Below are 142510 nucleotides of genomic sequence, written 5' to 3' on the forward strand. Positions count from 1 at the left end.
TGTTACCTGTACACTTGTTCTATTAGCAACTGAGAGGGTAATTTTGAACAATCTCATACAATCTCGGGTTTATTATTAGGTGTATAAACTTTTAGGATGACTGTTGGTACGACTCCCAGACAAACTAAGTACCTTGTTTTTTTATGAAATATTCTATTATCTCCATAACATATCTTGGTGTGAAATCTAATTTCTTGGATATTAATACTCATGTCCTTTTATTTTCTGTTTAATGATATATACCGTGTGTATGCATTTTATTTCTCTGTAGCTTAAACAGATGTAATTCAACACTTTATATAAATAAGGTGTGCAACTTAGTGGTTTTTAAAATAATATGTAAAATAATATGAAGGCTCATCCAGATTGTAGCATGTTCTTCACTCCATTTATTGATGGAAAGTAAAAATGGGAATAATAGGTCAGACAGTACATTTTTAACTTTTGATAATTTTGTGTGAAAGGCAACCTGAGAATGAATATGAGAAAGATAGTGAGCAAGAGAAAGAGAGAGACAGAGAGAGACAGAGAGACTCTCTGTCTGCTGATTCACTCCCCGAACTAACACAACAGCCGGTGTAGGGCCAGGCTGAAGGCAAGTACCTGACTCCATGAAGGTCTCCCAAAATGAGGGCCAGGAACCCAAGTATCTGGGCCTTGTGCTGCTGCTGCTGCTGTCCTAGATTTCTTACTTGGGACACATATGCAAAATGGGGCAGTGAGTACTCCAACTGGCACTCCAGTAGGGACTTCCAGTGTTGCAAGTAGCAGTTTAGCCTGCGGCATCATGATTCATGCCCCAGGATGCACGTTTTTAAAATTATTTGTGTACTTTTGTTTTAAAAATTAACTTTTCTTACTTACTCTTCCCATATGTTTAACACTCCTTTAAGTATCAATGTCAAAAATGGCAAGCAGAATGTAACAGCCAAGAACAGAAAAATAATCAGAAAACAAAGAATCCAAGAACCTATAGTTCCTCATTGGCAGCTACTCCAGTTTTCACGTAGCTCTCTATTGATGTGCGTGGGAAAGCAGGGAAAGATGGCTTAAATTATTGGGTCCCTACACCCCTGTGGAATACCAGGATGCAGTTCTAGGCCCTTGGTTGTGGCCTGGTCCAAACTCAGGCATTGTAGTCATTTGGGGAGTGAACCAGCATATGAAAAACCTCTGTGTTTGTTCCTTTATTTTCTCTGTAAATATATATGTTTTTAAAATTATTTTGATGCAAAAATTAAAACGCATGAATAATTTTTAAATGACATACATTTTACACAATGCTTTTTGATGATCTCTCATATTATTGCCTTTATTTCATGTTGATGGCTGTTTTTTCTTTTCTTCTAAATCACAGGAGTTTAGAACAAATACATTCTTCCTCTACTTCACCTATCAAAAGCTTGCTTAACATTCTGTGTTCTAACTATGTAGAAGTATTACTTTTAACCTGAAACCACTTATCACATTCTTTCCATTTCTGTTGTTTCTTATAAACACAGAGGCTTGCTTCAGTCCAGTTTTCATCATTTTGTAAAGATCACTGCATTGGTCATATTGTGCACTTCATTGTTGAAATATCAATTGGCATCTGTTATTATTATTAATGCCCAGGTCTTTAGTACTGTTAGTATTATTATTATTGCTGCTTAGTTCTTGACGCTTGGTGTGATCATTGTTTCAGCTGATTTCTTCATTAATCCATGATGAAGAAGTGTTATTTACTTTGAGCAGATCATCTCACTTTAGTGATTTGCTCTGAGTTGACCTTGTGCTTCAATGACCTCTATTGCTGATCCTTTCCCGAATTCATTACTAAGTTGGGCAGAGTGTGCAACAGTGGTTTTCTAATCTTGCAACTCCTTCCATATAATAACTGTTAATATTCTGTCAAAAATTAAAGCTGGAGTAGCATTGAATAGTGCAAAAAGCTACACCTGCGAAGTCAGCAGCCCATATACGCATGTGTCCGTGTCCTGGCTGTTCCGTATCCCATCCAGCTCCCTGTAATGACCTGAGCAGAAGATGCTACGAGATTCAGGGCCCCTACTACCCACATGAGAGACCAGATTGAACTTCCGGCTCCTGGTGTTGGTCTGGCCCACTCTGTTGCAGCCTACTGTGGAGTGACTCATTAGATGAAATAATAGTTCATAGGCCCTCCTCTCTCTCTCTCTCTCTAATTTTAAATAACAAATCTATTTTAAAAATTAAAACTAAATCAATTTTTTCACACAAAAAAATAAAAAACCCACCACCAAACCATATATATATATATATATATATATATATATATATATATATATATATATATATATATTCCGTTTTACATTTTCTCTTGAATTTGGGTAATACTATAGACTATGGATGTATGTTTTTCCAATCACTCACAAACAAGGCACTCTTTTTTGTTTCTAAAATTACATTAAACTTTATTAAAAGCTGTTAAGACTACCTCTGTGGCCTTTTACATGATTCCGTTCCTGGTAGAGTATTTCATTGATTTCTGGCATGATTATTTTTTTTTTGTATTGCTTACATAGTTGAGAAGGGCATATGCTCATGTAGACCACTAATTAGGATGGGGAAAGTTGAGTCATGGGGGAAAGTGGGTGGAGGGCTCCTAAAATACTTGCGAGAGTCAGCCCTGGGTCTCCGTCTGGGTCTCTACATGAAAGGCATAGAACAAATTGTTCAAGTCAACACCTGCTACCTCTTCAGGGTGTGTATTAAGAAAACGCTGGAATTGGGAGAAAACCCAGGTTCCAATTCTATCTACTTCCAGGCACTCTGTTATGACATGAAGACATACCAAGTGGTGTCTTAAACATTGGGACAAGCATCTGACCCCTAAACATTTTCTTTTCAAACATCTGACCCCTAAACATTTTCTTGAGTCATTCCCTTATATGTGTGATACATTGTTAGTTTAGTGTACTGTGAGTTTATTTGGGCTGTGTTAGGATATGGTTCCTTTCTCATTTAATCATACAGTTCAAATATATAAAGCATTCTCATTGGTATAGAATAATTCTTGCTTTAAAAGTTATTCTCGTTAATGTAAAGAAGAGCCACAATGAAAAGCCGGAAGAGAAGAAGGACCCGATTTTTGGGAGATTGGCGTTAGGAAAACTTCAGTAAAGAACTATTGGGAGGGCCCAATGTGGTGAGCTAGTGGCTAAAGTCCTTGCCTTCAACGGACTGGGATCCCATATGGGTGCCGCTTCTGATCCTGGTGGCCCTGCTTCCCATCCAGCTCCCTACTTATGGCCTGGGATAGCAGTCGAGGATGGCCCAATGCCTTGGGACCCTGCAGCTGCGTGGGGGATCCAGAGGAAGTTCCTGGCTCCTGGCGCCGGATCGGCTCAGCTCCGACCGTTATGGTCACCTGGAGAGTGAATCATCAGACGGAAGATCTTGCTCTCTGTCTCTACCCGCCCCCCCCCCCCCCCGTATATCTGGCTTTGCAATACAAATAAAAATAAATCTTTAAAAAAAGAATTATTGGTAACTCTAACATGGAACCTCTAAAAGACGGCAAAGAGGGAGGGAGGGAAAAAGTACACCACAGATCTTATCCTGGCTCTCATGTTGCTGGGAAACATTAAGGAGACAGTCCAGGAACCCATGATCTTTGAATACTGACAATCTTAAGCACAGACAATTTTTATAGTACTCACTGGTTTTAAATCCAGAATGGAATGGTTACCAGGATCTGAGTGACTACTTTGAAAAAACAACCCACATTGCCCTCCTGCACCACCAAAGTCCCAGAGCTGATGTGGTAACCTGCTGCTAACACAATTGTGTCTTGGGGGATATCAAGCAGCCTTATCAGTGCCAGACGTCCTTAGCGTCTGAGCCACCGCACTTCACAGGGTAAAGAGAAAAACCCCCTCCATCCTCCTGAGAGCACGGAAGAATCCCTTGTTAGTCTCTCAGGGCACAGTGCTAGTGGCAAGCAACAAAGAGAACCATACCAATGGAATCACTAATTCTTAGCGAAGTTCTGGGTGACCATGGAGTACGATCTTCTCAGTCTCAGCACACTCGTTTACCTGCTAGAACAGTGACGATGTCCATGGAGGTCCCTCGGAAGTCATTCCTCACCTGATCATGAACCCTCAAGTACCTACATGCCCCAACCTGTGCTATCCACCAGACCCCTTATAAGCTCACACTGCTAAGTCCCCAGAGCCCAACCCAAGATCTTGCCAGTAGTCTCCAGGCAGCTAGTGGGGTGGGAATTCCGGATCACAAGGCCAGGCTGCCCTCCATCCCTTCAGCCACAACTATGTGAAGCCAGTAGGGTGGAAATGCCGGTTTGCATGATTATCAATGGCCAAGATCCTGCCAGTAGCCTCTAGGCAGCTGGTGTGGTGGAAATCCTGGGTTGTGAGCCTAGGCTGCCCTCTATCCCACCAGCCACAATTATGTGCAGCTGTCAGGGTGCAAATCCTGGTTTGTATGCCGAAAGTTATTATTTTCTTTAAACAGTTCTTAAACTATATTTCTAAAATATATTCCCTTTTAAAAATAAATATTAAGCAAAACAAAAAATGAAAATAAAGAATGCGATTAAATAATTTGAGTTCAAAATATTTTACAGGGGTCAGTGCAATAGACTAGTAGCTAAATACTCACATTGCATTTGGCAGGATACCATATGGGCATGGGTTTGTGTCCCAGCTGCTCCATTCCCATCTAGCTTTTTCTTGTGGCCTGAGAAAGTAGTAGAGGATGCCCCAAAATATAGGAACCCTGGAACCATGTGAGAGACCCAGAAGACGCTCCTGGAACTTGGTTTCAGTAAGGCTCAGCTCCGGCCATTTTGGCCACTTGGGGAGTCAACCAGTGCAAAAAAGATTTTTCTCTGTGTGTCTCTCCCTCTTTCTGTAAGTCTGCCTTTCCAATAAAAATAAATAAATCTCTTTTTTGCAGTTTTGTAAAATGGTATTTTTCATGATGTTTACATAGTTGGTTAGGGTGTGAAGAGTCAAGGATTAGGTGAAAGTGGGTGAGACCCTTGTTTTCAAATTTTCTTTTTCTTTCTCTTGTGTCTGAGGGAAGGGGGAGATATGGGTAGAAGCCACACTCAACTTCCCAACTGCCTCAATACCCAGGAATGGGGAATAGTCATCTGATACCATCCCAGGGTCCCCGATGTGAAGCATGTTCCGAGGGTTCTGCTCAAGTGATTTTGATAGTTCTGAAATGCTGTCAACTCATCAATCCAAGGATGAGGAAGTCATTCCAAGGTCCATTGGCCAACATAGTCCACCTTAGAGTCTCCATTCACCCAGAATATTGCTATCAAGCTTGGCTGGGGTAGCTGATCAATTTGTCCTGCCCTTCTCCCTCTGCTACGGTACCAAATGTCCTCTGTAGGCTCCAACGGACTGCAAAATCCTCAATGTGCATCTGGGTATGCCGTCCATTGCTCCATCTAAGCCACTGAGGAGGTCCAGTTCTGACACAGGCACTCCACGGTCTGACCGCAGTTCCTACGATTCTTTCCATGCTTGGAGTACTGAGTCCAGTGGTTCAGTTGGGGGAATCCCTCCACGAAACCTTATCTGAAGATATTCCAGACCTGACTTTCGTATGTGCTTGCAAGTACTGGGTCTGGCTCTAATAGTCATATCAGCCTATGTGCACACTGGTAGTTGTAATTACTGGGGCAATTCTGTCTCCAGTTCTCTTATATAAACCAATGATTGCTGTGGCCCAGTCCAACCCTGCCCATCACAAACTTGGCTCTTACGTGCACCAGTGGGAGCTACAAGCTAGTTGAATAACTCCCATTAGGCCAGCCCCCAGCCCTGGTTCCTGTAATTGCCAGTATCTGCAGCAGACTGATCCACTCTGTCCCACATTCCATTCAGCTCTTGTACACATTCATGGGCATTGAAGACTAGCTCAACTGAGCCAACCCCACTATCCAGCCCACACGCATACCAGCAGGCATCACTGGCTGTCTAGCCAGGCCTGCCTCCAGACCTGGTTTTCATGCTCACAATGGGAGTGCAGCCCATCAAAGAGGTGCCCAGAATTTCCCCATTGTGCCTACTCCCAGTGCCGGATCTTGTACTTTCCAGGTGGTCCTGCAGTCTAGTTAGACAGGATTTGCCCCCAATCCTAGCACTCGACACGATGTTGCCACAAAACCCAACCAGCCTGCACTAACTCCGGCTTATGCATGCATCAGTGGGTAAGGTCAGTTAGCCCAGCCTGGCTCTCTCTTTGACCCAGTTCACATGCAGACCAACAGGTGTTGAAGCTCTGCCCAGCCCGGTCTGCCCCAGGTCCTAGTTCTCATGCTCATAAGTGGGAGCAGGAGGCCATCAGGGAAGCCTGTTCTGTCCCCGTACCTGGTTAGCACCTCCTGCTCTGGGTCTCACATGTTCTGCTGTGTTCTGAGGCCCAGTCTGGTATGACCTGCCCTACCTCGGCATTTTTGCGGTATGTGCTGTAGCTTGGCCCCATGCTATCCCCATTCCAGCATAGCCCAGTCTAGCCAACTCCCAATTCTGGCCTTAATGTCAGCTACCTGGTGTTGCTGCCCGATCTGTCCTGCACTGCACCCATCTAGGTTCTCATTTCTGCCAGTGGGTTGTATGAACTGGCCCAGCGTTGCCTGGCCAGAGAACAGACCCACGTGTGTGCTGATGGATACTGTAACCTGGCCTGATTTGGGCTGCTCCCAGAGCCTTGGTTCTTGCAATCACCTGCAGGGACTGCTTCCTAATAGAGGAGTTTCTCAAGTTCCTTTATCAGGTCTCCTCCCAGTGGCAGATCTCATGCACACTGGTGGGTCCTTGGCACAGACTGACCTAGTCTATTTCCTGTCCTGGTAGAAACAGTGGCATTGCCCAAATGTCCCATACCCATCCAGACTCTTACTGTTGGGTGCTACAGCCCAGTCAAACCTGGTCCATGCCCATACACAGCTCTTGTGTATTTTAGCAGCTACTGAGACCTAGTCAGCCCATCTTATACCCACCCTGGCTCTCAAAAGCACCAGCAAGCACTGGGGTCTAGCCCATTTTGGTACATCCCAGCTCCAGTCCACACACTGCCAAGGGACACTGTAGCCATGTCCAGCCCATACCACCACCCACATTCTGGCTCTTGTACTCACCAGTGGGAACCACAACCCAGCCAGAGTGTCCCCTTAGGTCCCCAACCAAGTCTGTTCTCAGCCACAGCTCTTGGCACGTGCCAGTGGTTGCTCTGACTCAGCTTGGCATAGCCCATTCCTGTCTTGGCCTTTGCAATCAGATGCTACGGCCTGACATGTCCCGGCCTGCCTCTTGTCCCAAATTTTAGCAGCCCAATTTTATTCACCTATCCCACAAATAAATATATGACAGTCCCAGCACTGCAAGTTCTGCAGAGCTGAGAAAGTAGACATTATTGGTTATTTTTAGTAGATTCAACTTCCCAAGGAGGGTTCCTGCCCATCTTTTCTGAACCCTGACCACCAACATTAGAGGAAAGGTCCTAAGGAGATTTATTTCCATTAGGGCAAGTAGTCTTTGCCAAGGTGCTAAGGACATGCACTGGAAAAGGCATAACTTCTTAAATGAATCGCATACACATTCAGAAACTTGAGAACAGCTTGCTACAGGTCAACATTCACAAAATTCAACAAAAAACCGAGAACACACCCTTGAAAATTATTGGAAGAAAACTAAGGGGACAATCAGGACTTCAGAATGGGCAAGGATTTTCTAGATCAGCTACCAAAACCACAGGAAACAAAAACAAAAGCAGAAAAATAGAATGTAATCAAACATAAGAGTTTCTGCATTTGAAAGGAAATAATCAACACAATAGAGACAGTCTACAAAATGGAAGAAAATATTTGTATTCTATATTTAACAAAGAGCTGTTACTTGAAAGAGCTCAAACAATTTTTAAGACAGGCAATGCTCTGAAGAGACATTTCTAAATAAGCATAGTACAAATAATCAACATGAAAAAATACTCAACATCAACAATAATCTGCAAAATGCAAATCAAAAACACTGTGAAATACCACCTCAGTTTTGTAAAACTGACTTTTATGAAAAAGAGAAATGATAAGTGTTTATGAGGATGTGTGTTGTCATTAGGTAAATTAGTAGAGCTATGGTGGAAAAAAACATGAAGCCACTCAAAATGCTTAAAACAGAACTGCAAGGTAATCCAGCAATTCCACTCTTTTACATACACTCAAGGGAAAAAAATTCATTTGTCAAATAGATGTTTTCATTACCATGTTTACTGAAGCATTCTTCACATTAGTCACAAAATTTAAAAAAAAAGTGTTCAGCCAGGAATGAATGGATAAAGAAAATGTGGTGTATAAATGCAATGGAGCATTACTCTGCTGTGAAAAGAATGAATTTTTTGTCATCAACAGCATGAATGGAAAGTACAGAAAGACACTTATTGCCTCTAAACAATATCAGGTGTTTTAGCCTTCCCAGGGCATTCCTACTGCTTCCTTTTCAAAGATGAGGGTGGGAGAAGTTTCTTATAAAGTGACCCAGGATGGCAGGGTAGCCAAATTTCTGCCTGTGAAATTCTCCAGGGCCTGGCATGGTAGCCTGGTGGCTAAAGTCCTCGTCTTGCACCTGCTGGGAACCCATATGGGCATCAGTTCTAATCCCGGTCACTTCCCATCCAGCTTCCTGCTTGTGGCCTGAGAAAGCAATTGAGTACAGCCCAAAGCCTTGGAACCCTGCACATGCATGGGAGACCTGGAATAAGAAGCTCCAAGAAGAAGCTCCTTGTTCCTGGCTTCGGATCAGCTCAGCTTCCGCCATTGTGGTTACCTGGGGAGTGAACCAGTGGACAGATCTTCCTCTCTCTCTCTCCTCCTCTCTGTATATCTGAATTTCCAACATAAAAATAAATAAACCATAAAAAAATTCCCCAGCACAGAAAACATAGATTCAGAAAATTTTTAAATAATTTAAAAACTTTTATTACTATAAATAGATTTTATACATTCCATAAATACAGGTCAAGATTACAATAACACCTTACTCCCCATATTTCTACATATAACATGTCAACAATGGGGAAGCACAACAAATAATTCTTTGTGTCTGTTGGGAGTTTTTGCTCTCTGGCACAAGTGAACAACTCTGCTAAAATTTTAAGTTCTAGGATACTTGGGGCAACATATTTTTACTAGACACTTGTCCATTTTGCCTTCTCCACATGAGGGGAGGGATAGGAAACCTATTAGTGCCTACCTTTCCATTTTGTTGAAATTATTACTCTAAGCCCTTCTGCAATCTTTAATTCCCTGACAATTTCAAAGGTCATAAGTCTTTAACTTGGTAAAATACTTCTAAAAGGTATTTGTCTAGTGCCTTCTTACCATTAGATTCAAGTGATGGTATTTTTTTGGAAAAAACACAACAGTACTAATACATTCTTCTCAGTATATGTAAAGAAGATATGTGATATTAATTTATGCTATTATTAATCTAAATTGTGATAATTTTGTCAAAACTTTGCCTACTATATGTCTCCACTTTAAAAGAATCACTCTTTTGTAAATGATAAATCATATGTAAGAAAATATTTTGAGTCTAAAGTAAAGCTGCTTCTCAAACAGCTTCAATTGTTTTAGCATCCATGACTCAATGTACACACACACACACACACACACACACACACCCCTATATTCACCTACGTGTGTGAAATTAGGGAAGTATTCATTCTGCCATCATATTTCAATCTTTCAACTATCTATCCATTTATCTCCTAATACTTCTTTTCTTAATTTAAATTATAAATAATTGTAGGCTACTTTACTTTAGTATTACAATTGCTTCAATTTTCCATTTTTAAATTTTGCCTTTTGAGATTTTTACATATCATCCTTATTTTGTTTGCATTTCCTAAGTTTAGGAATAATATCTATTCTAAGCTTATGAATTTTTTACTCAACCCTGAAGCCAGTTTTTTCCTCAAAGAAACTTCAGTTTCTTTTATTGTAAAATGGTATTTTAAAGTAAAAATCTGGGTGTTATGTTTCATCATTTTGACTGGGCTCTCTGACAGGTCAAAATACCTTTACATTTTTTTCTCTAACATTAGGAGGTTTTCTTTTTGTAACAGTATTACTTCAATTATCACCCCCAACTTCTAATTAGTCACACTAATTTGTGGCACAATCAGTGTGTAGTGTTGTACTTTGCCTTATCACTTTACTTCTTCTAACTGAAGTTCCTTTATACCATGATCGTCCTGGAAAGCATGATTGTCACAGTTTAAGCACTAATCTACTCTAACAAGTATCTTAACATCTCTCAAAACAATAAGTCTTCCCTCCTCTGATCTCCTTCCTGTATACAAAATAGATATCATTACAGCATATAAGAAACTATACTGCATTTGTCTATTTACAATTCTGCACTCTCCAGTGAAGTAAAGACAGGAATCAAATAGTCACATTTTAGTTAGGACCATAATTAGTGCAGAAAATAAAAATTCAAAAGTATAACTGGAAACTGTGGATGAATTCCCCACTTGCTTTTTATCTACAGCCTGCTAGAATGTAATTTCACACAAGCGCACATACACACAACTTGTTTTTAAGGAATGTCCTTCTAAAACTTTCCAGGGCAGACCCACCCCCCAAAACATTTCTCAAAGTACTGGGCCACAGCCAGGGTCAAGTGATCATTAAATGGTCCGGCTACAATCTGGATGCCTAGAGGAAGGCCTTTGGCATTCAGACCCAATGGGCACTGAGTCACAGGCAAGCCCAAGGCGTTGAAGACACCTGAAACAGAAAAACAAGAAATGTCAGAAATCAAAGTCTAAGATTAGAACTTATCTCCTCCTTTCACTCCACCAATAATGTGGATAACAGCTATGAATATATGATTACAGTTTACTATTTGACAGAAGACTCATCTGGGATTCTATGTGTATTCAATGGTTAAATTTTAGGAATAAATTTATAATAGGAGTTATGAATCATCCATATTTTAAATAAAAAATAACTGAAGAGCATAACTGAAGTAAAAAAAAAACTGGTTAAATAATATTGCCAAAGTTGCTTGGAGATTAAAAGCTAGAATCAGGATCTTAACACGAAATATAAATTGAGAACCTGAGTGCATTCTCAATACTTTGTTTCTAGCTTGTCTTTTTTTTTAAAGATTTATTCAGTTTATTACAAAGTCAGATATACAGAGAGGAGGAGAGACAGAGAGGAAGATCTTCCATCCGATGATTCACTCCCCAAGTGAGTCGCAACGGGCCGGTGCTACGCCGATCCGAAGCCGGGAACCAGGAACCTCTTCCGGGTCTCCCACGCGGATGCAGGGTCCCAATGCATTGGGCCGTCCTCAACTACTTTCCCAGGCCATAAGCAGGGAGCTGGATGGGAAGTGGAGCTGCCGGGATTAGAACCAGTGCCCATATGGGTTCCCGGCGCGTTCAAGGCGAGGACTTTAGCTACTAGGCCATGCCGCTGGGCCCTAGCTTGTCTTTAGTTGCATTTTCAGTCATGTATTCTCAAAGTTATAGGTCTTTTATTCAGTTACAAACATTGTATAACATCAATTTTGGCTAGTCCATAGCTGTAAATTGTAATTATCTGCTTCATTTGGGGTATTATAAAGCTTTGTTATAGCACAATTTACACAAAATAAATATTTCTCTTTCTAATGTTCAATCTGTCATTGGTAATAAGGTGACAGGTGTGTCCAACCATAGCTGCAATTAAGGTGTAAAATTTATATAATCCTCAAAATGAACAGTTATTTGTGATAGCAATCAGTTGGTTCCAGCAATCTAAGCAGTGAAAAAGGAATCCCATCAAGTCCTGGTACACTTTTTCTACCATATCCATGCCAGAAGGCAAGTAGAAATTCCAGAAATTATCTGTGGATGGAAGCACCTAGCCACATCCAAAGCCTATGGCCAAGTGGTAATCCTACTAAATTCCAGTTCCTTCATTCAGCCCAAGTGTGGGAGGCAAATACCAGTCCTAAGCACATCTTGTCTGCCTAACACTTGTGGTGAAGTGTTGACTCTACTAGCACCAGTGCTGTCTTTAAAGCCTTCCCTGGTTAACAGGCAAATGAATGTCAGTGGTAATCGAGAGAGGAGCATCTGGACCTTATAGAGTGGCTAAGTGGTGACCTCCTTGCCATTCATGGAGGAAATCATGCCCTAGAATATGTGAATAAGACAACATCTGTACCCACCTAATCTCGACATCTAAGAAGTGAACCAACTCAGCCCCAGAATTCTTATGTACCCCAAGTCTAAAAGGAAATAGTAGGTCAACAATTCATGTGAAGGTCAGTATCTAGGCCTTTACAACCTCACCAAGCCTCAGTGCTCTTCTTAAGCCCTTACCAGATCTGGAGGTGATATCAATCAGCATATGTGTCACATTTCAGAATACTACATGATGCTGTACTGCTGCACTTACATGTCAATGTAAGTCAGTGTTGACATACTTCATGTAGGCAATAGCCTTAGACATATCATCAGGAGAAAGTCTTTTACTTCAAAAGCCACCCTTAAGAGTCACTATCATGATGCAATGGTTTAAGCCATTGCCTAGTTATACTAACATTCCATGTAAATTCCTGTTTGAGTCATGGCTTCTCCACCTCCAATCCAGTTCCTTGAAAATGTACCTAGGAAAGCATAAGATGACCCAAGTACGGGGTCTGTACCCTTAACAGGAGACCTGGTTCAGACCCTTGGCTTCAGCCTGGCCCAGCATCCACTGTTGCAACCATTCTGGAAGTTCATCAGTGCATGGAAATTTTCTCTTCTCTTCTCCTCTCCCCAACTCTTCTCTTCTCTTTTCTCCTCTCCCTCCTCTTCCCTTTCCTTCTCTCCTCTTCCATTTCCTTCCCTTCCTCTTCTCTCCTCTTCTTTTCTTTCTCTTCTCTCTTCTTTTCCTCTCCTCTCTTTTTCTTTCTGCCCTCCACCCCATGTGTATGTGACCTTCACTCTTTCTACTTCTGCCTGTAAAATCCAGATATAACAAACCACCTTTGAAAGTCATCAGAGGAAACATACATCTGATATAGACAATGTAATCAATATTCTCATTATAACATAACACACATTTATATTTAAAGTGACATATGCCTCCAAAACACAAGCCAGTAGCAACAGACCCTAAAGATACTGAATAACACACACACACACACACACACACACAAAATGCATAGTGAGTGAAATGTGTTCATTATTTATGGTCTTTGGTTTTACTCCTGTGGAACAGTGATCTATTTCTTTCTCATTTTAATATGTTAAATTATTGTATTTGTATGAGATGAAAAAATTATATATATGTCACAGTACAGACCTAGGAGCATGGTGACACTTCCTACTCTACACTCCCTCCTGCCCACAGTCCACACCAACCCTGATTGAATTCATTATTTAGGGGGGAATCAAGTCTGTGGTTATAAACTGAAAGTGTGTTAGTGCAGAAAAAAAAGTTTTGAAGAAAGGAAGATGGGGGAGAGAAGGAAGGGTGTGAAGTATCATTATGTTTATAACCGTATAAAGGAAATATATGAAATCTATAGTATATACAAGTAGATTTTGAAACTGAAAGATGAACATAAATGAACCTCAGATAAATATTTTAAACAACCTCAAATAAATAAAAAATAACTCAATTGCATCAGAAAAAATATTTGAGAAATTCAGTTTGTAGACATTATAAAACTAAACAAAATCTTGAAACTGAAGATCAATTAAATGTAGAATAAAGCACTCATAATTGGTTTCAACAACAGACCGATTAAGGGGAACAAAGAATTTCTGGACTTGTAAAGAGGTCTTTTGAAAAAGATCTTTTAAAGTGTAGACAAAAAGATTTGAAAAGGAAGAAAGCCTTTGACATGTCTGTGTCATGATTACATGTACAAGTTTTTGTATTCCGAATGTTCCAAAAGAAAAATAGAAAGTAAAGCTCACAGAGGAACCATTTAACAAAATAATAACATAACATGTTATACATAACATCATATCATCTTAAATTAAGGCAAACATGTGGTATTTAACATTTTGGGATTGGCTCATTTCCCTTAGCATTATGGTTTCCAGTTTGGCCCATTTATGTATGTTATATGTTGTGTATAAACTAAAATTGAAATGTCGATGAGGTGGTCACAGAAGGTAGTTAAGAACTCGCATTTACTTTTAACATATTGGTTACTCATTACTATGTCAATTAATTCCATAATGATGTAAATTTTTGCTGATAGTATGTTGGAGCTTTTAATTGATCGGGATGATACTCTGCTGGCTCTGTCTTCAGACCAGAGAGGGTATACCTAAGAAGCCGTTGAACTTGACTGGACAATAAGATGCTGGACTCTATGTTTGGTATATGCTTGCAACAGGGGAATCTCAACTGAACTTGAACTGTGGTTATGCAACAAGGTGGAGGAATCCACCATGGTGGGAGGGTTTGGGAAGGGGTGGGGAGAATCCCAGTACCTATGAAACTGCGTCACATAATACAATGTAATTAATGAATTAAAAATAATAAATAAATAAATAAATAAAACAAAATAATAGCTAACATGTCTCCAAATCTTAAGAACATCATAAATATCTGTACCTAGAAAGGGGAAAGTGTGACTCAATTCCAACCATTGCAGACAACTGGAAAGTCAACAAGTGAATAGAAACTCTCTCTTCTTCCGTCTTTGCATCTCTGACTTTCAAATATATACGCATTTTTTCTTTCTAAATCCTTTTTGTTCTTCCTTTATTTTTACTTTTAAAAATTATTATTATCAATTTATGATACAATTCCATAGGCCCTGGGATCCCTTACCCCCTCCCAAAGTTCCCTTACCCCCACCTCCAGAGTTTCCCCATATTACTACTATAGTGTAGTTCTTCATAAACAATCATATGTCCATCATTGCAGGCATGGACAATGGCAGAGAGTCCAGTATTCTATTGTCAAATTATAGTTAACGGTTTCATTGGGAGTCCATCCTCGATCCAGAAGTAGAGATGCATTGCACCCTCACATCTTGATATGACAGTCTCCATTACACAGTTACTATACATCCTCTTAAATGAAGAGCCACAATACAAAATCAACAATAAGAAGAAATTAAAAATGCCATGAAGTTAAACATGTTACTGAATGACTAATGTGTCACTGAAGAAATGAAAATTAAGAACCTTCCTCAAGAAAATGATGCTCCTGTATGATCTATGAGTCAGTGAAGATTTTGAGGAAGTGTTTTGAATAGATGAAGCTAAATTTAAAAAAAATCCATGAGATACAGTTTCTGCTTATCTTTATTGGTGAGATATGTCTTCTGTAGGTAACAAACAGATGGGTTTTGCATTTTTAATGCAGTCTACTAATCTATGATATTTGATTGATGAGTTTAAGCCATTTACATTCAGGGTTAATATGAATGGGTTGTAATTTTGTCCTGTCATTTTATCAACGGGTTGTTCACTGATTTAGTCTTCTGTTGTTATTTTACTTGCATGCTCTTCACATTCGCCTTTGGTTTTGGTGGGTGCTATTCCTCTTCTCTGCCAAGAGAACATCTTTAAGTATCATTTGTAGGTCAGGTTTGGAAGAGGCATTTTTTTTTAACTTTACTGTGGAAGAATTTTAGATCATTTTCAAACACAAAGGAAAGCTTTGCTGGGTACATTATCCTGGGCAGACAATTTTTTGCTTTTAGAATCTGGAATATGTTGCTCCTATCTCTTCTTCCCTGTGGAGTTTCCTGTGAGAGGTCTCATGTGAGTTGAATTGGCATTCCTTTATATGCCAATCAATTTTTTTTTCATGTGCACATTTAAGGATCTTTTCTTTTGTTCAACCGAAGAGAGCTTGATTATCACGTGTCATGGTGAAGATTGCTTTTGGTCAGCCCTGTTGGGAGTTCTGTGCCCCTCCTGAATGTTGTTTCCCTAATTCTTTCTCTAGATTAGGGAACTTTTCCCTTATTATTTCATTGAGTAATCCTTTAATCCCAGCTTCTCTTTCTGCACCTTCTGGGACTCCCATCACTCTTATGTTGTGCCCTTTAATTGTATCTTTCAATTCTTGGATCCTTTTTTTAGCTTGATCCAGTTCTGCTTCCAGCTTTTTGTTTGTTTCCCCCTGGTGACAGGAAATATCTTCTAATTCTGAGATTCTTTCTTCTGCCTCCTTCATTCTATTTTGGAGACTCTCCACTGTACTTTAATTTGCTCCACTATATCTTCATTTCTAATATATCAGCTTTCATTTGATTCAGTTTCTGTGTGGCATATTCCTTAAATTCCTTGAACTCCTGCGTTATGTGCTTCTTGTTGTCGATAAGAAGCTTTATAACAAGTGTTTTGAATTCTGTATCCCCCATTTTTTCGACGTATTCCTCAGCTGACTCTGAGGCTAGTAAAGGGTTTTGCTCCTTTGCAGGGGGAGTCTTCAGTAATATTCCGTGTGAATTTGTCTCCTCTTTTGCTCTTGGTCATTGCTTCTCCCTGGGGCAGGTTTCTAAGCTGTGTCACCCACAGGTCTACAATTTGATTTTAATTAATTGATTTAATTAATTGGCTCTTTGTTTGCAGTCACTTGTGCCACTCCCTCCAGTGAGTTTCAAGTCATTTTTCAAAAGACAGGCACAAGCATCAGCCTTCATGGTTCACAATATAGCGAAATGTAATGTAGAATCTGTGCTTAGACCACATGAAAGTTTCAGGTGCCTAGCTATTCAACTGATGTTAACAGCTCATTATATTAAAACATCATAAAGGCAAATTTTTCTTAAAAGGAAATAATGTATTGTTCAATTATTACTGTGTGCTATAGGTGTAATTGACATAACTGAGGTATGATATTATTTTGCCACAGTTAATAAATGAAAATTTGATATTTACTCTAAAGCTGGAAACTATTTAAGTGACAGGACATCTGAGAAATGCTTCTGATACCAAGATCAATGGATTTCTTATACGAATTCTTTAAAAGGCTAGCTGGCCAACGTTGATTCTCTTGATAAAAACTGCCCAAGAGATTGTTGAGTACACACAACTGAATTTATTTTGTGGTTATCATGGAAAACCAGTGGGAGAATATGTTTGCAAGCTATTTCTTTTCATTCCTGGTAATCACCTTCACCACTTATTATGGCATAAGTAAGCTAAGGCAAATAGAAGAAAACCAGAAATTACTCCTAAAGACACAGAAATAAAAGAGGATATAGACAAGGTTCCAAAAATGGCAGTATGATATACGTACGTTGCTGATTTTAATTAAGCTTCTCCATGATCTTTCCACAGCACTAAACTCATGGCTCTTTTCCCAATTCTGCATTAGCAATTCAGGCTATCCGAGTAGTAGTGCACACTCTACCTACAATGTTCTCTATATACCATTTATGTCATGTAGCTCATAGAATTCCCAGAAACTGGATCATGCTTCCCTCTCCCTTACCACTTAATTTGTGTAATTCTTGCTCCTCCTTTAGGACCCAAGTTAGGCATTATTTTCTTCAGCCTTTTGCCATTGTATTTATTTCCTTGTATTGAAGCTCCTGGATTACAATTTTTTTTTCTTCTATTAAGCAGTGAGTTCATTGAAGGAAGAGAATATGTTTCATTCATTTTGTTACCTCCTTGTAGTCTGCTTCACAGCACATGTGCAATAAATTTCTACCAATTGTGGAGTATTAATAAGATAAAGATGTAGAAGGCAGTGCTCTTCAAGTGAGGCAGGCAAACAATGTAGGAGGGTTTAAGGATAAGGAAATCTTTAGTCAGACATTTCCAGGTGTGAATTTTTTTACAAAGCATAAGGACCACTATTCCATAGGAGGATAGACAAGCATTATAAACAGTGATCAAATCTCAAACAATTTCACACATACACATATTTTATACTCTCCCTGTTAGCTATCATACATCAGATAAAGCACAGTATTTATCTTTCCTGATCTAAGATTAGTGATCTGTAGTTGCATTCATGTTTTACCGAAGATAGGATTTCATTTACCTTATGGATGAATAACATCCCCTTGCACACATATCCCACATTTTCTTATTTGAGTCATCTGTTGACTACAGCAAGAAACCGTGAGTGTGAATTTGTATTTCCCCACTTAGGGACATCCTAGTTAAGTCCTCTATGTCATGAATCAGCTTTCATTCTTTGGCATGAAATTACCTGAGTACAAGTCCCAGCTCCAATAGAATAACACGTATTGTATATTGAAAAATGTTTCTTTTACCAATAATTGGTCTTATATCCACATTACCAAGTCTATGATGAAAGCTATGTAAATGTGTTCAGGACTGAACTAGATGCTGTAGTAGATGGAAAACCCCTAAACTGTCTGAAATTTCGACCTGAAAATATGTTGTGCCCAATAGCTATCTGAATTCTCTTGCACAGATTAAAATATTTTGCATATATTCAGAACCTGAAGAAATAGGTGATAGAAACTAAAATAGCATTAAGGCAGAAAATGCATCAAAGGCTTAAGAAACCGAAGGGGACTAACTGAAGTCAAGGAACTAGGGAGATTAAATATTATTTGATATCCTCTCCCACTCTTCTATAAACTTTACATTATTTACTTTTATATAAATTGCTTCATTTGAATAGACAGTAACTCTGCAAGATTTAGGTTATTTTTGCTTCCTTTCTTGTGAAAGAAATGGGTTCAGAATTATTGAATGTCTTTCCCAAGATATACAACTACATGAACTCAGGTATGGCTCCAAATCCCAAGCATACCGTATAGTTGTATAATAGAAATACATAATTCACACAAACATTTCATTTTATCTCAGAAAGTAACACACTTTCCTGGATGGTATCTTTAAAAAAAAACACAGAAATTGAACTATCTCATATTCAGAAAATGTCAGAATTCACATATCCATGGTTTGACCTTGGGTTCAAAACCAGTTGAAGCAAACAAACTGAGTAAAGAAAAAGATGAATTGAACATAGAAATGATGATAGTACAGGCAAAGACACTGTTCCCTGTAGAGTTACATTGTAACAGAATTTTATGAGAAATAACAGTTTGTGCAAAAGGCTTAATTTTGTTCAGTTATGTAAAAGAAGTATATTGTTACACATGCTCATGGTTCTTGTGGAGAGACCAGGTGCTAGCAAAATGTCTTTCAAACACAGCATCAGCCGCTGTTTACTGGAGTTAACTCTTAATCACACATTTTTCTATGTACATGTTTGAAGAATTTCCACCAACAAACTAAAATTATTTTCTTCTTAGGGAACATCTCAATTTCCTTAAGATTTACAAAATGGCAAGAATAAAATAAATTACCTGTATAGGCAAAATTGAAAGGTCTTGTCAGAGGAACATGGTGCTTTGGAGCCACTGTAGGATGTGAGGGATATAAAAACACACCATCATCACCGAGCATTTCCACCAGCTCTTTATGCAGACTTTCTTCTAATGCTTTAAATTTTATGTATTTCTCATTGTCATATTTGAGTTTTTCCTCCAACAAAGCCAACCCTAGAAGAGAATGATATATATCAAGTTAAGGCAATAACTTTAATTTTACATCTAAATATTCATTATCGTTTCTTACATGGCTAATATGTGTACATTATAGAATATTGAGAAAAAGTGATGAAAGAGAAAAGTTTTGAAGCCTACAAACACATATGAGCTTCACTGATCATTTGTTGATAACTTCTTTTAAATGCTTAGCAAACCCTATGTATACAGAGAGCGTGTCTAAATTTTCCTACATCATAACATATCTTGAAGATCTTTTACACCAACCACACAATCTTACACTGTGAATGCATGATACTTTCAGTGTAGAAATGTGTTATAAGGTTTCCATTGTCTTTAACTATAGATGTTCTGGGGGAACATAGGCAATTTTGCTAAACTTAAATACTACAGTAAGAATCTTCATACACAAAAGTCTTAGAAAATTGTGTAATAAATTTGTAATTTTAGAAGATTATATTTGGGCCAGAGTAGTGGCACAAAAATCTTAATTCTTTGCTTTAAGCACTGGCATCCTATGTGAGAGTTGGTTCAAGTCTTAGCTGCTCCACTTACAATCCAGCTCCCTGCTTACTACCTGGGAAGGCACCTAAGAAAGTCCCATGTCCCTGAACCCCTGAACCTGTGTGGGAGACCCAGAAAGAAGCTCCTGGCTCCTGGCTTCAGATCAGCTCAGTTCCACCCATTGTGGCCAACTGGAGAGTGAACCAACAGATGGAAGACATCTTTCTCTGTAAAATATGCCTCTCAAATAAATATAAATACATCCTTTTTAAACACAAAGATTACAAGAAATACATTTCCAAGTATTTATTTATTTCATAAAACATAAGGGGTATGTGTGTGTGTACACACATACAATCTTTCGAATTGGTAAAGTATATGCCATACATGACTGATACACCATTTAAAAAAAAAAAAAAACCTTGACTGATTCTTTGAAAAGCAGAGTGACAAAGGACATGTACAATGAGAGAAAAGGAGAGTTACCATCTGGTAATTCCATACCCAATTGCCCACAATGGCCCAACTGGGCTAGGTTGAATCTAGGAGTCAGGAAATCAATCTAGGGCTCCTACATGGTAGCATGGACACAATTACTGGATCCATGATCTCCTGATTTGAAGCATGCACATTAGCAGAAAGCTGCAATCTGCACAACAATCTGACAGGTGTGTGGATGTCAAAACTGGCATCTCATGCACCACAGCAAATTCTCACTTCATGATTAATAAATGTAACTTTTGTGAACCTAATGTTGCATATGTATACACACACACACACACATACATATATATATATACACACACACATCTATTTAAAGTAAAGTTTACTTATTGTAGGAATATCTTATTTCTCACTTTAAAGGAATACTTAAATTATATAGAAATAAGGCTTTTTAAAGATTTATTTTTTTGGAAACACAGATTTTATAGAGTGATTCAGAAAGGGATAGAAAGATCCTCCATCTGCAGTTCACTCCTCAAATGGCCGTAACAGCCAAAGCTGAGCTGATCTGAAGCCAGCAGCTGCTTTTACATCTCCCACACAGTTCAGCACCCCAAGACTTTGGGTCATTCTTTGCATCTTTTTAAAAATTATTTATTATTTTATTTTGATAATCTTTACATAGTTGATTAGGGCACAAAGGGTTAAGAGCTACAGGAAAGTGGGTAAGACCATTGTTTCCACATTATTATTATTATTATTATTATTATTTCTCTTGCAGGTTATAAGCAGGGAGCTGTATGGGAAGTAGAGTAGCTGGGACAAGAAATAGTGCCCATATGAGATCCCAGCACTTGCAAGAGGGAGGATTAGCCAATTGAGCCATCGTGCCGGGCCCAGAACAAGTTTTAAGAACATAAAACGTGGACAAGTACAATGCAAAATGATACTAATGCTAAAAATGTTCAAATATTACATATCATATATATATGCATAAATGAAAAACAGTGAATTGTGTGTACATTGTTAATGTACACACTATTAACTACATACTATTTGAGCTGTAATCATATATCGATTATGTTATTTTAAAAAGTTATGTCATTCCTGACAAATTTTGCAAAGCACATTTTGAATTATATAGAATTTTGTGTAATGTTTTTATTGTAGCATTTCAAGATCAAATATACATAAATTAGTTTCCTCTCTAGAGCACATTGCATATTTATGTGTAGTTAGAGTTATCAATGCAAGAGCAAATGATAGCAGCATAAAAACTAGATGGATAACATGGATTCGGGATCTAGGGATTGTGGGGAAAGGTAGTAATCCGACCTGTGCATCTTTGAAATAATGTGACTAAGAAATAATACAAAACAAAAGGTGGGAAAATGGCATAAGAATATGTGTTACATTATGGGAGGTGGGCATATACTGGAAATTGATTGCATTGTTTGAATATTGCAGAATTTCTTAAAGCACTGCAAGAGGTCCTTATCAGGATTCTTTTTAGGATAGAACTCTCTATCCTCCCTCAAAGACATCAAACCATTCTGGGAGAAATAATCTACTTACCAATGGAAGGGATAGTGTAAACTGACAGACCCATGCACCATTTGATCAGTTCCCACAGAGGGTTGATAGGCTTTCCATGATCACCAAGCAGATCCACAAATTTTATAGGTTCCTGAGATAGAAGACAAAAATCAACCTATAGGAGTATTTTCTCAGATTCTGTACTTTAGACAAAAACATGTATGGAGAATTTTGTGGTAACAATTTTCAAATCAACCATATTTATACCAATTGATGAGTGTATAAATAAATTCTATTGATAAAATAGGGTATTTTAAGCCCCAAATGGATCAATATGAATGAAACCAGAAACATCGTGATAGGTAAACATCATGACAAAGTACCAAAATACATTAGGTTAACTGCATAAAGTGTCAATAATAAGAAAATTTACAGAAATATAAAAATTAGTGGTTACTTAAAGCTTTGGAAGGGGGATTGGAAGATTGAGGAATGATTGCTAATAAGTATGGGATTTCTTTCTGCAGTAATAAAAATGCTCTATAATTAGTGGAAGGGATCTTCGCAGTATTGTCAATAAACTAAAAACTGAGTTGATTAATTTGAAAAGACAAATTTTATCGTATGTGAATGATATCTCAGTAAGTCTGTTGTAAAAACAAAAGAAGCTACGTTAGCATTAAAAAGTGTGGTTCAGAAAATGGACACATCTTACTTTTGCATTAGAAATTTCAAGTACTGATCCTATAATCTATTTTCTCTTAAGAGATGAAATATGCAAAAGTAGATATGATCATTGGTTCTGAATCATGTGTCATAATTCAAAGTTAGGAACCAATTGTGTGAGGGGACATGGCGTGGTAGTCTAGTGGCTAAAGGTCTCGCCTTGCACTTGCCGGCATCCTGGCTCGTATCCTGGCTGCTCCATTTCCTTCCAGCTCCATGCTTGTGGCCTGGGAAAGTAGTAGAGGAAAGCCCAAAGCCTTGGGACCCTGCACTCGCTTGGGAGACCCTGAGGGAAGCTCTTGGCTCCCGATTTCAGATCGGCTCAGCTCTGGCTGTTGCGGCCATTTTGGGACTGAATCAACAGATAGAGGATCTTTCTTTTTGTCTTTCCTTCTTTCTGTGGATCTGACTTTCCAATACAAGTGAATAAATATTTTTTTTAAAAGGAACAACTGTGAGAACCCCTTTATCACCTTTCAGATTTTTATTTGGGGACCAACTTAAAACAATTGAGACATTCGTCCCACCCACCTTCCTCCATACCTCAACTCTCCACAACCCTAATGAGAGACTCCCAATGGCATGAATCCCTCTCAACTATGTAAACAATAAAAAAAAACAAAAAATGTTAAAAGAGTTTCTCAATAAAGTTCTTGTTATGTTGCTTTAGTTTTGATCTAATACACTGATTATAAATTTAGACATCATCAGCTTGCATATTTACATTGAGGACATTGCAAGATGTTTTTAAAAAGCAATTGGTTCTTCATTTATTATAAATAAGGATGACCATAGATTATTTATTTAACTTAATGCAGCAGCAAAGCATCATTTGATTTTACTCATTAGTGAAGGGATACTGCATGCTAGGCACTTCCTATTTTATTTTTGTTCATTCATTCCTGAGACATTACAGATAAAAGAGGGATAGAGAGAACTCTTCATTTGCTGTCTCACTCTTCAAATGTTCACATTGGCTTGGTGGGCCAGGGCAAAGCTGGAACTAGAAATTCAATCCAGACTGATGTATCAGAATACATATTTAAACCATCAGCTACTGCCTACCACGAAGCTAGAATCAGGAGTGCAGCTGAGACTTGAGCACAGGAATTGCAATACATGATGCAGGAGTCTAAACTGTTACCTTCACTTTCAGGTCAAATGCTCACCCTATACTTTACTATTTTTGACACACAGAAATCCTGAAACACAGATACCATAGCTTCGCTTTACATGGAAGTCTCACTCAATATGACCAAGTTAGGAAGTGGCCTATTATTTGAACTTGGGTCTGCCACACTAAAGTTTACACGATCTTATTTCCCAATATGTGCATAAAAGTTAAGGCTGCAAAGTAAAAATTCTGTTACTTCAGAATGCCAAGTATAACTCATTTTCTTTTAGAGTTCATGGTTTATAAAACACTATTTTTTCCTATTAATCTAATATTAATACAAAGTGAACCAAGGAAAGGACAGTATGAAAAAGTTTGGTAATTATGGTAAGCATCTCTACTCATGATGAATAGTTTGATTCCCAATTATTTATACACACACACACACACACACACATATATACATATATATATACCTTTACACTATGATACTATGCTTTCTACCTTTTTTTAAACTTATCATGTCATGATATGTTTATATAGTGGAATGTTAAGCTTTGTAATGTTGAACTGAGTGTTCTGGTGATAACTTGGGCATAGAGGGAATCACAGGGAGAAAGTAAGAGGGGTTGAATCCCTATGCCAATTAAACTGTATTGTGGAAAACAATAAATAAAAATGTTTCACAATTATACACATGACCTTGCAATTATAGCAGATGCTAATTTGATGGTAAAGTACATAAAATGCATATAACTATATGATGTCCTTATCAAATCTACTAGAAACATTAGCGCCAGATGTTAACAACAGTTTTACTCCATAAGCTTTATGGAACCATAAATTCATAAGTTTTGTGAAAACATAAATTCTATGAGTACTCAGCATATGATATACTGGCAAATCTTTATGACAAGGCCATAACATATTTTCCTCCCACATGAAACACTTCTTAGTCACTTATCTACATAGTTAAAGTGTCTAGATTTTTCTAAGCATAAGGGGTATTACATTCTCACCAAGAACACGTTACCAGCATCCACACAGGATGAGCTCACCCTCTGCAACAATACAGTCATGTATGTATATATCAGTATAGCAGTCACCAAAATGTACTCTTTTAAACACTTCACTGCTTTCTAATTTTTCATATATGAAACTCAATATATGATTGACAATAGAAATTTGGTGTTCACAGAAAGAAAGTTAAAAAAAAAAGAGCATACCTCCCCATTACGTCCCTTTGCTGACATCATTGTGATCCACAATTGATAAGAATACTTCATTTGTTTCAATTTGACATGTTGAACTGAGGCTCCTAGAACATCTTCAAGGTGAGCCACAACCTTTGAAAACAAACATATTAAAAATAGCCCAATGTCATAGAAAGTAGCCAACAGAGTGTGCATTGCAAGCATGTCAGACTAGAGAACCCAGCCTCTCTCGTACTCGCTTTAAAATGCCAAAACATTGCAATATACAAACCAAAATAATTCTGTGAGAATAATACAAATCATGTAAGAAGCTACACTAACCCATAAAAATGTTTGAAAAACAAAAATTACACTCAAAATGATAAGAAATGTCATGGCATTTTCACTAACACTAGCCCAACCACATGTCTGACACAAAGCAGCATAGTTGAAAGAAAATTAGTCAATTATAGACTCCTCCCTGTTATTGAATAGAAAAAGAATAGAGCTTGTGACAAATCATTAACTTAATTGTAGGCAGTCTGAAGGACTTGTTTATTGTCTGAATTTGAGTGCTGACAAGAATAACTGTCAGCATATAGGTGGCATAGCTTAGATGTTAAGTTATAAAACACCCAGGTGCTTGTAAACACCAGATTACAGGTAGATAAATAAACACAGCAACAAAAATCCTGAGAATAAGCAGGAATAGGATGTTGCTGATTAAATCTCAGACAAACCACACTACCCGTCTTTTCCTGTAGACTTATAACTAGACTTAAGTCCCATGCAAGCCTCTAAATGATGAAAACAAAGCATGACACATAAGGAAGCACAATAATCTCCAAAAAACTTAACATCCCAATGTATTTCCATGAACCTCTTTTCATGCATTGCTGTTTGTATTCATCCTTTGAAAATGCCTTTTCAAGGGTTCATTGCGATTAGAACTGAGAGATTGGCAGCAATCCAGAACTGATGAACTATCAAAACTGTATGAGCAGGACCCTCAGAGCGCACCTCCCGTTGGGGATCTGGGATGGGTGGGAGGTTGGGTGGGGCTTTTCCCTTTGTTTTTTTCCCTGACCCCAGATACAGGGTAAAATGATATTGATGTGGAAACAATGGTATTACCCACTTTCAAAAAAAAAAAATGCCTATTCATGCAGAGAAGGTATTTCATAAAATCCAACACCATTTCATGCTCAAAACCCTAAATAAGACAGGCATAGAAGGAACATTCTACAACACAATCAAAGCAATCTACGAAAAACCCAATGCCAGCATCATACTAAATGGAGAAAGATTGGAAGCCTTCCCACTAAAATCTGGAACTAGACAGGGATGTCCACTCTCACCGCTACTCTTCAATATACTTTCGGAAGTCCTTGCCGGAGCTATTAGGCAAGAAAAAAAGAATCAAAGGAATACAAATTGGAAATGAGGAATTCAATTTATCGCTATTTGCAGATGACATGATTCTCTACATAGGAGAACCAAAAGACTCAGTCAAGAGCCTATTGGACGGTCCCAGCTGCGTGGCCTAGTGGCTAAAGTCCTCGCCTTGAACGCCCCCGGATCCCATATGGGCACCGGTTCTAATCCCGGCAGCTCCACTTCCCATCCAGCTCCCTGCTTGTGGCCTGGGAAAGCAGTCGAGGATGGCCCAATGTTTTGGGAACCTGCACCCGCGTGAGGGAGACCTGGAAGAGGTTCCTGGTTCCCAGCTCCGGATCGGTGTAGCACCAGCAGTTGCGGCTCACTTGGGGAGTGACTCATCGGATGGAAGATCTTCCTCTCTGTCTCTCCTCCTCTCTGTATATCTGACTTTGTAATAAAATAAATAAATCTTAAAAAAAGAGGCTATTGGAACTCATAAGAGACTTGGCAGAGTAGCAGGATACAAAATTAATGAACACAAATCTAGCACTAGTGAACGCAAATAATTCCATGGATGAGAAAGAAATTATAAATACAGTCCCCTTTAAAATAGAGAGGAATCTTAAATATCTAGGAATTAAACTAACTAAATATGTGAAAGACTTCTACGATGAAAACTATAAACCATCTAAAAAGGAAATAGAAGAAGACCTTGAAAAATGGAGAACCTTACCATGTTCCTGGATTGGCAGGATCAACATTATCAAAATGACCATATTACCAAAAGCAATATACAGATTCAACGCAATCCCAGTCAAAATCCCAACAACATTCTTCTCAGAAATAGAAAAGATGATACAAAAGTGCATCTGGAATCACAAAAGACCACGAATAGCTAAAGCTATCCTGAAAAATAGAAATCAAACTGGGGGAATCACAATTCCAGACCTTATGACATACTACAGAGCAGTGGTTATCAAAATAGTCTGGCACTGGTACAGAAACAGAGATCAGTGGAACAGAATAGAAACACCAGAAGGGAGCCCACACATGTATATTCAACAAATCTTTAACAAAATAACTGAAAAAAATCCAGGCAAAAATCCAGGTCTATTCAACAAATGCTGTTGGGACAACTGGATAGCAGCATGCAGAATTAAGAAGCAAGATCCACACCTATCACATTATATGAAACTTAGCTGTAAATGGATCAAGGACCTAAATCTGCACCCAGAAACCATCAAACTATTAAAGGAAAACATAGGAAGCACACTCCAAGATAGAGCAACAGGGAAAGACTTCTTAGAAAAGACACCAAAAGCAAAGGCAACCAAATCCAAATTGAACAAATGGGACTACACCAAACTAAAAAGCTTCTATTCAGCAAAGGAAACAATTAACAAAGTGAAGAAGCAACCAACAGAATGGGACAAAACTTTTGCATACTACACAAGTGAGAGGGGACTAATATCCAGGATTTACAAAGAGCTTCAGAAACCCAACGACAGCAAAACAAACAAACAAACAAACAAACAAACAAAAACAACCCTGTAACAAAATGGGCAAAGGAAATGAACACACATTTTTCAAAAGAACAGATTCAAATGGCTAACACACATCTGAAAAGATGCTCAGGCTCCCTAGCCATCAGAGAGATATAAATGAAAAGCATGCTGAGATGATATTCTGCCAGCTCTATTTTCAGACCAGGGATAGTCTCCCAATGAAACTGTTGAATTTATCTGGACAATAAAATGCTGGACTCTCTGCATGGTCTTTGCCTGCAATGAAGGAATCATGACTGGATATGAACTATACTACTGTAACAATATGGAGGAATTCAATACAGGGGGAGGGCTTTTTGGAGGGGTTGGGGGAATCCCAGAGCCTATGAAACTGTGTCATAAAACAAAATAAAAAAATTTAAAAAACTATGTTGAGGTACCACCCAACTCCAGTGAGACTGGCCTACATTCAGAACTCAACTAACAACACCTGCTGGCGTGGATATGGGAAGAAAAGCACCCTCCTTCACTGCTGCTGGGAGTGTAGGCTAGTACAACCACTGTGGAAATCAGTATGGCGAGTGCTTGGAGAATTGCAAATAAACCTGCCATATGACCCAGCTATCCTGCTCCTAGGAATATACCCAATAGAAGTAAAATCTGCATATGAGAAGGGGATCTGTAATCCTATACTTGCAGCAGCACAATCTACAATAGCAAAGACATGGAAACAATCCAGATACATGTCCAAAGAAGAGTGGTTAAAGAAACTGGGTGCATCTACTCCATGGACTATTATTCAGCTATTAAGAAGAATGAAATTATACCATTTACAACCAGGTGGTCCAAACTAGAGACCATTATGCTCAGTGAAATGAGTCAATCACAAAAGAACAAATACCATATAGTCTCTCTTATATAAGGAAAACCAGGATGGAAAGTGTAACTTCAGTAATCCGATCCATACTGTTCTTTGGTTGGTTGCTTGCTTTTTTGGCTCTATCCCATGTGTTTTGATGTTCTTTATTTCAGTTTGGTTTATTCCAAATAATTTCTTTTCTCTTGTTGAATTCATCACTGGTTCATGGATTGTTCAGTGGCATCATTTTTCCCAAGAGACTTTTTGTGTTTCTTTTTTGTCATCCATGTGTTGGTTACTCAGTGGCACATTTTTTTTCATGGTGCTGTAATTTGTTGTTGATGTTGTTGTGGCTGTTCTAACTCATACCAATTGTTGACCTTGTTTCATGGCTTCTCAATTATGGAGAATGTATAGCGATGCAGTACTGGGGTCTATCATATACAGATGTGGGGGAATAATGGAACATGCATCCCTGTTTTCAGACAAAAGACGGATTCCAAATGAAACTGTTGGACATGTGTAGACACTGGCATGCTGGACTGGCTGACATTGTCTGTACCAACAATGTCAGGGTACACTTAAATAAGAGACTGATAGAATTACGATTCCTTATGAAAGACTACACTATTGTAGTAAAATGGGAAAAATCTGTCGGGGGGTGAAAGTTTGGGGGCTAATCCTGGCCTATATGAAATTGTACCACATAATTCAAAATTCAAAATAAAAAAATATTTTAAAAATAAAAATAAATTAAAAAAACAGGAGAAACAAAAGATCTATGCAGCTTGAGAGGGAATGTGAAGGAATGCGACAAATCTAAACTTAGTGTCTTGTCAACAAACACTTCTAGACCAGTCTGTATATAAAGTAGTGATCCACCAAATGCTGAAGCTCCTTGGATACAGATATTGTTCTTAAGATAATGAGTTCAGGGCCCGGCTGCGTGGCCTAGTGGCTAAAGTCCTCACCTTGAACGCCCCCGGATCCCATATGGGCGCAGGTTCTAATGCCGGCAGCTCCACTTCCCATCCAGCTCCCTGCTTGTGGCCTAGGAAAGCAGTCGAGGATGGCCAAAGGCTTGGGACCCTGCACCTGCGTGTGGGAGACCCGGAAGAGGTTCCTGGTTCCGGGCTTCGGATCGGCGTAGCACCGGCCGTTGTGGTCACTTGGGGAGTGAATCATCGGATGGAAGATCTTCCTCTCTGTCTCTCCTCCTCTCTGTATATCTGCCTTTCCAATAAAAATAAATAAAAATCTTAAAGAAAAGACAATGAGTTCAAAAGTAGGGGGTCATCACTAGTTTTAACCTGCACATCAACAGTCATAGAAGGACCGAGACAATCCAGTGCCAGGTGTCTAGAATGAAAGCTGTAGGAGTAATACCACATCAACAAGATCTATGGGTGCCTGGCTAAACCAAAACATCAGGCAGCACCCATTCCTACGATAAATGAGTTCAAGAAACTTGTGTAACTAGACATACATTCTGCTCTCCTTTTCCTTCTAGGCATGCAGTGATCCACCCGAAGATCTCCTGGCTGGGCCAGTGAATAGTTAGCAAACAAGTGACACACAGGTTAATCAAATCTACATGAAGCATGGTTCCCCAAATAAATAAAAGCCACTGAAACAGTCACTAGTTTGTTTCTCTTTCTCATGGAGAGAAGATCCCTCTGGCTCCTGCTTTAAAATATTTCTACTTGTTTCCATCTTTGCTTTGGGCACTACACGTGATTCTGTTCAAATGTGGTCAAAGCCATACTAGAAACAGCAGGCATCTATTTAGCAAAATATGAATTCCATTAAAATTTTATTCAAAATTACCTTTTTCAGTGCTTCAATGATGTCTTGATCCACCTTGGATATTAAAAATGAGCCTCCATCATGCTCCATCCAGTAAAATTTCAAGTCTTTTAAATGTACCTTTGCATCTAGTTTTAACCTGCAGAGTATTAAGCAGAAGTCAGCATCAATAAATTATTTATATTCTTACTATTTTGACCCTGAAAAAAACCTATATGTCTACCATAGTTTTTTGATGATATAGAATTTTGTTGAAAAATTTTGATATACCTTATTGCAAATTTATATTTGTATTTAAGGATACTTCTCTGGCTGCAAGTAAGACACTTTTAGAATGGGTTAAAATTGAAAGTAGACTGAAAAAACAAAGGGTTATAATAGTTATCCAGAAAAGAAATGGTAATGCCAGAACTGACATTTTAACAATGGTAATGTAGAAAACTGTAAAGATCTAAGCAATAATTAGGAGTTAACTTTAACAGGACTCTGCTCTAATTAGTTGTAAGCAGTTAGAAACGTGGGAAATCATGGTTTAGTGATTGAGTTACTTGTGGTCCAATATGGGGCAAAATGGGGCATCAGTAAAGAAAACATAATGAGATCAGTTTAATACTGAGATGTATCTGAGACGCACAGTATGCAAGTTAATACATGCTGTAGCCTACATTAAAAGAATGAGCCGAAAACGTAGATTTACAAGTCATCTCTATGTGGGAAAGAACGAGTGGCACACATAGCTTTAGTCATCCTGGGAAGTAATACAAATTGAAGAGAAGAAAATAAGCCAGGATCCTAGATTAAATAGAACATGAATATAGGAGGAACCAACAAGAAATACAATAAAAGGTAAAATATACATATAGAAGCTATATTTAAGAAGTGTGCATGATTAAAGTCAAAGGAAAAAAATCTGTATCAAAGAGGAAAATATATCAGTAACGCTATTAGTTATATTATTGTCATGTATGATAGAAATTTAAAGTAACCATTATGATCAGCAAAAGAAAAATCAGGAACTTGGCAAGAAAAAAAAAATCAGTGGTAAAAACCAGTATGCACTTAGTTGAAAAGTAAATGAGCATTAGCGTTCGATTCAATGAATACAAAGCAATTTCTACAAGAAATTGGACAATGAGGGCATAACATGACACAGAATGTTACCTAAAGGACAATGTGGTATTGAAAAACTGTTTTGTGGCTTTTGTGATAAGAGTGTTAGGAATGTTTAATAACGAATAGAGGAGCATATATACAAGTATATGCATGCGTGAGTGGAGGTGGTGTGTATGTGAGTTTATAAATATTAAAGTCACGTAAGTAACAAAACAAAGATCTGAAAGACAATGAAAATATGAGATCAGGAACACAGTTGAAACCTTAGATAAGATATCTAAAGATAAAAGATCTAAAACATAATATATGTTCTCTATTAATACAAGAGGAGAAAAAAATAATGAATGACTAGATACCTAATAAAAATTTATAGTAGTTTTATGTGGCAGGAGGTGAATCATTGTAAAGGAGATGAAGCAATCAAAAGTTTTCTGCAAATAAGTAACACTTAGAAATAACATTTTTTAGAGACCCGGAGCTTCTTCTGGATCTCCTGTGCAGGTGCAGGGTCCCAAGAACTTGGCCTATCCTCCACTGCTTTCCCAGGCCACAGGCAGGAAGCTGAATGGAAAGTGGAGTAACCAGAACAAGAACTGGCAACCATACGGGATCCAGGCACTTGCAAGGGGAGGATTTAGCCAACTGAGCCATTGTGCCAGGCCCTAGAATAACTTCCATATAGAAAGTAATAGTTTCTATATTGAAAGTAATAAAGAACTCTATAGGGAAATAGGTTTCAGTCAGCACTGATGGTCCAGGAGAGGTTAGAAAATATGTGCAGTGAGAGCAAAAACAAAAACAAAAACAAACCTTGAAAGGTCCACTTTCAAGTGAACTCAGTCATGCTCAAAATGATAAATGAATTTTTAAAAATACACTATTTCTATTTCCAGATAAGATCTTTCTTTGCTTCTGTCTTCTCATTAAAATATCATTACAAGGGGGGAGGAGTAGAAATGGTCGATTAGGGTAGGAAAGTGTAGCCAAGAGTACAAAGAGAGCCTTGAGACAAGGTCAGGTGGAGCACAGAACTGTAAAAAGAAAATTGCCAGACGGCTGAATTCAGCTCCCTGGAGGCCACCACAGAGAAGAGGAGCTGCACAGACCAAGAGTAGCTGCTAAAAATGCACAAGGCTGCAGGTACCAACCCAGGAGGAAGGTGAGCTCATGTGAGCTACGGGAGGGCAACCCAACCCACAGACACAGGACAGGTGAATTTGGAGCCAGCACAAATGGAACAGGAGGACACAGACTCCCAGTGGGAGCCCCACAAAAATACAGTATCAGTTAAAAAGCTATATGACAAAACTGTTGAGGGGAGGCAAGGCTGAGAGGAAGCTCATAGCCTGATCAATCACACCCCAGATCAGGGCAGACACAGACTTGCCGAGCCAGCCACTGCGGAGTGAGTTGCTGGAGGGTGAACTGGCTGAGGGCAGGATGCAGGGAAGGAGGAAAGTTTGAACTCCACATCCCCAGGGTTTGTACCCTAAATCCCCTGAAGCCAACTGAGAGGGAGATCTGGATCCCCGGGAGGCAGAAACTGGGTCAGGATCAACTGCACGAATCCTAGAGTGAACCCCAAGAAAAGCTCAGATGCATTCATCAGCAAGTACTAAGACCCAGTAACCAAGACCCTATACCAAAAGTGTGAAGATCCACAGGGGCACGCACACACACAGCAGGAACCATCTAGTGGCGCACTTGTGCAGCCCTGGTACCACAGAAACTGGGAAACTATTGGCAGAGCTAACTTTCTGAGCAAAGCAGCAGCCCTTAGAGAGACATCAGCAATACATCCGCAGACCCTTGTGCTCCACAGACTGTGGACGGTACAAGACAAGCAAGGAATACTGCCCAAGCAGCTAAGGGAAACAACCAGGGCAGCACTGACTGCAGCGACTGAAAAGGAAGGCTCCCTATCCACAAATTTGGAAGCCACAAACACAATGTAAAGACAAAAATTGGCTTGAAGATAAAGGCTACAGATCTGAAGGGGAAAGGTGAACAGAAAAACAGAAAACAACATAAATGATGAAACCAATGTTTCACCCAAAAACGAGCAAAGGACCATCTCAGTCTTAGAGGTACAGGATGAAGACACTGAGGCTTTCCAAGACTAGGAATACAAATACAAATATATATATATATATATATATATATATATATATATATATATATATATATATATTCAGAAATAATGAGAAACAAAGACAAGAATTCAAGCAATTTAAGGAATATGTTACAACAGAGATGCAAACTATAAAACAGAATCAAATTGAAACACTTGAATTAAATAGAGCAAAACAAAAAGGCAACAGAAAGCCTCATCAACAGAATGGATGAGGCAGACACATCATTGTCAAGCTTCTCTCAACTGAACATAAAGAATATTCACTGAAACAAGCCCATCAAAGGATCAGATAACATATAGAGAAAAACCCAGAATAATGTATCCATCAAAGCTGTCATTTGTGTTTGAAATGAAATAAAATATATCCACAGCAAAAAGAACTTAGAAGACTTCACCAACACTAAGCCACCCCTAGAAACACTACTCAGAAAAGTGCTGAAGACAGAAAAACAGGAAGCCACACTCAAGGATGGCAACAGGGAAGATATTCTCGTTAAAGCCCACAAAGACGACAAAGTTAAACAGAGATCGCAAAAGAAAAATGACAGAAACCAACTGTAACCTATCAATATTAACTCTGAACATGAATGGCTTAAACTCATCAATCAAAGGACATCGCTAAACAAAATGGATCAAAAAGCAGGACTCATCTATGTTGCCTAGATACATCTAATCAACAAAGATACATGGAAGATGAAAGTGAAAGGATGGAAAAGAACATTTCACACCAACAGAAAGGAGGAAAAAGCTGGTGTACTCATTCTAATATCAGATGATATAGAATTCACCATTAAAACATGAAAAGAAATAAAGAGGAACATCACCTTATGATAAAGGGAACCATACATCAAGAAGAGGAGATAATATTAAATGTACACACAAGCTCACCTAGCTATATGAAGCAATTATTGACATACCTAAAGGGAGATACAGATGCCAATACAATAATAGTGGAGATCTTAACACCCATTCACATCGACAGACAGATCAATGAGACTGAAACTCAGCAAGGAAGCAACAGCTATCCACAGACAATAGAACAAATGGACTTAGTTGATATTTACAGAACTTTTCATCCCACGGACACTGAATACTTTTTCCAGGTGTATATGGAACCTTCCCCAAGTTGAACATGTTATAGGTCACAAAACAAGCTTCACGGGCCTGGCGCAATGGCATAGTGGTTAAAGTCCTCTCCTTGCACACGCCAGGATCCCATATGGTTGCCGGTTCTAATGCCGGCGGCCCTACTTCCCATCCAGCTCCCTGTTTGTGGCCTGGGAAAGCAGTCAAGGATGGCCCAAAGCCTTGGGACCCTGCACCCACGTGGGAGACTTGGAAGAGCTCCTGGCTCCTGGCTTCAGATTGGTTCAGCACAGGTCGTTGCGGTCACTTGGGGAGTGAACCATCGGACGGAAGATCTTTCTCTCTGTCTCCGCCTTTCCAATAAAAATAAAATAAATCTTTAAAAAAAAACAAGCTTTCCCAACTTTAAAAAGATGGAAATAATGGAAAATAATGGAGAAGAATCACAAATGACTACAAGCAATTATAAGCCAACAAATCAGAAGACTTTTAAGAAGTGGATAGAGGGCCCAGTGCGTGGCCTAGTGGCTAAAATCCTCACCTTGAACGTGCCCCGGGATCCCATATGGGCGCTGGTTCTAATCCCGGCAGCTCCACTTCCCATCCAGCTCCCTGCTTGTGGCCTGGGAAAGCAGTCGAGGACGGCCCAAAGCTTTGGGACACTGCACCCGCGTGGGAGACCTGGAAGAGGTTCCTGGTTCCCGGCTTTGGATCGGCGCACACCAGCTGTTGCGGCTCACTTGGGGAATGAATCATAGGACGGAAGATCTTCCTCTCTGTCTCTCCTCCTCTCTGTATATCTGACTTTGTAATAAAATAAATAAATCTTTAAAAAAAAAAGAAGTGGATAGATTCTTGGACACATAAACTGAGTCATAAAGCAACAGAAAATATAAATAAACCTATAACTGAGACAGAGATCAAAACAGTAATTAAAGCACTCCCAACAAAGAAAATCCCAGGCTCAGATGGCTTCACCACTGGATTCTATAAAGCATTCCTTGTAGAACTGACCCCAATTCTTCATAAACTATTCAAAACGATAGAATGGGAGGTAATCTCTATGAGGCCAACATCAACTTGATACCAAAACCAAAGACACAACAGAGAAAGAAAGCTATAGACTGATATACTTGATGAACATAGGATAGTAAAATTTTCAACAGAATACTAGCCAACAGAATATATCAATACATCAGAGAATTCATTCACCCAGACCAAGTGGGCTTGATCCCTGGCATGCAGGGATGGTTTAATATACACATATCTGGGGCTCGGCAGCGTGGCCTAGTGGCTAAGGTCCTCGCCTTGATCCCATATGGCCGCTGGTTCTAATCCCGGCAGCTCCACTTCCTCTCTATCTCTCCTCCTCTCAGTATATCTGACTTTGTAATGAAAATAAAATAAATCTTTAAAAAGAAATATACACATATCTGTAAATGTGATATACCACATCAAGAAACTGAAGAACAAAAATCATATGATAGTCTCAACAGATGCAGAGAAAGCATTTGATAAAACCAACACCACTTCATGCTAAAAACTCTAAGCAAGACAGGCATAAAAGGAACATTCTACAACACAATTAAAGCAATATGTGAAAAACCCAATGGCAGCATCATATTGAATGGGGAAAGATTGGAAGCCTTCCCACTAACATCTAGAATAAGCACCCCACCTTTCACCATACACAAAAATAAAATCTGAATGGATAAAGGATCTAAACCTACCCCCAGAAACCATAAACCACTAAAGGAAAACATAGTAAGCACTCTACAAGATATAGGTATATGGAAAGACTTCCTAGAAAAATCATCAAAAGCTCAGGCAGTTAAGACCAAAATAAGAAAATGGGACTACATCAAACTAAGAAGCTTCTGCACAGCAAAGGAAACAATCAACAAAATAAAAAAGCAACCAGCAGACAAGAAGAGAAATCTCTTTGCATACTACACAACAGAGAGGGAGCTAATATCCAGGAATATACAAAGAACTCCAGAAACATAACAATGATACAAACAACCCAGTTAAGAAATGGGTGAAGGAAATCAGCAGATATTTTTGAAAGGAGCAAATTCAAATGGCTAACAGACATATAAAAAAATGCTCAGCTCCCTAGCAATATGGAAATACAAATAAAACTGCACTGCAGTTCCACTTAACCCCAGTGAGAATGACATATAAACAGTCAAGTACCAACAACACCTGCTGGCAAGGATGTGGGAAAATACTACTGGTGGGACTGTAGACTGGCACAGCCGCTTTGGAAGTCAGTATGGACAATACTCAGGCAACTGAAAATTCACCTACCATATTACCCAGCAATGCCACTCCTGGGAATATATACAAAAGAACTGATACATACACATGAGAAAGCAATCTAAACCCTTATATTTACTTTTGCACAATCAACAATCACAAAAATATAAGAACAACGTATATGCCCATCGAAGGAGAACTGGATAAAGAAACTCTCTGGAATACTACTTAGCTATTAAAAAGAATGAAATTTTATCATTTGCAACCAAATGTTCCCAATTGGAAACCATTTTGCTCAGTGAAATGAAACAATTCCAAAAGGACAAATATGATATGTCCATTCTAATAGATTAAAACCTCCAACAAGAATGCAAAACAAAAACTAAGGCAAATAAGCATACACTTGCAATCTCACAAACAAAGGAGTACCACGAATCAAAGAAACTTGACAGAACACATCTCTACAACTGAAGAAAAGTTGACCTCCAATGGTAGAAACTTTTAAATATATCTAGACAACAGAATATTAAATTTTCTACCATTGCCTATGGCAACAGCATCATGATTCATGTTGGAGTCAAGACTACACTGATAGACTGTTTTACTACAAAACACAGGGGACAATGGAGGGGAGATACTATATATGTCCCTTTTAATACTGTTTTTGCTACATCTCATGAGTTGATATTTTTGTTTTTATTTTCATTTATTAAAAAAAGGATTTTTTTCTTACTAATTTCTTCAGTGACACATAGGTTACACCAGTAGCATCACTTTTTCCAAGGTTTTTATTTTTCTTTTTATTTTTTTTCAGCAACATATTGGTCACTCAGTAGCATGCTATGTAACTCATGTTATTGTAAATTTTTTTATTACCATTCCTGCTGTTGAGTTTGGTTCATGGCTTTTCATTTAAGGGGAAGTATAGTAACTGTGTAATACAAATTATCATAATCAGTCGTGAAGATGCAATGCAGTATGCATCTCTACTTGCAAACCAAAAATGAACTCCCAAAGAAGCTGTTAAATATGTCTTGACAAGAGGATGCTGAAATCTTTGCCACTGTCCATTCCTACAATATAAGGTTACATTGAAACAGCAGAATGATGGACATGTGACTGACTGCTTATGAAGGACTATAATACTGTAATAATATCAGGGAAACCAGTATGGGGAGAGGACTTGGAAGGAGGAGGAGGAATCTCAGAGCCTATGGAATGTGTTATAAAATAAGAAGAAGAAAGAAAAAATATATCATTACAAGATATTTTCTCAATTTGTGAAACATGATGTTCACTTGTTCTCTAAGAAATCTCAAAATTATTTACTTGAAGAGTAGACATTTATCTCTATGTCATTAACAAGCAAAGGCAGTAGAGGATAAAAAATAGTTGAACATACTTTTTTATTCCAGGTCCTGCCATGACTCTGAGCATGGGGGTCAGGTCTTCAGCATAGCGGCACATTGGACCTGTGCACTGAAACTTCTCCTGTGCTCCCCCAGCCACAGGAAATTGACCCTTATTGGGAACCACACCTGAAAGATTAGATACTCATGTTAGTTTTTTGAAGTAATACATGATCCCTGTATATTGTATTTCACCATGTTTACTCCACCTAAAATGTTATTCTAGAGACTTCCTATTTTAGTAGCTTCCACAATTTTACTAGGTTTATGATTTTTTTAAAAAGTCCTTAATTTCCAAAAATTTTCATGAAAATCTCCAAAATAAAACAGGTGAGATCATATCTGGTCAGATGTAAACAGAATCCTTCCTAATTCAGCCACTTACTTGAGGGTGTTGGGGAGGATGGCTATGAGATCTGTTCAATGGTAGATGGGTAAGTCTTAGATAAAATGTAATTGGAAATTTCCTAGGACAAAGTTAAAAAAATACCCTCTATAACCTGGGTCGTCAATATTAACTGTAACAATGCATTTACAGATTTCCCCAAATACCAAGCTATTTTGCAGTGTCTGCATTGGTTACATACATCATGACATATGTTTATTATACATTTGGAAACATAATATACCAGATATTTGTCTACACAACTTTGGAAATTTAGCTTCATAGAATTTCTTGAATCTTTTTTGAACTCCCCAAATTGGACTGTGGCACTAGCAGCAAATAATGCAAATTATCTGATTACCTGATTTGGCTCCAGTGCAGAAAATCAACACATATAAAATATGGTTTGTAGAAAGACAAAAAAAGTTTTAAAATATTGAAAAATATTACCAAAAATAGAGGAGAAACAAATTATAGTGTTAGTAATTAAAGGGCAGATATTACTACAAATATCATACACACAGAATAACATTAGACCTATACAAGATGTAGAGTACATATAGACACATTAATAGAAAATCAGGGCTAATCCAAGATGGCTGAATAGAGTAAGAACATACAAATTTCACTGGGGCAGGAAGGAAAGAGAGAGAACTAACAGATGCTATTCACTTTATTTACAAAATCAAAACTGAGCAACAATCAATATTCAGATCCATTTACGGATGCTCATGCTTTAACTGAACTAACATAGTAGAAGATATTTGGTAGAATTCTCTGCCTAAAATAGTGGACAATCCCACAATTACAAAAGAGAGCTATTTGATAAGCCCATTATTACAGGTTTCTAATTCCTTTACATAAGGAAGAATTTGATTCATAAATAAGCTCTATCTTTAATAGCCAAGGACTTACAATTGTTAAATAGGTTCTGAAAGATGAGGACAAGACCATCCACAGTGAAGTAAGCACTCATGATTCTAGAGCTCTGAAATTTTGACAGCTATCATATTCAAAACTCACTAAAATTTATCTAGTGCTATTTGTCACAGTGTAGATGTCGCCAGTCTCACAGTCACCCTGACAGTAACTGGATGATAGTGATACAGGTTTCCACAGCTAGGTGGCACAATGAGTCCTGTTCATCTGAAGTTAGACTGTTAGACAATGGAACAATCTCACTTTTCATACTAATTCCAAAGCTTTCACAAATTCACACAATTTGGAAGCAGCAGTATATTATACCATGGGTATATCATTTGAGCACAAGAAATTAAAGTGATTATTTCTGCTTTGATAGCATATTACGTCCTCTGGGAGCAGAGGGGGGAAAATATGTGAAGCAATCCAATCCCCACTTAATAAGCATTTCAGCAGAGCAGTAAAATGAGATTTAAGAGCAAGCAGACTGATCCTGGGATATCTGCCTCCGAGACTCCACAGCCTTATACAGCACAGCTTATCCAATTTTAAGCTTTAAACATGTACTGCTTATTGTATGTCAAGTACACCTCAAGAAGTTAAAACATTGAAGCCTGGGGAGGAAGTATTTAGCATATTGTGTAATACACTTATATTCCTCACTGTAGTGCCTTGGGTAGATTCCTGGATCTGGCTAATGATTTCAACTTCCCACCAAAACAGAAGCTGCAAACTGTGATGGTTTTTCAAGTAACAGCATTCTCTGACCCACATGGGAAAGCTGCATTGCATGGCTGGCTCCCAGCATCGCCTCTGGTCCCGGCCCAGTCCTGGCCTTTGGGGGCATTTGGGGAGTTAGCGCGACGATCAGAGTTCTCACTTAGACGTTCTCTCTGTCTGCTCCCCAAAATAAAAAATAACATAAGTAAATCTATTACTTAACTGTGACTAAGTTTTATGTACTTAAAATTAAGAACACACAATAATAATGAAGTCTTGGTTATGGATTTTAAATATCTGGAAATTTTCAATTATTAAAATTGGCACTTGGTATATGAAAGATTTTTCAGATGATAATTCCTCATGTATATGAGACTGCAGTTGAAAAATTTATCGCCTACAGAAGCTTATAGCAGTCTGAACTTTATGTGTAACAATTGGACAAATGCCTCAAGGGATTTCGATTATTCTGTTTCTGAGAAGTTGCATCACAAAAATGACAAGAAATACAAAAACAATTTTTAAAACATTCATAAGTGTTAACTACAATTTCCACTAATTCATTTTCAGAATCTAAAGAATAAGTCACTGGTCTAGAGAATAAGTGATTGAGCTAAGAATAAGTAATTGGTCTTCATTAGTATAATAAAAGTTTACAATCAATATAAACATCCAAAAATAAAGGATTAGCAGACTAGATTGTGGAGGATTCAGATAGTATTTGTAAATACACATCATTGCTGACATAAAGCAGAGGGTGGTAAAAGAGGTTACAAATCAGTGTGTACAGAATGGCCTCTAGTTTAAACACAAAACATGGTATGTCAGCATATGTGGGTTGCATGTACACATGTGAATGTGTGTGTATATCCTTAAGCATGTTTGTATGTTTGTGAGACAGACGACATTAATTTCTTTGAACCTGTGCTTGTGTGGAGGGTGACAGGAACATATTAAACATAAAAACAGATAACCACATGTCCCCAAATAAAATGTTCCAAATAAATTGCAAAAGTATCATAGAAGCTATGACTTCTAATACACAAAATTGACTGAATTTTTTTCATTTTTAAAAAATTTTACAAATTGCCAACAATTAATATGTATTGTAATTATAATAAAACAGAAATCTAGCTGATGTTAATAATTGTAGTATTTAGGTGTCAGAAGTTCCTTTCTTTTTTACTTACCATATATCTGAAATTATGTGATTTTTCCTTTGTATTTTAAGTATGGGGAAATAAAACAGAATTGATATGTCAATCCCTGATTGATATAGAGGACAACCTCTAGTAATTAAGGCTGGATTTGAATCTGAAACTATCTTTACTTAACTGTATAATTGGGGAAGGTTTATTTAAGCTTATTGAGCTTTGAATACACCATCTTTAACACATAAATATCTTCCTGAAGGTGTTACAGTGAGTATTTAATATATTTTAATACTTTTTTCTCATAATGTGTATTTCCCATTGGCTTTTGGAGGACGTTCTTGTATAGAAACCATACTAGTAAGAAACACTGACAACAAAAGAATGAAATCTTGTCTTTTGCAACTAAATGGACGTAACTGGAAACCATGATGCTTAGTGAAATAAGCCGGTCTCAAAAAAGAAAGGTATCATGCTTTCCTTGATCTGTGATAGTTAATACAAACAGCAATCTACGAGGCTGACATTAACACTATGAGAGTTCATTATTGTTTACAGCATTTATGTATACTCCCAAGCTTCTGCTTGCTATTCGTTGAATTCTTTACGTAGTGGAGTGTTGAATATGTGATTAGGAAGTAAATTGAAAGCATGTCATTGGAAGAACTAGGTGAAAAAAAAAAAGAAATTGAAGAGGAGAGTGTATGAGAAATGTAGCAAGGAGGGTGGGAAGCATGACTATGCTCCTAAATTTGTAGTGTGAAATATATGAAATTTATTCACTATATAGAAATAGAACAATTTATTTAAAGAAGAAAGATCAGCATATTATGGGCAAAATGTCTATTGGCTATGAAGCATAAAACTGGAATCACCCTTCCTAACATTTTAACATTACCTGGGGAAGGTTTGTGTCCAAAAACTCCATTGAAGAAAGCTGGCATGCGAATGCTACCACCAATATCGGAGCCCACACCAATCACTGAGCACGCAGCAGCCAGGGTACAGCCCTCACCACCTAGACAAAATGCAAAATATGCATTTTAAACAATTAGCTACATTACTATTTCCATGGAATGTATTGTACATTCTTTCAGTATTTGTAGGTTCAAATTGTCTCTTATAGAGGGCATTTATTTGGATGATAACTGTAATCTATTATGTCAATACAAACATTCTGGGGAGATTCATCACATTTCATTAACACTATGAAAAAGAATAAATAAAATTGTTATTTGCTTTGTTTGACTTACAATTTCTTTGTACTCCAATTCCTCCATTACTATCATCATTTCTGTTTAGTTGAATTTATACCTATGGAACCATATAATGAAAAACAATAATAAGAAGGGTCGGTGCACTGGCTCTAGTTAATTCTCCACCTCCAGTCATTAGCATCCCATATTGGCACAAGTAAATGTTGGTGCTGCTCCACTCCAGCTCCCTGCTTGTGGCCCGGCAAAGCAGTGAGGGATTGCCCAAGTTCTTGGAACCCTCCATCCGCCTGGGACACTAGGAAGAAGCTCCTTGCCCCGGCTTTGGGACAGCTCAGCACCAGCCACTGTGGCCATCTGGGGAGTGGGCCAGTGGATGGAGGACCTTTTTATGTTTCCTCTCTGCAAATCTGCCTTTTTTCATGAAAAAAATTTAAGAAAAAGAAAAAATAATAAAAACAAACACAACAACAACAACAAAAAATGCAGAGCAAATATGGCACTTCAACAAAACCTACCTGACAAATAACGGGCTCATACTTTAGCTTTTATTGTGGTAGATGTGTATATGTATAAAAACACATTATATTTCATTTCTTGTACTTTTAAGTCATCATGTTTGCAAAAAATCAAATTTATGCAATTAACTTGGATTTCAGATTTTCTATCTTTATACAACTTAAATCTATCATTGTATGTAATAGATGTCACATATTATATCATTATACATTATGTGTCTATTAATCCATGTTTATAACTAATGTTGTGAATTGTACTTTAAATTCTGGGTAAATAAAAGTTGGATTGCAAATAAAAATTGCACCAATACTAGCTTTGTGTATTTATCTTTACTAGAATTTTTAAAAATTTTTATATGGCATTGGTTTACTTTTGAGCATCCATTCATCCAAAATTGAGGGACTGCCTTTTGGACTTTTAAAATTTTAACATGATTTATGCATATTTTTGGTCCATAATGTGATATTTCAATACAATGTGTAGGGATTAAATCATAATAATTAACATTTCTCCTGATTTTCCATTACTTTATGATTGGTGGTATGGATATCTATTTCTTCATAAAATAAATACCAGGATACTGAAATTCACAATCAGTCAACTATGATATGTATCACTAGGGGTTTATTCCTTCAGTCTAACCAAGAAGTATAAGAGAACTTTTCTGAATAACACAAATGAGCAAGCATAGTTTTGAGTTTATTTTTTCCCACTAATATGTTTTAATGGGTCTCCACATTCTATAACACAGTATGGTGTTACAGTGTATCAAGCTAAGACTCTGACAGTAGTACCAGCATCCCATATGGGTGCCGGTTCAAGTTCCATCTGGTTCCATTTCTGATCCAGCTCCTTGCTAATGCACCTGGGAGGCATTAGGCTATGGCTCAATGGCTTGGGCCCCTGCTTCTAAGTGGGAGATCTGGAAGAAACTCATGCTCCTGGTATTGGACCTCAACAGCACTGGCCATTGCAGCTATTTGTGGAAGTCCATAGAAGATATTCTCATTCTCATTCTCTCATCTCTCGTCTCTTATTCTCATTCCTCCCCCTCTCTCCTTCCCTCCCTCACTTCCTCCCTCCCTCCTTCTTTCTCTTTCTCATGTCCTAGCAAGTAAAAGAAATAATTTTTAAAAGACTGAGGTAACAATATGAATGAGAATATACATTTAGCCATCTGAGCTTTCTGAGCAGACTGGATGACCCTGACAGCTTCAACAGCCTTCTTGTCCAACACTTCGATTACACTCAGGGCATTTGTCTCATATTGCAAACAGCAGAATGAGCCAGAGGAGGATGTTCAGAGACGCTTTCAACACACATGGGCTTGCCAGGAACCATAGCAGCAGTGGCAAAATCATTAGACTTGAAGTTAGAGTCATCTTACTGTTTCTTTTTTTTTTTTTAATAAATCTTTTTATTTATTTATTTTTAAGATTTATTTATTTTTATTGCAAAGTCAGATATACAGAGAGGAGGATCTTCCTGTCCTCGACTGCTTTCCCAGGCCACAAGCAGGGAGCTGCATGGGAAGTGGAGCTGCCGGGATTAGAACCGGCGCCCATATGGGATCCTGGGGCGTTCAAGGCGAGGACTTTAGCCGCTAGGCCACGCCGCTGGGCCCATCTTACTGTTTCATACCAGAACAATAATCAATCTTTTTTTGTTTAATTCAGCAAACTTGCAAATAATTTGAGCTATGTGACTAGCCAGTAGAGGGATGTAGCCACAACTTCTTTGTTCTTGGTGGTTCAGGATAATCACCTGAGCAGTGATACCAGCTGGTGGGCCATTTTTATTGTCACCAGACATTTTCTTGACATTGAAGCCCAAGTTGCCCCCAGGGAGACACTCAAACCTTCGTGCTGCATTTTATTTTATTTTTTTAAAAGATTTATTTATTTTATTACAAAGTCAGATATACAGAGAGGAGGAGAGACAGGAAGATCTTCTGTCCGATGATTCACTCCCCAAGTGAGCCGCAACGGGCCGGTGCTGTGCCGATCCGAAGCCGGGAACCAGGAACCTCCTCCAGGTCTCCCACACAGGTGCAGGGTCCCAAAGCTTTGGGCCGTCCTCGACTGCTTTCCCAGGCCACAAGCAGGGAGCTGGATGGGAAGTGGAGCTGCCGGGATTAGAACTGGCGCCCATATGGGATCCGGGGGCGTTCAAGGCAAGGACTTCAGCAGCTAGGCCACGTCACCAGGCCTCGTGGTGTATTTTAACAAACATTAGTTCATACTGACTGAAGCAAAAGGTTAGTTAATGTTATGTCAGATTTATGAATAATAAACTCCGATTGGTCTACTGTGACAATACAAAAAAAAAAAAAAAAACCCAATACCACCAATTTTGTAGACATCCTGTAGAGGTAAGCTAGGCAAGTTGGTTAAATGATGCAATATAGTACTTCAAGCAGTGTGGTTCTACTGGCATTTCTACCTTTACAATGATTTTTCATCCTTTTATCCAAGGCACATTAACATATTAACACTTGTCTCCAACATGTTTTCACTGTTCCAGCAAGAAACTGGCACATATAGTACCATGTTAGAGTTGTACCTAACTGTACTAATGTAGATTTTTTTTTACTTTAACTATTTCCTAGTATCTCTCTCACTATGGGATGGCCTAGGGGAATGGATGTGTTAACAACAACAATTAATTTTTTACACCAAGCCACGTAAGCCAGAAAGGCATTGCTCATGGGTATGATCAGAGAAACCAGCTTCAAATTCACCAAGAGTAGTGGATGACTGAAGCAGAGCAATGAAGACAGCACAGTCAGCCTGAAATGTGCCTGTAACCGTGTTTATCAAAAAATGCCTGAGTAATGAAGCATCAGTAAAAGCTGTGTGATACCCACTAGTGTCAGATTTCTGCAGGGAGCTGTTGATGATACAATGTTAGTGTTCTGCTTTCAGTTTATCCGAGACTCATGTATTAACACTCCGCTTTCCTTTCCACTCAAAGCGAATATACCTTCAACTAAGTTTGATTTTCTCTGAGATTTCGTTCCCACAGAAATCTCTTCACACTGGGATTTTAGAGTAACAATAGCACCTTATGCAACCAAAAGGCACCAAATTCTCCAATCACTTCTGGGCTGTTTCTGCTTCTTGCACAACTCCCCATTGTCCCGTGTGTTTTACAGTAATACAGTCCTTCAAAGCTCCCATTTCTTAAAGCATATCCCTTTACAATACTTCCTCTGTGAAGCAAAATGTTATCTCTTTCCTTCTTTCCAGCCTTTTATTGCTGCTGTTTCTCTGTCCTCATTTCCTAACACATTTGCTCTTCTTTAAAGCCTACTCTTCCTCTTTTTTGATCCTGAAGCTGTGTAAAGCCAGTTCTTTATCTGTAAAATGAAACTGTGCCAATAAATTATTGCTCAACAAATCTTGGTTGTGTTGTGTACCTTGGCTTGCCAAATGTGTGCCACAGGCATATTTGAAAGAGCTTTTTGTGGCCCCGGCGGCGTGGCCTAGCGGCTGAAGTCCTTGCCTTGAACGCGCCGGGATCCCATATAGGCACTGGTTCTAGTCCTGGCAGCTCCACTTCCCATCCAGCTCCCTGCTTGTGGCCTGGGAAAGCAGTCGAGGACGGCCCAAAGCCTTGGGACCCTGCACCCGCGTGGGAGACCTGGAGGAGGTTCCTGGCTCCTGGCTTTGGATCGGCACAGCACTGGCCGATATTTATTTATTTGATCGGAAAGTCAGACTTACAGAGAGAAGGAGAGACAGAGAGAGAGATCTTTCATCAGCTGGTTCACCCCCCAAGTGACTGTAATGGCTGTAGCTAAGTGGATCCAAAGCCAGGAGCCAGGAACTTCTCCCAGGTCTCCCATGTGGGTGCAGGGTCTCAAGGCTTTAGGCCACCCTCTACTGCTTTCCCAGGACACAAACAAGAAGCTGGATGGGAAGCAGAGCAGCCGGGATATGAACTGGCGCCCATATGGGATCCCAACCAAAGCAAGGCAAGGACTTTAGCCACTAGGCTACTGCACTGGGCCTGGCAATGAGTACTTCTAATGACATCAGAAGCAAGTCCTAGGTAACAGACAAGTTCTGGCATGTCATTTAATATTGTTCCTTACTCTAAAAGGAAAAGTTACACACAATTTCATTTCATTAACTAATGAATGCTTCATCCATTTTACACACAGGCTAAATATTACATTATGTTAGTTAATATTCCAGAAACTTCACATTTTGAAAGGATGGCCTATACACAAAAATATTTTAAACAAGTTTATGATGATGATGATGATGATGCTTATTATACTAGGCAAGTGCTACACTGCCAGGAGAAAAGCACAGTCAATATGTAGTTAGCATTTTGGCTCTGCTTTGTGTCAACTCTACACTAACAGTGTGCCAGTATAATTACCTATTCTTTAAATCTGTAAGAGGTTGACACTTGCAGGAAAGAATCTAAAAATCCTGACTCTGCACCCGAAGGTAGGCTGCTTCCAGCAGCTGCCTGTGCCATGGACATGGATCCAGGCTGGGATCAGGCACACCTGGAGCCCCATGACAGGTTCCTGGGCGCTGCTTTCACTGTACACCACGGTACTAGGCCAGAGGCCTGATGCCAGACTCCAGGAGGTGTGGCTGCTGGGGGCATACTGTTGTTTTCTGGCAGACCAGAAGCCTGATAGTTATTATTCAGGCCAAACCCATGGCATATGCTGGTATGGGAGCAGCAGCCCATGAGTGTGATAGGTTCTATGTGGTCACCCTTGTGGTACATCACAGCCCAAGGCCCAGGGCCTGAGATGAGAATCCTGGCAGGGACACTAATGGCCTTTGGCAAGTATCACAGAAGTGCGGATCAAATGATATTTCATCTCCTCAGGCAAAAAGTAACAAATACTGACAATTATGTCTAGGAAGGGAAAAGCTTAAGTATTGTTGTCAATTATGTACAGGGAGTCAGGGAATGTAAATTAATTGTGGATATGTTTAGAAAACTAGAAAGAGAACAGATATATGATTTAGCAATCTTAAACAACAAGCATATGAAAGGCAAGAAATCATCGTATCAAGGAGATAGTTGGATCACCACATTTATGGCAGCAACATTCACAGTGGCCACTTGGGGAGTGAAGCAGCAGACAGAAGCTCTTGGTCTCTTCTTCTCTCTGTAAATCTGACTTTCCAATAAAAATAAATACATATTTAAAAGAAAGAAATTGGGGGATGTTTCGTTAAGTGAAATAAGCCAGACACGGAAATATAAGTACTGACAAATACTGGATGTTCTCCCTAATATGTGGAAGTTAAGCAAACTAAATCTGAACATAGAATACTAACTACTAGAAGTTTAGAAGGGAAGGGATGACTATCACATCACACTTACACAGAAGTGTTCTTCTTAGTGATGCCTAGCATAGCAGATTGACTTCATCCAAGAATAACCTATTTATTTTATGAACAAATACAAGAGAGGAGTTCCACAGTTTCAATCATACGATAATATCAAAAAGGGAGAAATATTAATTATTCTGATTAGGTTAGTATCCATGTCCTGTCTGTCCATTTCTAACTTGACTGCTTTCTACCCCATCTATTCCCACTTCTAGTGAGTACCCGGGTCAGCTCTCTCTGAACTTTTGGGTTCCATCATTAATATTGTAAATTCATATGTACTTTTTCTGATCATATCTGTTTCTTTTTTTTTTTTCTGATCATATCTGTTTCATGCCTGCATTGGAAATTTCTTTTAGGCTCTCAGATTTCAATATTCTTATATTAGATTGTAATCTTTGTCTCAAGAAATGAATTCAAAACTACACCAGCTTCAGTAACTCATATCCTGATTGTCTTTCTTAATAAACCACAGACACACACACACACACTCCAAGAATATGGATATTCATTGTATATAATGCTGTAAAATCATCTGTGATGTTTCTTGCTCCATCCTTTATAATAAACAACTAATCACTGTTTTCCCAAAGATCTGTACAGTAGCGTCTCTATGCACAACTTACCAGAACTTCCACCTACAATACGCCGCAAATCGTAAGGGTTGTTGGAGCGACCATAGATGTTGTTACTAGACTCATACCACATGCACAACTCACTGCAATTGGTCATTCCAAGGGGAATGGCACCTGCTTCCCTCAGTAATGCCACCACAGTGGCATCTGTTTTGGAAATGGTTTCACGGCGGTTCACAAGGCCAGAGGAATTGGGCATTCCTATAATGGAAACAGAAAATTAAAATGTTATTAAATTAAAAATAACTACTGGGGCTAGTGTTTTGGCTCAACTGACTAATCCTCCACCTCTAAGCACTGGCATCCCATATGGACGTGGGTTCATGTCCTGGCTGCTCGATTCCTATCCATCTCCCTGCTTAAGTCCTTAGTGGAGGATGGCCCAATGCCTTGGGACCCTGCAGCTACATGGGAGATCCGATAAAAAGCTCCTGGCTCCTGGTTTCAGGTTGGCTCAATTCTGGCCATTGAAGCCATTTGAGAATTGAACCAGGTCTTTCTGTCTCTCCTCTCTGTAAATCTTCCTTTAAAAAAGAATTAAAAATTAGCTACTATTGATTAACACAATAAACCAATCTAGTTATATTGTTAGTACTGAAATGTGGAATGAAATATTGAAAAGTGTAATGGAGATATGGATGCTGCCACAGTTACCATTATGACTGAAACAAGACTCAGGTGGCAACCTAGCCACTGCGCTTCAACTGCATGGAGAGCCACAAGATTACCCTCACAGTGTCACTGTTTGAGAAAAACAAGTTCTCCTCAAGGAAGAAAGTCTGAATACATCACACAAGCCCCAAACTAGCCAAGGTTACAGAAGGTCATTTTGATGCACCAGAGGACTCCTTTTTCTAGAAAGAGCCACTGAAAAATTTCCAAATGCTGTTACGCCAGGTACAAAACCAAAGAAATTGTTGGACAGCAGCCCAGAACCTACTCTACAAGCAGACAGAATGAAAAGGATGTTGTAATGATTTTTAAGTCACATGATCCTTAACCTAATACCAATTTCTGAATATGAGTATCTCAACTATTTCTGAATTTTTTCCTATCCTTTAATTTTGGTAATATATTAAAAATATGTATGACAGATTTGTAGAAAAATGTGCTATAATAAATTGGGAAAGGGAAAATAGTTTTAATTTTAGCTTAAACCTGTTGGGGTCAGTGAATGATGATAGCTGTAAATGTCTAGGTCTTATAAAGTGCTGAAGTAAAATACTTTTTCAATGAAAATCCAATCAATGTAATGTCATAAACTGCATTCAAACTCCAACTCTGTATCTAACCAACTCTTCAGATATTTGGTTTGTCATCTACTACCATTGCTGAATCTCTTTGTATGGGGATTAAATGAGAGAATAAACTTATGTGTCTAAATACTGAATTCATAAAAGTAATATCACAAATTTTACCATCCAACAACACAAGAGGTTAGCAACTTTGTTAACTCATTAGCAATCAGTATGTTAACAAAGTGAAAAGACTGGCCCAAGAAGAAATAAAAAAAAATACACTTGGTGTATAGGAAACTTGGTGTAAAATGGAAATGATATTTCATGTCACTCAAGAAAGGATGATACAGAAGTGACGCCAAGAAAATTGACTTTCCATGTGTAAATACATGCACATACACCTACATCGCACCACAAACAGAATATGGGTAATAGTTTTTAAAGTATTAGAAAAGATGCAAGCAAAGATTTTCACAGTTACAGTAGTGAGAAATAGAAATGGAACATAAAATTATGAAATACAATATATTTTAGATTGTTATTTTGTAAATTAAATTACAAAAATGATAAAAGATAAGCAGAAAACACAGAAAAGTTATTTATTACATATTTATTAAAGAATCAGTGATTTAAACATAAAGAACTGAAACAATCAATTCATCAATATAAAAATGGATGGAGAAAATTAATGAAAATGTTATAGACAGAATTATGGAAGATCAAATCAACGTAAGAATCAATTTAATATTAAAGTAATCAAGAATATTCTTAAGACATTATGAGTTTTCAATGATTTCATTGACAAAAAGTGAAGTTCTAACACCACCAATTATTGGAAAAAAAAAACAGAAAAATCAAAGTTATCATATGCTTTTTGTCTATATAATCTGAGAAGCTTCTATAGTGTGCGATGTCACAACATTTAGTGAAATAGGAGATATTTCATACCGTACAAACAATATTAGTTGCAAAAGAAACTCTCTTACATGTATATATTTCTTATAAAGGAAAAAAGATAAAAACTCCTAAAGACAGTGGAAAGGAAAATAAGTTTTTGTATATTCTTAGGATGATAAGATGATCAGAACTGAAAATGAAGGAACTAGGGGTTGTCATTATGGTTTAGTGGGTTAAGCCATAGCCTTTGATGCATCATGTCTGGGTACTGGTACAAATACCACCTGTTTCATTTCTGATCCAGTTCCCTGTTACTGCAACCCAATTTGGCTTCAGACCAACTAGTATAAGTTGCATGGAATTATTAATCACAAAATAAGATAACAATACTGTTCTTGCAAATCTGCTGTGAATAGATGAATTTGGTGTCTCTAAATGCCACTGATGTTAACAGAGAACAAACATTATCATTTTTCCAATAATATTTACAATTGTTTTCCCATAGTTCAAACTTCAGATCAGTTCCTTTTCAGTTTATAAGTTTGGAAAATGTTGGTGAAATCTGAGATAAGCCTACGTAATTTAAAAATACAAATAACAATACCTTGTAGCTGGAAAGCTTCCTTTACTGTCAAAGGAACCCCAAGAAACGGCCATTTCTTTTCCAAAGTGGCTTCATCTTCCTGTTTACCTGCTAGTTTTTGATCTACAGCATGAGCCTCCTTCTCAGCTGCCTCAAACCTAGGAAGAAGTGAACCAGTGGAAAATGTAACTTCATTAAAGGAACATAATAAGATTTATGTATATGTCAAGAATCATAAAATTGATCATTTGAGCCATTGATTCCCTTTTAGAATCCATTGTAAGAGCTACAATGTACATACATTCTAAAATCAGTATGTGAGGCTGGTTGGTTTACAATTATGTGTCTTGAAAAAAACTCACGAAAGCAACCTGTCACCAAATAAATCATAATAGATACATACAAGAAGCAATTGTACTACCAAAATAAGTAATTTTGGTTAAAAGTCCCACTGCCTTTCAGAAGTTCATACAATGAGGGCCCGGTGTGGTAGCCTAGTGGCTAAATCTTCTCCTTGCATCTGCAAGGATCCCATACAGGTGCCAGTTTGTGTCCTGGCAGCTCCCTGTCTGTGGCCTAGGAAAGCAGTAGCAGATGGCGTAAAGCCTTGGGAATCTGCACCTGCCTAGTAGACCCAAAAGAAGCTCTTGGCTCCTTGCTTTGGATCAACTCAGTTCCAGCCATAGTGGCCGCTCGGGAAGTGAACTAGCAGATGGAAGATCTGTTTCTCCTCTATGTGAATCTGTTTTTCCAATAAAAGAATTAAAATATCTTTTTTTTTTTTTTTACAAAAACTCACACAATGTAATACGATTTATTTTTAATAAAATTGGTTGTGCAGATAGGAGACATGACAGCTATCTTACGAAAATCAGAACTAACCTGACAATAAAATTGAAGAAATAAGGCGTCTAAAAGAAAAGACTGAATACTAAGTTAATGATGACATTTTTATATCTACCGAGTCAGTCAATTCTGGAACTAACTTAGCAAAGATAGCCTGTTTGGGGGGACAATATACTTTTCACTATTATTTCTGGTTAATTGAGGATCAGATTTTCCATTATTTGCAGTGAAAAGCACCCACACTAACAGTTAACAGATCATTTTTAATTTAATAATTGGAACAGAATCTAGATTTCTGTGTCAAAGAGAGTTGGTGTGAGAGTCCAAAGGAAATAAATGTTGAGTGCACTTTCAAGAAGCTTAGCTATGTTGGAAAAACAACAGTAAATCTGAAATTTAAAGCAATATACTAATCAGAAAATACAATGTGGCCCCTGCTAATAAAGCATTTGGCCAACTAACAGGCAGAGTACCAGAATGGTCAGAGTTTCCAGTAAGATTGTGTGACTTTGAAAATGAGGAACTTCTAAATCTGATTCAAGAAATACAAAATCATGATATCAGCAGAATCTAAACACTTTGTCATCTAAATGCACAAACCAGTAACAACGAGAAACAGGAGATTTTCAATAAATGGTGGTTATCACTATTATCATTACTAACATTATCTGATGTCTTCCTGAAACTCAACAATCTCCGACAGGAAAAATCAAAGAATAAAAGTTAGAGCAATTGTAGAGTTGTTACTACATTTATGAAAATATAGTTATAGCAAGTATAGAATTATAAGCCAAATTGCTCAAAGAAGTGGCAAATACCCTGACATAGACTACAAGCTTGTGCATCAGGAAACAATGAGGAAAACTACGTCAACTATTTCAGCATGTACTGTTGGCGCTGATGCCATCAGCACTATTCACTGACAGCTTATTAAAATGAGGTTCTTGGCGCACTTGGCCCCCTGGAGTTTCCCAATTAGATAGAGCAGTGCAGTTAGTGTCCCCACTCCTATTCTTCTCAAGGGTAGGGTGCCTTAACTATGCATATTTTTATAAGATTTTGAAAGTCCATTCATTAACACTGCACAAACTTGACCTTCACTTAGTCATTAAAAACAGAGGGATATAAGAGAAAGCTGATACAGGCACAAAGAGGTACCACATAGACAACTCCCTATAGTTATATCAATGATAAAACGAGGCACTTTGCGCAGAATTCTTAACCATGCCTCTCTAGAGACACAAATAGGATGGGGCCTAATGTTAACTGTATTCCCAGACTGAAGCTTAGGCTTGTCAATGTGTAGTAAACAAAACACTTTAATCATGCCCGAGAAGCCTTTTTAAAATTTTATATATCCATCACCCCTACTCATCAAGTGATCTAAGTAGAATATGGGGTATGGAAACAAAATGAGAGAAAGATTCTATTCCCACACTGTGGGGAGCCATGCAGTTGGGTCGGATGCATGGGTATGTGATGAGCACCGCTCCCGGTTAGCAAGGCTACGAGGAGTTTCTGGCAGCGAGGCAAGGCCTGGCAGAATGTCTCTGCTCACCTCATTGCTGCCTCACCCCATTGTGTGGACACTCAATCACCTCTCTGATGTTTCATAGAATTCTCCTGAGGGTGTTGTTGTTGTTTTTCTGCTAATGTGAAGTGATTCCTGTAACTGGTATGACACCTCAGATTGATCAATCATGTTATGATAAAAACATCTTTAGCGACGTAAGGCAATGACACACAGCTAAAAGTATACAATAGTACAGTTGAGCCCACAATGTCTCCAAACATTCTGCTATGTGCCAACTTTTGTCCTGGAAGCTTGCCCTAATATAAGTAATGTTTTCCTTAAGAAACGGCTTGACAATATCTTAGAACAGATGGCAATCATGGAGGTACAAAGAGTTTGTTTACCATGCGCCTTGAACTGTTACAACACATGATACGACGCATTTTGGTTTCTCACCACGGAAAGCAGAAAGTATATGGGGCACCTTCTAAAGGGAGACAAATGTGAACCCCCCCAAAAAATGGCTTAAAATCTCTACCTTATATTGGCACTTATATTTAGGGAAAGAAACAGCTTATAAAAACTTCTACTTTATATTAGCACTCATATTTAGGGAAAGAAAACAGTTTATAAAGGTAAAAGGAAGTTTCTTGTAAAGGCCTCTGTTTGTAGATTGGCTGAGCTGCCTTGATCCCTTTCACTGCCCTTTAACAAAAGAACAACTGAATCAGCACTAGGTGAAGGTGGTGGTGGTAATTAATGCATGATCGATTATAAGATTTAATAAAGAATCTATGCTATATGCTTTTATAAATTCCTTTCATTTATGATCTTTCCTTTTAATTGTACTCTTGATATTTTAAGCAATATTAGTTAGCTTGTGTTTAGTGAAAATTGATTTTGAATATAAGTACACCACTTGTCACTATGTAAATCGCATGTGCTGCCAACCGTGGAGTTCCTGGCTTCAGCCAGGTCACTGCAGGTTTGAATGAGTAATAGCTTGCTGAAAATAATTTCTCTGAAGTAAAACAATAATAATGTTTTTAGGATTGATTCTGTAATCATTCTTTTATAATGAAGTAGAAATGAAACAATTGGATGTTGTGCAAAAGCTTTTGATGATCTGTGTATAAATAAAGAAGGCAACTTTTCTGAGTTGTCCATTCTGAGCATCATGCCGTAGTGGTCCATGCCTCCTCTGCCTCTCTGTCTTATCTCCTTATCTTCTTGCCGATCCATGCATCCTTTGCAAGCTCCAGGTCAGCCGGAGGAGGTCTCCAGTACCATACTTCTGACGGGGAGCTATGCAAACCCCTTCCTGCTAACATTGCATGGTATTACCATCTGGTTAGTTCACATTAATTTCCCAGAGTTCTGTTTTTACATAACTTCTTCCACAAAGACTTCCCGCATATCCCTCATAGTTATCACTAGCACTTGTGGTACAAATGAATAAAACTCATAACACTTCATAAACATTCATCATTGCAAAATTGTAAACCTTGAGTGTCCATATTATATTTTATGAAGTTGACTCATAGAAGGTCAGAACATGCATAAAGCAACATATCAACTAATAGAATAATTTCATACAAAATCCATGGATCAATATGTGTATTTTTATATCTGTACTCCAGTTAAGCTACAGTTGAAATAACAAGAGAAGTGCTAACTTTGAGTGACTGGTAAAAGGTTCTCTGATAGCTTTTTAAAAATATATTCTTTCATTTCAATAGCAATATCTTAATTTTCAAGTGCAGTAAGAACATAATTATGAGGAGAATAAGACCATTAGGTGGTGAAAGGTGATACCTATCAAGAGCAGGGGGTTAAAACACTCATGCCACGAGCAGCCTTAACAAACCTTCTGCAAGGATTGTTGAGTATCCTTTTATTTTATCTAATGTCTCAGATGGAAAAGCTACTTTTTCTTCTTCTTCTCTCAATCTCCAAATCTCTAAATGTCCCTTCCTCTGACAACCACTGTCCTTCTCTGCTCACCTATTCAGTCACAAGCAGCCTCCAGTCTCCCCTCTTAATGCAACTGCATCACTTTCAACAAGGATAATGTGTTTTGCCCTGAAAATTCATCTCTATATTTACACAGAAAGAATAAAAAATATACTATTTACATAAATTGAGCAAATTTCATCTATTTCACAACGCATATTTAGAAGCATATTGATAACTCACCTACCCTCTCCTCTGCCCACATCCCCCACCTACATTCTTCCTTCATTCTCTTCGTTTTTTAAATTTTTCTAATTTTTACAAGGCTGTGTTTTCATTTCACTTTGCAATCACTGGCCTAACCCTACATTATGTATAAAGATAATGACCGTAGCAAGTAGAAAAAAAAATGGTATTCTTCAGGAATGTGAACAAAGATTATAAACACACCCCTTCTAAAACTATTTATTTATTTGAAAGGAAGAGTGACAAGAGGGACATAGACATGAAGAGGAAGAAAAAGAGATTATGTTCCACCATTTTGTTCACTCCCTAAATGCCCACAACAGCCATGGCCAGGCTAGGCCAAAGTCAAGAGCCAAGCATCCACCCAGGAACCCCATGCAGGTGGCCGTAGCTCAAAGACCTCTGTGGTTCCCAAGTGCGTTAGCTGAATTGATCAATTGAATTAGAAGGTACATTAATTGAATTAAAAGCACATAACATCTAGGGCTTCAATCAGGCATTTGCTAGGAGGCAGTGGCTATAATATGATGGCTTTAACTGTCCATGCTCCATACAAATTTTAGAACTCTTTTTTGTAATTCCGTAAATAATCATTGATATTTTGTTAGGATTTGCATTAAATCTGTAGATTGCCTCAGATAGTATAGCAAGGAATGCATTTCCATTTTTTGTGTACATGATTATTGCTTTAACTCTTTATGACTTGCATTGTGACAATAGTTCACTTCTTTGGCTAAGAGTATTTCTAGATATCTGAATCTTGTGGCTATTGTGAATGGGATTCATGCCTTGATTTCTCTTGCAACAGGCTCATCATTGGTGTATACAAGAAGCTCCTGTTCTTCGTACCTTGATTTGTAATCTGAAGCTTTACCGAATTGTTTTATCAGTACTAGCAGTCTTTTGGTGAAGTGTACATCAGTACATCATGTCTTCTGCAATGCCCTTTATTTCCTTATCCTCGCTAATTGCTCTTGCTAATACTCCCAACAGTCCATAGTGCAAAAGCGGTGAGCGAGGAAATCTTCATCTTGTCACAGATGAGGAAATTTTTTCAGTTTTTCTCAAAACAAATGAAAATGTAAACAACATTCCAAAACTTGAGGATATACTGAAAGCAGTAGTAAGAGATCAGTTAATAAATTTTAATAAGTAACTTTATAATAATAAATGTTTATATTTTTAAAAAAGAGTTCTAATACATGATCTAATGATTCATCTCAAGGACTTAGGAATATAAGAATAAAACAATCAAAAATTAGCAGGAAGTGAGAAAGTTCAGTACATAAATAGATGAAATTTAAACTAAAGAAAGTACAAAAGATGAATAAAATGAAACGCTAAGTGGCTTCTTTTTTTAAGAAGATAACAAAAATGCACAAACTTTTAACCAAAATAAATAAGAAAGGGAGAGAAATCTCAAATAAATAGAAATTGAAGATGAAAAAGGAGACACTAAAATGAATACCTCAGAAACATAAAGGATCTTAGGAAGATATGTTGAAGAAGTAGATCTTAACAAACTGGAAAAACTCAAAGAAATGGATAAATTCCTGAATATCTATAACTTAGAAAGATTAACTCAAGGTAGTACAGAAAAATCTAAACAGACATATAAAAAATGCGACTGAAGGGGTAATTTAAAGTCTCCCACCAAAGAAAAGTCAAGGATCTGAAAGCTTTACTACAAAACAATATGAATCATGAAAGAGAAACTAATCAATACTATTGGAAAATACTGACAAGGATGTAATGCTCACTCTGATACAAGTTCACATGAAGACACAACAGAAAAAGAAAACTATAGCTACAATGCCCTTAATGAACATACATGCAGGAAATCTCAATAAAATATTAGACAACTGAAAGCAACAATACATCATAAGATCATACATCATAATCCTAAGTTATATGCCAATGTTCTGGTCAACTGACTTTTGTAGCAGTGCCATGAATGGGCCCGGCATGGTAGCCTAGAGGTTAAAGTCCTCACCTTGAACATGTCGGGATCCCATATGGATGCCGGTTCTAATCCCGGCAGCTCCACTTCCCATCCAGTTTCCTGCTTGTGGCCTGGGAAAGCAGTAGAGGACGGGCCAAAGCCTTGAGACCCTGCACCTGCGTGGGAGACCTGGAAAGAAGTTCCTGGTTCCTGGCTTCAGATTGGCTCAGCACCGGCCATTGCGGCCGCTTGGGGAGTGAATCATCAGACAGAAGATCTTCCTCTCTGTAAATCTGACTTTGCAATAAAAATAAATCTTAAAAAAAATCCTGCAGCAGTAGCAACTTCCACTTTAAAATGATTGGTTTAAGTTAAATAAAACATGCAGCTATTTTAAACACATTAATACACATTAATAACAGAATTAATATGCAAACCAGACCAAAATTTTTAAAGCAGATTGTGAATGACTGAGATCTTCACAACGATACTCTATATCATACTGTTCTAAGAACTGTGCTAACCATTGAACAAGATGTTGCAGAGAAGTTATTCAAAAATTTTACTGCTAGTATTTCACTGCTGCCTAGAAAATATCTGTGTTGACTTACTGAAAAACAGAAGTCATACACAGGATGGATATTTTGAAAAATACGGAACGCTTCATGAATTTGCATCCAAATCCTTCATGAACTGTCATCCTTGCACGGGGCTCATGCTAGTCTTCTCTGTATTGTTCCAATTTTAGTATCTGTGCTGTTGAAGCAAGCACAGGATGCATATTTTTAAAAGGCTTATTTATTTTTATTTGAAAGACAATTTTACATAGAAAAACTAGAGAGATCTTCCATCCTCTGGTTCATCTCCCAAACGGCCAAAGCTGAGCCGACTCAAAGCCAGGACCCAGGAGCTTCTTCCAGGACTCACACATGGGTGCAGGGAACCAAGAACCCAAGCCATCCTCTGCTGCTTTCCCAGGGCATAAGCAGAGAGCTGGATCAGATGTGGAGCAGTCATGACTAGAGCTAGCAACCATATAGAGTGCTGGAGCTGTCAAATAAAACCTTAATATACCACATTCACATTGTGTTTTAATGTATGTGTGTATGATGGTAGGGGGTTCCTATTAGAGTCACCACTGAATATTCATTAATTCAGTAAGGAGCTAAGGATATCTACATTTTAGGGCTTGTTCTGTTTGTTAGATTTGCAAAATCCCATGAAATTTAGTACTTTCTCTCAAGGATCTTGGTGGGAATGGAAGAGTGGCAGAAAAACAAAGTATGAAAGCTAAAAAGAGGCAAATGTGCTTAATTAGAAGTCAAGGTATGTCCCAGTGAGCAGAGAAAGAAGGACAGAATGACAGGAGACTGGGAAATACAATAAACTTGTGTACCCACAGGGTACACTTTCTTAAAAAATCGAAAATTGTTCAGACACTGAAAATGCTCACCTGTACTTGACAATTCCATTGATCATTGGGTTTACATCCTTGATTCTGTTGATATAAGCCTGAATGACATCTATACATTTCACCTGAAATTAATAGTAAGTTAGTTAGTGAAATTTAGTTATGGAACAATCCATTCAGTATACATTTATTGAAGATTATTATTTAATTTTAACATATAATTGCAGTTTTAGTAATTGAGACACAACACAGCAAACAATAGAAAATTACAAAGTAGAACTCTCAAATCAACAGCAGAGAAAAACAGATAAAATTAAATCAAGACAGGGAGGAGGGAGTTCAAGTTTCAGCATTACTTTTGATTCTAGTTTCTTGCTAAGATGCACCATGGTAGGCAACAATAATGATTAAAGTAACTGGTTTCTTACCACGTACATGGGTCACCACATTGAATTCCTGGCATTCTCTCCTCCTCCTCCCCCTCCCCCTTCACTTTAACTCTCTCAAATAAAAAAAAAATGAATAAATCTTGTAAACAGAATATAAAGACACAATAAGTATAATAAACCACAAATCTTAAATGGAATAAATTAATTTAATTATGTCATATCACTTCTGAAGAATTATCCCCTAATTAGTGGTCAAAGACATTAAATTTCATTGTGGAAAAAAAAAAGCCGGGGCTGACATTGCTCCATGGTAGTTGAAGCCACTGTTTTTCACAGGGGTGCTCCAGATCAGAGCACAGATTCAAGCTGAGTGCTCCACCTGCGATCCAGCTCCCAGATAATGGACCTAGTGAGACTCTGCCACTAACATGGGATAGACAGAATTCTGAGCTCCTGGCCTCCAGTTGAACCAGCCCTGGCCATTGCAGATGGAAGATTTCTGTTTGGCTGACTTTCCCTCTCTGTCCATCATTCAATTCCATATAAAACATGATTTTTTAATAGGCTTACCTATTTCAAAAACAATCTTTCATGTAAACAAAATGTCTACGTGGTAAGAAAAGCGATTACAAATTATTAAGAAAAGGGTAATTTGGGCCCAGCATAGTGGCCTAGTGGCTAAAGTCCTCGCCTTGAATGTGCCAGGATCCCATATTGGTACTGGTTCTGATCCTGGTGGTCCCGCTTCCCATCCAGCTCCCTGCTTGCAGCCTGGAAAACAGCCGAGGGCAGCCTAAGGGCTTGGGACCCTGTACCCACGTGGGAGACCCAGAAGAAACTCCTGGCTCCCGACTTTGGATCGGCTCAGCTCCAGCCATTGCAGCCACTTGGGGAGTGAATCATTGGACCAAAGATCTTCCTGTCTCTCCTTCTCTCTGTATATCTGGCTTTGCAATAAAAACAAAGAAATCTTTTTTAAAAAGAGAAAAGGGTAATTTCTTATCAAAGATATTGAATAGTGATATAATTATTGTAACATGATTTATATATAAGAAACTAAAAAGAAACTACATAAAGTATTTCAATTATGATAAAGCAAATTTGAATTGAATAATGATGTCAACAAAGATAAAAATTTAATAACACATACAATGGCATATTGCAACAAACCTAACATGAAAATATAAATACTCATTTTAAACACCCATAAAGCATATAAACTACAAAAGCAGCTGAGGAGAAATACTGTATACAACAGACTAATGTTAAAAATTAAAAAATAAGATACAACCGTAGGTACAGGAGAGTTTAAGAGAATGCATATGCAACCTTTCTCTTGGGCCAAATTCCACCAATCCTTTAGAAATTATATACCTAATACATTTGCAAGCAGTCTGCTAAATGTATGCATGAATAGTGATTGTAACCATCCTAAATCAATCCAATTGTCTAGTATACATAGCTCCAGACTTAAGTATCTACTCCGACAATGTACAACCCTCCACACCTATTCAAATTCTCCAGTTGATGCCCCAGTTGAGCATAGAATGTGGCAGTCAAAAAGAAGGACAACATGCAGACATTACAAATGATAATACACCAATCATTACCATTTTCTAAACCTTTATATATGCTACACATTAAGTGGTCCTACAAACATATAGTATCATCCCTACTGAATAGCTAAAGCCATTAAATCCCCCTGAGATTAAGTGACTTAAACAAGAATACATGGCTAAGCCTGGATATAAGTCTTAGTCTTATTTTTTAACTTCCAAACAAAATCTGCTGACATAAGAAAAATGAAGATGTAGTAAATTGTTAGGATACCCATTCACTGAACAATGCCAGAAATGGAAAGTGAAAATTTCTCTCTTGCTCTCACTTTCTTTTTCTCTTTCCCTCTCCCCCTCTTTACCTCTTTTAGCTCTTCCCTTCCTTCCTACAAAAAGTATCATGATATATTTAGTATTCCAGATCTTATATTTCTTACCATCAGCAAAATACAGAACTATTCACCTTAATGACTGTATTATACTTTTGGGATAGTCAGACTAAAGGATCAATTAGTGATATTTTTATATCTTATGTAAAAAGTGCAAACTATATTTTGAATTTTCTCCATCAGCTACTGATTATGTTTATTGTTTTAAACATTTTTCAAAGTAGTTCAATAGCCGAAATGTTAAAAAGAATATGCAACTCATTTTTATTAGCCATACCTACTCTACCAGGTAACAGGAACCAGAATTTGCTCTTCCTATCAAACTGCAGTATTGTAGCAATTGAATAATATACCCTCAATTCAGCCCCTTCACCGTACCACGTAAACATTATTTATGTATCAATCATAAATAAAATATTAATGATCATAAAATAAAACTTCCACTCTCCTAAAAGTCCCAAGAGTTAACTAACACTATCAAATTTTGTTCATCTTTTTAGAGAAAAATAAATGGATGCAGGCGTTAGAAACGTAGACACTACAGCATCTCTAGGCATATGATAGATGATACAGACATAGATGGTAAATGAATATACAGACACATAAATAGATTTTCCAAAAGAGGCACAACGATGGTATTGAAGCCTGTTGAGCCAAAACTTGTGAAGCTGGCATCTCATATAAATGCTACCCACCATCCTGCTAATGTGCCTGGGAAAGCAGCAGAGAATGGCTGAAGTGCTTGAGTCCCTGTTACCTATGCGCGAAACCCAGATGAAGTGCTAGGATTCTGGTTTTGACCTGATCCAGCCCTTGCCCTTGTGATCATTTGTGGTGTGAACAAGTAGACGGAGCTAGATTTCACCCTAAACAACAGATGGACTATATTATATCTCTTTGTGTCTCTCCTCTCTCTAACACTGCCTTTTAAAACAAGATTTATTTTTTTGAAAAGAGAATAATGAAATACACTGTCTTTTTCATACAAAATTACTGTTTTTGTTTATCCAGGAACTTATTCTATATTTTGCATATACAAAGCCAGTTCATTATTTCATTTGTTGTACAATATAAAACTTGAAGATGTTTAAACAAATTGTATCACATTTACTTTTATAAACATAAGAAAATATCTTAAAACACATGTCATTAGTTGATTTCCATATGAAACTCAAATTTTAAATCATTCATCAACCTTGGGAACAACGACAAAATTGAAGTCACGAGTGCAAAGACAATGACCAGGTAAAAATAGCTGTGACCATGCTAAGCTGAGAATGTTTTTGTAAGCTCCAAGCTTGCTGCCCAGTGAGGCTGTGAAGGTTCAAATGGAAATAACAGTTGCCTTAATTCTGATAAATGGGTGATGATATATGAAGGCAGGCATACAGTAGACAGTGAGTCACAGGGAATTGAATGATCAGAGAGCTGGTTAGCAGGATGCAATGTTGTTTAAGGAATTGGCAAAATAATGAAATTGGATTTACCTAGTTATACCATTTCCTGGTTGTGTGACATTGCAGGCATTTTTAGATGACTCTTAACTTTCAAAATAATGTGAACTACATTATTAAGATGATGTAAGATAACATGATTCAATTTGCAGAAATATAAGTAAATATTTTCCTTAATAAGTATCACACCATAGCTGCTTAATAAATGTCACTTATTTTCTATTAAGAACAATTCCACATATAAGGAGAACACAGACTAAGAGATAATCAGGATAAATAACACTGTATACTTCTCTACTTCATAAATGTTTATATCTCTAAATAAACGATATCAAAGCAAGACATTAATAAGGGGTGAACATAAAAACAATACACGATATTAATAGCTAAGACTAATAAACAATTTTTAAAAGAAACAAGAAATATAACTTTTTATTTTACAGAGCTTTCTATAATACTTTGTGGGGTTTTTTGGTGTTACAGAATTTGTTTTTTATAACAATCTAATTTTTATTTTCCATGATGCAGTTTCGTAGGTATAGGGATTCTCCATTCCCCCTCCCACTAATTTCCATCATATTCTCATAGTACTATCATCTTTTAGTAATATTTGCAAATTGAACATTCTGTTATTAAATGTATCATGGCATTGTAGGTATAGGCAATGGTAGAAAATGTAGTATCAAACTGTCAAGTTGCATTTAACATGTTCACTGGGAGTCCTCCTTTTTTTCAGGAGTGGAGATGCACACTGCGATGTTTCGTCACACCTCCATCACGCAGCTCATCGGGGAGAATGTAGCTATATACTTGTTTACTCACACATGTGTTTTTTTGCATGAAGTTTGTCTTATATCAGAGAGAACATATAATATTTGCCCTTTTGCATTGGTTTACTTCATTGAGCACAAATATGGGATTGATCAGTGCATTAGAAACCATTACATATGCAAATGTATTTGTGGGAATCTGTATGAATATGTTCACCCCTATTTGAACTGCTGTTACTCAAAAGACAGAGAGCAACAAATGCTGGAGAGGAAGTGGAAAAAATAGGAGCTCTTACGCACTGTTGGAATGGAAATAAGTATAGAATGCGGAAAACAGTATGAACATTTCTTTAAACACTAGAGATTGGCTATATGATACAGCAATCCCTCTACTGAGTACATACTCAGAAAACAGGAATAGACTCTATCAGAGCTATCTGCATGACCGTTTTTAGAGAAACACTGCTAAAAAGGCAAAACATGAAATCAAAGTGTCCATCATCAGATGAACGGATAAAGAAAATGTGGTTTGGATACATACAAACACATATACAACAGAATATTATAGTGGTGTAAGAAGAATAAAAAATACGCCATTTGCATAAAAGTGATTGTAACCAGAGGACATGTTGAGTTAAATAAGCACATAAACACAAATACCAAACATTATATACGCAAGCTAACATTTAAAAAAATTAATCTTCGCTAAATTGTTAATAAGTATATATAACTACAGTTGTGATGATTTTGTAATTATTTTAAAAACTATTTTATATGAGCAAAATTGAAAATTTCATTTATTACCATTGCTTATAGCCCTTGCCTATATTAATGTTGAACTAAACACTTATTTTTATTTATTGATCTCTTCATTTCTTGGAGCATTAAGTCTTCGACTATACTGTTTATTTAAAATGTTATCTCAAAAATTAAAAAGAAAAAGCACTGGTGAGGGTAAACCAAGATCCCAATATGAAAAGTAGCTAGGGCCCAGCACGATAGCATAATGGTTAAGGTCCTCGCCTTGAACATGCCGGGATCCCAATATGGACTCTCGTTCTAATCCTGGCAGCTCCACTTCCTTGCATGCGCTGCTGGGATCCCAATAAGGCATGGGTTCGTGTCCCAGCAGCTCCACTTCCCATCCAGCTCCCTGCCTGTGGCCTGGGAAAGCAGTCCAGGACCGCCCAAAGCCTTGGGACCCTGCACCTGCGTGGGAGACCCAGAAAGAAACTCCTGGCTCCTGACTTTGGATCGGCGCAGCACCGACCATTGCGGCCGCTTGGGGAGTGAATCATCGGACGGAAGATCTTCCTCTCCGTCTCTCCTCCTCTCTGTACATCTGCCTTTCCAATAAAATAAATCTTTTTTAAAAAAAAAGTAGCTAAACACATGCATTTATAAAGGAAACGAGAAAGGAAGGAGAAGAAAGGTAAGGAGTGAAGTATCATCATATCCTTATTCTTTAACCACTTTTTATTTGACAGGCAGGTTTTCACAGAGAGGTTTTCCATCCATTAGTTCCCTCCCCAAATGGTGGCAAAGGCCAGAGCTGAGCTTATCTAAAGCTAGTAGTCAAGAGCTTCTGGGTCTCACACAGGTGCAGAGTCCCAAACACTAGGGTCATCCTCCACTACTTTCCCAGGCTAGAAGCAGGGAGTTGGATCTGAACTGGAGCAGGCAGAATATAAAACAGGTGTCCATATGGGAATGCCAGTATGACATGGTAGAGGATTAACCTGATGAGCCACGATGTCAGTCCCTCATTTTCTTTTTTCTCCCTTTTCTTTTAAAGACTTATTTTTATTGGAGATTACAAGAAAGAGAGACAGAGAGAAAGATCCTTTTTTTTTTTTTTTTTGGTTTACCCCTCAAGTGGCCACAGCAACTGGAGATGAGCTGATCTGAAGCCAGGAGCCTGGAGCTTGTTTCCAGTTTTCCATTCTGATGTAGGATTCCAAGGCTTTGAGCCATACTCTACTGCCTTCCCAGTAGATGGAGCTAGATGGAAAGTGGAGTAGCTGGGACACAAACCAGTGCAAATAAGGGATCTTGGTGCACGCCGATGTCACATTCCTTCCTCTGCCATGGCACCAGCTATCCTCAGCAGACTCCAATGAACTGCCAGATCCCCCATGTGCATCTGGGTATGTAGTCCACCGCTCCATCTAAACCACTGAGGAGGCCCGGTTCTAACACATGCACTCCACGAATCAGATCACAGATCCTGCGATTCTCCCCACAGCTGGAGTTCTGAGTCCAATGGTTCAGTTTGGCGGCTCCCCAAAGAAACCTGAGGAGATTCTAGATGCGACTTGTGTGTGATTGCCAGTATGAGGTACAACTAAGTACATCACCCACATCTACCTATACACATGCTGGTAGTTCCAGTTGCTGAGTCATTTCTGTTTCCAGCCCCACCTCTTACACAAACCTATGAATGCTGTGGCCCAGCCCAATCCTGCCCACCACACACTCCACCCTTAGGTTCACCAGCAGGAACTGCAGCCTAGCTGGCGCAACTCCCTACCACTGCACTGATTCCTGCAATTGCCAGTATGTGCAGAAGACTGGTCTAGTTCTTCCCACACTCCATTCAGATCTCACACGTCAATGGGTGTGTAGCCGAGCTCAACCTAACTGAGCCCACTATCCAGCCCACACTCATGCCAGCTGCTGCAACCGCTTGTGCAGCCAGTCCTACCTGCAGCCCTGGTTCTCATGTACCACTGGGAGTTTCAGCCCATCAGAGGTGCGCATAGTTTCCCTACTGGGCCCACTCCCAAACCCAGATCTTGCACTCTAGGTGGTTCTGCAGTCTAGTTTGATAGGATTTCCCCACAGTCCCAGCACTCGCAGCTGATACTGGGCTGCCTGCAGACCTGAGCCAGTGTATGCCTGTGGGTACTGTAACCTGGCCTGGTCTGGGCTGCTCCCAGCCTTGCTTCTAGTGCTCACCTGCAGAAACTGTCCTGACAAAGGAGTTCTCCAGTTCTTCTATCAGGTCTCCTCCCAGTGGTGGATCTCATGCACAGCAGTGGGTCCTTGTCCCAGACTGACTTTGTCTACCTCCTGTCCTGGCAGAAACAGAGGCCCTGCCCAACTGACCCACACCCATTCCGGTTCTTACTACTGGGTACTACAGCTTAGACTCACCTGGTCCATGCCTAGACACATTACAACAGGGTTTCTTAATCTTGGAATTTTTGACATTTGGGGCTGGGTAATCTTTGTTTGTTTTGGGGAGAATTATCTCATACCTCCTAACGTTTTTAGTAACATTCCTCATTTCTACCTGCTTGATGCAAATTGCATATGTATTGATTTGTGACAACCAAAAATTTCCCTAGACATTTTTATATTCCTTAGGAGCCGAAATTTCATCCAGTTAAGAATTAGTGCTCTTACAGAATTGTACCATAAAATTCAAAATTAAAAAAAATAAGAAATAAAAAATTAGTGCTCTAATGAAAATAAGTGTAAAAGACAGAAAATTGTAAAAATCAATTGTTCACATCAACATTATGAAAGGTAGAACCTATCTTTGTCTATGCCTGCAATGTCATAATGCACCTAAATAGCAGAATGTTAAGCCTGTAACTGTTACTGAAGGACTATACTTCTGTAATAATGTAGGGGAAATGGCTCATCGGCAAGGAGAAATGGGAGGGAAAGGGAGGGGTCTCTATACCTACAAAACTGTATCATGGAAAATAATTTTTAAAATTAACAAGTTAAAAAAAAGAAAGGCAGAACCTTAGAGACATTTAAAGAAAAATGACAGAAACAAAATTTTGTATTCTCTCATCTTGTCCTTTTCAGAATACTTTCATACAAACTATATCTGGATAACCTCTTCTCTTGGGCAAGGACAAACCGACTAATAATGGCTATAATTATAAAAATATGACAGTAATTATTAAAGTACTTTAATTAAAGTAATTAAAGACTTACATAGGAATATTGAGTCAGGCAGTGTTTCAATATCTTTACTTACATAAACTCTGTAAATTACATTCTATTATCAAGCAATTTTTCTTATAGAAAACTGAAGTCACAAAAGGTGAAGCAATGTTTCCAAGATCTCATAACTGAAAGTGAGAGAGGGAGGATTTCTGAAGCCCAATACTCTGTAGTCACTCCACAGTGCATCCTTGTAATCAATACATAATCAACTATTATTTGCCAGATGTTTGTCAAATATTATCTGAAAATGTGTGGCAAAGCTATGAAGGGAGAGACCACAATTTGAAATCTTGCTGGGGTCTGTGTGGTGGGCGTGGAGGATACAAAGGTGTGAAGAGTATTATTCCATTGCAGGCAGGGCTGCAAGGAATTTCCCCCTGCACGGCAGGACCCGGGGGATGTCTCTGCATCCACCCGAAGGCATTTCCACTTCCCTTTGCATGGACACCGGACAACCCCACTGAGTATTCTATAATCTATTTGGGCATCGTTTGCCTCTGCGGAGTTGGTGTTTACTACCAATGTGAGCTTGGAAGTTGATGTTGCTGATACCCTTTTAGCAAAAGGGCCTTTTATTATTGCTGTCTTGGCTGACCCCATTGACCATATGCTGATCAAGGGTGCTAAGTCCCCAGGTGCAGTGGGAATCTCTTCTTTCCCTCTTTCCTTGATCTTTAGGTCCTTCCCTCTATGATGCATTTCCTCCCTTCACTGATTCAAGACTAAATTGTAGAAGGAAGACTGTAGTAGGAATGTGTTACTGATTAATATAACTTCCTGACCTCAGGATTAGGGTGGCTGAGATCCTGCCTCAAGGTGAAACAAACGACAGAATTGTCCTTGGAAACACCCACTTGACCATGATGTAAAAGGTCTGTGCCCAGAGCTGTGACTGCTTCTGTATAAATAAGCTCTCTCTCTCTCCTCTTATCCTGCTTTATTTTTCAAAGAAATAAAACTTAAAAAAAAAGAAGTCCACCATTTTTCTGTATTTGTTCAAGTCTTTTGCCTGTTTCTTCATGCATAATATGAATACCTGCTATGTGACCGCGTCGGTGAATTACACGATGTGTAAGTATGCAGTTCAATTTTTGATGAGGACTAATGCACTAGACATATCAAAGCCGTACCTATTACTGTTCCATCAAGTGCTATTTTTAAAATAAACTTGAAAAAAAGATTTCTTGGACAGAAAGAAGCACATAGATCTGGAGCAGGAAACAGACAAACGGAGTGGAGAGGAGGAAGGCGAAGTTGTGGAGGAGTCAGACGGAATGACAGACTTTCCACAGCTGATAATAAGTTTGAGGGGGAAAAAAGAGACTTCCCATGATTGAGAATCGGTTTGAAAACTGTATCTGATATATCCTTGCACAATAATACATACAAACAAAAAGTGTATAGGAAGGATTATGAAGGGTGCCAGAATAACCCACCAGGTGCTCACAGCGAAAGGCCCGGGTTTAAATAAGCATACTACAATTCCCAGAAGTCTCCTCTTATCCCCAGTGAGCTCCTTTTCTGTTTAGTCTTGGTAGAGGGTGTAATTGACTTCCGCTGAATTTAACTATGTTACCACCATAACAATCATTACCGTGATTCCCGGAATTGGCCTAAAGCCTTGCACCCCCAAGCTGGTCTCCTCGCCTCCGCCTCTCCGCACCCCCTCCGCCTTCCTTTCAATCAGATCGCATTGTACGCTCACCTTTCTCTGTCTGATCAGCTTGGCCAACTGCACCCCCGAGAGAAGTAGCAATGGTTCAGTCACGGGACGGGTGGTCCTTGAGTCAAACTTAGGACTGCCTAGAGCTCGAGCTGCTCGGCCTACTAGGCCGATTAGAAAACCTACAGCCTGCAGAAGCAGCATCCGAACACGGGCTGTGAACCGAGATGCCATAGCCGTCTGGATTCCGCAAGGTCCTAGTGCTTGCGTGTTGCTTCACCCTGAGCAAATGAGGAAATAGACTAAGCAAAGAAGTGCTTAGGAATCCTTGAGTTTACAAGTCCGGAATTTACCCACAATTCCAGAGGAGCTTAATGTCGTCACCTGCTGTGCTATCAGCCACAGATGGGGGCGGAGCTGAAGCCTCCCCCGGCAGCTGCTTGAACACGACGTGACTTGTTAGTGCTGCTGTAACTCAACCCAGAAAGATGTAAGGAAGAACACTGGCTTTGGCATTCCCTAGCTCTGCTATTGTGTAGTCTCCATATTATGCAATATTTCACACTCTGTTCATATGAGAATCTGCAATAATCACATCTCGATCACAAAGTCATGATAAACTGTACATAATAAATCAGAGCAGTGTAACTTACGAAAATAATTTTAAAAATATGTGTTCATTTATTTTTATTGGAAAGTCAGATATATAAAGAGAAGGAGAGACAGAGGAAGTTCTTCCATCCCAAGAGTCACTCCCCAAGCGGCCAAAACAGCCGCAACCGAGCTGATCCGAAGCCAGCAGCCAGGAGTTTCTTTCCAGGTCTCCCACGCAGGTGCAGGGTCCCAAGGCTTTGGGCGGTCCTGGACTGCTTTCCCAGGCCACAGGCAGGGAGCTGGATGGGAAGCGGGACACAAACCGACGCCTATATGGGATCCCAGCAGTGCATGCTAGGCGAGGACTTTAGTCACTAGACTACCGCGCTGGGCCCGGTAATAATTTTTAATCCGTAGTCACTGTAATTTGTTTCAGTTGCGCCTGTGAAAAAAGTGTTGTAGGTTTACGTTTGCATGTAAAACTTCGATACATTAGACAAATAACTAAATAACAAGAGTATACATTTTATCCATGTGCATATTATTTAATCCTTATATGATTATCAAGGTGGTAGTGGTGAATGCCCAATTTGCATCATGCATCTCTCAAACTCCAGATATTTGAAATATGTCTTTTTTAACATCTTCTTACGATTGGTTCACATATGCTTCTAATTGAACATTCCAAAAACCTTTTTTTGTCCCAACCCTGCTGTTCTTTCAAGTCCCATAAGTGGCATTTTCACCTACATGGCTAGGTATGTCAAACATTTGAAAATAATTTCTTTTCTCTTATTCTCATGAATTATCACCAAGCCCAATCAATGACTACCTCTGCCATATCAGCCTAGCCGAGATCACACTGATATTTACATGGACTCCTAAAAATAATGTAGCTAATGAGCCTGTATTTAAGAAGCATTATTTTTAGATAAGCAAAATTGAGTGTATTATTCCCTACCAGGGATTCTGCAACAATTTCTCATTTTCCTCTGGTTAGATTTTTCATGTACTCGTTCATCCAGGAGCCGTGTGCCTCGTGTCTGAGCAGTCCTGCTCATATCGTTAGCTCTTTCCTAAGTTCTTGCTGCCTGAACTAGCTGAGAGGTCTCTCTCCCACCCATGTCTATGAATATTCTCTCCCAACTACTCCATTTGGTGTAAAGCAAGTATGTCTTACTGCAGAAACTCTCTCCAGAGTTCTCAACTAGATTTAATGCAACACTTTTATAACTATTCCCTACAGATAAACCAAATCACAGTATTTAAAAATCTTGAGTTTACATTTAAGGTTCTTGTGTATACTTCCCCAAGTAGGTATGAACTCCTTGAAGAACTGGATCACCTTAAATCATATTTTTACCATGAGGCCCCAACATAATTCGTGACGTAGTCAAAAGTGTAAGTTTGTAGGTGTAAGGTATGAGCTTATCAAAGGATGAATGTTAAAGGCTTTCTTTTTAAAGATAAAACTTTAAAAGACAGCTGGCATTTAAGACATTGAATAGGTACATTGGAAAAGTCGCCCCAGTACTATCCTTTGATCTGCCAATCTCTAGTGTCTACTGAAAGGTATCTTCACAGAATTTCTGCCTGATTAGGAACACATAGTAGAATGCAGGTTCATCATGATAGGCACATCTGACAAATCCAGTGAACATGGTTGATAGGATGGACTTATAATCTAGGTTCCATTGTAGTTGTCAGCAAAATCCATACCCGAGCAAATCTTCATCAGAAAACCCTTGTAAAAGTGAAAGCCTTCTCATTGCCTAACTTTTGCTTTTTCTAAATCATAGAAGACCAACATAACTGTCTGTTATATAAAGAATGCCCATGGATTGGATACTGACACAAGAAACCCGAATACAAATCTTAGACCCTTCATTTATTTTGCTTTAGAACTTATACAAATGTTCATCTCTGAGTACATTTTTTCATCTCTACAGTGGAATATCTCTGATATTATCAATATTAAATAATATATATAAAATCCAATTTCAGCATTTTGGGAAAAGAAACAGTATGCACTTAAAGATTTGAAGTCAATTACCTTCTGTCTCAAAGAGAAACAAGATTACTAGGTCATACTGTCAATGCATATGTTTGCAAAGGTATATAATCTCCCAGCTATGTAATTATGCCATTCATTTAGAAATCAAAGGATACTCAGGAATAATTTTTTACACCTACACATTCCAAAACCTTAATATACTCTATGGATCTTATGTCCTTAGTGTGTCTGCAACCTGTTCATTCCAAATGCTACTACTTTCAGTACTCATTTTCAAACTGGTGTTCTGCTATCTTCAACTTGTCCTCTTTCAAAGCAATTATGTGTCTAGTTTATATTTTTGGACTGACTTTTGTACCTTCATGAAATTGAATAAAATTCTCGTAGGTGAAAATTGATTTTCTGTGTGGACTAAATTCATACTTGATTTAAAGTAATAATGAACACTATTTTAAATATTTCATTTGTTTTATTGTAAATTATTTGCCTATGTTCAACATCTACTATTCTATTAATTTTTAAAACATTAATATTTAATATTTCTTAATGTGGTAAGGAAAGGAGCACCATTTTGTATGATTATGAATCATTTTGTCTGCCTTATTGTGAATTTCTTGGTTTTGTCCACCGTCTATTTTTCTATTAATTTTTAAAATATTTACCATTTCTTAATATGGTAAGGGAAATTAGCCTGTTTACTTGTGTCTTGTGTAATATCATCCTGACAGTAGTGTCCCCAGGCAAGCTTTCTTTAGAATGTGGATAAACAAATCTGTCACTGGGAGGAGACCTGATAGAGAAGCCTGGGAAATTCCTCTGTCCAGATGTGGTTTCTGCAAGTGAGCACAAGAATCAAGGCTGGGAGCAGCTCACACCAGGCCAGATTACAGTACCCACCAGCATATGTGTGGGTCAAGTCTAGGGGCAGGCCAGGCTGGGCAAGTTCATAACACCAAGTGGCAGATGTGAGAAACAGGATGCGGTGTAGGACAGGCCAGGTCAGGCTGAAATACCAGCCAGTTGACATTAGGGCCAAGACTGGGGGCTGGCTGGGCTGGGATGTGCTGCAGCATCGACCAGCATTTGCTGGAACTGGTGACAAAACGGGCCCAGCCAGGCTGTAGCACCTGCTGGCAGATACTGAGAGGAGTCAAAGCCATGCCATTCTGGGCCTCAGCACCCACCAATACATGTAAGACCAAGGGGTGAAGGTTGAGGCCAGTAGGGGCAGGGAGGACCCCCCTGCTGGGCCACTGTTCCCACTGGTGAGAGTGAGAACTGGGACCGGGGCCAAACCAGGATAGGCAGGGCTACAACACCCGTTGGCCTGCATGTGAGCAGGTTTAGGGGAAGAACCAGACTGGGCTGACTATCCACTAGTTCATGAGTGGGCCATAAGTGCAGGCTAGTTAGGCTTTGCTGTAGCATCAGCTGGCAAGTACTGAAACTATGGGCAAATCCTGTCAAGCTGGACTGCACAACCACTTGGAAAATCAAAGATCCCAGGACTGGGAGTGGGCCTTGCAGGGAAAATGTGGGCACCTCTCTAATGGGCTGCCACTCCCCCTGGTGAACATGAGAACCAGGGTGGGAGTGGGACTGGCTGAATAGGCAGTAGTACCTGTCAGCACAAGTGTGGGCTGGACAGTGGGGTCCTTTGGGCACACAGCACCCATTGGTGTGTACAAAACCAAATGTTACGCAGGACAGATTAGAACAGTCTGCTACACATACCAGCAGGAACCAGGGATGGGAATTGGCCTGGTGGGGGGTTATTGGGGATTGCTCCAAACAGGCTACGGTTCTCACTGGTATACATGAGGCCCAAGTGTATGGTGACAGGGTTGGGTTGGGCTGCAGCATCCATTGGTTGAGTGAGAGATGGGGCTGGAGACAGAACTGACCCAACAACTGCCAGCAACCCTGCTTACATAAGCTGATGTTGGTGACAGACTGAGCTGTACCCCATACTTCCTAACACACAGGAGTCAGGTCTGGGGTCACCTCAGATGAGGTTCCTCTGGACTTTCCCCTCTACTGAACCACTGGAATCAGAACTCCAACCACAGGGAGAATTACAGGATCTATGGTCTGACTGTGTAGTGCATATGTCAGAAATGTGCAGTGGACAGCATGCCCAGATGCACTTGGAGGATACGGCTGCCATTGGGGCCTGCAAAAGACATCTAGTACCATAGCAGAGGAAGGAGGGCAAAACAAATTGGTCAGCTACCCCAGCCATGCATTGACAGCAAACATCTGGACAAATTGAGACTCTAAGGGTGACTATGTCAGCCAGTGGACCTTGAAAGTATTTCTTCAGGCCCAGTGCGTGGCCTAGTGGCTAAAGTCCTCGCCTTGAATGCTCCAGGATCCTATATGGGTACTGGTTCTAATCCTGGGGGCCCCACTTCCCATCCAGCTCCCTGCTTGTAGGCTGGGAAAGCAGTTGAGGGTGGCCTAAGGCCTTGGGATCCTGAACCCGTGTGGGAGACCTGGAGGAAGTTCCTGACTCCTGGCTTTGGATTGGTACAGCACTGGCCATTGTAGTCACTTGGGGAGTGAATCATCAGACAGAAGAATTTCCTCTGTCTCTCCTCCGCTCTATATAAAAAAAGAATTCCAGTTCCAGCATCCAAAACAGGTGAAATGGAGTGAATGCTCCCAGACTCCCGTTAGCAGGCCAGCATCAATTGGCAAAGGGGCAGAGACCACAGACTGGGCTTTTGTAGAATACAATGCGAGGTCCAGTGCTGTGGGCTGCAGCCAAGAGCCCCGCAAGCTGAAAGCTTTCAAGGTGTATGACCATAGTGATACAGAAGCTCTGGGAACAGGAGCTAGGACCAGGGGACTGAGAGGTCTTGCAGGCCCTATCCCATCCTAGAAAGCCCAGTGGACCTTTACCTAGAGGTCCCTAGCTGTGCCCAGTCTGAAGATGTTGGTTTGTTTCATATAACTTAAATGTCTAATGATATTGGCTTGGAATACAATCTCTTGAAGTATACGTATACTTTGCCATTTAAGATATTGTTGATTGCAAATAAATTTCTCATAACTTGAAGTCAGAAATAGCACTCCAAGAATTGCATGGGGAAACAACTAACATATGGAATGGGACGACTCAAAGTATCCCAGTTCTGTGCTCTGTCAACTTCATTGTGAAAATTTTATACTCAGGCCAGTGGAATTCCTGCATATTGATCACTAAAGAGGAAAAGGAAATATCCTTTTATTACAGAAACTTTTTTCAGAAATTCTCCAGTAAATGCTCTGATGTTTAATTGGCTGGTATTAGGTAACACGTCCTACATTTAATCAAACACTTCGAAGAGAGATGGTATCACCATTAGATTAACCATGTAGCATAACATGAATGTTGGAACTCAGTAATTATTGCCACCAGCAGCACCTCTACCTTTTACCTGACTGTTCTGTTCTCCGTGGTGTTTTCCTTCTCTTCCTTCAAATGACACTAGAGTGGATTGAGCTTCATCCTCACATCTTCAGAATCTTTCACAGGAAATGAGAGATTTGTCTCATGCTTAGACGTGTATGCAAAATATCATTGTTCTTCATTGCTTCTGATTATATTGTGTGCCTATCCCGAAATCAACCATTACGGCAGAAATTCCATGCTCTGAAAGACAGGGCTTAACTTGTCGGAAGGAAAGTATTACGGCACTGTTGACCAAAGTGTAATTAGATGCTAAGCAGAAATTTGAATTTCTGTCAATTAAAATTCATCACATTTTGCAACTCAGCATCTATGTAAACTTTTCTTGCCTAAAGTGCACATTCCAAAAATATCTCCAATGTTTACATTCATCAAGTATTAGTGGATTGTGAATTGTTACTTTAGGTAGTAAAACACCATTGTAAGAGTAATGGCTATGCTAACTTTAAAGTAATAGGTTAGTCTATTAAACAAATTCAGTAGTACTTTCTGTGCCTTTTTGCTATCTGCCTTCTATTGTTCAACATATTTGTGAGATTCATCTATGTTGCATATAGTTGTAGTTTGTTCAAAACAGCCTCTTTGTTATATCCCAACATGTGAATTTATCACAATACATTCAGAATACTGCTAAAGCTAACGTGGGTGATTTTAACTTCGGAACAAACTTAAACATGTTTATAAACTTAGGCATAACTACAAAAATGAACACTTTTTCTCTTACTAGTATGAAGAGAGCAGTTCATGCATTCCACAGGTAGACTCCCAAGAAGACACATTTTTCAAAAAAAAAATTGTAAACCACCTTAGCAGTTATGATTGACATACTAAAAAATGTGGTTGCATACAATTTAAAGGACACACATATTTTATAATTAACAATAGGAATTTCAGTAGTAGGAAACTAAGCAACTCACAATAACTTCTCCATTTAAAAAGCGTAAATCCTGGGCAAAAAACAAACAAAACAAAACAAACAAAAAACTGTTTAAAGTTATCTAAACGCCAAGAAGACAGGGAAAATTTATTCGCCCAAATTAGAAGAAAGCAGGCTCATGGAAAAGTGCATTTGCTGGAATTTTCTTTCAGATAGAATTTTTCCCATGCTTATAGTAACTATTAGTGCACAGAGTATGACTACTTCTTGAATAATTTACTCAGGAGTTGGAGTTCAGGGCCTTAGAAAACTGGCTGCACTTTTGGTTGGAACTTCAAGGGATATACCAGGAGTAAAGATCAAGTATAACTAAAAATACTCTGGGAACAAAAAAAAAATCTAGAAACTGCTTTCAATAAAAAGTATTAACTTTCAATGTGCATGAGAACCACATCTGAACCTTTTATTTCTTACTCAATATGATTAGTGTTTTAAAGGGATTTCATATTTTGTTGAAAATAAGTATTGATCCTGTTTTTGCTTTTAGGAAATGTTTTCTTGTCTTTGCCTTAGTTACTTAGCATCTCCTGATTTGGAGAGCAAAAGTAATTATTTTTTTTTAAAGATTTATTTTTATTACAAAGTCAGACATACAGAGAAGAGGAGAGACAGAGAGGAAGATCCTCCGTCCGATGATTCACTCCCCAAGTGAGCGCAATGGCCGGAGCGCGCCGATCCGATGCCGGGAACCAAGAACCTCTTCCGGGTCTCCCACGCGGGTGCAGGATCCCAAAGCTTTGGGCCATCCTTGGCTGCCTTCCCAGGCCACAAGCAGGGAGCTGGATGGGAAGTGGAGCTGCGGGGACCAGAACCGGCGCCCATATGGGATCCGGGGGCGTTCAAAGCGAGGACTTCAGCAGCTAGGCTATGCCGCCGGGCCCAAGCAAAAGTAATTATTAAAAGACCTACTGTTTACAATGTTGTCCACTTGACTTTTATTCTACTTTGTTTTGTTCCACTTAAAATGTAAATAGATCAAATATTGATATGGAACAAAATTTTTACAAAATACAGACTAATTACAAATTTCCTAAGACATACTCAATATTCATTAATCGATTTGTAAAACTATCATTTCCTAATTACTTCTTACCAAGTTATTTCTCCAAGCATGTTTATTTACACAAACAGACTGAATCACCATTTACTGTGGAAATATTTCAAAAGTCTAGCAATGAGAGAAAGTTCAAATTGAGCATCACTATAAAATTCAAGTTTTATGAACTAGGACCTGTAAAATATGTGATAGGTACACAATAAATACTTGTCAAGTGAAAAGAGGAAGAATGATCTCAAAACTACCTACTATCCTGGGGAAACATGCTTTGGAAAAGGGCATGACATGAAACTGCATGAGAAAACCATGTAAGTTTTTTTTTTAAAGCACATGAAATTAGACAAATGGTTTGTGTGAAGCCATAAGAATGTTAGGTGGGATTGGAATTAATTCCTTTTTATCAATTTCTTGAGTTTTATGCATTGAACCCAGAGTAACTGCAATAAAGGAAAAAGAAACAGGCAAGGCAGCATAAAACAAAACTTTTGACCAAATGACCAGGACAAAGCAGATTATAAGAATTAGAGAGTGGACACTAGCACATTTCTTTCCCCCAACTCCAAATCATTTGAACTACCAGAAAAGGCGAATTTATGTATAAAGTAACTCCATAAAGGTACCAACACACAAAAAAATCGAATTCCTGGGAAAGCATATGGGGCAGGAAGGCTGAGAGGGAAAAATCAAGAGGCAGCCCCCAAATGGGAAACTGAAGGCACTGCAAGTAGCAGCATTGTGCACCAATGCAGACTTTGGATTAGTGAGGAGGCGGAGCCTGGGATAACCGCTCCTCCGGGGTGCAGGGCCGTGGTGGGCGAGAGGAGGGGGCGGTGGGGGAGGGGGCGGTGGGCGGGGGGCGCAGTAGTTGCCAGGAAGGGGAGGCCTCTCTCCTGGCAGGAAGCTGCGCTACGGAAAGAGGGAGGAGACTGCTGCTGAGGCAGCTGCGGGTGGAAGCCCGATGAGGCTGAGTGGCCTCTGCCGCCACCGTGTAGGCGGGGGTCACACTAGCCAAGCCCTAAGGACGCAGCCCTCCGGTTCGCCAGCTCGGACGTCCTCCTAGACCCGCTTCTCCCTTACGAGTCGTCTGCTGCGAGCTCTGGCAAGCATTCACTGGGTTAGTCGCCTGCCAATCCTCGCTCGCCACCAGGATCACAGCAGAGGCAGCAGCGCGGTATCTGGTTTGAGCACGTGAGGCCAGATATACCCAGCATCAAACGCCAGGCAGGAAAAAGCATTAGTGGGCGCCAGAAAGGAGAGGGGGGATGGGATGGAATCCTTCCGAAGATACGGGGGAGGGGAGAGGAAGGGGAGAGGTCGTTCTGTAATGGTGGGAGCAGCAGGAGTACAGTGGGTACCGGGAAAATTGGGTGGCGTTTAAGTGATCAGAAGAGTGAGAACAGGCAGCCAGAGGCTTGAAAGCGGTCTGTGTAGGCAGAGGGATGTGGACGACGGGCTGGACGACGCTCAAGGCAGGAAGGCAAACGCTACTGATGCAGGTAGTGGAGGGATAGGCACCTTGCAGAGAATCAGGATGGGGCGCCAGTGGCTGGAGGACAAGGGGGTGGCGGGAGGGGGACATGGGGGAGGAGCAGTAAGCTCTGAGCAAGAAAGAGGTGGCCCGCCCCCTTCTGCAGAATTCCTAATTCCAGCCAGCACTACCACTGAGTCCTTCCCTGCAGCCTAAAGGAGCATTTTAACAGGGAGAGCACTGCAGGCACACAGCCAGGATTTTCAGCATTGCTGACAGCCGCACGGGGGAAATTTAGCACCAGCAGAGTGCATAAGACATCGGCACGGTGAGAAGTCCAGCTTATGGCATATTGGCTCTTTCTCTATCCTATCTCCAGCTGCTGCAGGCATGAAGACTCCCTGTGCACAGGAGGCTGACAGGCAACCAAGCAGGGCAGCTGCAGGACGGGGCACAGGGCCTGCGAACATGACCAAGAAAAAAGCTTCCCAAAAGAAGCAGAGGGGCAGACCTTTGTCCCAACCCCGCAGGAACATTGTGGGCTGCAGAATTTCTCACGGATGGAAGGAAGGTGATGAGCCCATCACCCAGTGGAAAGGAACCGTTCTGGATCAGGTGCCTATCAATCCTTCCCTTTATCTGGTGAAATATGATGGAATTGACTGTGTCTATGGGTTGGAACTTCACAGAGATGAGAGAGTTTTGTCTCTCAAAATTCTTTCCGACAGGGTGGCATCATCCCAAGTTAGTGATGCCAACCTTGCCAATACAATCATAGGCAAAGCTGTGGAACATATGTTTGAGGGTGAGCATGGGACTAAGGATGAGTGGAGGGGGATGGTCTTGGCCCAAGCCCCTATCATGAAAGCTTGGTTTTATATCACCTATGAGAAAGATCCTGTCCTGTACATGTACCAGCTTCTAGATGATTACAAAGAAGGTGACCTCCGGATCATCCCCGAGTCCAGTGAGTGTCCTCCAGCAGACAGGGAGCCAGGAGGAGTTGTAGATGGGCTGATAGGGAAACATGTGGAATACACCAAAGAAGACGGCTCCAAAAGGATCGGCATGGTCATTCACCAAGTGGAAGCCAAGCCCTCTGTGTATTTCATCAAGTTTGATGATGATTTCCACATCTATGTCTATGATTTGGTGAAAAAGTCCTAACTGTCGGGGCACACTTGACCATATTTGTGGATGCAAACATAAAATTTATACTTTCGAGAAAAAACTTTTTTCAATGTACTGAGAGTTGATGGGTCCCTGATAACCCAGCATCTTTGCCAGCATAATTTTTGTTTTGTTCTAAAAAAACACAAATTTGTGTGGAATGACACGCTGTGTGTAAGCACTGTGTCCTGTTGAAAAGACTGGAGGATGGGACATGAAGGGAAGGAACAGCTGTCAATTAAGACTATGAATAAAGTTCAGCTCGTACCATAATCAGCCATCTAAAAATGGAATGGAGACTTCGCTAATCTGATCTGGAGAAGGGAGGGAGAGCAACCAGAGGTTGTCTGTGGGGGAAGGAAGGGGAGACATGATTGGCTAGGAAGAAATGGAGAAGGTCCAGGAAGGAGACGCTCCCTGAGTGGAGGGGTGTCCTATCGAGGGAAAACATTCAACTGATAAAGGGTAAAAGTAACAGGAGACACAGTGAGACCTTGAGGCTTAGAGGGCATCAGAAAAAATTGATTAGAAAAGGACACAAAAGGCATAGGAGAAGTCCAGGATGGGGTTGGTAGGAAGATGGCAGAGCTAGGTTTGGAAAGGACCTGAGGTGTCCATGGTATTCAAGAGGAGGGTCTTTACAAGGTGGGAGGGGTTGATGAAGAAGGAATTTTGAGAAGACAGGGAGTGAGGATGGAAACAGACATGGAGAGTGGATGCCAAGAGGGATGGAACTATTCGGGAAAATGTTGGGACTTCTGGGAGAATCCACTTGGCCCTCTCTTGATAGGAGCACAAAGGAAACGGCAACTATCAACGAAGACCCAGTCAACTTAAGTAGGAGCCAGGTTTATATTGTAAGACTTTTCTTGTTTCAGGGATTTTGTGCTACCCAACTGAGCAGAACCCTAAAACTCAGCTTTAACATGCTTAACATGGTATCCCATAAAAAAGTTTGGACCTGAAGGTATTGGTTCATCTTCCCTACACTGGATAAAGGATACATGTGGAGAATGAATTAGTGGGGCTCTCAGAGCTTGAGATACATTGTCACCTTCTGGTTAAATGTGCTTTAACCAGAAACATGGGAATCAGCAGTCCCTTCCCTGTCCTTCCTCGTGCTGGAATATTCCATTTTACAGAAGAGACATATAAGAGGACTGAGCATTATGTCTCTCTCCAGGATGTGTGGAGTACTTGACTGTCCATTCTTCTTTTGGCAGCTGCCTGAAACCACCGGTGGTTCCAACCCATGCTCCACCACAGTGAGGTCCTCTGCCCCTGGAAGCCTCATTCTGGCTAGATCACAAAACCTGTGGATACTGGCCTGTCACACGTGTCTTCGGGCCAGTCTTGTCCACCAAAGTCATGGGGAGCTGTGATGGAAGTTTGTGCAGCTGTCTGTTTCCACGTGAGGTAGATGCCTTTGGCTGTCAGCCTGGGAGTTGCGACTTTGTATAACTTTTTCAGCTGTACAGTGCTACATGGTGGGGAGGGGGTGGAGTAGTAACTTAATAAAGTTCCTCAAAATTATGATGTTCAATCCACAGATCTGTGTTCTTCTCTGCCTCCTTTCCTTGACATTCCTCAGCACTTCTGAAATCACCTTAAAGTTCTCTCCTTGTTTTCTGTATCCTCACCCTTCAAGAAACTGTATCCTTATCCTAAAAAGTGCTGGCAGATCCTTGCTGCCCCTGTGCAGGAATGCCAGGAATTTCTAGGAGTGGCAAATCCAAGAGGTGAAAGAAGTTTACTGTACAAGTGCTCTTCACCATAGCCAGAATTATGGTTTGGTTTGGTTTAGTTTTTCACATATAACACAGTTTAGGTATCACCAATAGTTCTGAAATGTTCAAGGAATATTCAGGAGCCTTCTTTGGAGGTGAATTAACTAGAGAATAGCAGGTGGTCATTTCTGAGAGATGATGGGGATGAAGGAGAAGCAGGTAGCTTAAAGCCTGTGGTTTCTACAGTGGAATGTAGCTTTATACTATAGTTGTTGACTAGGCTTTTGTGTATTCATAGCAACTTGTACTATGGAGAATTGTGTCTTATTATATAAAAGGAGCAGTTTAGTTACTCTGAATAAATTTGTGTGGTACAAAAGAATGGAAAAAAATTCCTGCATACTGATTGCACAGTAGAATGATGCAAAATCAGATTTGTGTTGAAAAGTTAAATTCCAATAGAGCTGACATTCCAGAAGAGAAATGAAGTACCATTTTAATAAATGATCCTTTGTCATGGTTGGCCCTGAGGCATAACAGTTAAGCTTCCTCCTGCAGCAGTGGAATGCCATATAGTTCTTGACTCAAGTCCCTGCTGCTCCACTTCTGATCCAGCTCCCTGCTAATAGCCTGGTATAGCAGCAGATGATGGCTCAAGTTCTTGGGCCTCTTCACCCATGTGGGAGACCCATAAGTCCCTGGCTTCATACAAGCCAAGCTCCAGCCGTTGTGGTCATTTGGGTTGTGAACAAGCAGAGGGAAGATTCTGTCTCTGTCTCTCTCTGTGACTCTGTCTCTATCTCTCCCCATCTTTCTCAATCTCTCCCTGTAATTCCTGCCTTTCTAATAAATAAACCCTTAAACCTTTAAAAATATTTTGTCAGTTGTTTATATGTTAAATCTTTTGTCACAGTTTAAACTCATTATAAATTTTATGTAAATAAATGGCCAATATCCTCACTTTGAATGTATCACTTGTAACAGTTGAAGAGTAAAATTAGAGGAAATATTTCCTCTAGAAATTGGGACAGCTTAACTTAAAGCAAAAATATTCAGCTACTATAGGAAAGTTAGAAAATTATCTTAAAATTTGCAGTTCACTAAGTTCAGAAATCATCCAATACAAAACATGAAAAAAAGACAAAGTTGTAAACTTGGATAAAACACATAAAATAAGGGCCCGGCTTATGGCACAATAAATTTACCCCCTACGTACAACCTCGGTGTCCTATATGAACATTGATTTGATCCAACTTCCTGTTACTATGCCTGGGAAAGTATCAGAAGATGTCCCAGGTACTTAGACCCTTGCCACCTACGAAATTAGGCCCAGTGGATTTTGGGCTGCTGCCTTTGGCTGCCTGGTCCAACCCTTCTGTTGTGGTTAGTTGAGTATTGAACCAAGGAATGTATGATTTCTTTCTTTCTCTCTGTGTAACTCTGCCTTTTTAACAAGTAAATCTTTGAAAAAATTCATAAAATATAGTCTAAGAAAAAACAGACGAAAGAAGTTGGGCTAAAAACATGAACTATCGGGCCCGGCGGCGTGGCCTAGCGGCTAGAGTCCTCGCCCTGAACACGCCCCCGGATCCCATATGGGCGTCGGTTCTAATCCCGGCAGCTCCACTTCCCATCCAGCTCCCGGCTTGTGGCCTGGGAAAGCAGTCGAGGACGGCCCAAAAAGCCTTGGGTTCCTGTACCCGCGTGGGAGACCTGGAAGAGGTTCCAGGTTCCTGGCTTTGGATCGGCACAGCACCGGCCGTTGCGCTCACTTGGGGAGTGAATCGTCATCTGTCTCTCCTCCTCTCTGTATATCCGCCTTTCCAATAAAAATAAATAAATCTTTAAAAAAAAACCCAAAAAGCATGAACTATTGATACACAATAATGTATCACATATTCAGTAAAAATACTTTATCTAAATCTCATCTTCATTGTTTTACTCCATCTTTTTAATGATTCATATAGTCTCATACACTTTATTAGTTGTTACTTTCCAGAGTATAAACACATAAGATGAATAAACTATAAATACATCAATTTTTTCTTAAATTCTCTAATGTATTCCAAGTATGTAGAAATGTATCTGGTACATTTAAGTGCTCAACAATCTTTACTATTAATATCAGTATTCAGAAAAGTGCAAATTAATGTACCTTTATGTGTATAATGCCAACAACATGTGTGAAGTTTGAAACTATACACTGGCAACCAGGAAAACAAGTGAAAGATCATATGTCATTTGTGACAGGTTAAGTTCAAGATAAATATTTAGCTTTCTGTTAGGTTTAGAGATTGCTTATTTTCCCTATTTGACTTTTCTGCACTGCTAAAATAACTATGAATTTTGTTTTTCTGTACATCTGTAGAGCAAGATGCTCTTACAAAGGTACTGATGACACAGTAAAAAAAAAAACAAAAAAGGCAAATTTAACTTCTACCTTTGGAGTAAAATTAAACTGTCCCTTGATTCTGCTAAGAGAACTGCTTCACTTACTTGAAAGAGTGACAGAAAGTGCAAGAGACAGATCTTCCATGGGCTGATTCACTCTCCAAATGTCTGCCACAGCTGGAGATGGAGCAGGCTGAATCCATGATTCCAGAATTACATTCAGCTCACACTGGTGGCAGGAAGACGAGTACTTGCACTGTTATCTGTTGCATTAGTAGAAAGCTGGATTAGAAGCAGGAACTTAAACGAGCAGTCTGATGCAGACCTGATGTGGCAGCCCACTTCTGATCCCGTTATAATTTAGATAGTGATTCCTTCCATAGCAAAGTAGGTAATACTTAACTGCAGCATAAAAGAGGGTTTTGACAGTAAAAAGTCTTTGAAAAAAATTAGTATATGCTGCGAAAAAATTTGAGAGAAGATAGCATCCTTTCACGGTAAAGATCATCAAATCATGTGTGAAAGGAAGCAACCAACTTAGATTATGTGTTCAAGCCCACGGAGAACCTGATACAAGAATGTCTTGGAAAATCTGCCAATATCTGGCACCAGCAAAGGATGTCCACTCTAACCATTCCTCCAACAGAGTTTAGGAGTATATAGCCATAGTCCTAGCCAAGCAAGTAAGAAGAAAAATACAAGTAGGACAGAAGGAAGAAAATTTTGAGGATGACATAGTCTTACATGTGATTACATGTGATGGAACCACAAGTTAGTCTTAACTGTTTTTAAAGATTTATTTTTTTTATTGAAAAGGCAAATTTACAGAGAAGGGACTCCACAAATGGCTACAATGATTGGAGCTGAGCTGATTCGAAGCTAGCACCAGGAAATTCTTCCAGGTCTTCCACACAGAAGCAGAGTCCCAAGGCCTTGGGCCATCCTCCACTGCTTTCCAGACCATAAGCAGAGATCTGGATAGGCAGTGGAGCAGCTGGGACACGAACCAACACCCATATGGGATTCCAGCATGAGCAAGGGTAAGATTTCAGCCAATTGAGCCATCATGCCAGGCCTGATTCATGATTAGAAAATTCAGCAAATTTAGCATGATACTAAATTAACAAAGAAACACCAGTAAATGGAAGCTTGGAAACAACTTACCGGAACAATTCTAATTACAACTGCTACCAATAATGAAATGCCTTTGCATCAGTGTAGTCAAGGATGTGAAAAATTTCTAAAGTAAAAATTACATGCACTAAAGAAATAATTATAACAAGAAACAGGAGAGGGGCCCAGCATAGCATCCTAGTGGCTAAAGTCCTCGCCTTGCATGAGCTGGGATCCCATATGGGCGCTGGTTCTAATCCTGGCAACCCCGCTTCCCATCCAGCTCCCTGCTTGTGGCCTGGGAAGGCAGTCAAGGACGGCCCAAAGCCTGGGGACCCTGCACCTGCATGGGAGACCCAGAAGCAGCTCCTGGCTGCTGGCTTCGGATTGGCTCAGGTCTAGCCATTGTGGCTGCTTGAGGAGTGAACCTGCAGGTGGAAGATCTTTCTCTCTGTATCTCCTTCTCTCTGTAAATCTGACTTTCCAATAAAAATGAATAAATCTTACAAAACAGGAGGCTGGAAAGATCTTATATTATCAAAATAGCCATATTGCCCAAAGTGCTTTACAAATTTAAGGTAATCCCCATCAAAATGAGAATAGCATTTGCCCCAGAATTAGGAAAGACACTCTTAAAATTCTCTAGCAAACACAAAATGCTTGAATAACTAACAATAAAGATAAAACAGAAGTTAACACTGTTGCAGATTTAAATATGGCCTATTACAGTCATACAATATGCTACTGACAATACACAAGAAAGCAATGCTCCACAGTAGAAACCACAGAAATACATTTACACATCTAAAACTTATCTTTGGCAAATGTGGTTTCAACAAAAATTCCTTTTAAAATGCCCTTGAGATTTTCATATGCAGAAGTTATAAGACCCTTACCTCACATTCTATAGAAACTCAGCTCAAAATGGATGAAAGTTTAAATATAAGCTAATAAACTTAAACTAGTAGATGAGAGGATGCCAAATTGTTGAACAGGAAAAAGTACATTCTGACCATGGGAAGATACCAGATGTTGAAGGAACTGCATTCCAATGGGTTGAATGAGAGGATATTTCAGTGGAAAAGCTAAAGAAATGAGACCCTGTAGAACAGCAACTGTACAATTGTGGGGAGCCATGCAGTTGGGTCGGATGGCATGAGTGAGAGATGAGCACCACTCCCGGTTAGCAAGGCTATGAGGAGTTTCTGGAAGCGAGGCAAGGCCTGGCAGAATGTCTCTGCTCACCTCATTGCTGCCTCACCCCATTGTATGGACACTCAATCACCTCTCTGATGTTTCATAGAATTCTCCTGAGGGTGTTGTTGTTGTTTTTCTGCTAATGTGAAGTGATTTCTGTAACTGATATGACACCTCAAATTGATCAATCATGTTATGATAAAAACATCTTTAGCGACATAAGGCTATGACACACAGCTAAAAGTGTACAATAGTACAGTTGAGCCCACAATGTCTCCAAACATCCTGTTATGTGCTAACTTTTGTCCTGGAATTTGCCCTAGTAAAAGTAATGTTTTTCTTAAGAAATGGCTTGATAATATCTTGGAACTGATGGCAATCATGGAGGTACAAAGAGTTTGTTTATCATGCGCCTTGAACTGTTACAACACATGATGACACATTTTAGTTTCTCACCACAGAAAGCAAAAGTATATGGGGCATCTTCTAAAGGGAAACAAATGTGAATCCCCTCAAAATGGCTTAAAATCTCTATCTTATATTGGCGCTTATGTTTAGGGAAAGAAAACAGTTTATAAAGATAAAAGGAAGTTTCTTGTAAAGGCCTCTGTTTGTAGATTGGCTGAGCTGCCTTGATCCCTTTCACTGCCCTTTAACAAAAAAAAACAAAAAACAATTGAATCAGCACTAGGTGAAGGTGACGGTAATTAATGCATGACTTGATTATAAGATTTAGCAAAGAATCTATGCTATATGCTTTTATAAAATCCTTTTATGATCTTTTCATTCTATACTCTTAGTATTCTAAGCAATATTGGTTTGTTTGTGTTTAGTAAAAATTGATTTTAAGTATAAGTAAATCATTTGTCACTATATAACCACATGCACTGCCAACCATGGAGTTCCTGGCTTCAGCCAGGTGACTACAGGTTTCAATGAATAATGATTGTTAAAAATGTTTTCCTTAGGATTGTTTTTTGTATTCTCTTAACCATGAAGTAAAAATGAAGCAATTGGATATTGTGCAAAAGTTTGTGATGATTTGTGTATAAATAAAGAAGACAGCTTTTCTGAATTGTCCATTATGAGCATCATGTCATAGTGGTCCACGTCTTATCTCTTCTTCTTATCGTCTCGCCGATCCACGCATCCTTTGCAAGCTCTCAGTCAGCCGGAGCTGGTCTCTGGCGTACAATCACACAACAGCTGTTAGGATACAACCAGAAACTCATGGCCAGTAGAGATGCCATCTTCTCAGACTTAGGTGAGAGGAATCTTCAGCAGCCCCTGTGCCACTGGTGCCACATTGCCATGGTCCTCACCGACTGAGTCCAAACTGAAGACAGGGTGTATGCTGCTAACCCAGTCCTATCAAGGGTGAACACTTCAATGTTCTCCCAAGGGGAGAATGTTCTCCCCAATGTTCTCCCCAAGGTGGGGAAAGGTTTCCACTAAGGCACCCAACAACCAGTGGATATGAACTGCCACGTTCACAGAATAAGGAGAGTGAAAGGTTACTAAAGCCCACATGCCACTGGAGGATTTTGTTCAATGGAGATATGTATGAGTTCAGGCTTGGAAATAAATGGAGGTAGGGTGGTGTCCAGTTCTTTGTAGGACACATTGATCTACCACTGTCACCCTGTCAACTTCTGTTCTGCAGGTAGATGACCCCAGGAGTGGAGAGTTTGTCAGTGGAGGTATTGTGGGGCAGGGAGTGGGTCTCACACCCAGTGACTGTAACAGCCCTGCACCCTGCGACTATGGCAAGCCGAGAGTGCATAATAGACCAAGAAACAGAAGGGTAGTGGGCATAGATCATTGGGCAATCACTGAATGAGAATCCAGAAGCTTAGAGCTACCTGAGTGCTACAGAGCGTAACTTAAATGTGTTCTGTTGTCATACTATGCAGCATATAAATGTTTTCTTGTTCATATGCCTGAATATACAGAATACACAAGCATTGTAGGCTCACCTTGGACAGTTGGTACACATTGGCAGTGAGGGGCTGGGATAATGAACACACTGGCTCGCATGATCATACTCTCCCCACTTCAGAAAACTGAAATCTCTATAATTCCTAACCTGGGTGTCACTCTGTACACTTGTCCCAACACTGAGCTGTGGCAGGAGTTCCCAGGCTCCATCCATACATCTGAGTACCTGCTGAAGGAGCAGGCATATTACCAATCATAGAGGCATTTCCCACACAGCAAAATCTTCAGTGAAGGTATCTACAATTGTTGAATCAGATTCACAAAAAAAAGTAGAAAGACAAAAATCACGAATAAGGAAGAGTATATAATGAAACAAAGGGAATGCAATACTATAATAGTACGAAAAGGATGATACTGGAGAAATTCCTGTAATTTTTAAATGAGTGTAAGATTATTCAAAAATACAGAAAGCCAAATGCATGAATTTCAAACATCTATCCATGACATGGATGAGAAATTTGGTAAATAGGCTTATAAAAAAGGAAATCAAACTGAAACATTAGAACTGAAGAATTCAATATGTCAAAAATACAGTGAATAGTTAAAAAGACTTGTTGAGGCAGAAGAATAACCAAGCAAAAAACAATGAATCATTGGAAGTATATTAGTAAGATGAGGAGAAAAAGGATGAGGATAAGGAGGAGGAGGAGAGGAGAGGAGAACAGCAAGAGGAAGAACAGCAATGTTTTAAAAAATCAGTGTTTCATCCCAACCCTGAAGACTCCCAGATCCTCACCAAGGACTATCAGTATGAGCACCAAGGACTACATCCCAACTGCCAAGGAGACCACGGGGAATTGGAGTGCCTTCAAAGACCAAGAACTCTGAGGTCATCCACTCCCGCTTGGATCTACCACATGGGATGGAAGAAGTCCAAATCCTTCCTTGCAGGATCCAAGGTCATCGGAACAACAGCCAGGAGCCCTGAGCAGTCTGCAGAAACAGAAGAACAGTAAACTTCCTTCGGGACTAGGAAGGGGAGCTCTCTCTGGTCCTCGCTTGGTTCCAACTTGGGGTCCCCACCCTCTCTGGCAATGACCATCAGGATCACTCCGGACACCCCGTAAAACAAATAACCAACCAACCAAACAAAAAAATCTAGAATAGATAGACAGAGAACAACAAGGAAAGCTTAGAATCAGACAGGAAATGGTCAGCGTGCACTCACTTATTCCTCACTAGGTGGGACACAAAGATTAGTCACTCCTCACTAGGGTATTGAGGATTTCTCTGCACACCCCTCCTAAAACTGTTCTGCACCTTAACTGTTGACAAATGTCTTGTTAGAGTTATAAGCCAGTCTAGACTACCTGAAAAAAAGCCAGGTTCAGCAAAATTATGCTTCAACGCTATAAAATGCTAAACATTATAATGAATAGACACGAGACAGCTGAACAGTAATCTATAGCCATTTTAAGATGTATAGAACCCGGTTGTATATAAACTAAAATTGAAATGACAATGAAGTAATCACAGGATGTGGTTAAGAATTTGCATTTTCTTTTTTAACATGTTGGTTACTCAATACTATGTCAATTAATTCCATAACATTATAAATTGTTGCTGATGTTATGCTGGGGCTTTTAATTGATCAGGATGATACTCTGCCGGCTCTACCTTCAGACCAGAGAAAGTCTCCCCAACAAGCCGTAGAACTTATCTGGACAATAAGATGCTGGGCTCTATGCTTGGTATATGCTTGCAATGGGGGAATCTCAACTGAACTTGAACTGTGGTTATGCAACAAGGTGGAGGAATCCACCATGGTGGGAGGGTTTGGGGCGGGGTCGGGGGGGAATCCCAGTACCTATAAAACTGTGTCACATAATGCAATGTAATTAATGAATAAAAAAGAAAAAAACCAAGATAGTGGTGGTCACTGTGCACAACTTTTGTGGGCTGTAAATATGGTATCCTTTTGGATTGCTCATTGGCTTAAGCATCCTCTCACTTCTTACAATTTGTAATTACTGACAATGAAAATGTTATAATATAAGGTGCAAGGAATAAAAGCTTCCAATGCCTCATAAAAAAAATCAGTGTTTCAGGCCACAGCATATAAGCACACAATAATACCAGGGCTGGGGGTGGAGCTGGTGAAGGTTGTTGGCAGTCTCCCTAACTAGGCCATGGCACACTTGGTGTGCATGAAAACCAGGCCTGTGGCTAGCCGGGCTGGGCGAGGCCACAACACACATCCATTCATGTGAGAAAGGGAGCTGGGTACAGAACTGACCAGGCAGGTACATGCACTGGTGTGTGCATTTGCTTGTGCAAGCACACTGAGATCACCCCAGTTGAGGTTTTTTTGGCAGACTCCTCAACTAGATGGCTGAACTCAAACCCTGGCCACGGGGAAAGTCACAATATATGTGGTAGAATGTTGGAAGGCATTTGTCATGGCTGGACCTCCTCAGTTGCTGATGCCTGTGCAGTGAACAGACTCACATGCACGTGGTGGATATGACAGCCAGCTCATCTAGGCCAGCAGAGGATGTTGAGTTCCTCATCAGAAGATGGAAAGCAAAACAGAGGATGCTGAGTGCTTCGAAGGACGGAAAGTAGAACAGTTTGAATCGCTTTTCCGGCCAAACTTCGCAGCAAGTGTCTGGGCCAATGGTCGGTCAATAGATAGGAAAGATTTTCTCAACATTGGTGCAAAGGAAGCAACATCTCAAAACTACAAAAACCAACAAAGTAACACCCTTAAACACACTTCCCCATATTAGGATCTCTAAGGCATCAAATGACAGTCCTTCATCTGCAGTTGCTAATAATGCAGCTTGACATCAGGTAGTGGCTCCCTCCCCTTCCCCTACTTCAAGACACAGAAGAAACTAAAAAACAAAAACAGAAACAAACAAACAAACAAAAAAAAGGAAGTGGGCCTGGCACAGTGGCCTAGCGAGATCCCATATGGGCACCAGTTCTAATCCCGGCAGCTCCACTTCCCATCCAGCTCCCTGCTTGTGGCCTGGGAAAGCAGTCAAGGACGGCCCAAAGCCTTAGGACCCTGCACCCGCATGGGAGACCTGGAAGAGCTCCAGGTTCCTGACTTTAGATTAGCACAGCTCCTGGCTGTTGCAATCACATGGGGAGTGAATCAGATGGAAGATTTCTGTCTCTCCTCCTCTCCACATATTTGACTTTGCCATAAAAATAAACCTTAAAAAAAAATTTGCCCCCGCACTTCCCTCCATACCTCCAGCTTCCCCACCCTAATCATAAGCCCCATATGCGTATGCATCCCTCTCGACTTTGTAATACAAATTTCATTTTATTGTAAGATTGTTTTAACACTTTTTAAAATGCAAAAGAGATTCAAGATACATAGGGATATTTACAGAAGAATGACAACCTCAAGTCATTACTTAACAATAACCACCTTAAAGGTAAATTGTCTAAATTCCCTAATTGAAAAATGCAGACTGGTTGAATGGATTAAAATTCAGGACCAAGATATTTGCTACCTACAAGAAGCACACCTTGCCAAAGACAGTGACTGAAACACATCAAAACAGCATTCTGTGCAAATGGAAATCAAAAACTACCAGGAGCAGCCAGTCAGAGAGAGAAAACAGGCACTAAGACAAAAACTGCTTGAAAAGACAAAAGCTATTATGTAATGACTAAGGGATCAATAGGAAGATGCGATTATAACTGTATATTTACCCAATGCTAGGACATCCCGATATTTCAAATGAATATCAGTGTATTTAAAGGGAGACAATCCTGCAATACAACAATAATGGGGACCTTGAACAAATTTCTTCAACGGACAGTTAAACTGATAAACACAAAAACCAAGAAAAACCAGAGTTAATCTATACTATAAACCAAATAAACCTAACTGATATCTATAGAACATTTCACACCACACTTGCAGAGAACATATTCTTTTCAGTGAATCGAATGTTCTCTAGAACAGACCATCTGTAGCATCAAAAAAAAAATGAATTAAAAAAATATCATTTATCATCTCTGACAGTGGGATAAAGCTAGAAAATAGTAACAAATAAAAACTTGGAAATATGAAAACCTGTGGACACAGCTCCTTAATGAATACTGGATCGCAGAAGAAAAAGAGTTATCAAAAGAAATCCTAATGGGGAGGGGTAAAAGGGAAAATGTCTGAGTATATGGAACAGCTTCATGAAAAATCCCTAGAGGGGACACTGCTGTGGCTTATCAGGTAACCCTCTGTGGTGCTGGCATCCTATATGGGGACCGGCTGTAGTCCTGGCTGCTCTACTTCTGATTCAGCTATCTACTATTGGTTTAGGAAAGCAACAGAGGATGGTGTAAATCCTTGGGCCGTTGCACTGATGTGGGAGACCAAAAAGAAGCTCCTGCACCCAGCTTCAGGCTGGCCTAGCTCTGGCTATGAGTGGCTATTTTCAGAGTGAAACAGTAGATGGAACATCTGTCTCACTCTCTGCCTCCCCTCTGTCAGTAATTCTGACTTTCAAGGAAAACAAATACATCTTTAAAATAATGTTGGGAAACAAATGAAGATGGTAACATCAAAACTTACGGAGCAAAACAAAAGCAGCATTAAGAGGAAAGTTCAGAGCTGTTAGTGCCTACATTAAGAAATTGGAAAGATAAATAAGTGATCTAGCAATGAAGCTCAAAAAAGAACCCAAGAATTAAAAAAGTAAAACTAAAATCCAGAAAATCATTAAAAGTCACTGGTAAACAGTTGTTTTTAAAGAATCATACTTGATAAACCATTGACCTAACCAAAAAAAAATTCAACAACAACAGAACAAAATCAATAAAATCTGCTGAAAAAGGACTTTACAATGAATATCAGAAGACAATTATCAGGAATTCCTAGAAACAGAACTCTATGTTCTGGAGGATATAGATTTCTGGAACATACAATTTACCAAAATTGAAGCACAAGGAAATCAAAAACCTAAATTGATGAACAAAATAGAGACTGAATTGGTAATAAAGATCCTCCCAACAAAGAAAAGCCCAGGACCACAGGATTTCACTACTGTATTATACCACATTTTTGAAGAACTAATCCCAATTCTCCTTAAAGTATTTAAAGCAATTGAAATGGAGGGAATTCTACCAAATTCCTTCTGCAACTTCAGTACCACCTTACCTCTAAAACAAGGAAAAATACAAAGAAAGAATGATAGACCAGTATTCCTGATGAATGGATACAAAAATTCACTAGATACTGGCTAACTGACTCCTGCAACGCATCAGAAAGTCTTTCACTCTAACCAAGTGAGATTTATTCCTAGGGATGCAGAGATGATTCTATATAAGCAAAACAAAAGCGTGATTCATCACATTAACAAAATTAAAAACAAAAATCATAAGATTCTCAATATATGCAAAGAACATAATTCATAATATAATACCATTTCTTTTAATTTTATCTTTGATGACATTTACATAGTTGATTAGGGTGGGAAGGGTCGAGGATTCAGGTCAAGTGGGTGAGACCACTGTGTTCAAATTTTCTTTTTTCTTCCTGTATCTGGGGAAAGGCAGCAGAAAAGAGGAAAAGCCACACTCTGCCACCTAATCCCTTCAGTACCAGGGCATGGGGAACAACCACCCAATATCATTCCAGGGTACACGATGTAGAGCAGCCTCTGAGGGTTCTGCTCAAGTACTATTGATAATTCAATAATTCCGAAACGCTGTTGATCTCACTGATCCAGGAATGAGGAAATGCTTTCAAAGTCCGTTGGCTGACATAATCTACCTTAGAGTCTTCATTTGCCCAGATATTTGCTGAGAATGCTAGGTTGGGGTAGTTGGCCAATTTGCTCTGTCCTTCTTTCTCTTATGGCACCAGATGTCCTCTGCAGTCTCCAGTGGCCTGCCAGATCCTCCATGTGCATCTGGGTATGCTGTCCATTGTTCTCCATCCAAGCCACTGAGGCCCAGCTCTGACACATGCACTCCAGGTCATGCAATTCTCGCCATGGTTGGATTTTTGAGTCCAGTGATTCAATTGGGAGGATCCCAAGAGAAACCTTGCCTGAAGTGGTCCCAGACCCAATTGCTGTGTGCTTGCCTGTATGGGGTCTGGCTCTGTCCATCACCCACATCAACCTATGCACACACTGGTAGTCGCAATTGCTGGGTGGATTCTGTCTCCAGCCCCACCTCTTACATAAACCAATGGATTTTGCAGTCCAACACAACCCTGTCCACCACACTTGGCCCTCACATTCACTAGTTGGAACTACAGCCTAGTTGGAGTGACCCCAATTTACCCCCACTAGGCTGGTGCCAACGCCAGGTTCCTGTGCTTCTGAATTTGTACAGTACATTGATCTAGTCTGGCCCACAACCCATTCAGCTCTTGTACACATCAATGGGCATTGAAGCCTAGTCCAACCCAACCAACCCCACTATTCAACCCAAACTTTTACTGATGGGTGTCACTGTCTAGCCAGTCCCTCCTATAGCCCTGTTCTCATCCTCAGTTGGAGTTGCAACCCCTCAGAAAGCTGCACACCATTTCCCTACTGGGCCCACTTCCAGTCCCGGATCTTGCACTTTCCAGGTGGTTCTGAAGTCTAGCTTGGCAAGATTTGCCCAGAGTACCAGTACTTGCCAGCTGATACTGTGCTAAAGCCCAACTAGCCTGCACTTACTCTGGCTCATGCAAGCACCAGTGGGTAGAGTTGGTTACCATTCCCCCTAACCCAGTTCACATGTAGGCCAATAAGTGTTGTAGCCCTGCCTGGCCTGCCCCCAGTCCCAGTTCTCACACTTTTCAGTGGGAGCAGTGACCCAGCAGGTGAGCACCCCGCCCCCCCGGAACTTCCCCTTCCAGGCTTGCACCCTCTACTCCGGGTCTCATGTGTGCTGTTGGGTACTGCAGCCCAGTCTGGCATGGCCTGCCTCTCCTCGGCATTTGACAGCAGGTGCTATGCCCTGGCCGACCCTTTTGGCCCAATTCCAACTCATGTTGGGTACTACAGCCTAGCCTAGCCTAGTCTAGCCTAGCCTAGCCTAGCCCAGTCACCCCCCACTCATGGCCCTAATGTGAAGTGACTGGTGTTGCAGCCTGAATTGGCTGACTTGAATGCATGCAGTCCATCCTAGTTCTCACATCTACCAGCGGGTGTTACAGATTCGTCCAGCCTGCACTGGCTGCAGATCTGACCCACACATATTGGCATGAACAATAACCTGGCCTGGTCTGGGCTGCTCCCAGCCTTGATTCTTCTGCTCACTTGCAAGGACTGTGTCCTAACAGAGGAGTCCCCAAGCTCCTCTATAGATATCCCAGTGGCAGATCTTGCTCACACTGGTTAGTCCTCAGCCAAGCCTGACTTAGTCTACCCCCTCTCCTGGCAGGACCAGTGGCCTTACTTAACTGGCCCATGCCCATTCCAGCTCTTATTGTTGGATGCTGCAGCCCATCCACAACTGGTCCATGTCCAGACCCAGCTATCACATGATTCATTGGGGGCAGAGACCTAGCCTAGCATATCCTAGATCCACTGTGGCTCTCATGATCACCAGCAGATACTGGAATCAAGTCCATTTTGGTACACTGCAGACCCAGTCCACACCCAGCTGAGGGACACTGTAGTCATGTCCAGCTGCCCTCATTCTGGCTATTATGCTCACCAGTGGGAACCATAACCCAATGGGGCATTCCCTTAGCTCCCAGACCAAGCCTATTCACCAAGCCTATTCCCAGACACAGATCTTGCATGTGCCAGGGTTTGCTCTGACCCAGCTCAGTATAGTCCATACCCTGTTTTGGCCTTTGCCATCAGATGCTACAGCCTGGCCTGTACCCAGTCCCAACTCTTGCTGGCAGGTGCTACAGCCTAGCCCTGCCCAGTCTTCTCACATCCTCGGCTCATGCAATAATGTAGGTGTGATAACCTAGCCCAGCATTACCCACACTCTATCCTGGCTCCTGCATGTGCTAGTGAGCTAAGGTTGGCCTGGCCCTGCCCGGTCCACCCTGCTCCAGAACCAACCCATACACTTGCTGAAGTGTAGAATTACCTTGCCTGGCCTGACCAACACCCAGGCCTGAACCACATGCTAACCAGTGGGAGCTACAGCCAACCAGGGGAGTTTCCCCAAATTCTCCCATCATGACCACTCCCAGACCCAAATCTCACCTGGACCAGCAGGTGCTAGGCTGTTACTCGGCATAGTCTACCTCCTCAGTCCTGGCCTTTGTATAAGCTGGTGGATGTTGTCGCCCAGTCTGCCCCACTGTCTGCTTGGGTGTGCCTGTACATGCTGCAGCCTGGACTGGACCAGCCCATTCCCCAACCCCAGTACCCAAAGTGTCAGGGGGTTTCATTGTCATGCCTAGCTAAGCCTGTTACTACCCCCAGCTCTTAAGCAAACAGCAGAAATTGTTCCACAGGGGTGGGCCCAAACATTCCCAACAGAATCTGCCCCCGGACCTGGTTCTCACATACTGTTTAGTGTTATGGCCCAGCTTAAAATAATCTGTCCTCTGGTCCAAATCTCATTGGTGGGTACTGTGATTCAGCCCTTTTGGTTAGACCCCCAGCCCTACTTTAGTGTGTACCTGTGAGCGGTGCTTGACTGTGATCCATGCTAACTAACCCAGCTCAGGTCTCCCACTGGTGCTCCCACAGTTCCATGGGTTGGTGCATCAGTTTGACTTATAAAGGTCCTCCAGCCTCTCCCCTCCAAACTGCTTGGTCTCAGCCCCCTCACTTACCTCAAGTCCAGTGATCTTGTTCGGCGTCCCTCAGAAGTCATTCCTCACCTGCAAAGCACTCCTTCAGTAGCACTTCCCCTACATCCTGCTTTCCCTTCCTCTGATCGAGCCACAGTCTGTGCACCCAGGAATAGATGAGTTCCTCAGCCCAGCTTTCTGAATCCCCTTCTGGCAGGATGGTGTCATTTGTAATTTGTGTGCACACAGAATATAACTCAACACAATTAAGGTTAGTATAAGACAAATGCACAAGATATAAAATCAAGATACAAAAATCAGTACTATCTGTATGTAGAAAGAATGCTATGATTTTTAAAAATGGAATACATTACTTTGTGGACAAATGAGCCAAACTAGAGATCATTATGCTAAGGTAAGCATTTTGTCCAATCTCAGCTTGAAGTGCTGTGTCATTAGAAAAGAAGAAAAAGTGAATTGTATTTCATAATCTTCCCAAAAACCTCTTTTGGCCAGGAATCACAGTGAGTTGTTTTCTAAAGAAACTCCAATCGTTTTTCAGTCAGCCCCACTGAAGAAAGATTGTAGATAGTGGGGAAGGCAAACTCCGTGTTTGAAGAACTCTCAAACAACTTACAACTTATAATAGCTTCGTAATTGCCTGTTTCAAGGAAACTCATTCTCGATTCTCTTCCCCTCAACTCTGAGTAGGAAGAATGAAGTTGAACTACTATTTCTCTCTGGACTGCAAGTATTACATGACGTTTCAAGTTTGTTGTCTCAGCAGCATCTAGCCAAGGATCCTTCTCCAGATTTGTAGTCCCTGGAGCTGGCAGGTTTGGCTAAATTTGAGAAACATGGGGAAGACGGACCAATTTTGAGATGCTTCTTAGGATCCTTACGGATGCTCTGCAAAAGTTTGCAGATGACATGTACAGTCTATATGGTGCAAATGCTGTGGTGGAGTTAGTAACTCTCATATCATTTGACATGTCCCTGGTGAGGAAGACAAGGACCATCCTTGAGACAAAATAAGATAACCCAAAAACTCCCCACAATCTTGCATATAAGTATAATTTTGAGCATCCAGTGGTTTTCAAATGATACTGTGGATAACGATCACCTTGGCCTTTGTTGTGATTGTCATCGCTTACAAAATTTGGAATATGGACCCCAGATATGATAGCATCATTTATAGAATGACAAAGCAGAAAATTCGAATGGATTGAACTTTCCTTATGACAACTTTAGAAAAGGAGTTTAGAAATTGGTTGTTTTATTAAAATATATCTTTTGTGTGCTTTAAAGTAGACAGTATACTGTAAATTTGTTTAAAAAAATTCTCTATTCTGTCTGTGCCTTTGATTTTTTAGAGTGAACTATAGTATTGATATGAAGTGAACTCTCTGTGATATGGATTCCATAATATGCTCAGTTAATATGATATATTGTTGGGGTCTGTGCAGTGGATGTGGGGGACACGAGGGTGTGAAGACATTGTTCCATTGCTGGCAGGGCCACAGGGAACCTCCCGCTGAGGCAGGGCCAGGCGGATATCTACAGACACCTGGATGCAGCTCCACCTTCCTTTGCATGGATACCGGACCACCCTGCGGAAGAATTCTAATCTGTCCAGGCATTTTTGCTATTGTGAGACTGGCTTTTTACACAATGTGAGCTTGGAGGTTAATGTCAATAATAATGTCTTTTTTTTTTTTTGTCTGATCAAGCTGTCAGTTTATTGATTTCAACTGAGGGTTTTTATATTCTTCAGTAACTAAGGCTCAGGGAAAGAGAAGCTGGGATGCAAGCCATGGTCTCAAGACCGATTGTTCTTGAGCTTGTTCCTAGCAACTGTTTCAGAATAATAATGTCTTACAAAAGGGCCTTCTATTATTCCTACTGTTTTGGCTGTCCCCATTGACCTTATGCTAATCAAGGGATCTGTATTTAGGGTTTCATTCTTTCCTTAATCTTTAGGTTCTCCTTTTCTTTGTGATACAAAATTAGGTTGTAGGATAGGAATTGTAGCAGGAATTTCTATTGTTTTTGGGTAAAGCAGATGGCAGGGTTGTCCTTAGAAACACCCACTTGACCATGACGTGGAAAGTCTGAGCCAGAGTTTGACTGATTCTGCTTAAATAAAGCGGACGGCATTATTGCATAGTCCACTATCATCATGGAATCCTAGTGGTCCGTCTCTTTCTTTCTCTCTTTGCGCCAACTCCACGCACACTTCACGAGTTCTGAACCCCGGGCCGGAGCTGGACTCCGGCAATATACCCATGTAATATTAATCTCATTGCATTTAAGAAAATTGGAAATATACACTGAATGAAATGTAAAACACTTAGACTGCTATTTATATTGGAAAAGTGCACTGAATTTATTAGAGAAACTTATCAATGCTTAACTTTCTCACACAAGATAGGAAAAAATATGTTTGGGCTGTTGTATCTCTGAACCATTTATAAATGTGTTAATTTGATGTAAATACCTGAAACAAAAGGAAAGTGTTTTAATTTAATGCAGCCTTAAAACGTAGATGTGCGTATATAATTGCTTTGCTTTGGATTTCTCTATTGAACAGGGTAGTTGGTTTCTGAACTTCTACAAGTTTGGTGGTCTATTTGGACTAGTATAGATATGGAAAGTACTGAAATGATCTATGGGGAGACTAGCTTTGTGGAGTCTAGATGCTTATGATTATACAGAAACAGATCTTTGGAAAATATATCTTGTGATTCAGTAAATTTTCACCTTTAAATTTACTGTGATATGAGTATAATTTTATTCTACAGAGTATTAAATGGAGATGGATGATTTCTACTTTTCATATGGAAGTAGACCAATGTCAATAAGGCATGACAAATAAGGTTATAAATGATTCCAAAAAAACTGACCAATAGTATGAATGACAGCATGTAAATGCAACAAGTGAATACAAAACAGAAAAACTACAAAAGCATGAAAACAATTCATACAACTGACCAAACGACACATAAAATAAAATCAATCTCATAAACAATCAGAAACATATAAATGAAAATTAACAGCCCATTAGAAAACAAGAAACATACACCGTCAATTGCATTGTGCTACAATATGATATAATTAACTACAATTTGATGATCTATATGATACATGAATTGATTAGACCTACAATTCAGCCTCTAGGATGTACTCTATAGAGACCTTGGTACAACTACACAGAGAAATTCACTGCAGTATTGTTTAAAAGAATGAAATGTTAGAAAGTTACCATCAATAGCAGATTGTGAAGCTGGCAAGCTGAGCACTGAGCACTAGAGCATTTTTCTCATCCAAACTCCGTTTAGTGTCAAGAAAGGCAGGTTTTTGTACAGAAGGAGTAACTCATAATGGCATGGAGCCAAAGGAAAGAGTGAATTCCTGGAAGATGGAAAGCAGATGGGGCAGGGGCACTGAATGAATTAAACTGGTGGCGGTGGGGAGCCGGACAGCTTTGTGTAGGAGGACCTGTATGGCACTATGCAATGAGGGTCTCCGGATTGCAAAGAAGCGGCACGTGGAGCCCGAGAGCACAACCCCACTCACAGCATTGGTGGCGGCTTGCTGGGGGAGGGGTGCGGTGCAGTGCAGTGTTTGGCGGGAAGGGCAGGCCTCGCTCCTGGCAGGAAGCCGCGCTGTGTAAAGAGGGTGGAGACTGCAGCAGCTGTAAGCTCTGGAAGAAGCCCTGTGTGGCAGAGGGGCCTCCACTAGGTACAAGGAGGACGGAGGACACAGAGGTGAAGCTCCAAGGACACTGCCATTGTCCCCTTTGCCTACCCTGCGACCTTCCTGTACAAGTTCCTTATGTAAAGATCATCCCTTCTGAGTTTTCGCAACCACTCACTCGACTGGTCACCTGCTAATCCTCCTTTACCACAGGTTCCCAGAGGAGCAGCAGTGAGGTGTGCAATTGGGGTACATGAGACCTGAGATCTAGGGTGGTGGGGAGGTGGTTTCTAGGTTGCAACACAGAGGGATGGGGGTTGGAGTGTTTCAGGCTCAAAACCAGAGTGGGAGCAAAGATGGAAGAATAGGAAAACTAAAAAGAATGATTTCGAGTCTGGGGTTTGGAGAACTGAAGGCCCAATCACATCAGGGTAGGATACAAAGGTGATCAAAAAAAGGACAAGTTTGTGGTTGGAGCACATCAGGGAAAGGGGTGACCGGCAGAAGCTGTGCAATAGAGGCGACTACAGCAAGAAGAGGGATGAATAGCACAGGGCCATAGGCAAATGACATTGGGATACATGTTCAAAACTGAGAGATTAGGTGGAGACTAAGAAATGGGGGAGCGGCACTTGCACGGGACAGAATTACACAATATGCAAAAAAGCCTCTGGCTGGTGCTCCAACCACCGTTACCACCACAGCATCTCCTCTCCACCTCTCCTGTGCAGGAAAACAGCGGGCAAAGAGGGCATTGCAAGCTAACATCAAAGATTAGCTTGATATCTAATATCACATCTGAACATGTGAATAAATCGGAAAGTGCTGTACTTGTTGAACAAGCATATCACAATATAGAGAAAAACTCACCCTATAGTGTATTGAATGTTTCAGCCTAGCATCTCTCCTCCCGTTGCAGGTATGAAGACACTCCATAAAAAGGCAAGCAAACCAGGGAGGCTATAAGTCACCAGTGACCTAAAGATGTAATTCTCAAATATCAAAATACAACAAATTCTCCATGCTTAATCCATCAACTATTAGCATTGAGACATCAATGTAAACATCCACATGAATTCTGGGGAGATAAACGCATAATACTGTCGTTAAAGAAATTAGCTATTAAAAAAAACAAAATGCAGTTCTTTGTGGCCAAATGGGCCAAACTGGAAACCATAATGCTAAGGGAAATGAGCCAATTCCAAAGGGTTAGATACCACATGTTCGCCTTAATTTAAGAAGATATGATGTTATGCATAACATGTTATGTTATGGATGTTATGTCATATGTCGTATATAAGCTAAAATGGAAATGTGAATGGGGTGGTCACAGAATGGGGTTAAGAAATCGCATTTATTTTTAACATGTTGGCTGCTCAATACTATGTCAATTAATTCCATACCGATGTTAATTGTTGCTGATAATATGTTAGTGCTTTTATTTGATCGGGATGATACTCTGCTGGCTCTGCCCTCAGACCAGAGAGGGTCTCCCCAATAAGTAGTTGGACTTGACTGGACTATAAGATGCTGGACTCTGCTTGGCTAAGAGGGAATCTCAACTGAACTTGAACTATGGTTACGCAACAGGGTGGTGGAACCCACCATGGGGGGAGGGTGTGGGGAAGTGGGGGGAGAATCCTAGTTCCTATGAAATTACAACACAATGTAATTAATAAATAAATTTAATAAAAAAAATAATAAATTCTAGTCTTATTTTCCCTGAGCCTATGGATACATCCTCTATTTCAACACTAGATGGTGCTCTAAGTGGTGTGATCCACAGTGTGTGTGTGTGTGTGTGTGTGTGTGTGTGCGTGTGTGTTAGCGTTTTTTCCATTTCTTTTTCTATGATACAGTTCCATAGGCCTCAGCATTTCCCTTCCTGCCTCCCCACCCCCCACTCATCTCCCCTGTGTTGTTACAATAGTATAGTCCTTCACACTCAGTCATGAGTCCATCATTCTCATTCTGCTGTTTACGTGTATCCTGACATTGTAGGCATGGACAACAGCAGATAAATTACTTTTATTTTTGATGATATTTACATAGTTGAGAGGGATGCATGCCCATGTGGACCTCCAATTAGGGTGGGGAGGGTCGAGGAATGGGGGAACATGGATGAGACAATTACCTCCAACTTCCTTTTTTCTTCCTGTATATGGGGAAGGTTGGGAGAGAAGAGGAGAGGGTCGCTGCCAACAACCCAACCACATCAGTACCCAGGGATAGGGGACAGGTCCCTGATGTAGAGCATGTTCCGAAGATATGCTTGTTTCAGTATTTCTGAGATGCTGTTGGTTTGGTTGCTCCAAGGTTGAGGAAATCCTTCCAAGGTTCACCCACTGCCATAGTCTACCTTAGAGTCTCCATTCACCCAGATATTGGTTGTGAGAGCTGTCTCATTTGTTCTGCCTTCCATGGTACTAGATATTCTCTGTAAGCCTCAATGAACTGGTTGTTATGTCCCCAGTGAACATCTGGGAATGCTGTCCACTGCACAGGCGTCAGGAACCATGGAGACCCAGTTCTGACACATGCACTCCATGGTCAGACCACAGATCCTGTGATTTTCACCATGGTTGGAGTCCAGTGAGTTTGCTGCAAAGCCCACCACATCCAAAGATTGTAATTTAGCACAAATGCTTCTACATTCTGATTTACATAACTTTCTCCTTGTAAATAATAACCTGATGTAGACAATCAGAAGAGTCAGTCTCCCAACAGCCCTAGCTGTAGTATTGTCACATCTCCTAGAAAGAGTAGCAAAAAATCCTGGACAAGATTTAAAACTCTGCTTCTAAATATTTTGTATCACTGCTGTGAAGGTATATTTGCAGGGCAGGTCCTCAGGCAACGAAAGGAAGATTGTCATCTTTTCATCAACTGCACAAACACAAAGACACATAGGGCTGAACTGGGCTTTTTGGACACTGGAAGCAGTTCTTAATCATTTGGGCATTCAGCTTAGTCCATTATATCAGATTCTCATAAACAAACATCTTTTACATTGCACACAAAATAATAATCTGTAACAGAAATTGTGTTACAACAAGCTGAGACCCTCTTTCAGTCTGAACAACTGAAGATACTACTGTTGGAAACTGAGACAAAAGGATGCACTCTCCACCTGAAAGCACAACACTAACATCAATAAAAATTTAAAATTTTCAAGAGAGTGTTCTTTTTCTATAAACACAAACATATACTAAAAGTATAACGCATACCTTGAACAGAAAATAATTGTATTCTGGAAATGGTCTATCTCTGAAGGAGGACAAAGCAGTAAGCCATTGGAAAAAGTTAAAATGGTAGCTGCAGGACCTTTGGAGTACAATGGGTTAAGCCACCGCTGCAATCTAACATTCCACATCTGATTGCTGTTTCGAGTCCATGCTGCTCTGATTCTAATCCAGCTTCCTGCTAAGGTGCTTTTGGAAGACAATTGAAGCTGGATCAAGTATTTGAGCCCTTCCACCTACATGGGAGTGTTTGATGAAGTTTCTGCCTTTTCTCTTTGACCTCCCCCAAGACCTGGGTGTTTCATTTATTTGGATAGCAAACTAGCAAATGGGAGCTTGCTCGCTCTCTCTCTTTCTGCCTCTCTCTTTTTCTCTGACTTAATTTAGTTATATAAAACTTGAAAATAATGGCTTCATCTATTGTGACTTAAATTTTATTGCCTTACTTTATGCTAGTTTTAGACTTATTTTAAGAGGAGAAAGACACACAGAGAGATTATGTCTGTTGGTTCACTTCTAACATGCCTTCAACAGCCAGAGCTGGGTTAGGCTGAAGTCAAGAGACTGAAACTGAACCAGCTTTCCACATGGGTTACAGAGTTCTGGCTACTTGGGCTACCCTGCTACCTTCTCAGACTCATCAGAAGCACCTCATCCAGGCTTTGAACCATTGCTCCAGTAGAGGGTGCTGAAGGCACAGTCGGTGGCTTTAACCAAATGCCCCACAACACCAGCCTTGTTTTTACTTTTAGAAGAGTAATGATCTGGAGAACCTTTGACAATATGTATGGGATTTGGAGAAACTGAATTAAAGATGTGTGTAGTCATCCTATAATTTAGTCCTCAGAAAATTCATAGCAATTTTTAAATAACTTTCTTATTCCTGACCATATTATTTTATTTTTTAATTACTTTACCAGCACCTGGGTTCCTCCCAAGAACATTAACTATTTCTTGGACTAAATGGTCATTCTGGAGACCTTCCTAAAACACTCATTAAAATGTTTTTCACTCTAGAGCCCAGCACGATCTTGCACGTGCCAGAATCCCATATGGGCACCAGTTCTAATCCCGGTGGACCCACTTCCCATCCAGCTCCCTGCTTGTAGCCTAGGAAAGCAGTCAAGGACGGCCCAAATCCTTGGGACCCTGCACCCACATGGGAGACCTGGAAGAAGCTCTTGGCTCCTGGCTTATGATTGCCTCAGTTCCGGCCATAGCAGTCACTTGGGAAGTGAATCCACAGAGATCTTCCTCTTATCTCTCCTTCTTTCTGTATATCTGCTTTTCCCATAAACAAAAATGTTTTTACTTTAGAAATTTCTATCCGATTTAAACGTAGCACTCTAGTATAAAGCGTGTACCTTACATTTTTATATACATAAATTTTATTAATTACACTTCATTATGCGACAGTTTCATAGGCTCTGGGGATGCCCTAACCCCTCCCTGTACCCTCCGTCCATGGCGGATTGCTCCACCTCGTTGCTGTAATACATTTTTGTTGTTGTTTTTTTTTTTTTTTTTTATTACATTGTATTATGTGTCATGGTTTTATAGGCCCTGTGATTCTCCCCCCGCCCCCACATTTTACAACAACTTTAAGAATGAAATAGAAGATGGACCCCGGGCAGTAGCACAGCTGCTAAAGTCCTCACCTTGAACGCGCCAGGATCCTTGATCGGCCCCTGTTCTAATCCCAGCTGCCCCACTTCCCATCCAGCTCCCTGCTTGTGGCCTGGGAAAGCAGTCAAGAACGGCCCAAAGCCTTGGAACTCTGCATCCGTGTGGGAGACCTGGAAGAAGCTCCAGGCTCCTGGCTTCTTATGGGCAAAACTCCAGCTGTTGCGACTGTTTGGGGAGTGAATCAATGGATAGAAGATCTTCCGGTCTGTCTCTCCTTCTCTCTGTATAATTGACTTTCCCATAAAAATAAATTAAAAACTTTTAAAAAAGAATGAAATAGGAGAGATTAAGCAATATTTTTATGACAAAAATCACTCAATGAGAAGAATTTCTATATAAGTGTGTAAACTTAACCCAATCTATCTGATAGAAAAATCACTGGCTCTTTTCAGACTGCTAAACGCAAGCATAATAGTTATTTCCTAATTCCTTTGTAATATAGTGTTTCAAAGATAAACCGCTCAGTTTAAATGGTTATTATTTACCCCTAATTGTCCCTAGAAATGGACTTATCACTGAATTTAGGCCAAATGTATATCTTTAGAAATAAGATGTAAATGTAAAAAATTAAGTAGCAACACCAGGAAAATTGCCACATGCCCACAGGCATCTCAAATTCAGCCTATGTGTCCTTGGACTTGAAAGCCTAACCTATCAAGATAAGGTAGAAATTTGTACTCTCAGATCTCACGCTCTGAGTCAATTATTATTAGTAGATTGAACCCAGCTTACACCTGTTTAAGACAGAGTTGATTTTGTGCATCACTTCCTATTGGTATTCAGTAAATTCATAATAGTAGTATTTTAAAGATTTATTTATTTTTATTGCAAAGTCAGATATACAGAGAGGAGGAGAGTCAGAGAGGAAGATCTTCTGTTTAATGATTCGCTCCCCAAGTGACCACAACAGCCAGAGCTGAGCCAATCCGAAGCCAGGAGTTCTTCCGGGTCTCTCACGTGGGTGCAGGGTCCCAAGGCTTTGGGCCGTCCTCGACTGCTTTCCCAGGCCACAAGCAGGGAGCTGGATGGGAAATGGAACTGCCAGGATTAGAACTAGTGCCCATATGGGATCCTGACACGTGCGAGGCGAGGAGTTGAGCAGCTATGCCACCGTGCTGGGCCCAAATTCATAATAGTAGTTTAAAATCATCCATGACTAATCAATACAAGTTGATAACCTGGCTGAAGGATACTTAGGAATTCTTTGTACTACTTCACAAAATTGCATACATTTAAGACAACTTTATATATTTTTATTAAAAAAAAACACAGAAAACAGCTTCCTCCATTCCCTAAGAATTATTTGTAGAACATTACCTGTTCCTTATTGATTATAACTACTCAAAAATTTTAATTTCCTTAGGGAAGCTCTGTGATTCACAGCTGAAAGCAGAATGAGGTATTTAGAAACAGAAAATTTGGATATTAATTTTGGTGATAATTTCCGTTTCAGGAAGAAAATTCACTTTGAGATGTTTATTTTTGAGTGGAAACAATCTAATGAAAGGTGTTTAAATAATTCATATTTATATTTTCCACTGTATTTGGACTCATCAATTTGTCAAATCAATGAAAGCAATAATAAAATAGGTTTTTAATATTTTGAACTAGAGATTGCCTGAACAACATATATTTCAGCATGTGAGATGGAGGAGGTGGCCTAACTATTTGCCTAAACACAAGTATTTTGAGATGATTGCCTGAGTAATACTAGAACTCATGAAGGGAACAATGAAAACCCAACACGATGTGGACGTGTGCACAAAAACGCAGTGAGAAGAGCAAAGTCATCTAACAACCGAGACCCAAGTCGCACGATGGGGAGCAGAGACCACCTTGCCAAGAGAATGATCAAGAGGAGAGCCTCAGCAAAGCTCTTCTGAATGAATTTGGTAGCCTAGCAATCTAGCTACAGAAGAACCCATATTCATCGAAGACTAGGAACCCAGAAAAGTGAGTTGCCTGAAAACTCCTGGTAGTTTTCAGTCTACAGAGCACAGGCTGTAGCAGTGTTGCACCATATAGAAAAATTAGTCACTGTCAGTATTGCCCTAGGGTATATATCATCATAGGGGATAGAAGCTACTTTATATCTCTGTCACTGTAATAGCACAGACATTCCATCACAAGACAAAAACCAGTGCAGCCTTGTAAGCCCAATTCAACCCAGGAGAACAATGATGACTCCCGCACAGTAGTCCACATGGTGCTCTTAACTACAGGTGATAAAGGATACAGTAGAAAAGGTCAGGGGTTGGAGGGTTTTATAGCAGGAAAGTAAAAAAGCCTCCTTGGCTCAGAGGGTGTCCCAGATTCCTAGTACCACGGCTACTGATGACAGCAAAGGTACACATAGAAAGCTACAACTATAGCATACAACTAGAGCTAAATCCAAGTACCCTATTACACTGATGGCTAAGGGCTAGCTATATGTAACAAGACAACAGCTAACAGCATGCAGAATGGGGAAAACCTGAAGGCTTTCTCATTAAAATGTAGAACAGATAGGGATATTCACTATCACCACTTCATTCCAATATAGTAGTGGAAGCCCTAGTTAGACTAATTAGGCAGGAAAAAGAATAAAATTAACTCAAGAAAGTTAGTTTTCAGATTATGTGATAGTATGCAGAGAAACTCTCAAACATGCCAGCGGTAAGTTTTTAGAATTAATAAGCTCAGCAGATACAAAATTGACATTCAACAGTGCTGTTTAAAACATTGATTGATTTGACTGACTGATTTGATGTGAAAGGCACAGAGACAGAAAAGGAGGGGCAAGGTGTCAGAGAGAGAGAAGCAGATGTACTTTCCAACTCTTTGTTCTCTCCCCAAATGGCCACCCACAACAGCCAGGTCTGGGCCAGGCTGAAGCAGGAGCTAGAAACCTCAACTGGGTCTCCCCTGAATTCGAGTCCCAACCCAGTCGCACCAGGGCACTGGACCACAAGTACAGTAGCTGTATCTCAGGGTTCTGCCATTGCAGCTGTGAGATTAACCTGACGTATCACAAGGCAGGCCTCATTCAGCAGCATTTTTACACAAAAGAATGAGTCATCTGAAAAAAAATTAATCAATCCAATTTTCAGTGCTATAAAATGCTATGAAAGTAAAAATTACCTAGTAATAAATGCAATATAATGATGGAAAATTCCCTGCAGTGAAAATTGTAGCCATTGAGGAAAAAAAAATTGAAGATGATAGAAAGAATATACCCCAGATAATGTGCAAACAATGGTCTTACCCACTTTCCTGTAGCCCTTGGCCCTTTGTAAAGATTATCAAATAAAATAATTACAAAAAAATTTTTAAAAATATAAAGGCATTTGCTTTAATAGGTTGGAATAATCAACCTATTAAAATGTATACGATATTCATATCAATGCACAAATCAAAAATAATTCTTACCAAACTTTAACACTTTTTTTTAAAGATTTATTATTATTATTGGAAAGCTGGATATACAGAGAGGAGGAGAGACAGAGAGGAAGATCATCTGTCCGATGATTCACTCCCCAAGTGAGCTGCAACGGGCCGGTACGCGCCGATCCAAAGCCAGGAACCAGGAACCTCTTCCGGGTCTCCCACACGGGTGCAGGGTCCCAAAGCTTTGGGCCATCCTCGACTGCTTTCCCAGGCCACAAACAGGGAGCTGGACGGGAAGTGGAACTGCCGGGATTAGAACCAGCGCCCATATGGGATCCCGGGGCGTTCAAAGCGAGGACTTTAGCCGCTAGGTCACGTCGCCGGGCCCAACTTTAACACTTTTTAAAAGATTTATTTGTTTTTATTGGAAAGGCAGATTACATTCACAGAGAGCAGGAGAGACAGAGAAAAAGATTCCTCCTCCACTGGTTCATTTCCCAAATGGTCACAACAGCCCAAGCTGAGCCAATCTGAAGTCAGGATCTAAGAGCTTCTTCTGGGTCTCCTACTTGGGTGCAGGGTCCCAAGGCTTTGTATCATCCTTTACTGATTTCCCAGGCCATAAACAGGGCGCTGGATGGGTGGTATAGCATCTGGGACGTGAACCAGTGCTCATATGAGATCCTGGCACTTCAAAGTTAAGGATTTGGCCGTTGAACCATCACGCAGAGCCCAAATAACACTTTTTACAAGACTATATCTTGAGGAGGGAAAAAAGCATTGTACTATCTGACTTTCAAAAGTTTTACAGGATGTACAATCCAAGATAGCTGGGTAGAAATGTCATGTACTCTCCTCCACCACAGAGAAGAAACAGAAGAACAAAGGAATGACTCTTTCCAAGGGGCGGATTGAAGCAAAACATCAGTAAGGAAGCAACAGTACCAGGCGTTTTGATAACTACTGCCCTATAATATGCCCAAAGATCTGGGACTGTGATCCTCCCACTAGGTTCTTATTCTTCAGGATAGTTCCGGCTACTCGTGGTTTTTTGTGTTTCTAGATGAACCTTTGTATCATTTTTTTCAATGTCCCTTTTATCACTGTTATTGCCACTGCCCATAAATAACAAAGATCTAGTCCTCCTTGTACCTTCATTAGGGCCTTGGGACACAAGAATGAACTCACAATGAAATGACAAGATAGTCTCCTACATGGTTGGGAGACACTCCAGCAGCAGCATGATGAACTTGTGAAAATTCACGGAAGACACCCATTGTGAGACTGGAGGAGAGAACAGAGAGGAGGGGAGGGAACTTGGGGGAGGGGTAAGGGAGACCCCAGTGCCAACTAAACTGTATTAAAAAATTTTAAAAAAGCAACAACAATTCTAAACAGTAGAGAGATTCTGAATTTCAGCAGAGAGAGGAAGATAGCACACTGCAGGTCCCACACTGGCATCATGGCCAGAAGGATTCCATTTGTGTGGAAAACAGTGGTGGCAAATCTCCATGAGCCCCACCATCACTGAGGACCAGAAGCCCAGACTACAAAGAGAAGTCCTCAATGGCTTTGTAATACAGCTCTCACTGGTGTATGTGAGGACCGAGTGTGTGGTTAGCAGGATTTGGCTGGGCTGCAATACCCATTGGTTTGCATGGAAGATAGGGCTGAAAATAGAACTGACCCAGCAATTGTAACCACCAACATGTACATAAGCTGATTGTGGCAACGGACCGTGCCAGACCCTGTATTGGCATGCACACCCAAGAATCAGGTCCAGGATCACCTCAGATAAAATTTCTTTGGGAATCCCCCCAACTGAATTGCTAGTCTCAGAACCCCAACCATGAAGAAACTCCATGGTCAGACCGTAGAGTGCATGAGTCAAAATTGGGCCTCCTCAGTGGCTTAGACAAGGCAGTGGACAGTATATCCAGGTAGACATGGAGGATATGGCAGTACATCGGTGCCTGTAGAGAACACCTCGTACCACAATAGAATATGGAGAACAGAGCAAATTGATCAACCACCCCAACCATGTGTTGGCAGTGAACATATCTGGGCAAATGGAGACTCTAAGGTGGGCTATTTCAACCAGTGGGTTCTGGAGAGATTTCATCCTGTTTGTGGTGGTGCGATTGGCAGCAGCTCAGAACTGTTGATCATGTCTATTAGTCATCAGGTATGCATGCACAAATTAAAAGACACAATGAAGGGTTACCTTATCCTAGTTAGAATGGCTAAAATCCAAAAATTAAAAAAATAATAAATGCTTATGAGGATGTTGGGGGAAAGTTATTCTAATTCACCCTTGGTGGATATGTAAATTGGTGCAAACATTATGTAAGACACTTTGGAGATTCCTCAGACATCTGAAAATAGATCTACCACATGACCCAGTAATCCCACTGTTTGGAATTTATCCAAAAAAAATTAAATCTACGTATGAAAGAATTATCTATACTCTGTGTTATAAAAACTCAGTTCACAATGGATAAGAAATGAAATCAACCCAGATGTCCATCAATGGATGACTTGATAAATAAATGGGTAATGAAATAAAGCAGCCCTCAAAACGCAAATATTATGTGTTTTCCCTTATCTGTAATAACTAATACACAAAGTCCCCCAAAATATATAATCTCTAGATGTGAGAGTGACATTCTGGTGTTTGATTACTTTGTACAACCTTTATTTATACACCTGAGGAATAATAGGGCTTTTTGGTTTTCTGTTTGCTTCAGGATTTTGTTACTGTTCTTTGTTATTATTTTCCACTTGCCATGTGTTGTTATCTTTGCCTAATAGACTGTTAAACTTACGAAAATAGTAAATAAAGATAAGAGTTTAAAATTAAATAAAGTGCAGACTAATAAAATCATTATGAAAACAGTATAAAAAGTTTTCAATAAATGAACTATGAAGCAGCTATCCCACTTTTGGGAATACAGGCAATGAATTGAAGAAATAATATGGAAGAGATACCTGCACTCTTATGTTTATTGCAGTCCAATTCTTAACTGCAAAGATGTGGAATCAACTTAAACGCCTATCACTTGGTGACTGCATAAAGAATATTACTCAGCCATAAAAATATAAAATCCTGACACTTTCAACAAGCCAGACACAGAAATACAAATACCACACATTTTGTATCATATGTGGAAATTAACAGAGTATTAATATGTGAGAATGAGTTTGTTTGCATATATATAGCTGTAAGTATTGTCTTCACTAACATCACTTATATACTAATATATTCTTTCTTTATAATTGTCATGAATCATACATTGTATAAAATTAATATCTCTTTTCAAGAAAAATAGTATACATGTACATATAAAAATATCCTCATATGTAATATGTACTATGTTTCCCCCACGCAAGGAAAAATTCACAAGAGAATCCTTTCCTCCCAACACCGAGTTATTTATCCTAATAACATTGACCAATGAGGTCTTGGGTGGGATTTTACCCACTATACATCCGGAAAAATCATCTCAGATAAAGAAGAAGATGATGATGATGATTGGAAGGAAAAACAGTGGATGGCCTGAATCTCAACCTCTTATAAACCCCAATATGGATGTAGAGTTCATGTTCAGTCTGTCCTGAGACATCTGCTTGGTCTGTCAGGTACACTCTCCTTCAGATTATGTAACTTGTTTACCCTTCTGAATGACTCATCTCCCTAACATTGTGTCTAGAGGCTACCCATCCATTCCACAGACGTCCTACCCCATTAAACCTTGCTACCCTGTTTACCACCAGTATATCTCATACCTGAATCCCTTCTTGACTGAAGGCAAGATCCTCTCAGTGCCCAATTTCCAGTGACAGTGTCAAGTTCAAATCCTGGCTACCCTTTCCATGATCCAGTTTCCGCTTGACATGTCTTCTGGGAGACAAGCAGATGGCTGGCAAAGAACTTCTGCCACCCGTGTGGTAGACCTGGATAGAGTTCCAGGCTCGTGCCTTTGACGTCACCAAAACCCCTGGCTTTTGTAGGCATTTGGAAAGCGAACCAGTGGAGGGAAGACATTCTCTCTCTCGCTCGCTCGCTCGCGCTCTCTCTCTCTCTCTCACACACGCACACACCCCCATCAAATCATTAAAAAAATTACAAAGGGTATGAATAGACTTTTCTTTGATTAGGCAATTGTACTCCTCATCATTCATTATTAGAGAAATCCACAATGAGATACCATATCACATGCACTAGTAAACCAACCCCAATACAGTGGCTTTCATGTACATGTTCTATGCGACCGAGTCCTATTTTCTGCTGTCTCCAAGCCTCCCTCTCTCTTTTTTTTTTTAATTTATTTTATTGTATTGTTGTTGACAATGTTGATTACGGTTAAAAAAAAAAAGGTTCAGGGGGTATAGGGAAGTGGGTAATACTACCATGTCCATATTGCTTCCATCATGTATCCGAGGTAAAGGGGGACATTGAGGGAGAAGCCCCACCCGGTTTCCCGCCCACCCCAAGTCCCGGATGTGGGGCATGCTCTGAGATATTTGCTCAAGTGGTTTTAATAGTTCTCCAATTATGAATCGCTGCCAGTTTCGCTCAATGAGGTCGTCCACTGATTGATATGGTCCATCATAAAGTCTCCGTTTGCCCCATGTTTCGCTGCCAACATACAGCTGAGATGAATGATTGACCTGCTCTGTCTTCTGTCTTTTCTTGGCTAGAGTTCTGAGTCCAGCAGTTCGATTGGGGAGATCTTCAAAGAAACTTTGAGGTATTCCCAGACTAGATTCTTGTATGTTCTAGCAAGCACAGGGCCCGGCACAGTCCATCACCCCGATCATCTGGTGGCTCCCTCTCTTAATTTAAAGTTTTCTTGCCCTGCTTTTACTAAAATTAATTCACCAAATTCGGGAACTGGTGCAGTTCGTTTTACACTCACAAGGTCATTTATCCTCCCTAGAGATGATACCTGATGTTCATCTTGTCTTGGGGGGCTCTTTTCCAGCAACCTTAGGTGGCTGGAAATATAACTACTGCCTGTAGACCGAGTGGAGTCCACTTTACCATCATAAAAATTCCCTAAAATACATATCACTAACTAATCGAAAGAGGGCCATGAGCACTACACATCAACAAGGGACTTTGGGCAGAAGCTGAGCACACACTTCTTAATTCCAAATTCATTCTCCCACCCCCTCAGGAAACCTGGGAATTGAGCAATAGCTGCCCATGTCCTTGCTCTGAGTTCTTCCATCAATAGTACTTTCTTCCAACAGCCTGGTGTCAGTGATTCATATTTATGATATTTGTTTTGTTCATGTGGACAAGTTAATCATTCATTTAAGAGCACAATTTATAAGTGCATTTCAAAATGTCTGACACTAGGAGGAAACAACAAAACTATTTTAAAGTATTTGTGCTGGGGCTTGCACAGTAGCTCAACAGACTAATCCTCCGCCTGCAAGGACCACATCCCATGCAGGCGCTAGTTTGTGTCCTGGTTGCTTCACTTTGATCCCATATGGACTCTGGTTCTAATCCCGGAAGCTCCACTTCCCACCCAGCTCTCTGCTTATGGCCCGGGAAAGCAGCAGGGGATAGCTCAAGTCTTTGGGCCTTGCATCCATGTGGGGAGACCTGAGAGGATCCTAGCTTCGGAATCCTTCAGCTCCAGCTATTGCAGCCATCTGAGGAGTGAACCAGTGGATCAAGATCTTTCTTCCTCTGTCTCTCCTTTCTCTCTGTAATTTTGCCTTTCAAATAAAAATAAGCAAATCTTTAAAAAATAAATTATGTTTAAAAACGCTGGTGCTGAACTGTATGAAGCAAAATAGGAGGTGTCTTCCTTGAACTTTTATTTTCCTCTTCATGCCAATCTTCTGAATTTTACATAGTGTTTATTATGTGGCATGTAATTCATTTGCACATGGGGGAAAAGAAAAATAAGGATGAAAACCCCTCAAGAAGTCTGGAAATGAAAAATCTAGAAAAAAAAATGTAGATTGAGTCAAGATGGGAGACTGAATAAGTAGTGCACTTCATTCACGCTTCCAAATCTCCTAAAAGTAAAAGGCAGTGCAGGGGTTTGTACGAAAAGCAGAATTCCATAAGGGCACGTGGAAAAGAAAGGGGAAATTCCGGTAAGATGCAAAGCAGTCCGGGCAGGGGCGGCCCCAGCAGCGGTGGATTCTGCAACTCCAGACTTGAGGGAGGGGAGGGGCTGAAAGCCAAGCAGCATATCCTCAGCTCTGGGAAGCTGTGCGGTTTGATTGGGGGCGGGAGTGCCGTGCAGTGTTTGGCAGGAAGGGGAGGTTTTTCTCCTGGCAGGAAGCTGCGCCACGAAAAGAGGGAGGAGACTGCTGCAGTAGCTGCGTCTGGTAGAACCCCGATGTGGCAAAGGGGCCGCCGCCCACAAGGACCAGGAGGCGAGCCTTAGGAACGCTGCCTCTCTCCTCTTCCGCCTGCTGCCTGCTCCGCCGCGCTCCTTAACTCAGCCCTTGCTTCCTCGCCTCACAGCTCTTGCAAGCATCCAGCTGGTCGCCTGCTGATCCTCCTTCACCACGGGCTCACAGCGGAGGCAGCAGCGAGGTGTCCAATTTGGGCACGTGAGGCCCTCAATCCGGGACGGTGGGGAACCCGCACCCCGCAGGCCAGGATAGTGTTGAATGCAAGGCGGGGCAGTGGGGTGGGATTGGGTGCATACCCATTTCTTCTGTGCTAAACCAGAGCTGCCTTGCGGTACTTCAGGCTTGCAGCCAGCGTGCCTGCAGGTTCAGCTTTGCCATGCAGCTCTGGGGGGGATATAGGTGTGGGTGTGCGGGGTGCTCTAATTAGGAGAAAAAGCTCAATGTGTTATGCATTGAATTTATTTATTTATTTTTTAAATTTCCTTTTTCGGTCATCCTCGTGACTGTGCTGCTCGCAGGCATGAAGACCCCATTTGGAAAGGCAGCTGCAGGGCAGCGATCCAGGACAGGCACAGGAGATGCTAGTGTATCTGTAACCATGATGAAAAAGAAGGCTGCACACAAGAAACATCGGAGCAGACTCACGTCCCAGGCTCGGAGAAATATCGTGGGCTGCAGAATTCAACACGGATGGAAAGATGGAGATGAACCTCTAACACAGTGGAAGGGAACCGTACTGGATCAGGTACCTGTAAATCCCTCTCTGTATCTTATCAAATATGATGGATTTGACTGTGTGTATGGATTGGAGCTTCACAGAGATGAAAGAGTGTCATCACTCGAAGTCCTTCCCAATAGAGTTGCATCATCTAGAATCAGTGACACACACTTAGCAGAAATCATGATTGGCAAAGCAGTGGAACATATTTTTGAGACAGAAGAAGGTTCCAAAAATGAATGGAGAGGGATGGTCTTAGCTCAGGCACCTATCATGAGCACATGGTTTTACATCACTTACGAAAAAGATCCTGTTTTATATATGTATCAGCTCTTAGATGACTATAAAGATGGTGATCTCCGCATCCTTCAAGATCCCAATGATTCTCCTCCAGCAGAGAGGGAACCAGGAGAAGTTGTAGACAGCCTAGTAGGCAAACAGGTGGAATATGCCAAAGAGGATGGCTCCAAGAGAACGGGCATGGTCATCCATCAGGTAGAAGCAAAACCCTCAGTGTACTTCATCAAGTTTGATGATGACTTCCATATCTATGTCTACGATTTGGTAAAAACATCTTAGAGGTCATGTTGAAATTTGTTAAGTATATTTGTAAAGTCTGTACACACAAAATGCTTTCATTGCTTTGTAGTTTGTAAAAACCATCTCCTTTTTTGCACATTTTTTCTGATAGTTTTGGAAGAAATTTTTTGCCCTTCTCTTCAGCCTTTTCACTAGTTCTTCTCCACAGGACAATGATTTCACTGAGTAGTACGAAGAGTAAGATGTAGCATCCACTGGCCCGTACTTTGCTCTTGGGGAAAGGTATTAAGTTCAAGGTAGCTAAACACCTCTCACCTCACTCTTTTTGATACTTGCATCCTCTACATTCCGAGTTGTGAAGCTTGCTGAGATAGCCCATGTGATGCACTGAGTGTGTTAGCAATCTCAAATCTCACCCATCGATGGCTTCAAAAGTGTTAGTTTAGAACAGAGTACAAAGATCATTTTGGTCATGTGCCCAAGTTGCATTTTCAGTTCTAACTTACTAGGATGATCACTTTGCATGTTAATACATAAACAAAGATTGAATAACTTTATTGATGAGGACCAAATTCCAAATGGAAAATTCAGGTGGAGATGAATTTCGGTGATCAGAGGCATTAAGAGCTGTCTTGTCTATAACAGTTTCGGATGACAGTTATAAATATACAATGGATCTTAACAAGTTTGGGCTGTACAGGCACACTTCACCACAAGTTGGGTCTGCTAGCCCTAAGTTACATTAAGCTAGCCCCAGCTAGGATATTCATTCATGGAGCAAAGGAAGACTGAGTTTAATAAGGGGTTTCGGGGTGTCCAGGTCCTCAAAATAAAAGAGCAGAAATCTGGAATCTGAATGATACAGATTTCTTTCCTAGACCAAAAATGATTCTTTCCAAATTTTTAGATTAGGTTTTAGCTTTGGTTCTTAGGAAACATCAGTCACAACACAGGAGGTGAGCAGGGTATTTACCAAAACCAGGAAAGACTGAAGGAAAATAGGTTTTGATTCTTTGCAAAGATGGAAAGCATCTATCATGCTTTCCCAGCAGAACTGTGGAGTACAAATAGGGCTAGATAATCTGTAGGCCTAATGGTGTTTTAAGTGCTGGCAGTGGTAGATAGAAATCTAATGTAGTTTTGTTTTCCAACTCTATTACTTGGTTCATCCTAAGAAACTCATGTGCAAATAAGAGTGAACCCTACTGCAAATTACAATAAACATTGGAAGGAACCTTCCATTATCGGTGGGGTTCTGACATAAACTCCATAAGCAGTAGAAAGCTAATAAGACCTGGAAACTGCACATTTGGGGCTGGTACAATCAATTGTTTAGGACGTATCTTCCAAATTAGTTTAAGTTCACAGGTCATGGAATCCAGACTGCCGGCACAGACAGCTTGGCAACATGCTGAGGAGGAAACCAAGAAGATATTCTCTTCCCATTTTTTTTTCTGTCTACTTTTCTTATTTTTGGTGCCAGTAAGTCTCAGCTGTGAAATTTGATTCACAGCAGCAGTATGGGTCTGATTTACCCTTAGTCCTGGGGGCATACATTTGGCTGGGCTAACTGTTCTCATGGTTGGGGATTAGCGTGTGTTTTTTTCACTTTTGATGGGAGGTTTGATACCTTGATAATTTGATGTCCTGTTGACCCCTTGGACTCTGAAAAATGTATGATATGCCATTGTGGGGTTAGATTAATTCAGCTCCTTAGGTCTTGAAGGAACTACAGCCAACCAAGAGGATGACAGCCCAGGCTGCAGCTGCTGAAGGATTCCCACTCATGTCTATCCAGACATCTTTGTGAGATACATATGGCTGAAATGAGAAAAACAAGAAATTGAGAAAGGCAGAATTTTGGACATTAATTCTTTTGGACTTCAATAGAAATTTAATTTGGAGCATTCATTTAATAGTTGGGGAGGGTGTCATAGAGTTGAAATTAAGGCATTTTCATTGCATTGTTGACATTGTATTATCTGCACTATTTGAATGCTGTTTTCAGAGGCCATTTTATAATTTTTATAAGCTATGTTAGGTAGTATGGTTCGGACATAATTGTAAATTGGAAATAAAATAGTGAGTGAAATTTTAGCTGCAGGTATAATGTAGCTTCAGAGTTAATTTAATTTCTGTCCTGTTGTGACTCACTTCAGAGACTCTCAATGGCCAGATTAGAACTGGTCAGCAATTTACACAGGGGGGACCATAGCTTTCCTAAGAATAAATGCACAGCGAATCTCCTTGAAGGGGCAGCCCACCCACAGCCCTGTTATTGACCAGAGTCTTACATGTTAACTGCTGTGATTTCAGGGGACAAAGTGTCCAACAATGTGTTGTGGTCTGTCCTCTACCTTTATGCATGTTCCTGACTGAAGAAAGCAAAAGAATACACTTCTCAAAAGTATTTGTTAAAAAAATTGCTACCCGTATCCCAGTAATATTATTTTGGTACTTTGTAGAGGAAGCGGGTAGTAAGCTTAATGAGATTGAGAAAAGGATTATAATAGCTAGGGAACCTAGCCACTCCTTGGCCCTTCGTCTCATTGCTCACAGTGCTGTGGGAAAGACTTGAGTCTTGCACTACATAGTTGAGTGAACCTTTGCTACTTTCTGCTTGAGAAAGAGAATGCAGAAGTCTTTAGATGTGGGTTAAAAGTTCGCTTTAGCTTCAGGTTCATGCTTTACTCTCCAATTTAGCCCTATTAACCACAAAGCTAACACCTGTCATTTAATTATTTTTAATATATAAATTGGGTTTTAAAAAACAACACAAGCTTTTGGTGAAAGTCAGACAATACAAAAAGATATACAGTTAAGGATAAGTCTTTTTTCCTTATTCCCGCCCCTGGCCTCCTTCCCCTAGTCCTACTTTCCAAAGGTAACCACTGCTACCATTGACTTATGTATCCCTTCAGAGCTATTCCTTGTATTTGCAAGCGTATTGTGTGTGAGTATGTGTGTGTAACAATTTTTTTTTTAAACACAAGTGGTGGCATACTATACATGCTGTTCTGAAATTTGCTTTTTTTTTCACTTACTATATTAAAGTTGATATTTTAATCCCTATTGGTTCTTGTGTATATTTTTTAGTTGCTTCAGAATCTGGAAGGGAAGGAGGTGTGACAAATTAAACCTTCAAGCCCTAACCCAGTTTAATAAGAACATAGGATCCTGCCAACCCATTATTTCTGCCAGCCAAATTTTTCTAAATAGCAGAATATGAGATGTATGTAAACATATAGTTTGTGGGAGTAACTCTTTGAAAGAGGCTGGCATATTTTTATTGAGGGAATTTAAAAGGAGAACAAACTATACATTGAAGCTGTGGGAAATTTTAATATAATTAGTAACTCCAAAATTAAATGAAGTCTTTTTTCTATGTAAATTTGAATTCACATCTGCCATATGCAAATTTATACCAATAGTTTTTAATTGCTTTTTCTAAGAAAACTTCCCTCAATGCAGTAGGAATGCATTTCAAACAGGTTTAAAGTGCTATCAAAATTTATTGATTCATATAAGTTTTTTTTGAAGAAAGGTCAGATAGATGGGTGTTAAGTACAGTGTCTGTGATTCTTTAATTTGTTCCCTCTCTGTATCACTCACTCAGGCTGCGTTTCCTCATGGTCCAAAACTGTACCAGCACTTTTAGTCAGAAACATTTCCAGCCCAGGAAGCATAGATAATCATCTTGCGAGGTACTTTGAGGTGGCTGAGATCACAAAACTGGACCTCTGTGATTTCATGAATGCAATACACTGATTAGTTTGTTCAAGTCGTTGTTTCATTCCTGGACCTTTGGGGTATGTCTCCCCAGAACAAAATATATTCTAGATAAAACCAACGGTTTTAGAAAAATGAAGATTGAATGCTATGGAACAATCTCAAGTGTCTAGTATTGCTTCTTTATTTGAGTACCTAGGAGCCCTTGGATGCCTGCATTCCCATACATCCACACCTGTGTGTATTGAGTTTACATTCCCCAAAGGGAAAATGTGAAATGTCCTGTTATTGCACTTAGTATTAAATCTCTACTTGATACACATTCATCTTTGAATTTGTCTTACCAGCTGTTTGCTTTCTTACAGTTAAATATTAAACTACTCTTCACCTTAACATACTTAATCTATGAGATAAACAGAAATATAATAATAACTCTATGTAAAGAGAAGAAAACAGCAACCAATACACAAAAGTTTCTGGTCCAAAACAAATGTCATGTCCTGATACAGAAAAAAACTGTATCCTGGCTGTTGATTGAATATTTTGATCAGAGGTCTTCCTTGGGATATATATCTTTCTGGGAACCGAAGAACTTTACCATTCTACTTCATTTCAAGTCATTTCTTGTGACTACGTATTGAATAATCACAATATTGTATCATTGTTGTCTATGATTAAATACACAACACTTAATCAAAGTTTAACACTTACCGTTATCACCTGGAGAACCTGTTAAAATATATATTTCTAGGGAACACTAACACAGATTCTCACTTAGTAGATCTAGAATAGGATCTAAGATTTTGTATCAGTTATAATATTTATTTAAAGTTCTCAACCTAAGATTGTTATTATTGGTCCTGAAACCTCACACTGAAAATCATTGACTTTTGGGAGAAGCTGAATAAAGCTGATGTCTTACATCCTAAATTTACCTAGAGGAAAAATTTACCTATAATGCTTCCTTAAAACAAATTGTTGAACATCTTCAGTATGTCTAAGGAGGCACCTGGGTAAGCAATCTAGGTGATTCTTATCAACAATGGTTTGAAAATAATAATATGGAAAATTTGACTTTTCTTGCCTCCAGTATTAATTCCTTACAAGTCTTGCATCTCCTTGCCGTTGTTTTCATTAACCTTAGTTTGGGGGTGAAGAAATTTGGTTTTTCTAATCTTATAAAGTTCTAAAGTTTTCCAACCAGAATTTCAGGCAGCCAGTGACAAAGGTACCAAGGCAGTCTGTTTCCTTAGTGTTTTAAGAAAAGCCTGTTTCTGTGATTGACATGATATCCTTTCCCTTGGCCTAATAAGCAGATTTGAGGGCCACATGTTCCCTAGGGAGTATTAAATAGGAAAAAGAATAATGATGTCAACTGATTGGTCATTAATTTCAGGCTCCATTTTGGTGTGGTTACTAATCTTTCTAAGTTTATTTTTTCATCATGATAGCGAGAGTAGATAACCTAAATAGACCAAAAACAAAAAGGCAGATTGAATCAGTAATAAGTACTCTCGCAACAAACAACTAATTGGCAAACTCTATCCTTAGCACATAACATTGTGCAGCAGGGTACTTAGCAGAATTCACTTTAGTTTCCCAAGAGGATAGAATCCATGTCCTTTTGGTTAAAGAATGTAGTTAGTAATGACATTCAGTTAGTGAATACAATTCTAGAAATTCTATTTCAAAAATATCATAAGAATTATTTACGTAATTCTTTGGATGTACATGGCTCTTTGCTTTCCTACTCAAAACTGAGATTGCTTTCCCAGAGAATTCATTAATCTCCGTAACAGTTCTGGGTAGTTAGAGGTGTAGAATGCTATTGTTTTAGATACTCAATATCTGTTCATTCCAACCACTTTTTGATTGACTAGGCCAATAGTGATAAAGGAAACAGATACTATCCATACTGTCAAGAAGCTTGAATTCTTATGGTGGGAGAAAAACCACAAAAAAAAAAAATAGACAAATAACATAATTTCAGAGGGTGCTAAATTGCAAGAAAGAAATAAATTAGAGCAATGAGATGGAGATTAGCTGAAACAAGGGAGATAATTTAACTGGGAGTTGTCTGGGAAAGGACTGAGTGTATATTTGAGCAAATAACTGAATGATAAGTCAGTCTATGCAACGATTTTACAGAGAAATGCTTGAGAGACAAAAAAAAGGTTGAAAGGCTACAATAGTTACTATCATTATTCCTGTTTATTTAGTAATATATTTACGCTGATACCTGAAGCCCATGATTTTTTTCCTGCTCTTCTGTCTAGCAAATGCCATGTCTCTGTTATTTTTTTCAATATTTTCGGAGGTCAAAGAGCATTACAGAGCACATGCATTTTTTTGGATAGTGATCTTGATTCTTGACAATATAAGAACTATGAGGACGCTGATGAAATGGAAATGAGTCAAATTTCCTCCTTTACTTTTAAGTTCATGAAGTAGGTACACAGCACAGTTAAAATTGAAACCTATACATAATTTAATATATGTGTATACCTATTTTTGTGATAATATTTCCAAGCTTACACTCTAAGACATTTGTACCAATTTGTTTTTTATCATTTATCTCTGAAGGGTATTGAGACAGCAAGAACCATTTGTTGACACCTAGTATGCACCAGGCACATCTTAATCTTTCCAAGACATTAGAAGCTAGGTGCTCTTAACATCACTTCAACAAATGAGGAAATCAAATTTAAAGAAAAAATAGAAACCACGGTCAGATAGCCAGTAAGACTGCTGGACATGAAACTAGGTGTCATGATTCCAAATAATCATCTAAGCATCTTCTAGCAATATTTTCATGATGAAATGAGAAGGAATTGAGAACACTAGTGGAGAAGAACAAGACAATCACAGTTGTCAACTTGTACAGTTTGTTTACGTTCTACCTTCCCCATCACCCTCCCTCAATATACACTCTGCTTCTACTGTTAAGTCCACTTATTCATTCATTTGTTCAACAAATTTATTTAATACCTACTTTGTTCCAGACACTGTAACTAGACACTAGGGATTCTCTGTGAATAAAACAATGATCCATGCCTCATGGCTGACAACAAACAGTAAGTGTAACAAATAAGTAAATTATTCGAGATGCCAAAAAAAGTGATATCTGTCTGAAAAGAAAATAGATCATAGCGAGAAAGAATGAGTGTGGTAAATTGCAGTATTTACTGGGGAGATTAGAGAGAACTTCATGGAAATGGTAACATTTGAGCAAATAAGTGAATGAAGTGAAAGACTTAGTCAATCATATATCCATAAGAACTGCTAAAGGAAGGTCTTTAGATATGTTCATAGACCAGTAAGAAGGCTGGTTTGGCCACCATATGGATAAGGGAAACGTAGTTGAAGTCATAGAGGAAATAAAGAACCAGATTATATAAGGCCATGTAAGGTATTGCAGGGACTTTGGCATTTTCTCAGCATAAAAAATGAGGAGCCTGTCACAGATTTGAGTCCCAGGAAACAGATCCTAAAATGAAGTTACTCCTTCACAAATTTAATTAGACAAGTCGCTTTTTGAGATCAGTATTTGTTGAAATGGGAACTGAAGCAGAAACATCAAGATGAAATCAAGTTCTCAAAAAGACAATAGTAGTGTCAGCCGTACCCATCAAAAGCTAGGGTGTAGAATAACACATAAGAATTTGACCAATCTGTTACATCTGCCCCCATGGTGCACAAGGGACTCATCTTTCATGCCCTAGCAGAGTTTGTTCACTTCTCCAGCATGGGTTAAAGAAAGTAAATACTTGCATTACCAGCTTGATCTTGACTGGCTGAATCTACATAGGATATGAAACAATGAAATGTTATTATGTTAGGATGAAAATCACTGATTAGTAAATTTCAATTATGTTCTTGTTGATAATCAAGAGTTGGCAGCATATTGACTGAAAGATGGATCATTCTTTTAAAGATGCATATATATATACATATATATATATGTATATATATATATGCACACACACATTTAAGTCTCAGAAAACGGACGAGAAAAGTGGTTGCTAATAATAGAAAACAACATCTTTTGAAAGTTCAGAAAAACTCCGTCCTTCCTAATGAATGCCTCCTCATAACCTTTTATAAAGAAAATATAGACTATAGCCTCCAACATGCTGATAAGAATATCCCAAGCATCAGAGAAGTCCTTCGAGCAAATAATGGGTAAGTTCTATTTAAAAATTTTAAAGTTCTTTCAGCATATGACAACTTGATCCCTAATTTGTTACCAACAAAACCAGCATTGACAGAGACTTTCTCTGTCACTCCTTTTAACAAGTTGCCTATCTTTGGTTAGATTACCAAGTGTTAAATCTTGTTAAATGAAATTTAGCAGAAACAGCAACAGTTTTTCAGGAAAGGACTTAGCTAAACTAACTACACTAGGTGATTTCCCTCCTGATTTATAGAATAAAGCAAGCATCTGACAGCAAGGGAAGGGATATTAGAATGGTGAAAAGATTAAGCTGATAGAGAGGGACTTGTTTATGGGAAATTTGACAGATTCTCCTTCTAAAAGGTAAACATAGAATCTCTTAAGAATTTTGTATTCAAATTTCAGGGAAATGCAACACCAAAGTGCAGACTTATATTTGAAAATGAACCTTTTGTGTCTAGTTTGAAGTTTTTTGAATTTTTTTAAACTCTAATCCAGAATTTATATCTTCTTTGACAAAAAAGTATATATTATGTGATATATATATAACAATATGTAGTTTTACATATTGTTATGCTTTACAAAGGCTGGATTTTTATAAATTTTTGAAGGCTTTAATCAATGCACTTTCTGCATTGAATGAAAAGCACTGCTGCATTTGAAATGCAGCATATTAAAAAAAAATGGAGCAACAGCACTGAAAAGCCTTCAGACAACCCTTCACTTACCAGTCACTGGGAGTGAGAGGCCCCAGGAAGGAGGATGACAAAGCTGCCATGTGCAATTAAAGCAGGTCCTAGTGAGTATGACAGCTGAATGAAGCAGGGTAGTATGTGTGTCATTGAAGAGGAACCTGGGTGTGCCCTTGGCACATTTGCGGAACCATTTCAAATTTGAAACTGAGAACTGACCTGACAATGTTTTAAAAGAACTCTGCTCTTTAGAGTGCAGGTCATAGTAGGGGAAATGTAGAAGCTGGAAAACTAGTTGAAATAATCCAGTTACCAGTGTGATACATTATCTGAGTGGTAACAACGGAGGTGGTAAGAGGCATTTGGATTTGGGATATATTCTTTTTCCTGGATTCATTTATTTTTTATTTGAAAGGCAGAAAGAAGGAGAGACAGAAAGAGAAAGCTATTCCATCCACTGGCTCTGAAACTTTTGTACTAAACAGTTGGAAAGATGGAGTTGCTTTTGACAAAGATGTGGAAGGCTGGATGTAGTGCAGATGAGGAACGCATTTTCAGAAAAACTAAGTGTTCATGTAATTTAGCCTGTAAGTGCTGTTGTTAAGCAATCATTTTTAGTGAAGAACTCTGAGCTGAATACACAAATTTTGATATTTCTTTATATAAATAACATTTAAAGCCATGCTACTCTGAGATCACCCTCAGGAATGGGTATATACAGAGAAAAGCTGATGGTTATATATCTAGCCATAGGCCATAAAGAGATTGAAAGTCAGAAGTGGATATTTGACATAATGGTTAAGACATCATATGCAGTGCAGGCATTGTGGCACAGCATGTTAAACTGCCACTTGTAATGCCTGAAAACTCATATCAGAGTGCTTCTGATTCACTTGCCTATTGCATGGTCCCCTGCCATCCACTTGGGAGACCTGGCTCAGTCCTGACTATTACAGGCATTTGGGGAGTTAACTACCAGATTTCTCTCTCTCTCTCTCTCTCTCTCTCTCTCTCTCTCTCTCTCTCTCACACACACACACACACACAATCACTTTAAATAAATGAAAATAAATAAACTTAATTTGTTAAAAGACACCACTTGGTACGACCACATCCACATCTCATACCACAGTACCTGGGTTCAAGGCCATTTCTGATTCTACTTTTTTATTAGTGCAGCTCCTGGTAGGCAGCAGTGACGGCTTAAATAGTTGGGTTCCTGCCACCCATGCGCGACACAAAGATTGAGTTTCTGGCTTCTACCTTCAACCTTATCCAGCCCTGACTATTATAGGCACAAGAGGAATGAAACAGAAAATGGAAAATGTCCCTTTCCTTCTCTTTCTCCCTCCTTCCCTTCAATAAACATAATGATTTTTTAAGGGGAGGAGAGAGGAATCAAGAAGAAAAGTAAACAAAAGAAGCAAGAGATTGTGAAGTAGTCCCCGGCGAGGCAGGAAGTAAACAGAATGTGATATCTTAGTAGTCTTCTCTTCTTAACCACCTTCCACCCCCAACCTCTTTCTGATAAATTATTGACATTTAGTCTCAAATAGCATATCTTCCAAGATGCTTTTTTTGCTTTTCAGCTCCTTTGAATAAACCTGCCTGCCACCAAGAACCCATGCATGACATTCTTTTCATTATATCAAAACTAATGTGTCCACCGGTCTGAGCACCCTCAAGTCACTTCTTCCTCAGACACTTCTAAACATGGAACTATTTCAGGGACAATGTGGTTACCTCAACCTGCCCCAATGTTATGAATGAAAACATCAGGTAACAGCAAGGTAAGAGGTTTGTTTTTTTATATTCTATCCCCAACCCATAACAGCAAAAAGCAAATGAGGCAAATGAAGTATGACAGAAACTGTCATTCCAGTTTGGAAACTGGAAGTGGACTGGCAAAATCCTAGCTCAAAACCCATTTAACTAAGCCCAAAGAAGGAAGCTGAAGCCAGTGAAAAGAGAGCCCTAATTTACCTAGGTCTCTATCATAGCAATCATTTGTATTACATTTACCAAGCTAAGTACTTTTTAGAAGCCATCTTTCAGCAATATGGATCTTCCTATTACTGTTAAGTTATAAAACACAAATTATGTCTGATACACATGGTCTCAGGTGGTCACCTTCCTCACACATTACCAGGCTTAGTGCTTGATTTTGTGGTTTTCATTAATCCCATCCATTAGGTCTATTGAACCTATTGATTCCCATGCATATTTGATTCCATCGATATTTGTTGATTTGTTATTTGCTTTTTTGATTTCCATGGAAATGTTTCTTGATTGCAAAATCTTCCATGTTTGAGCACTTAAGTAGACAAATCATTGTGCACACAATATCAGATTCAGTAACTCACATAACAATTCAAATGATTCATGGATTACTCTTTTCAAAGCATACCCTGTGTGAGACTGACTGTTCCTTAGGAGAGAGGATTCTACCTGTGAAAGAGAAGTGAAGGACAATGGAACATCTTGGAGCAAAGTGAAAATTCTCATAGATATCTAACTTTAGCCTCTTTTAAAAAATGCTTTATTTATTCGAAGGGCATAGTTACAGAAAAAAAGGAAGAGAAAGAGAGAAGTGGGGGGGATGGGAAGAGAAATGTCTTCTAATCCCTGGTTCACGTCCCAAATGGCCGCAAGTGCCAGGCCTAGACCATGCTGAAGATTGGAGCCAGGAACTCCATACAAATCTCCCACAGGGTGACAGGGGCCTGAGTAATTGGGCCATCCTCTGCTGCCTTCACAGACATACTACCCAAGAACAGCATAACTCAAGCTAGCACTCACAAGGGTTGCCAACATCACAAGTGTTGGTTCAACCCACTGTGGCACAGTGCCAGTTCCTAATTCTATGCTCTAGTTCCATCTGCTCCATCTTCCTTCTTCCTAACTTACTATCTCCCTAAAACATGAAGTAGCCTGTGTGCCAGTCATGTCAGCTCCATGATGTGAAAAGAACAAATGTCCCAAGGTTGCTCATGTTGAAAATATTAGTGTAGATAAGGAAAGAGAGGTGGTATTGGAATGATTTTTACCATGGCCGATATTCGACTGAAATTTATGATGCCTCTTAAAGTGGATAATGTCATAGAATGGAGGAAATGCAGTTTATAATTTTGTGTGACAAATATGGAATTTGCCTAGAAAGAAAACCACCTTTTATGCTTCTTGTGACTGGATCCTTTCTCCTTCTCCAGTTTTATTAGTTATTGCTCCTGCATTATATATTTTTAGTTCCTGCTCATGTTTTAGGCCACTTTCCTCAGTCATTCTAGTTTTTTAAACCTCTTGGATTCTGTACTTTGTTCTCCTGCCTGGAATGCATCACCCCTCCCCCCGTCCCTAAATTACTTGGGAGAAAACATGCTAACATTTTTTTTCAGGACTTGCTTAAATTACTCGAAAATTTCAGTCCTGAAGTCTTTTTTTTTTTTTTTTTTTATAGCACTGGACCTTAATACTCTCTCTTAACCGGTTGTACCTTCCTCTGTACACACAAAGCCCCCATTCCTCTATTATGATATTTACAGCCATTTTCTCACTCCATCCCTCAACGATATCCCTTCAGATGTAATGGCTGTAGGTTGGATTCGTTTCCACACCGCAGACACTGCCAAGTACACGCAAAGTTTTTCTTTTAAGACTCAAGAAATGGTTTTTCAGAAACTAGTTACTGAGGTAATACAGACCCTGGGTCATTTCCTCATAAAACAAAAAAAAAAAAAGTAATTTGCTAACTCAGTCAATGAGACTGGAGAGGAAGAGTTGAGGTAACATTAAGAATCTTAGGGTGAAAGCTGGTGCAGTGGCTCAACAGACTAATCCGACTCATTGCAGCATGGTCATCCCATATGGGCACTGGCTCATGTCCCAGCTGCTCCACTTCCCATCCAGCTCCCTGCTTGTGGCCTGGGAAAGCAGTGGAGGATGGCCCAAAGCCTTGGGACCCTGCACCCTTGTGGGAAACCCAGAAGAGGCTCCTTGCTCCTCGCATTTGGGGAATGGAGCAGCAGATGGAAGGTTCCCTTTCTCGGTCTGTCCTTCTTTCTGTAAATGTGCCTTTCAAATTAAAATAAATAAATCCTAAGGTCATTGTCTCAGATGATACAGCCAGTGCCTCTGTGAAGTCAGGAATTTTCCTCTCTTTTCACTCAAAAAGAAACGGAGAAGGAAAGTAGCACATGCCTCAGGTTTCCCAGCCAATCAGCAATGGGGCTGAAACTCCAGGCGTGGGCGCCTGACATCAGATCCTAAATAGTGTGCACCAGCCTCCATCAATGTGGGCAGGAACTGGAGGTCAAGTCTGATCTGGATGCACTCAAGGTAAGATATACTGCTATCTGTTGCTCCTAGCCTCAGAGTTGCTCAATTATGATAATGGGTGATCTACGATGTTGTTCGGGGTAAGCCTAAGAAAATGCCACAAACTGAACAAGGTTCCTCCTGCTGTCAAACATCTGTGTCTGGCCAGCTTCAAGAGGACAAAGTTTTTCTCATCTGTCAATCAGTTGAACAAACCAAGGAGCGAGCCTTCTTACTCCTCTTTAACGATTTATGGCCTCTGAGAAGAGAGAAATCAGTTTCTCTTCCCATTGAGCTTACCAATCCTTGAAAACAAAAGAAAAAGCACAAGGAAATCGTGTGAGAAGCAGCACAGCTGAGTCATGTGCCGCACAAGCTTCCAAGATGTTCCGTTTGTATAATGAAGAAATAAACATTTTAATGTGTAGTAAGGTGTGCTGATACAAAGAAGGTTATCGCAAGGACAAGCACTGGGTTAAACCACCACCTGCAGTGCTAGCATCCCACTTCTGATCCTGCTTCCTGCCAATGCACCTCGGAAATCAGCAGATGTTCCAAAAACTTGGGTTCCTGCACTCATGTGGGAGACTCAGAGGCAGCTCATGGCGCCTCCTGGCTTAGGCCTACCACAACTCCAGCTATTGCAGTCATCCGGGGAGAAAATTGGCAAATGAAAGATCTTTCTCTCTCATTCTCTCTCTCCCTCCTCCCTCCCTCTTTAACTCTGACTTTCAAATTAATAAATATTAAAAATAATAATTTTTAAAATAAAAAGGTTATGTAAAGTGGCAGATGCATGGCCTAGCAATTAATACACCACTTAAGCTCTCATATCAAAGTGCCTGGGTTCAGTTTCTGGTTCTGTTTCCAATTCCACCTTCATGATAAGGCACACTCTGGGAGACAGTGGGCTATGGCTCAAGCGCTTGGATCCCTGCTGCCCACGTGGGAGACCCAGTCGCATGCTCCTGTCTTTGTCCTGACCCACACAAACTGTTGCAGGCATTTAGGGAGTAACTCAGTGGATGGGAGATCTCTTTCCCTGTCTATTCCCTTTTATTCTCTCTTTATTTCTCTACATTTAAAATGAATACAATAAAAGTTCCTTGAAATCTGAAGGTATAAATCAGTGAATGAATGTTACTATTGCAAATAAAGCTTGTATAGAAAATCAATGTGAAAGTCAAAAACCAGTTGAATACCTGCAGTTACAGCTGCATAATATGCTTGTCTGTGCCACTGTAACAGTTATGAGATTCTTGAGCCAAAATGTGGGGATTTGTAGCTCAGGAACTTGGAGATGTAACTGGCCACTTTTGAAGGTGTGCATGAAAAGGAAGGCTCACCAGAGAAAACCAAAGTACAAAACAAAAAAAAATTTTCATAACTATACCGTATGAATCCATGAATTTGAAGATGCCCAAGCCACTTCTCCACTGTTTTTCCTTGTATTATTAACCAACATATTGTTTTAGTTTTCTGACATTTAGTAAGATTTTGGCTAACACACATGTGTGTTTTCTCTTTCTTTCCCTGTCACATTCTGTACCAGTGGAGGAAATGCCAACTTATTGATTAGATATATAGAAGCTTATTAACAGGGTGCATGGAAATGAGGGCTGTATACATATGCAAACAAGGACCCATGGTGAGTATAGAACAATCAAATTTCACAGCTGTGTGAACTTTGGAGACTATCTTATAGGCTTTCTCTTTTGTACAGAGTATGAAATAGGTGGAGAGGGGAAAAGATTCAAAGCAAGCAGAAGGTCATTAGGAAGTTAAGCCTTAAACCAGTACTTCCTGGTTGTTAGGCCATACCGCTGGAGATTTTTTTCTCCTTACTTTTTTCACAGGCGGTAAAATGTTATATGTATAGAACTTATTTCACCCATACTCATTTTTTCCTTTGTTCTTAACTGCAGTTTGTATGAATTCTTCCTACTGTTTTTTATTTCATAGGTGTCATGTGTGTGTAGTTGTTTAAATGCATTCTAAACTTTTATTCATGTGGGGTTGTATCAGTCCTTTTATATCCACTTTTTTTCTCACTCATTTTAGTAACCTTTCTATGTGGTTAAATTCCATTATGTGGCTGCAAATTCATATATTACCAAAAGATGGATTTTTATGTAATTCTCAATTTGGGGATTTTTGTTGTTTCCTTACACATGTCTGCTTGAGCACATGAATTTCTCTAATACAAATGCCTAAAATGGTTAGATCATAAGGTAAAGACACAGCTTAACTTTTACTGTAACAACAAACATCTCTTTAAAACAGTTACACAGTTATCTCAAATGGAACCAGCATTTACAATGAGTATTTCACAAGATATGGTAAAGATCTGGGTAGAACAAGTATGGAAACACGTGTGAAGGTTTAAATAGTCGTGCCATGAATCATGAGGAAGAAATTTTAAAACAGTGTGTGGACATCTCTTAACAATTATCAAAGATTGACATGGGATAAATGCTAACTCTTCCTATGAATGAATTTCTAAGTCAGAATCTTCCCAGAGATTCAGCAAAAACAATTACAGTTAACTATGTTAAAGTTTTGGTAAGTACTTTACATATGGCATAAGAAAAAAACAAACCCTGTTTCATTTAACTGAAAGACAAGCATTAATACCAGCTTCTGAGCAGAAACCTTGACCTACACAAACTCAACAAACCAACTACAGACTGAACAAACTGTAACCTTGTTTTGAATGTTTTCACAGGATGCTAACTTTTGTCTCCAGGAAGAATGGAGAAGTAAGTCAACTACATGTTTACAATTTAATCCACATTTTGTTACATTTTTAGCTTACAATGCTATTAATTTAAAAGCTGAGCAAAACAAATATATCTTTCCTGAGTACTTTCTTTTCCCTGAGAGATAGATCTTCTATCCTCTGATCTTCACTCCTTAAAGTGGCTGCAATGGCCAGAGCTGAGCCAATCCGAAGCCAGGAACCAGGAGCCAGGAACTTCTTCCAGGTCTCCCACACCAGTGCAGGGTCCCAAGGCTTTGGGCAGTTCTCGACTGCTTCCCAGGCCACAAGCACGCAGCTGATGGGAAGCGGGGCCACCAGGATTAGAACTGGTGCCCATATGGGATCTTGGCATGTGCAAGGCAAGGACTTTAGCTACTAGGCTACTGCGCCAGACCTGTCACATCTACTCTTGTTTTCCCACTGCATGATCCATGATAGTCTGAAGTACATCAGTGATTTAGTTTCCATACTTTGGCAAAAATTTCTACTAAGTGCCATTGTAGATAGGGCTTGACTAGAAACTCTCGTCAGTAAATACATATTCAGACACATTGACAAAAATAGGACAACATGGAAAAATCTAAAGTTATGTTTGTAAAGGTGTAGTTAGGTTTTGTAGAATGACTAGGGTTCTCACATGTTTGGAGATAAGAGAAAGACAAAGCATACTCAATTTGCAAATTGTGTTGGATTTATCCTTTTTATAAGCTTTTAGAAATGATTTGTTTTAGTCCCATTGGAAAAGCATATTTACAGAGAAAAGCAGAGATAGAGAAAGACCTTGGATCTGCTAGTTCACTCCATAAACGGCTGGAGCTGAGCTGATCCAAAGCCAGGAGCCAGGAGCCAGGAGCCTCTTCCAGGTCTCCCAAGCAGGTGCAGGGTCCCAAGGCTTTGGGAAGTCCTCCTCTGATCTCCCAGGCAGCAAGCATGGAGTTGGATGGGAAGTGGAGCAGCCAGGACATGAACCAGTGCTCATACGGGATGCTAACACTTAAAAATGGAGGATTAGCTAGTTGAGCCGTTGTATTGACATCTTTTTAGTTTATTCTAACACTGTTGTCCAAAAGACCATTCAATAAAGACTTAAGGAGTTTAAAATCTATTTTCCAGAAAGAAAGGAAAATATTGATGAGTTTTAGTGGAATGGCAATAGGATGTCTTTAAATAGCATGTCTTTAAATATCCTTCGGAATAATAAAGAATAGATTAGGGCTGGAGTGGCCAGATACTAGGGGAGGGGGGTGGAAGCCTATTGCAAAACTGCACATAAAATTATATGGAACTCACAGAGCCATGTCCTCATAAGTAAAGGTTTTCCAGTGTTTACATTTTTCAGATGATTTATCCTGAATGCTATTAGTCTCACATGAGCCGGGACTCAGGCTGTTCTATTCTGATCTTCACATGTTTTGACTTGTAGTGATGCTGATTCCTAAATAATCATCTCTGATAGGAACAATTGTTATTCATGTGTGACTGCTATGAAACCAACACTAACTTTCTTTTCATAAACAAATCCTAAGAGTGAGCGTAAGATAAGCTTTTATGAAATTTTACTGAAATTTCTAGCACACTGGAAGACAAATGCTACAGTGAATATAATTTAAACTATTCAGGAATAGTTCCATCCTATGCTCTCTTTTTAAAAAAAAAATTTTATTTTATTATTTGATGATACAGTTCCATAGGCTCTGGGATTTCCCTTCCCCCTCTCCAACCACTCACCACACTGATTTTCCCTGTATCATTACGATAGTATAATCCTTCACAAATAATCATAAATCCATCATTCACCTATTTAACAGAGTCCAGCATTCTATTGTCACGATATATTTAACAATTTCATTGGGAATCCAACTTTGATTTTGAAATAGAGATGCGTACTTACTGCGTTGTATCTTTATAAGTGGATATGACAGTCTCCATTACACAGTTTCTATACATCCCCTTAATGAAAAGTCATAAAACAAAATCAACAACAGGAACAACAAATAGAAAATTAACGACAACATGAAGTTAAATAACATGTTACTAAATGACCAATGTGTTGCTGAAGACATGAAAAAAAAATCAAAAACCTTCCTGAAGGTTTGTTTTGTAGCCTATAACACGGCCAATTCTGGAGAAGGTTCCATGTACTAATGACAATTAAAATGTATTCTCTGTCCGTAGGATGAAAGGTTTGGTAGATATCAATTAAGTCCATTTGCTCTAGTGTCTGTTTGAGCACTATTGTTTCCTTGCTGAATTTCTGTCCTTTTGATGGGTCCATTGATGTTAATGTGGTGTTAAAGTCCCCCACTACTATTGGATTGGAGTCTATTTCTCCCCTCAAATCTATTAATATATGTTTCATGTAGCTAGGTGCCCTGGCATGTGGCACATATACATTTTTATGGTGATCTCTTCTTGTTAAATGGATCCTTTGATTATTATGTGGTTTCCTTCATGTCTTTTAATGTTTTCCATGTCAATGTCTATTTTATCTGCTATAAGAATGGCTATACCAGCTCAATTTTCTTTACCATTAGCCTGGAATAGATTTTTTTCATTCTTTTACTTTCAGTTTCCTCATATCTTTGTTGTTAAGATTTGTCTCTTGTAGGCAACAGATAGATGGGTTTTATTTTTTGATCCAGTTATCTAATCTATGATGTTTGATTGATGAGTTTAAGCCATTTACATTCAGAATTAATATGGATAGGTAGTAATTTGGTCCTGTCATTTTAGTAAGCAACAATTTTAGGGCAGGTCTAAAAGAGATGAATTCTTAGAGCTTTTCTTTACTGTGGAAGATTTTTATTTCATTTTCAAAGACAAAGGAAAGCTTTGCTGAGTGAGTTATTCTGGGCTGACATTTTTTCCCCTTTAAAATCTGGAATATGTCACTCCATTCTCTTCTGGCCTGTAGAGTGTCCTCTGAGAAGTCAGCTGTGAGTCTGATTGCCATTCCTCTGTAGATCAATTGGTTTTCTTCAAGTGTACATTTAAAGATCTTTTTCTTGTGTCTGACTGAAGAGAGCTTATCATGGATCGTGGTTAAGATTGCTTTTGGTCAATCCTATTGGGTGTTTTGTGCCCCTTTTGTATGTTGTTTCCCAATTCTTTCTCCAGATTCAGGAAGTTCCCATTTATTATTTCATTTAATACATTTTTAAACCCAGTTTTTCTCTGTGCCTTCTGGAACTCCCGTAACACTTATATTTGGCTTTTTAATAGTGTCTCTTAATTCTTGAATACTTTTTCCAGCCTGACCCAGTTCTACTTACAGTTTTTTGATTGTTTCCCCATTGTAGCAAGAAATATCTTCCAATTCTGATATTCTTTATTCTGCTTCACTTGTTCTATTATAGAGGCTTTCCAGTGAATTTTTAATTTCCTCCATGTGTTCTTAATTTCTAACATATCATCTTTCATTTGATTCATTGTTGCTATTTCCTGTATAACATATTCCTTAATGTGCTTCTTGATGTTGATAAGAAGCATTATAACAATTTTTCTAAATTATTTATCCCCCATTCGTTTGATGTCTTTCTCAGTTAACTCTGAGGTTGGCAAAGGCTTTTGCTCCTTTGCAGGGGAGGCATCAGTACTATTCATTCTGTCTCTGTCTGTTCTTTTGCTCTTGCTCATTGTTACTCTGGTTAACAGATTGTTCTCCTTAGGATAGGTTTCTATGCTGTGTTTCCCACAGGTCTACAGGTTGATTTTACTGACTGCATTTGGTACCTGGTTCTTTGTAATCACTTGTGCCATTCCCTCCAGCAAGTTTCAGTCCTGGGCTGTTGTGCTAGACTTCTACCATGGTCCCCATAGCCACAGCTGTTGGCTCACCACTCTTCACCCTCTCCTAAGCCTGCACAGCTTTCCTCCTACCCCTGGCTTGAGCAATGCCTGGCATTAGGGATATGCCAGCTCTCCGAAATCACTGGATGCTGTTTTTGCCAGAACCTGCTAGCCATTAGGTCTGAGAGCCACCTGGACCTATTTTGGTTGGAACTGCAAGATGCCAAGTTGCTACTCTTTTCACTGTAGAATCAGTACAATACATTGAGCTGGAATTGAGTTCACTCCTGACTTAGCACATGCACATCTCTCTGTCGACCCTCCACTCTTACAGACTTTGCCACAGCACACAAAATGGCATCTGCCATTGCACTGGTGGGGTTCTGGGTCTGCTGCCAGTTATGTCTGGTGGCCACCTGGACCTATTTTGGACAGGACTTGTAGAAGCCAAATTGGTACTGTTTTCCCTGTGGCACCAGTGCAATGTGTTCAGCAGGAAGTGAGATCAATCCTGGCTTAGCACTTGTGTGGCTCACTGTTTTCCCTCTGGCCATACAACCTTTGCCATAGTATCCAAAATAATACCTGATGTGACAGTGGTGAGTGTTTGGGAAGTTCTTTGCATTGGTTCAGCTCCTGATCTCCTGGTGAACTCCTCTTCTCACTAGGTCACCTGTAGAGTTCCAATCACTGATCACCGACAGCTCACTACCACTGGGTCTCTGGTCACTGCAACACTGCTTCGTTGCCTCTGCTACTTCGACCTGGCCGTGGGTCTCCAGGTGTCTCTTTGCCATCCGCCTGTCCTCTCCTATTTCTTAGAATCTATCCTGTCTGCTTCACCCTGACTAATTTTTCTCCATCAGTTTAAACATGTCCTCATCCTATACTCTGTTAACAGATACACTTTTCAGTCCTTGCTTCCTGCATCCTCTTGGCTTTCAACTACAGAAAGTGTTCAGAGCATCTCCACACCTCTCCACAAGGTGGAGTTCAAGGGCCAAATTTTCACTAACCTCAGCCCTAATAAGGAAATTTTCCTCACTCCTATTCAATGCAAGGTCAGTCTTCTAGGTCCTTAGCTCCTTGTTACACATTAAACCTGATAGCAGCTGTTTATTTGATGTGTAAGAAATGTTGTTTCACTTCCAACAGTGTGGTCTAGCTCTGATGTTTGAAAAAGATCACACATAAGTTATACATTTTCTACAGGCTGCTCAAAATTAGGTTATGGCAAGTCCAACACAGTTTTTAGCATCAAATTGCCATAAACCCTGGAGATTTAGTCGCACTTATTGTCCTCATTTGTGTGTGCATGTGTGTGTGTGTATGTATGCACACACACCATAGCATGCATGGAGATAGGGATAGAGAACACACACATATATACACATGTACACCCAATATATACATAGGTGCATAACGTAAAATTTCAAAAATGGCAACATAATATATATATATATATATTCCTGTATCACTTTCTTTTTCCACTTACTATCATTTTGACATATTTATAGGTTATTTTCCATAGTTACCACTTTTTATAATATTCTGTTGTACAGGTACAACGTGTATCTTTAGCAACTCATTATTGATTTACATCTGAATAGTTTCCACACATTGTGTACTATAAATAATGTCACCAAGAACACTATCATAACACATACTGTATACTTGCACACTAATAAAAGGATTTCAATAGGTGAGTTGTTCATTCAAATCCATAGATCTTTTCAAGTAAAATCCTGTGTTTCTCTGGAGTTCTAAACACAATTTGAGATTATGAGAAATACTCACGCAACATCTTCCTCTGACACAGTCTGTTTCATCATATTTTATGGATTCCTTACAGTATCCGTTAAGGAAACATGTGACACTCTGATTTATCAAAGTTTTTACGGGGTACTTTGTTCAAGAAGATAAATTTTATACAACAGTAACTTCCACTGAAACTACTGTTGCAAATAAAGTAATTACAAATATGCTGTCTTTATCTCCTTAACCATTGACTAGCAATCGGATTCTACCAAATCTATATTTATAAGCTTATTTTGGGCCATTTGTTTCAGCTCAAAGTGGAGTTTCTGTTTAACATCGCTATCCTCAGGACAATTAAGTGTATAAATAGCTGCTTTCCGCCCCCCACCCTTCCCAAAAATGACTGGAGTGAGAGTTTAACCCAGCAGTTAAGTCACATCTGCATTCCATGTGGGAGCACCTGGGCTCAGTGGTGAGCTCCAACTTCTGTTAGTGCAGACTTGAGGAGGTATTAGTCGCTGCTCTAGTGATCAGACTCCTATCACCCACAAGAGACCTGGATGGAGTTATTAGCTCTTGGCAGTCCTTGCAGGCAGGTGTTGGAGGCCTGAGCTAACAAGAGCCCTCGCTATCTTTTTTTTTCCCTCTCTATCTCTCTCCTTAACTTCTATCTTCTATCTCTCTTCTTCCCTCCCTCCTTATCTCTCAAACAAATTAAATTTTAACAAAGATGACAACATCTTCTTTACCCTCAATAGTTGGTAAAACTGTTTTAACAACCAAGTGCTTGTTTCTTCCTTTCCTTAACAAGATCAACATTTATTTAAGTTTGTAATAGCAATTCACAACTGTACTGTTCTAGGTAACTCAAGTTATCCACTTCCTCCAATCAATAAAATATCAAATTTTAGAATTATTTCTGTTTAAAACTGTTCAGAACAGCTTTGAAATTTACTGAAACTATAGTGCAATGAGAATTGTATTTTTCTTAACTACATACTTTATAATAGTTGGAATAGCTTAAACAAAATGTTAGATTTTCAGAGCTATATTTCTAAAATGATGAAAATGTAAAAATTACAGTACAAATATTTTTATATGCATCATCTGTAATAATAATGCTAGCCAGATACAGTTGATCTAAGAACAACAACAACAACAAAAGAACAGGATCTGTGCCATGACATAGTAGGCTAAGCCTCCGCCCTTAGTCCCAGCATCCCATAAGGGCACTGCTTTGAGTCCCGGTCACTCTACTTCTGAGCTAGTTCCCTGCTTATGGTCTCAGAAAGCAGCAGAGGATGGCTCAAGTCCCTGTGCCCTGCATTCTTGGGGGAGATGTGTATAAAGATCCTGGCTTTGGATTGGCTCAGCTGTAGCCATTGTGGCCAACTGGGGAGGAAACCAGCAGATGGAAGATCTTCCTCTGTGTCTCGCCTTCTCTGTGCAAGATTTCCTGAACAAAAAGAAATATTTTGAAAATGAAGAAGGAGGAAGAAGAAGAAGAAGAGTAGTAGAAGAAGAAAATGTATTTTAAAAAGTGTTCATATAAGGACGTTCCTAGAGTATATAATCCATGTGTTTGTGCAAAGTTCTTCATCCCACCTAAGAACCTGCCAGAGGACACCTAATGTGTGTGCAAAATGAACTGAGCCTGTGGCTTATATGGCTACCAATTCCTTAGGTTTTTGAATTGTTCCTTTTTTCTCTTTTTAAGGATTCATTTATTTTTATCTGAAAGCCAGATTTTAGCAGAGGAGAGAGAGAGAGGGAGAGAGAGAGAGAAAATAGAGTGAGAGATCTTCTGGTTCACTCCCCAAATGGCCACATAGGGCAGAGCTGAGCTCATCAGAAGTTGGGAACCAGAGCTGCTTCTGGACCTCTCGCGTGGTACAGAGTACCAAGGCCTTTTGCAGAGTGTTTTCAAGTGCTGTGATGTTTTAGACTGGTGTGATCAGCACTCTTCATTGTGTTATCTGGTGGCAGTGGAGCCAATGGCTAGTCCTGTTCTCGTAGAGGTTAGAGGAGGGCTAGGAACTAAGAACATACAATCACTGACTTAGACACAAGGACTCTACACTTTCTGAACCCTGCCTTAGAAATGTGCTATTCTCTTCGACTTGCTTAAAAATGATTTCTTCAAGAGCACAAAAGGCATTTTAGACACCCAGTTTACATAAATTTCCCAACGTGAAACTACAATGCAAAAACGGGGGGGGGGGGCAGTAAATAAAAGAAATGATTATATGATCTTTTAAATTGTAATAAAGGTTGTTCAGTTAACAACAACTCTGCTGGATTCCACTTTCATTGAATTTCCTTTGCAAAACAATGCATTGTTTCAAATACCAAATCCCATAAATCCTGTCATTCCCAATTTATGTACACATTCAGAATTTTTAAAAATTTGTTTATTTTCATTGGAAAGACGCATATACAGAGAGGAGGAGAAGAAACAGAGAGGAAGATCTTCCGTCCGTCCGTTGATTCACTCCCCAAACGACCGCAACAGCTGAAACCGAACCAATCCGAAGCCAGGAGCCAGGAGCCTCTTTCAGGTCTCCCACGTGGTGCAGGGTCCCAAGGCTTTGGGCTGTCCTAGACCTCTTTCCCAGGCCACAAGCAGGGAGCTGGATGGGAAGTGGAGCTGCCGGGATTAGAACAGGCGCCCATATGGGATCCCAGGGCGTTCAAGGCGAGGACTTTAGCCGCTAGGCCACGCCGCCGGGCCCATACCTTCTTTTTTTTAAGATTTATTTTTATTAGAAAGATATACAGAGAGGAAGATCTTTTGTCTAATGATTCACTCCCCAAGTGGTCACAGTAGCCGGGTCTATGCCAATCTGAAGCCAGAAGCCTGGATTCACTCCCCAAATGGCCACAGTGGCTGGAGCTGGGCCGATGCAAAGCCAGGAGCCAGGAGCCCCTTCTGGGTCTCCCAAGCAGGTGCAGGGTCCCAAGGCTTTGGGCCGTCCTCGACTGCTTTCCCAGGCCACAAGCAGGGAACTAGATTGGAAGTGGAGCCGCTGGGATTAGAACCAGTGACAATTTGGGATCCTGGCAAGTGCAAGGTGAGGACTTTAGCCACTAGGTTACTGCGCTAGCCCCAATACCTCCCTCCTACTGTTCAGTTAAAAGGAATCAGGGGATACTTCAAATGGTTGAGTCCCAGCCACCTTCATGATGACATTCAGGGAGACCTGCACAGAGTCCCTTGTTCTTCATCTTGGCTTGTCCCATTTCCAGCCACTGTGGACATTTGAAGAGTAAACCAAGCATGAAAGATCTCTATTTTTCTGAATTTGTTTTTAAATTTTTGTTTATCTGCTTTCAAATAGGTAAATAAATATTGTATTAAAAATAATCACTTAGGGGTCGGGGGAATGGCTCAACATGCTAATCCTCTGCCTTACAGAGCCTGCATCTCATATGGGCACCAGTTCATGTTCTGCCTGCTCTGCTTCTTATCCAGCTTCCTGCTTATAACCTGGAAAAGCATCAGATGTTGGCTCAAGTCCTTGGGCCCCTGCTCAAGACCACTCAAATAGTTAGGCT

The 142510-nt window shown here is 39.8% G+C and overlaps 3 protein-coding genes, 1 non-coding gene and 1 pseudogene across 6 annotated transcripts; 3 read left to right on the forward strand and 2 right to left on the reverse strand.

Annotated features, from left to right (window-relative positions):
* Positions 1-10208: 10208 nt before the first annotated feature.
* FAAH2 (fatty acid amide hydrolase 2) lies at positions 10209-70668 on the reverse strand. The gene is made up of 11 exons (XM_004598280.4): positions 70361-70668; positions 60174-60256; positions 52242-52378; positions 49494-49703; positions 42664-42783; positions 38582-38717; positions 30609-30726; positions 25071-25190; positions 22044-22155; positions 19320-19514; positions 10209-10789 (listed from the first exon to the last, which is right to left on the reverse strand). The coding sequence occupies exons 1-11, from the start codon at positions 70550-70552 to the stop codon at positions 10614-10616; spliced, it is 1599 nt and encodes a 532-aa protein (XP_004598337.2). The 5' UTR covers positions 70553-70668; the 3' UTR covers positions 10209-10613.
* Positions 59386-59492, reverse strand: LOC118760449 (U6 spliceosomal RNA). The gene has a single exon (XR_004996791.1). It is a non-coding gene; the product is annotated as a U6 spliceosomal RNA (small nuclear RNA).
* An 8676-nt stretch (positions 70669-79344) lies between the features above and the next one.
* On the forward strand, positions 79345-81170 carry SPIN2B (spindlin family member 2B). The gene is made up of 2 exons (XM_004598281.3): positions 79345-79488; positions 80222-81170. Exon 2 carries the CDS (start codon positions 80233-80235, stop codon positions 81007-81009), a length of 777 nt encoding a protein of 258 aa, XP_004598338.1. The 5' UTR covers positions 79345-79488; positions 80222-80232; the 3' UTR covers positions 81010-81170.
* A 12395-nt stretch (positions 81171-93565) lies between these two features.
* On the forward strand, positions 93566-99332 carry LOC101532422 (renin receptor-like; annotated as a pseudogene).
* A 17084-nt stretch (positions 99333-116416) lies between these two features.
* SPIN3 (spindlin family member 3) lies at positions 116417-120804 on the forward strand. 3 transcript variants are annotated; one of them, XM_058658875.1, is made up of 2 exons: positions 116417-116498; positions 116999-120804. In XM_058658875.1, exons 1-2 carry the CDS (start codon positions 116462-116464, stop codon positions 117775-117777), a joined length of 816 nt encoding a protein of 271 aa, XP_058514858.1. In that variant the 5' UTR covers positions 116417-116461; the 3' UTR covers positions 117778-120804. The 3 variants fall into 3 exon arrangements, with proteins under 3 accessions (XP_058514858.1, XP_058514859.1, XP_004598339.1); XM_058658876.1 differs by having other exon boundaries at positions 116421-116700; XM_004598282.2 differs by having other exon boundaries at positions 116421-116661.
* The last annotated feature ends 21706 nt before the right edge of the window (positions 120805-142510 follow it).

The sequence above is a fragment of the Ochotona princeps genome, chromosome X (genome assembly GCF_030435755.1).
Source record: "Ochotona princeps isolate mOchPri1 chromosome X, mOchPri1.hap1, whole genome shotgun sequence".
Lineage (NCBI taxonomy): Eukaryota > Metazoa > Chordata > Mammalia > Lagomorpha > Ochotonidae > Ochotona > Ochotona princeps.

What these genes read in the sequence shown, in the direction of transcription:
- FAAH2 (XM_004598280.4), bottom strand. Translation starts at nt 70,552, where the DNA reads ATGGCATCTCGGTTCACAGCCCGTGTTCGGATGCTGCTTCTGCAGGCT. An exon ending in AATGGAATTGTCAAGTACAG is followed by an intron (nt 52,379 to 60,173) that starts GTGAGCATTTTC and finishes ACTTCTTCCTAG; the next exon opens with GTTTGAGGCAGCTGAGAAGG. An exon ending in GGAAGCTTTCCAGCTACAAG is followed by an intron (nt 49,704 to 52,241) that starts GTATTGTTATTT and finishes TTTCCATTATAG; the next exon opens with GAATGCCCAATTCCTCTGGC.
- SPIN3 (XM_058658875.1), top strand. Translation starts at nt 116,462, where the DNA reads ATGTGGCAAAGGGGCCGCCGCCCACAAGGACCAGGAG. An exon ending in CCGCCCACAAGGACCAGGAG is followed by an intron (nt 116,499 to 116,998) that starts GCGAGCCTTAGG and finishes TGCTGCTCGCAG; the next exon opens with GCATGAAGACCCCATTTGGA.
- SPIN2B (XM_004598281.3), top strand. Translation starts at nt 80,233, where the DNA reads ATGAAGACTCCCTGTGCACAGGAGGCTGACAGGCAACCAAGCAGGGCA.